Here is a 120,318-nt window from a genome sequence, read left to right on the forward strand (position 1 = left end):
GTATTATTTTACCCAAAAGCAAAAAGTACAATACTTGCCTCTGAAATGTAGTGGAGTAGTAAAGATTAAAGCAGCATAAAATACAAATACTACAGTAATCTTTCAAAATGTACTTCTGTACAGTTCTTGAATAAATGTACATAGATACCTTCCACCGCTGCATTTCATGTTAGTTTCTGTATGTGTGAATGCAGGCACTCACACCGTTGCACAAACATCATATGAAGATGACAAGACACACATACACACAGACACACACACACTCACTGAACCCTCCTCACAAGGTGATTTTAATTTGTAATTACCTTTTCCAGCTCCCTGGAGTATAAACTCTTTATATTAGAATGTGGTCCATTGAGACCTGAACTAATGAGAGCACACACACGCATACACACACACCCTGCACCTTGAGAAAAACACAGACTCCTGTGTGCACTCGTGACCATATAAATGCAGATAAAGCATTGCCTGAATTAACGTATGTAATTGGTATTCATTAAAAGGCACTTGCATGGGCATCAAACAAAGTCTGTCAGAATATCATCATTGGAATTCTGGTTTTACCGAGCAGTGAAATGAGTCCTCTGATGTTTGGTTGCCCACAATACTCAGTAATATATTACAATATATTTCTATATAACACAAATAGATCAATAAATGTGGCTTTGGAGACAATGATTTATGTCCGTAAGAAGCTTCTGTGTTTTTACATTTCAACACAGTCCGAGTTCAGGTGGTCAAAGGAGGGAATGGACAGAGTGAAATATCACCTCCAAACTCATTAGGTCAAACAAGTGCAAAGGTTACCAGCTGCATGCCATCAAGGCTGCAGATCATCTCCACTCTGGCCTCATTCGTTTACAGTCATTGTCATTCATAGACCCCCATCATTCGATACACTTTAAAAACATGTAAATGTGTCACCCAGGACAGTCACACAAGCCCTCAGTGTATATACTGAATACATTAATCCACACACACAGACACGCATGCAGAGCTCCTGTCATGATGCAGTTGCATGACATTATGCGTCTATAAGCAGAGATCGATGGGCTGATGTTTGTGATCCATCGGCTTCCTGTTTGAAGTGTACAGCCAGTCTGTTTGTCCTGGAGGAGCTGACCTTACAATCGCCTGACCCAAAGCCCTGCACCCTGTCAGACCAGCTGAGAGGTACATCTGTCAGGAGACACGAATGGAAGTGTGTGTGTGTGTGTGTGTGTGTGTGTGTGTGTGTGTGTGTGTGTGTGTGTGTGTAAAGTATGTTACATGCTGGTAACAACACTGATACTGCACCAAATTGGACCTATAGCATGTTGCTGATAAATTCATCAAATCTGACTGTTCAATTTTAGGTTGCTAAGGATTAGCTGTATATACAGGATTCTAGAAATATTAAATAGATATTCATATGACAGCCTGCAGGAACACTGATGAAAAGAGAGCAAAATGAGAGAAGAGAGAACATCTAAAGGTACTAATAATTGCTTAATTGTTTTGTGGAGTTGAAGCCAAAATGTCTTCCTTAATAAAGGATCGGTATGCAATATTCAGAGTATTAAAATTCCAGTGTGTAGGATTTAGGGAGATATAATGGTAGAAACTAAATATATTATAATCAGTATATTTTCTTTAGTGTATAATCACCTAAAAAAAAAAAGAATCACGTGTTTTCGTGACATTAGAATGAGCTACAGAGATTGCCATGTTGCACTGCCATGTTTCTACAATAGCCCACAACGAACAAACTAAATAGTTCCATTTTTTTTGTTTTGCTTTGTTTTGTTTTTTGCATTTTTGCATTAGTGTAGTTAGAAGCCCCTCTGCGATGAGCACTATCAGGAAAACATTGATTTTTATACTGTAAAACTGATTTATTTAGTGTTTTAAAGGGTTTAAATCACTGGGTCATTCTGTTTTGGAGAAGAAGAGACATCTGCAGGGATTTTGGCTCCTGGTAAAAACCTCTTAAGCATCTGTATCTTATGTTAACAGAGAAAAAAGGTGAGCACACATTAATAGGTGCTAGGCTAAAGGCATGTCTCCAACATGTCAAACAGTGTCAAAGAAACATTGACTTGTAACGTGAAACTGCTTTATTCAGTGATTTTACCTGTTTAAATCACCTGCTCAGTTTGTTCTGGAGAGCAGGAGACCTCTTGGATAATCTGGCTAACGGTAAAAACCTCCCGAATGTCTGGATCAGGAATAAGGTAAGCACACATTCATGTATGCGACATGCCAAACAGCGTGGGTTACATTAATTTGTAACGTGAAAATGCTTTATTCAGTGTTTTTACTGGTTTTTAAAGGAAGGTGTGTGTAGGATTTAGGGAGATTTAGTAATGTCTAGCAGTGAGGATTGCAGATTGCAACCAGCTTTCCAGTTCCCCCTGGTTAACACAATTAGCTCTGTCAACACTGCTTAGCGCTGTTTATGAAGTTAGCACCACTAGCTGCTAACTGACAACTTAGCCACCGCCATGCTGAGAACTATGTCCAGACAACTCATACACTCTGAATTTCCCCTTTTAAAAACTTAAAAGTAAAAGATTTTTCATGAAAAAACATGACAATTTGAATTCTTGAACTTGCGTGTATGCAATCCTCAAATACAAAACATATATAGTAGCCCACTGCAGAGTTTTCCAAAGTATTTTATTTCACAGTTGTATGTAGAGCCACAGTGCAGCAATTGAACAGTAGATTTGTTCAGAGCAGGACCTTTTTGATTTAAACTGGCTCAAGTAGATCAGTTATGGTGCAGGACGCTGGCTAACGCTCTGCATAACCTTTGATCTTTATGCTGTGTTCATGCACACACAGACTGAGACTCTGCCGTGTTAGTCACCTGTAAATGTCGAGATGCACAATCACTCATGCAGTGAAAAAGAAATGCCAGGAACAACGACTGCCTGAGACGGTCACAGACAGGCACTCACACAGACTGTGCTTTGACCTGTGGCTGAAACAGAACAATAGAGGCACTCTGAGCCTTTGATACATGCAGACAAATACAGCACTGACTGATGTGAGGTTAGATGCAGCTGGGCACTACTCTTTGGAAGTGCCCTACTCTTTTCTAACAGTATTAAAATTATATTAATAAAATGTTCATTTATAATATGAGGATTACCAAGCTAACTGATAGTGTTGACTTTTTTTTAGCTTTATTTTATCTCTAAAACTCTTTGATTATTTGGCAGCTAAAAATCAAGACTACGAGCTGCTTTGTGAGGCTGCAGCACTGTCGCCTCACAGCAAGAGAGTTTTGTGTTCAAACACACTGATTGGCTTTGCCGACTTTGTATGTTCTCTTGTTAGCATGGGTGTTCTCTGGCTTCCTCTCATAGTTCAAAGACATGCAGCTTAGGTTAATTGTTGACTCTAAATTGCCTGTACGTGTGAATGGTTGCTTGTCTCAATGGCCCCTTTTACACTGCCTCTTCAAGGTGGGAATTTTATGCCATTATGCCACGACATTCTGTATAAAAGGTACAATAGCGGAATCAGGAGACAGAGTTGTCTCGCCTTTAAGGTGGCATCAGGGGTAATAACAGTGCCGAAACAAGGTGTGTATAAACGGGACAGCCTTGTTATACGTGCGACCCTGTGGAAGATTAAAAAAGTAGCTGCTAGCAGTTAGCAGCTAACTCAAAGAAGAAGAGCACCACTTGAAAAAGTCAGCAAACTGGTAAAATAATGAGGTCCGGGAGCTCCTTTCCTCCAAGTAGTGGACCAGACAGCTGCCATATAACAGAGACTGTAAATGATTGTTATTGTCATGTTAATGCCATTCTTATTGTTTAAAAAGCACTGCCAACATAAATGTTATATGTCACAGTATAGGCTGACGCTGTTGTTTTACATGTCACACCTCTTTTGCTTTCAAATGCCGGCATGCTGTCTGAAATCACACACTGGAGCGGCACAATGCCACTGTTGTTTGGTTCTGTGTAAAAATGCAGAGGCAGCATACAGAATGGACTTCTTAGTGGCTCTACAGCGTGATCTCTGTGTAAAAACAGCTTACGTGTCAGTCTTGTGATTGACTGGCGAATTGTCATCTTTCGATTATCCAACTTATTTCATATGAAACCATGCCGACCTCTGTATGATGAAAGCTTCAACAGCTGCTTTCCCATGGAACTTCCAGCCAGGCAAAACTCCCTGCAGGATCAGCAAACTTTCTGTTGCTGCTGTTACACAGGTTAGACCCACCAGCCCACTTTGACCCAGAGCACTACAGTTTGCGCTGAATTCAAGTTGCTACTCTGACTAACTGAAAGTCTGTCTCCAGAGATGCTGTCTATTCTCTTTCTGATGAAGTAGTCACTTAACAGCAGGGAGCAAGGCAACAAGACTGTAGGGTGTGGTAGGTAGCTAATTCTTGTCTCATTTGTGTTCTGATAAACAGTAAATTCATCTTATTCAGGGCCCCATATCGCCATTTGTCAAGCTTCTGTAGCTCTCATATTCTGCGATCAAAGCAATTGCAGCTTTCATTGGAACACAGTTACCAAGGCTTTTATGGTACAGAAGTGGACGTGGTTTCATTTAAATTAGGTTGGAAAAAGGACAGACACATCCGGGCTGTACCCCACCTCCTGACCAATGTCAGCTGTGATCAGTTCCAACCTCTCATGACCCTGTATGGTTACAAATGTTTGACCAACCAAACACATGCCGGAGCTATGCCACTGGCATGGCTAATACATTCTGAAATGACAGAACATATTCAAGCTTTTGTTTTTACAATGTTTACACTTGCTAGTTTAAATTAAAAAAAATATCCAAGAGGTAGAACTGCTCCAGAGTCATATCATTTTTAAGGAAGCTTTTCAAATTGCTTTTGCAGCAAAATTTGGCAAACTGGGATTTCCCAAATGTACTGGATGAGGTCATTTTTTTTCTTTTGTAATGTAGCCCTGTAGCGTGAATTTATCTACTGATTGTAAAGTTTAAAGGTCATCCCACCATCCCACCTCCTCCCTTTTATTTCCCAGGATCCCCTGAGAAGAGCAGCATCAAAGCCTTGCCTGGATCAACTCATTAAAGGGCTTCCCTCTGATCACAGCCCTGCATGACTCTTCAGCTTCAAGTGGAGTACTCAAACTCTTAGGCGCACACACTGAAAACACCCTAACACACATACATACTGTGCGACCCAGCATTCAACAGTGCCAATTTAGAACTGGCAAATTTAAGTAAGACACATCCTCTAAAAATGATTTTTTTTTAATAGAAGCATGACATAAGTTCTCTCTGCCTGCTGCACCCCTGTTTTACATCTCTTCAACCCTCATGTCTGAATTCATGAGACATAAAGGTATGAAAATGTAGTTACTGTATCGTCTCCTCTACATGACAACTTGCACTCGCAAGAAAAACCAGAATGATTCAGTGTCTAGGAATATTTTGAAAATGATCTTATAGTATCAATCTGTAAACCTAAAAGTACTCATAAAAGTTACATTTTTGACCTTGGAAACAGTAGTTTGATATATTTTCTAGCTTTTTCTGTAATGATAAACTCCATGACAATGGACCAAACACTGTCTGCTGAGGAAGACCTGCTTTATCCATTTCGACTTCAGTTAGTGATTGACTACAACTCCCAGAATGCCTTTGGTCACTGATATTCTTTAAGGTTGGTACTCAGTGGTGGAATAAGGACTCAGATATTTTATCTAAAAGGGCACTGTGTAGGAATTTCTCCCCTCTAGTGCTGAGATCGTATATTGTATTCAAACGGATAGCGCATTCTAGTGCCTCACTGTTTCAAACGTGTATTGCAACAACGGTAGCTGCTGTGTACCAAAAAGCTATGATAACACTGATGAAACCATGTCATCCAATACTTCATGGAGTATTCATTCAGACTCCTACACAGACACACATGACGCGAGATGACAAACCCCCTCCTCACCATGCTGGCTGTGTTTACAACATAGGACTGTTGGAGCGGGTGTAAATCGAAACAAACCAGTCACATCTTGTCTTTTGACAACTGACAAGTGGCTCAACCTCACACACCTCATCCCTCTCCTCGCTAACAGCACTAACAGCGGTTAACAGCTGTTAGCAGTGCTGGTCGCTAACAGCTGTTAGCCACTGTTAGCTGTGATTCTCCTTCAGCAGCTCTCTCCACCTAGGAAAGGCTACCCCAATGTTGACCCTCGTTTTTTGAAATCGCCGGTCACATTGCCTTTTTGCCTTTTTTCAAATGCACCGGCACTTGTGACTAGCCTGCTTGCTGTTGCTTTTTGTCACTCTACCTGCACGCGGAAACCGGAAACCATCAAGTGAAAACGTGAAAGGCAATTCCTTATTTCTCAAGTATGTCTCCTGTACGTACCTGTATTTTCAAGATGGCGCACGTACATGATGAGACACTGGTCGCAATGTACATGTAAATGAGAATTTCAGAGCTTACGGACATACTTAGATACGCAGATGGAGGTAAATACACGTGCTAGGACACACTTTTGACTGCAAAATTTGTTTGTCTCAAAGAACATCTGAAATTGTTACACATAGTGCCTATAAGTCAAAGTAGCAATATCACACGGTATAAATACACTGTAAAAAGTAAAAGTCCTGCATTAAAAATTATAAGTAAAAATACAAAAGAGTTGGTGTGTCTTGTTCAACTCAACAAACGTGCCAGAGAACAGGTTAGTAAACAGTAAAAGGCAGTATAGAAGCAAGTGAAAACGTGACAGTGGTTTATATCTCTTACTTATTCAGTCTCTCTTTCAAACTCGGCACTGACTAATTCTGAATGATGTTCGAGCACTGCTTGGACAGAGATGGACCGAATCTGTGTCAGAGATGAAAAAAAGCAATAGAAGCCATAAACAGGGCGAAAATTAACATTATCACTGAGGTGTCATGTTTCTATCACTGCCGATCAGAGCTGGAGCCAATAAAGATCTGTGACTATTACAAGAGAGAGTCACTTCCTGAGAAGGAAGGCCGATTGCAAATTTTCCCACTAAAGGCAAAAGCCATATGATAAATAAGTAAGTAAGTAAGTAAATCTTTATTTATATAGCACCTTTCACAGTTCGAAGTCACAAAGTGCTTCACAATAAATATACAAACAATTAAATAAATAGAAAATACAGCAAGTACAAACAGCAAAAGATACAGTGCAACCAAAACAACAATCTATATACAATCTATGTAATTACTTTCAATTGTCCAAATGCCTGCCTAAAAAGGTGAGTCTTCAATTGCATCTTAAAAATGTGGACAGAGGCTAAGGATCTCAGGTCCAAGGGCAAGGAATTCCAAAGCTTTGGGGCCACGGATAGAAAAGCTCGGTCACCTTGAGTTTTCAGCCTTGTCCGAGACACAACCAGGAGCCCCTGGTTAGAAGACCTCAGTGACCGGTTGGAGATATAAGGGTTGAGGAGCTTGCAAATGTAAGCGGGGGCTACTTTGTGGAGGGCTCTGTATGTCAGGACCAGGACCTTGAGTTGGAATCTAAAGTGAACAGGAAGCCAGTGCAGGGATGCCAGGATGGGGGTGATATGGCAAGACTTATGTGACCGAGTGAACAACCTGGCAGCGGCATTTTGGACAAGTTGTAAACGGTCTTGTTTTACTGAGGCAGGTGAACAGTGAATTGCTGTAGTCAAGCCGGGATGAAATAAATGCATGGATGGCCATTTCCAGTTCTGAGTGTGAGACGATGGACCTGAGTTTTGCAAGGTTTCTGAGGTGGAAGAAGCATGAGCGGAACAGAGAATTAACATGTTTGTCAAACATCATGTTTTGGTCAAAAATTAGGTCAGACCTGATGTTGCGTGCCAGTGACCCCATCTGGTTAACCACCTTAGAGACCGTAGAGTCATCCGCAGTAATAAGAACCTCAGTCTTGTCTTAGTAGTGGGTGTTAGTAGGTTTTTTTTGTCCAGCTTGGAAGGGGCTACACTTTCCACTGTGTCAAGCTGGTCACCAACGTTATTAGACCCTGATATCTGGTTAAATTTTGGTTTTGAGAATGGGTGACCAAAATTGTAAGGCCTATGCCAATTTGACATTGAATATTGACATTGATATTTTGTTGGTTTTAAGTTGGGTTGTTTAGTAACCAAAATCCAATACCTTCCAGACGTTTCATGCCAACGTCATCTCAACATAGCATAAGAACATTTAGTTGTAAAGTATGCTGTTCCAACGACATGAAATTCTGCCATCGTCAGAGATTTTAAACATTGTCAACCCAATTTTCATTCTAACCAAAATGTAACATCCAACTTAAGAGTCCAGTGTCTTTCTAATGTCAAATTCAAAGTCCAGTGCCAGCTGGGTACTGGTAAAACAAATAAGTGTGCTCGTGAAAAGCACAACAAGAGCAAGAGAAGATTTTCTAGTAGCAACTATTACGAAGTTATGTGTAATCATTCAAAAGCGCACAGTAACATGCTGAAAGGCTGCATTGCCTCCTCTAGAGTATTTTTCTCTCCATGTGATTTGGGTGAAGTTGGGGCTCTAGAAGGACGCACTTTGATTTTTATAGGTTGACACCAACACCTGGCATTTACTGATGTTTGAGATCACTGAAACTTTCTCTGCCATCAAACTTTGGATCTTCTGGAAATATTGTGATGTCACACCATCTCCGCTTGTCCAGGAATGAAAAAAGTTTCACAAAAAGGACAGTAAAATGCAAAGTACATCACTGATGTGAGCATGTGTTTTAGGATAAATTTTTCCCATTAACACGTATCAGTGGAAGCACACAAAGCCTCAGTATGAATATTCATGAACACTGTGAAGTCATCAAATGAAATATTCAACACATTCGGGATATTCAAAGTGTCTCCTAATGAAGGGGGCAACATTGCTCGAGTAAATCAGGGACCTGCAGGCACTTTGTGAATCTAGTTCAAGATGAACATTAATTCAACAGGATTATTTAGAATTCATGTGGTGACAACAGCCCCTCTGCGTTTAAACCGCACCCCCACACACACACAACCATCATCCTCATTTTCCTGTTTTTATTAAACGCTACACAAAAACCCACCACGCTTCTCATTTAGGCACCCTGACCTCCATTTCCCTGAAGGTGCTAAGCTGGTGAAGACAGAAATGCAACAGCAACATTTTCATTGGAGGCAACTTATCTGTTCTGCATTCACCATTTTAAAAAGTGAGAAAGCAATTTGTGCATGTAAACTATAAACATTGCCAGAGTTATTGTTCACATACACAAATCAAGACGGTGTTGTACACAAAACGTATAGTGAATGAAAAGAAGTCCGCGGTGCGGACAATTTATTTTCTGAGGTTATTCGGTCACACAGACCTGCATCAGGGCAGGAGACATGCCGCACACACAGAACAAATGCCTCTCATAAAGGGAGGTGGGGTCATAAATTATCTATAAGAACACCTGACGTGAAGACAACACACACACTCACACCTGTCTTACACACTCAAAAATGCTGCAGAGCATTGGGTAAAAATATGCACACTTCCAAATGCTTCCTACACAAGTTATCCAAACTCTACAACAAGGACTAAATAATTAACTATCAAAGCTTAAGTTTGGGAAAAAACACATTCTTTATTAAAGGGGCACTCCACTGATTTTACACATGAAGTTCAGTTTGCTCGTCACAAGCACTACTACTCAGAAAATCATCCTGATTTGTTACAGACAGCATTACGAACAGGGGGTGTGGAGTTTAAACGACATGAGCATTGATCAGGCAGGCAAGGTCTAAAGAAAGACACTATCCAGTTGCATTCTGAGAAATGTAGGAACCAGTGTTTCAAGTCTTCCGACCTCAGTTAAAGCTGAGGTCGGAAGTTTTCTGTCAAAAAGGCAAAAAGGGGCCAGAATTTGAAAATACAAACTAAACCAGCAGCTCTTCCCCTCCCCTCGCTGTCCTAAACACTCCCACCAGAGGAGCACGGGCATAAGCACAGGTTTCATACAGTAAACTGTATGAGTATTATCCTTATCCTATATAATTCAGTGGCAATTCGATGAGATTAACCATCCTGTTTTGTTTGCAAATTTGTGGGCCTATAACACCCTTTGAGATGACACACTGTGATTTGAGGCTCTAGCCAACGTTAGCTACATAAACATGAAATTTTTGTGTTTTGTGTAATTTCTTGCCAGACTCTCTTTTTGATAAGTCTGTTTTCTTTTCTTGGGTTGCTTTGCTGTGTAGGCAGTTGCCAATGCTGGAGTAGCAATTTTTATGCATGATTTTCTGCCATTTAATTAGGCTTTCACCATCTGAAGAAATGTGTGTGCACATCTGCATTTGTAGAACTGAAAATAGGACTGCATGACCTGTGATTGGCCAGAGTCTTCTGTGACAGACTAGATTTTCTAAAGCCTGAAAACAGAGCCAAGAAGAGGTGCAGAACTTTATTTTTCTCTCAGATCACTTGTGGTACAATAGGCTGAAAGATTACTATGAATTTTTGCCTTATGACTCCAATAAAAATAACCCTGCCTGTCCACCTTTAATGAAGAGCCTCCAGCCATGTTAGCAGCTCTGTGAGGCTGTACTTAGACACAGTGGTGCTTTGAGCTCAATAGTAATGTCAGCAATTATAGCGTGCTAATATTCAGCAGGTAAAATGTTTGCCATGTTCCCCTTATTATATTAGCATGATAGCATGCTAACATTTGCTAATTAGCACTGAACACAATGTGCGGCTAAGGCTGATGAGACATGTCATTAGTTTTGTAGTTATTTGGTGATAAACCTTAACAATCCATTCAAGGCATTTTACACAACATAATAACGGTCTCAACAAATGTAGAGGCACTACAGGGAAAGTCAGGGGATCATCAAAGGTATTAGGGTACAATGAGTTGGAATCAGATACTACCGTTTTGACGTCTGGAACCTCCTGTCTACAGCGGGCTTAAGACGCGCCCTCATTCAAGGACTTGGCTCAGATTCCGGAGTAACTCCTTAAGGAATCTAATTCTGTTTGATTTAGTGGTGGGAAACTCTTGCAACTGCATGCCTTTGCTGACCCCAGCAGGATTCGAATTCTAGACCTTCCGCATGGAAGACGAGTGCTTGAACCACTACACAATGTACAAAAAGCCACCACTGCAGTGGACCAACCAACACTGCCATCCCTAGACCACTAGAGTGCTCCAGGGATGATGCTTATCTGTAGACCGACGCAGAAGTTAGCATTGCCCTGCTTCCTTTGTCAAAAAAACTATTGGATTTTTCCATTGGATTTTGAATTATTGTAGAAAATAAGCTCTGTGGCAAACAAATCAGTTCAGCAAGATAATCCTCACAACTAAACATCACTTACTTAATGATTTTTTTGAGTGTAAATGCAATTGCCAGAAGTAAAAAGCTAACGCTAGGCTATAAATGAACTACACCACGTTCACATGACTTAACACCCCCACCACAACGACGCTGTAAAGCCGTGTTTGGCTGATGATGTTCTGTAGTCATACTTAGCCACTTGTTGCAGCCACTTTTGTAAAACAATTCACACGTTGGGTATTTACTGATTTACTGATATTTTTCGTCGTAGAACAAACATTAAAGTTTCTTGAGATTGTGTTTACAACAGACCTTATTTCAGGCATTGACCAAAAACCCATTGACATCAACACGAAGGAACCGGGAGTGCAAAGGTTCTAGAGCTCATTTCTGGAGCACTCAACAACGAGGCTTAACACTAACAAAGAAACATATCAAACATGAGGTAGATTAGCATGTCCAGAAAAGACATGTGATGTCCAACCATTATGAATATCATTGTTCATTGTCAACTAGGAAGGTCACAAGAACATCAGGGAGATTTACAGCATATCTCATCATGACAAGACCTTCATATTCCATACTTGCATGTAAATTATGACCTTGACCTCAGGCAGTAAACCCTTAAGCAGTTGTCTGATTGATTCATAAAGTGTCTACCTTATACCTACCCATTCAGATGAGATGTGATCATTGGAACTACAGGAAAGGCATTAATTTATCAGTTTTTCTTATTAGTATAAGGTGACAGAGATTCTGCTTGGCTAACAATACTTTCAGAAAATCACACAGCTTCAACATGTCTTCATAGACCTATTGGAAACACATATCCAAAGCCATGCATAGCTACGGTACATACTGTAGGATTCCTATTTTTACACACGTGAAATGTTTATTCTGTGGATGACGGAAATTTGCAAATGCGCAAAGGACCTAAATAACTTATTGTCACTGCCTTCAGCTGGAAACAGCTTCCTGTTTTAATAACGGTCCAATCAATACTCACTGCTCACTCTTACATAACATACATCTGTGTGGTTACACTGTATGTACACTGACTTTCACATCATAAAGAGTCTTATCAGCATAAAATGTTGCAAATAAATAAATAAATAAAATCTTTCATGTCATGTGCTTTTTTCTTCATCACCCCCTCGTCACATCAACCAATCCCTCCCTTCTTTCTGATCATCTCTCCCTTCATTCCTCCACCCTGTACCTGTCGCCCTACATCCTCATCCCCAAACTCTCTCCCTCCCTCCCACTTCTCCCTCTGAACCCATCTCTCCCTCTCCGTCTCTCCTCTCTCATCTTTGGTCCTCAGCCAATCGTTTCTCCTCCACTGTTCCACCTCTCCCTCCCCCACTTCCTTCCTTCCTTTCTTTCCTCCTTTCTTTCTCTTCTCGTCGGGCCTCCTCCCCACTGCCCTACATTTAGTCTCTTCTTTTCATTCTCTCTATTACACTTTTCCCTCGCCCTGTCTTTCTCACTCTCACTGATATCCAGCACGCAATAGAGCGAGAATCAGAGGAAAGTGGAGGAAGCGTTGAGTTTTCTCCGGAATGACAAGACATAAAGGAGGGGATTTTGGGAGAGGCGATTAGCGGAAAGCAAAACAAAAAGCCCCTTGTCAATCTGGCTTATAATTCCATTAAAAATCGTACATGTGGTAGTTTACTTTGAGAAAAGCTCTTATAATTGGCCTCAGCAGTGGCATCTGTTTGTGTGTATGTGTGTGCATGCGTATGTGTGGGAAAGGGAAATACAGTTTGTGCAAAAATGAGCAGGTGTTTATCTGCACTTTTTTTTCTCATGCATATGTGTGTGTGTGTGTGTGTGTGTGTCCATGGGTTGCAGTCGTCAGCAGTGTGTGCCAGTCTCCTGGTTTTGGCATCTCCTGCGCAGGTTAGGATTTAAACAAAAGAAGAGGCGAAGCTGGAGTTGGACCCTGCTGACTCCTGAATCTTTCTGATGCAAACAGACGCTCGCAACACACACACACACACACACACACACACACACACACACACACACACACACGTAAACGTGCACATACTCGACATAGAAATCTACAAACAAGTGTGTTATCTATGCCCAAGGCGCGAGGGGAGGGCGGGAAAGACACGCTAAGAGACGAGAAAAAAAAGGATGGCAAAGTGGGAGATGAAGGATTGGGAGGTGGGGGGAAGATTGGGGGGAGAAGAAGGGTGTATGTGTGTGTGTGTGTGTGTGTTTGTGTGTGTGTGTGTGTGTGAGATGATGCTCGTACTAAGGGGGATGCAGGAAGCAGACGGGGATGGGGAGAGCAATAAGTAGATGATGAGCAGGAGTGACCGCAGCAGATGTTGACTGTCCTCCGTATGCCACACAAACCCATTCGATGTACAGTAACACACACACACACACACACAGGGACGAACACAGAGAAAGAGACAAAAAAAAAAAGGATAAAAAGTGACACTAATCACTCAGTCACAGTCCACATTTCGGCTTTTCCCCTCCTCTTTTTATTTTTTTCCCTGATCTCCTCCCTCCTCTCTCCTCCCAGGCTTTTTTCCTCTGGGGATGTTGGGAGATGCAGCTGGATATAACCCCCACAGCCCCCCCCCCTACACACACACACACACACACACACACACATGCACACACACTCTCTCCCTCACTCTCCTCTCTCCCTCTCTCTGCCTATCTGGCACTGAGGAGAGGTAAACAGAGGAGGAGATCTCATTTGGTTCCTGAACTGTTGCAGCGCTCAGTGTAGCCACACATACACTCTCTCATTCAGTTTCTCTCTCTCTCACACACACACACACACACACATACACACACACAGACATGCACACACACAACCCAGCACACAGGGGTCTTGGCAGCAGAAGATCCTAACAGTTCTGGACCAGTCTGGACTCGCGCCTGCCAGCACAGACTGAACAGTGCTTAAAAAAGAAGAATAGAAGAAGAAGAGGTGATAAAGGAGTAAAAAGGAGGATAAGAGGAGTGTGCCGTTTTGTGTTTGTTGAACACCCTGGATCGAGCCTCCAGCTGATGATGGAGAACACATGAGGAAGAGAGAGAGATCTGCGGGGACACTCGGGGGAAAAAATGCTGCTGAGTAAAGTTTGTGGATATTTCTAGAGGGAATTTTTAGCCCTTGAACTTTGGGGAAGACTCGCAGAGGACGGTCGGCTGTGTGCAGATTGTAAAGAGAGAAAGGTGAGAGCGCTTTCTGGGATATTCTGCACTAAATTCTATTCAATGAGTTTTGTTGCAATTTGTTTTATGGCACTATTTCAAAAGAAAAAAATGGGATTGTAATCTGTTATTTTGAAGGTAAGAGCATGTTGTGCTTTTTTTATGCATACTTTTCCATGATTGTTTTGTATCTAATCCAGCAACTGTCTTATTAAAAAGCAAATAATATGCTTCACCATTCTTCTTGAGTTCCTGTTTTTAACCTAAAAAGTTGCTTTATTATTATTATTATGTCTCATTGTACGGTAGCTGTCTCCAATAGTTATTCTGACTGACCTGTTTAAAGCGTCCTCTACCCTCTTTTCATTATTGATTCCATAAGCTTGTGAGATCAATAGATACATCATGAGATTAATCACTCCAGCTAAAATCAATTTTCTCTGATTTTTTAAGAAAGGTGCTGCAAATCTGTTTGTTTTTGAGTATTAGTGCGTTCTTATATGAGGCATCAGAACAGCGTCACATCTCCAAAACTCAGCTACTTGAAGAATGTTTGACATATTATCATGAATTAACTTCTGCATGGTGTAAATGAGTTTGACATAGTCAAATAAATGCATGTGAAAGTCTCTTTTCTTTCTTTACACCTGTTTCCAAACTTCTGTTTCCTGCCTAAAGCCTGCAGGTGGGACGTTGGACAGAAGGGCTCTCCCTGCAGTATGGCGGCCACCAACCCTACCTCCTGCCACCTTCTCTTCTTCCTCCTCTCCTTCCTTACAACTCAAACTGCCCTCACCCAGGACCCATCTGTCACCACAGTGACGATAACCGAAGGTGATGCTTTCATCGCCCCCACCACGCTGGCCAACCAGACGACTCCCAGCTACGTGGAGACCACTCAGAACACTCCTATAGAGACAGGGCTGTCCACTCCCACCAGTGGCGGAGACGCCGACGATGAGGATGTCCCTCCCTCCGGTGGGACACGTTGCCAGGGTTACTATGACGTTATGGGCCAATGGGACCCGCCGTTCAACTGCAACGCCGGCGTCTTTCTGTACTGCTGCGGTACCTGCTTTTACCGCTTCTGCTGCCAGTTCCGCCAGCAGCGGCTGGACCAGAGCATCTGCTCCAACTACGACACGCCCATCTGGGCCAACACCGGCAAGCCCGTGGCCACCATCACCGAGGGCCAGGATGACCAGGACCGGGACCGCACACACCTCATCGTCTACATCATCTGTGGTGTGGTGGCCATCATGGTGCTGGTGGGCATCTTCACCAAACTGGGTCTGGAGAAAAGCCGTGGAGGAAGTGGAGGAGGAGGGGGAGGAGCAGGGGCGGGGCATGCTGACCTCAATTCCAGGTGAGGAGGTTGTGTAAGTGTGTGTGTATGTGGACTGTGTCAACGACATTTTACATAGAGAATAGATTTAAGCAAAGAGGTGTGTGTGTGTGTGTGTGTGTGTGTGTGTGTGTGTGTTTTCAGGCTGTTCTCATACACTGTTAGTGTGTATACCTACGAAAAGTAAAGCACCAGAACGCATATATAATAAATATTTACGATCCTGTGACCATTGTGCTGTCAGAAGTAGAGCCAGAAGTAGATAAAGTCAAAAAGTCCATGTAAAGAGGTTGGTTAGGGTCAAACAAACACAGGACCATCACCCAGGAGACTAGTGTTTGTGTCCTGTGTGAAACCTAGTGAACTTTGAGTTATCTGAAGGTATGTCGTCACCATGTTTCGGTTCTTAAACCTAACTATGTAAATTTATGTTAAGTACATAATGTGACGATGCCCAACCATAATTCTTTTCCTAAATATAACCTATGTAACTTTAGATTAAGTAATGAACTTTGCATTATGTACATAATGTGATGACGCCCAACCGTGATTCCTTCCCCGAACCTAACCTATGTTACTTTACTTCCCTAAACCTATCTGACCTGACTTTACTTGCCTAAACCTAACTTACGTAACTTCATATTAAGTACATAACTTTACGTTAAGTATGTAACGTGATGACGCAGCCATGGTTCCTTCCTCAAACCTAACCTACGTAACTTTACATTAAGTGTGTAATATGATGACACCATTCACGGGGCATTAATTCATTAAATATTATATCAACTGTTGTATGTGCATTTTTGTAGGATACCATACGAACCACTGTATGAGGATACGTCGGTGTGTGTGTGTGTGTGTGTGTGTGTACACGTGTTTGTGAATGCATGTGTGTGTATTTGCATGCATGTGTTTTGTGATGCATTGCAGTCTTGTTGGAAAGTTGGAAATTCTGACCATATCCCAGCAGAAAAGAGACCAAAAAAACTGGATTACAGAGTAGAACATTTTCAAGATGCAGCTTCAGGTTTCATCAACGTGTTTACACACAACCTGCCGGCTGGGAATTTACAACTTCCAACTTCTATCTGTAGGCCTACTAACATGTGTGCATGTGTGTGTGTTTGCTTGCACGTGGACAAATCAATCTTTGGGCCTTTTCTAACAACAGCTCTAACCTCACTGTTTAGAGCAGACGCTTTATCCTGGAGGGGTAACTAGCATGTTTGTTGACTTTAATATTGACGTGAAGTTCAAATAGCAGAAAGACGGAACAACACAGAGTAAAAGAGAGATAGAGGACTAAATAATTGAGAAAAAGTTGGCAAAATCATGTTGATCTTAACATGGTATTTTAAATGTGTAAAGCTTTTATGAGCCATGTAACCATCTGAGTCTCATATGTCTATACATCCTTACATTATCACACCCTTATTTTGCTTTTACTCATCATTTTTTAATATGTTTCTAATTTTGCATTTGTCTTTGTTTTTATTTTCTTTGTACCTTTCTTTCTTTCTTTCTTTCTCCTTTTTTTCCATTTTCTTTTTCATATGCTTGTATGTATTTCACCCCCTGTGTACCATTTGCTTTGCTTGTAAGCATAACTTATATTTGAAATAAACAAAAAAACTGAAAAAAGAAAAATCGACTAATTTTTGCTGCAGTAAGTGTTAAGTGTTAAGTAGTAAAAAAAAAAAAAAAAAAGGCACTTTTAAAGAACGTCTTTGTGATTGCGTGCAAGAACTTTGCTTCACATTTGCAAGATTTTCCAATGAGCACAGGTCACTTCTTACACTTTTAGATTGAAAAGTAAATAATTAATGGGCTGAACTGTCATTCAAACAGATTACTTCCCACTGTAATGAACACACAACCTTATGTAATGACGACATTTAGCATTTCCAGTTTGGTATTTCCGTCTAATACCCATGCAAGCATGCACACGCACGTGTAAACACAAATGCCTGCTGCACTCGGGCTAAATACGTGGTCCAGGGTTCAATCTTTTCGCCTCAGGAAATCATTATAGAAAACAGCGCACAGCATGGGCTCAAATTTCCCCCGCTTTCATCCCAAACTATCTAACCCTCGCTAGCTGCCTCTCCTCATTCTCTTCTCTATCTAGAGCTAATTCTTCTTATCTCTCCGGGCTTCTTGTTTCTGATCTTGCTTTCTTCCACGAATCTCAATTTCATCACATTTGTTCCTCTCAGCCTGAGTTTCTTTGTCACAAATTACACTGGTCACATATTTCAAAGACAGTCCACCTAACTGGCCTTCCTTCACATCTCCTCCATCCCTCGTTCTCCAGCTTTTCTTATCTTGCTGTCCTCTTTCTTTTCACCCTCTTCCTCTCTCCTCTGGGGTCCAAAGAGCTGAGGCAGGGTCCACTTTCAACCACTTACAAACACTCACTCCTTTTTTTTTCTTCATCTCTTCCTCCATTTCACCCCCAAGCCCTCCTCTTCTCCTCTCCACTCCTCTTCTGTCAGTGTCACACCTATCTCTCCTCTGCTTTCACTGAATCTTTAGTGGTTTCTTTCTGCATTTTAATTGAGAAAGTGGACACGCAGACAGCCACCGAACCTCCATCGACCAGCAGCCCTGCTTGCGCGTCTCCCATTAACCTTACCCGCAGAACTCATTTGGCGGATAACACACAGCCAGGATTAAAATTTCCTGCAGGGTAGCACCTCACTGAAATAGAAACACTCCGGCTGCATAAACACCCTCCCTCCGTGAGCCCATCTCGACAGATTACCGCTCCTCCTTGCGATTAAACAAATTTCACCAAGATTACAGCTTTACCGTTTCTGGACTGCTCTGCCTGCATGCTCGTTTAGTTATTAGCCCGCTGACATAAATCCCTGGTCCTAAAGTGTACGTGCAACTAAGACCTCATGTAACTGCAGGCACTTCATGAGGTGAAATGCATAAATGTGTACATACACCCACCCACTTCAGAGTTGGGAGCACAAAAGGCAACTTCTGCGCTCTGCCATGCACCTGCTCTTTTTTTTTTTACTTCTTTTTCTTTCCTTCTCGCCGTCTTTCTCTTCGTCTCAACATCCTGCGAGCAGAGGATGATTAACACCCTGAAATCCCACCAGTTCTCTCGAATCAGCTTTGAAAGTTGAAATCCAAAGTGATCCTCTTCTCAGATTACCCTCCTCTCTCACATACACACACACACACACACACACACACACACACTCACCTCCTGATACACGAACCCGACCAAACCAGGTTCAGTGTGTTTTGCATGCTGCACTTATCCTCAGCCAACCTGGCAAACTTAAAAAGGCCTGCCTTAGGTCATTTTTAAGAGTAAAGGCTTACTAATCATTCATTAGCCAATAATAAAGCACACACATGCATATACACACACACACATGCACTCGCAGTGATTTATAGTTCAATTAACAACAAGAATGATAGTGCAGGCATTTAGGTTGCGTGAGCACGGTTCAGATCACCACAGTGAGGGGGTCAGGATAGCCAGGAGGGGAGATGCACTGCAATACAATGTCCACCTTCCACGAGTGTGAAAGGCCGAGGACCAACATGGTGGGAGGGGAGCAGAGGTCACATGGTTCAAACAGAGAGTGTGTGTGTGTGTGTGTGTGTGTGTGTGTGTGTGTGTGTGTGTGTGTGTGTGTGCAAATGTGGGTGAGGGAGTGCATTCATGCGAGAGTGTGTGTTCATGTATGCGTCTGGCCATTTGTGAGCCACAGCACTCCAGATGCTATCAAGAGGGGAAAAAACTTGTATCTCCAATGTAATATAGAACATATATAGATGAATATAATCAAATATTTAATAAAATTCAACAACTTCTCATGGTCATGAAATCTGTTCAAACAGTCTCAATATAATATCCAAAAATATTCTCCTTAAACTGAAAACCGAAAATAATGTTTTTCTAGAGATAGGAGATTTTCATCCAGCATCCACACCATGTACAGTAAATGTTTGTTTGGCTGTGAATGTAGTTTGTCTCCAGTGTTCATGTGTGTGTTTCTGTTTGCATTGCACTGGGCTTTTTAGCCATCATGTTACGTAACGAAGGACAGTGTCACTTAAAGGGTTTGACTGCGCTGCCCTGATTTAAGGCAGACAGATAGGCAATACTCAATACAGCGTGAGCCAACATATGGGCTGCAGCCGCACGCAACAAATGGGATCACTTTTCCATTTCACCCCTCTCTCTTTCTCTGTGACACACGCATTACAACAACAACAACAGGATATGGTGCCATGGATTATATTTTAAGAACATTTGCATTTGCAATTGATGCAATTTTTAGGGACAGCTTTGGCGGATATTGGTGCAATTTTATTGAGCTATAGAATCATATATTGCACTGCACATACCATCAGTTAAAGAGAACATTCACACATACTACACCTTCACACAATATGTTGGTTCTGTTTTGAAATGAGACATGCTTTATAAAGGTTTCTGAAAGTTGTAATTAACGCTTTATCAGTGTTTAATATATGTCTTATAAATGAGTAATAAGCATTAATAAGAAGAGCTTTTGGATGTAGGAGATGATGGCTTGATGGCTTATTAGAGAGCGCGGAACTCGTGACACTTTCTAATGACTTACATTCATAACTGCAGACAACTTGTTAGAAAGCGATTAAGTCGCTGATAAGGGGTCGCAAGTTTTTCTGTTTCAAAAAAGACATCAGATCTGCAGTTATAGAAGTTGGTCCCATTACCGCAATCTGCAGGAGGCTACAATAAAAGGGGCTCATGTTAATAACTTCCTATAAATGGATTTTGTCGGGATGGTCTGAACAATTCCTGCATGATAAATTAAAGAGCTAGACAAAGACGACAACAAAGCCAATTGCGCTAGAAGATGATGGGAGGAATTTTTCACAACCTGGCAAACTTAAAACTCTCATTTTTAATGGCTTACTAATCATTGCAGTATACATGCTGGAACATACACGCATAGACACATGCACTGACAAATTCACAAGTTGACACATCTATGGTGCTATGCTGTTTCTCCACCTCTCTGTTGTTGCTAGTTTCACTGTGACTTCCTCAGGTTTTAGGAGAGAGGGGAAAAAAGACACTCCAGGCAGGAAGCAAATCACACCAGCCCTAAGTACCTGCCATGTGAGAAAATACGGAGTGAAAAAATACAGAAGTTTCCTCAAAGTTTCCTCCTTCTCTGCTCCACTTTTTCAGCTCCCCTCAATCTTGCCTTCTGATCACCTCCAGGGTTGAGCTGTCACTCTCTATCACCTCTCACCTGTCACCACTGTGTGTGTGAGCATGTCTGCATGCATGTATGCTTGCAAGTCAATGTGTTAAAGCACACATATGCGCCTGCGTCACCACTCGCCGCAATTCCTCCCAAAGTGAAAGGACATATAAGTTGACAGCTTCCTGGCTGTATCAGATGTGACAATTCTCACCCTCCAGCTGCTTTACCTTCCTCCCTCCTCCTCTACTTGCTCCTCCTCAGTCCTGCTGGGCTTCGGTGGGCCCACGCACACTTAAATGTGGGTCAGCGCCCACTGACTCAAGGGTTTGGCTATGTGCTGTTTCTGTTTGTATTTGGTCTGTTTGTCAGGGTGAAGCAAAATGGTTGACATCTGAACAGTTGAAAGATTGGCAGCTTTTTATCTGTCATACCTTGAAGATGTCATTTCCATTTTTAAGACTGTATAAAATAGCTGATTCCAAGATGAACATTTTGTCTGTCACAGTCAAACCTGTATCAGTCAAAAGTGAAGTTCATAGGACCAGGAGACACACAGTGAGTTGGCCCCTGTAGCTCCATTTCATCCTTCTTCCAAACTTCTAATGGGCCATCTGTCTACAGCTTCAAATAGGCATGAAAACCAGCTATAAACAACCCGGATAACTATGTAAGCTACTTGGAAACTTTTAATTTAGCACAAAACTGCATTTCTTCCGTTTTCAAGGTGGCTGAATAAAGAAAATCACTTGGCAGCCTCTGTGCCAGAGGGAAAGGCTACAAGTTAGCTCGTTAGCAAAAAAAACCAAACCACTCAGATGGTGTCTGCATCACACGGCTGAATAACACCTCAGAAAACTATATAGGAAACTTGAGAACTAAGGCATCACCAAATTTCGGTTATTTTTAAGGTGGCAGAGGAAAAAAAAGAACACATGCCAACCCTGTGCTAAAGAGAAAACTAAACAGGTTAGCTTGTTAGCATGAAAGTACAACCACTCGAGATGCAGCTTTCATCTTAAAGCTGAATTATAACACGGATAACCATGTACAGAAAACTAGCGTTAGTTAAAGGTGACTTACCCTGGGTGTGCTGGCTGTTAACACTTGGGACGCCGTGTTAACGTCTGCCTGTTACATACATTGTCTTTTTTCAAAATACACTTCCATTTTCACAGGAAATGTACAGTTTGCATATAATCTCTTTCATAACAAACACCCTACATCGGTACAACATCGGAATTGACGTGTATTTCCTTAAACAACAAAAGCCCATGGTTATGTTTAGTCAGCACGCACATGGTTGGGTTTAGGCAACAAAAGCACATGGTTGGGTTTAGGAAAAAAGAACAGGGTTTGTCTACAATCTTACGGCAAGCGAGCAATGGCCTCCCGGGTGAAAATCATTGGTTGTTGGGCCCATCCACCGCTCCTCCTACCCACCCTACTTGGACTTCTGTCACCTTAACGTTCATTGTTGTCCTGTTGCATATCCCCCTGACACCACTGGGTGCCATTACACAATAACATCATGCTGATGTGAAACAACAGCTTTTTTCATCAGTGTCTGATGCCGGAAGTTTCTGACCAAGCACCAGTATTTGACAGCTTCGGAGTGAGACAGAGTTGACAAGTTAGCTTATTAGCATAAAACAAAACCATGCATATGCTAACTGCACCAAACAATTGAAATTATTCAGCTAACCTACAAGACAACATACCTAGGCCTCTGAGTAACTGTCAAATTACCATAGAATCATATTTGATTCATTTTCTAGGTGGCAGAAAAAATATTAAAGGTCCAGTTTTTGTAGGATTTAGTGGCATCTAGTGGTGAGGCTGTAGAACAGAAACTTCTCCCAAGTGTGTAGGAGAACTTTGGCGGCTGACATAAAAACACAAATGGCTCCTTCTAGAGCCAGTGTTTGGTTTATCTGTTCTGGACTACTGTAGAACAACATGGCGGAGTCTGCCATCAGGACGTTTTCCAGAAAAAGAAGTCCCATAAGGTGGATCCAAAGATTTAAAATGAATGAAAAATACTACCTGTTTTGGGGAACTGCAACATTATCCTCTGGTGAGTCTTTACGTATTGCTGAGCTGTCGTGGCCAAAATAAAATCTATAAATAGGAGGTCAAATTTGCTTATGTAATAATGTGATCCATATAGTTCCCACTAATCATGCATACTGTAGTAGCCTACAGGTAAGGAAGGTCACATGCACATGGAAAACTTCATACAGCAACTAATCAACAAAGTAACGCCGGATTTCCACTGGATGTGTGTCCGTTGCGGAACGACAGCGCTGGTTATCCGCTGCGTGCTCCGCCGTCCGTCAATACCCACCGGCTGCGTTTGCTGTGCGGAGCGGTGCAGCTCCGCTGGAAGACATCTCGGTGCACTGCCATGATTAATATCTCCTCATCCATGGTGCTAACGTGGTGAAATGATGTCTGAAAACCTCTGACCTGTTGACTTCAGGCCTGCCTCTGCCCATTATGTAGTTTTTAAGGTGTAGTGCAGGGAAATATGATCCACTGTGAACACTGTGTATTTTATTTTGAAAATTAACCGGATGTTTTATTGTGTTTCTGTGCACGACTTCCTGCCCAGCACGATCTGCTCTGTGCTGAATTGCTGCGCTGTGCTCCGGCGTCCGGCAAAAATAGAAGTCCTGCGTATCTGTTGCGGAGGGCTCCGGAGTGCCGGAGCTGTGATGGAGCCGGAACGCAGCACAGCCGCAGCCGGTGGAAACACACACATTGACTAGAATTGAATCCTATCGGCTCCGCTGCCATGCCAGAGCAGAGACGCAACCACCACGCATCTGGTGGAAATAGGCCATAAAATCTACAAAAGTGTTAAAGGTCTAGTGTGTAGTATTTAGTGGCATCTAGTGGTGAAGTTGCAGATTGCAACCAACTGAAACCTCTCAGCATGTGGGAGAACTATGGAGGTAGATCCAAAACGTGAATGGTCCTATCTAGTGCCAGTGTTTGGTTTATCCTGTGGAAACAACATGGCAGATTCAATGGAAGAGGATCTGCTCCGTATGTAGATATAAATAGCTCACTCTAGGGTAACAAAAATTCAAAATTCTTAGTTTCAGGTGATTATATGCTAAAGAAAAGATAGTTGTGAATATTATATTCCCTGTCAGCCAATAGACGCACCTAAATCCTACACACTGGACCTTAAAATGACATATAGCAACCTTTGTGTTTAAGGGAAAGGCTACATGAGACGAGACGAAATGAGACAAGACGAGACAAGGCGAGATGAACCTTTTTTGATCTCCAGTTAAATCTGGTGTTGCAGCAACACAAACACAACAAGAAGTTAATAGAGAAGTGGGAAAAATAGGTATGCTGTATACAAGTAGCCTAAGAACAGTAGTGAAAATATGAACTATGGGCTCTGAGAGCAATTCAAGACAAAGTTAAAGGGCAAACTGACAAGGCATGAGTTTTACATGTTCGCTCTTTTAGCATTAAAAGCTACCACCACTCACATTCTGTCTGCATAACAGCTGCACAATAACCCACATACTGTATGTGGGCTATTTGGAAACTGAAAAAAAATCACCATATGTGTCACCATTAATCCTGTTTGTCATGCACATTATAATCACAGCTCTCCACATGTCTATGAAATGAGCAGTCAGATGTTAATGTAGGTGTAAATGCCTCATCGCCTCCATATATTTTGGGGTGGTTTAATGACAGAAAGATAAAACTACATATGTGTGGAGGCTTGTGTGTGTGTGTGCTGTGTTTAAGATGCAAGTCGTCATCTTCTCTTTATCAGTAATCGTCAGTGACAGCGAAACTGGCTTTAACTGTACCTTTGATGAAAAGAGGGAGAGATGAGTGACAGTGACAGCAGAGGGGGAATAAAGGGATTGTGACACGGCGATATCTGACACAGTCATTTTACTTTTTGAGAGGATTATCGAAAAGTTTTGTTTTTATAGATAAATTGTGTGAAGGATGATGTCTAGAAACTGAAGCATGGTTTTGGCCAGAAGAGCCCAGTGGAGGGACATCAGTGATCTGTCTCCATGTGTGTGTTTACGAGTGTGTGTCTCTGTGTGACAGATAGTAGTAGTATCTGTCACTAAAAATAGGGACTGTTATCTGTCAGTGTGTCAGTGTGTGTTTATTATTGAAGCTCCACAAGCTTCTTTGTTGCATGATGGCTATTTTCATACCAAAAAAAATAAAAGACTAGGCCTACAAGCATTTTTTTTATTTAACTAGAGCACCAGACATAAAATGGAATATTTGTAGAAGTGCATCCACATGTGCAATAACAGGATCAATATTGTGTGCATTAATGCATGAACAGGACAGGATGTACAGGAAATATGTTCTGTATGTTCTAAATGTACGTATTCAGGATATTTAACATTAGAGTAATCAATGGAGTCGCTCTGCACAGAGAGAGGATTTCCCTGTTTGAAGAGCTACTGTAATATTAGTTGTAACTAATCATTAAGAGGGCGTTCTGATGTGGCTGATCTGGGTGGAGAAATTGATTGTTACAGGACATTAGCAAAGGCTCATCTCAGTGTGGCTGTAATATGAATGGAGAGGACGGACAATACCACAGATCTCAGGCACATCGCTGTTATGTAACATGTTAGAGAGTAAAAAGAGTCCAGGGAGAATTAACCTGAAGGTTACTTATGGAATATATACATATGGTATAGTCGAATAAGTTTTCCAATAAGCAGAGATTTCTCCATCACAGACAAACAGTATTCATTTTGTGTAAATGCCTCTGTTGTAATAGCTGCCTGGACAAGTCAATTTGCATGTCTTTACAGGAGCAGAGAAAAAAAGAACTCAGAGTCTCAGGATGAGCTCTGCCTGAGAATCTTAATTCAGGGCAACAAAGTCCAGTAGTCATTTAAGGCATTTAAAAGGAAGTTGGTTTGTTGAGATGTGATCACACTTGGCTCAGACTCATAGCATGGACTGGGAATGGGACTATAAGTGCAAGCATTTTAATTCCAGTTTTCAGATTGTCCATTAGTCTACCTGTCTGTCCATCCCATTCTCCTGAACTTGATATCTCAAAAATGCCTTGAGGGCATTCCTTTAAATTTGGCAAAAACATCCACGTGGACTCAATGATGAACTGATTACATTTTGATGGTAACTGAGCAAGGGTCAGTGAAGTTATTTTAATAACATAGTGTGCTAGTACGTGTAGCACACTACATGTTACAGTAGTTATGTATGTCACGTGATGTTACATTACGTTAACAACAACCTTACTTATGCCAAGCCTTGATGTTTTTTTCTAAATCTAACCACGTGCTTTTGTTGCCTAAACCAATGGAAAACATGTAAAAACAAGGTGTTTTACATACATTGTACGTTTACTTTGAAAAAGGCTGTATGCACGTAACAAGTGTTATTTGACACGCCATCCCAGAATGTCCAAAACAGACACAGGAGGGTACCTAGCGTGTCATACTTCTATGCACAGTATAGGTCCACCAACACAGTAGCTGTATTTGGCTAGCTGGGTTGAAAATGCCGTTGCCAGACCTATCCACACTAAATTCTATAATTGATTTAAAAAATAATTTAGGTAGTGTGCCATTGCTTAACAATTAATATGGTTAAGGTTGTCCATAACTGGTCTTGCTGTATACAGGGCAAGAATGTTGTAGAGAAGTGGAATCACTGTGACCTCACAAAACACATTTTTGGCCATAACTCAATAATTAATATGCTTATTATGAAAACAATTCATGCAAATGTAATTAAATGAAATGATGAAGTGATGACATTTTATATCCAAAAGCTTAAAGGTCAACTTCACTGTGACACCATCATTCATAACTATAGCTGAAATATGACTTTTGAAGTTTGCAAGTGTTGTACACCGATGACACAGCTAGAGATAATCTTCTGAATTTTGGCAGATTTTAATGATGTGATGTCAGTGAGAAGCAAAGTTTTCTGATGTATCACAAGCAGTAGGTATCTCACCCATCCCCAAAGGTCACTTAAGCCCTGTTTTCACAAAACACTTTCAGTGTACCCACAAACAAACACAGACTTTCAACCAGGAGACCAGTATGATTCTAAAGCCGAACCCTGTTCTTTTTCCTAAACAAATGACACATGGCATGTGCTTTTGTTGCCTAAACCTAACCACGAGCATAAGTTGTTGTGAAAACGGAAGTGTATTTTGAAAGAAGACAATGCATGTAACAGGCATAACTGGACACAACGTCCCAGAACGCCAACAACCAACGCACCCAGAGTACCTTTCACGTCGTATCTGGACGTGAAAGGTCCACGACCAAACTTTGATATGTGACGAGGTCGGAGTGAGAATGTGTTGCAGCCTCAAAACCAGCGACAACTCAGCCCTGATCAAGAGTGACAGTTCCTTACTGACCAATTATCGGACTGCAGTTATCACAGCTCCACCTTGTAGTACCAGATCTGTGTGCTGGTACCCCAACAGAAGGGTGACCAAAAATGGAGACAGTAAGGAATGGTTCCATTGGTACCATCCACAACTTTTCACAGTGAAAACACAGAAAGTGTGTACCGAACTGAACTAAACTGTACCAGACTGCTTGGTGGAAATGGGACTTTATAGGCGGACTGTGGTCAGGGTCTGTATCCAGACACTGTCTTATCCAGAACCAGACCTAAAACCGATTAAGAATCATCACATTTTGATGGAGTGTGTCCATTTAATCCAGCGCAGCATTTCTGGTCTTTATTGTACAGCACTGGTTTACAACCAATTGCATGTCTTGCAAATTACCTCATGTGATGCTACTCAATTCCGTGCATTCCAATAAGCACTGTGGCTCAAGGGGAGAGATGAGATGAGTTGGGGTGCAGGGGCCTCCCTGTTAAAAAATAACTAATCCACTACTGATAAAGGTGACTTTTTTGTGGTAGTTAGAGAGGTGAGCAAAATACTTTTCCATTTTGGTGAAACTAACAATAACTGAATGACGAATTGTAATGATACCATGAAGGTACTGTCAGTATATGAAAAGTGATCCAGGCTGCACTTTATTAACAAACATGCACCTGTTCATTCATAATATCACTGATTTAGACTTCATCGTCTGAAGCCGCCACATGCTATTTCCGTCGACCCATCCCACCCTGCGAGTCTTAATCTTTTAACCAGCTGCACGGCCATCTTCACTCTTTCAAAGGCATCCGCAAAAACTCTGATGAAGCTCAGCCAACGCTCCATAAACACTACATAGCCCCGAGACAGGTGCAGTTTTTGTTGCAGATTAAAAGTCCAAATCAGCAAGTTGTTTGAGCGGCGAGCCAAGAGAAGAGAGTGCGTGGAGGCCTGGGGGGCTCTGCACAGCAATGAGTCAGAGAGGGGATGAGGAGCAGAGAGAGAGACTGGAAGAGAGGAAGACAAACGATATGGTTTAAAGGGGGGGGGTGGGGGGGGGGCAGATTTAGGGCTGAGTTTAGGTGAGGAGGGGGCAGAGAGAAAGAATAAGAAGACTCAAAGGGAAAAGAATTGAAAACTGGAGGAAAAAGGAGAGACAGTGATTCACATATTTACATCTTTGCAGAAGAGGAACAGCAATCAGGAGGCGTTGAAAGTCTTTTTGTTGTGGGGGACAAATTTACGTCACAATCTAATACGCACACGCATGCACAGTGTATATAAAAGGATTCACAATAAGATGATTAAGATCTGAATTGATTTGAATGAATGAACGAATAATATTCTGTTACAAAATAAGGCTCCACAAACACAGTGTAACTCATATATGTGAAATTTTAGGCTCTTATTTCTTGTCATAATTTATCTTTCTGATGTTTACTTTCCTTTGAAATGTCTAATTTTATACTTAAGAGATTTCCTACATTCCCCAGAATTCCTTTAACCAATCCAAAGTGCAAAACAGGCCCAGAAATACTCCATCCATTACTATATTTATAACACAATCATTATGTTTTAGGGTGGATTAGTCCTTTTCTGCTGCTAGTAAGTCTTGGGTGTCACATATGAAAGTTATTCATGCAAACTCACACACAAACTGTACACACATGTACCATTTGCCTGCATGTGATACATGTGGCTAATAAAGAAGGGCATGATTATAATATCTGACACCAAAACAGCTCCATGCTATCACCAAAGTGCCCGCAGGAGATGCTTTCTGTGACACTGCTCCTCTCTGAGATCATCACACACAAATATGATCAGAGAAGTGGCCAAAGGGAGTCATTTCTCTGCAAGTATTTGGCAGGTTAAGTGTGAACAAGCTGCCCCTGGCTGTCGTTGTCAGGTTGGTCATACTTGAGGTTGTGTGTGTTTTGTGCACCTGTGCATGTGTGTGTGTGTGTGTGTGTGTGTGTGTGTGTGTGTGTGTGTGGTAGAAAGGGCTAAACACACGAGCTTCGTTAGCGAAACAGAGGCACCAGTGTGTGAATTATTGATCAAGGGAGTGAATACCATCAACACTGTAAATTTAGCAAATGCACAGGGAGAGGAAATGCGTTTATTCAAAGTGATGAGTATGCGTGTGCGTGTGTGTGTGTGTGTGTGTGTGTGTGTGTATCTGTGTCAGTGTGAGACAAAGAAGGAGGTGTCATCAGCTGTGAGAAGGAGGCTGGGCGGCCGGCGAGTGTGCCACTTTAGCTGATAGTAAATTAATAAAACGAATTGCCAGTCCTGGTACTAGGAAGTATAAGAGTGTGTGTGTGTGTGTTTGTGTGTGTGTATGTGAGATGCCGTCACTCCTTTGCATTTCTTGCATCCAAACACAACAAGCCCAGAGTCCAAACAGGACCATATTGCAGGATATCTTGCCCATATGTTGCTCAGCTTAAAGGCCGCTAGTCAAATACAGCTGAGTGGAATTTATCAGAGGACACATAGAACAAAACACATATAAACACCAACAGCATGGAGATGAGCCGCTTTTAATGAACATTTGTCTCAGCAAGCAAACATTGGCAAAATTAAAATTGGTAATTTAATTTGTCGACCAGTGGAAAAAAATGCAAAGAAAAATTAAAACAGTTGTGTCGCTCAGTTTCTCAAAACCTCTTTCGAAAAGGTCACATGACACACGAAGTTGGCCAGAATAATGGCAGCGGCTTCAGCTGTCTCATACGTTGACCACAATGCCAGATTTTGCGAGTGTGGAGAGGATGTATTATCCTCTGAAATTCAGGTCAAGTTCAAGAACATCAGGCTCAACATCTGCTCAGACTTGGCACAGCATAGCATAGATAGTTCGGGCAAGGCACTAAAGTCACATTTGCATAAGCTGATTGGCTTCAGATGCTTCATTCATGCTTCACAATCACTGGCTCATTTACAACTGACCAGTATCGTCCAATCATATTCAAGTAGGTGTGAATAATAACCAGTATACCTGACGTGTCTTTATTATTCTGATGATACATATATTTATTTTTACTTATTTTACATTCTCCCAGCAGATTCTTAGAAAGCTTCCTAAAGAGAAGCTTTGAAGCTCTGTTCAGTCTAATTTTTTTCCAAGTGTCTGAACTGTCTCGCTACAGTTGTGATTCTTTTTTGGTGCGGTGTCTCTTGGTATACGGCCATAAACGGCCCAAACACAGAAAATAAGGCACTGGTCAGGGAGTACTCGGGGTACATTATTAAAAAAAACAAGAACCACTGCTTTAAATAGCTGTCGTTGTGCCCCACAAGCTAATGATACCAGTGGGTGTTCCTGCCCTATGTAAATCAAGCTGTGTGGTGCTGCCAGAGCGCTCCAAAACAATGCTCTGACAATTTCTTTCTCCAAGTGAGGATATAGTATATTCACAGTTCCAATAATCCTGTTGAAATTCATATCAGCTCCATTTTCTAAGCCCCTGAAGATTCAGTCATCACTGAAACGTCTGTCGTGCAAAAGAGACGATAAAAACAAATGGAACTGTCAAAAGTTGTCTTATTGATATTTAGGTGAGTCGACTGATTCACAATGTCAACGTATGCATTGAGTGACAGACAAGAAAAGATTTCACCCTAAAAGTTCCTGGGGTAACACTTTACTTGAAGGTATCTACACAAGAGTGACATGACAATGTCATGAACCTGACATGTACATTATGTACATGTCATAAACATTTGAACAATGACTGCTGTCATTAAGTGTCATTCGGTTTTTGTAATGACAAGTTGACATTGTTTGGGTTGTCCTGATTATGACAACGTGACATTAATTAAAGTGACATTACCAAAAGTTGTCTTTGTCACAACAAGTTGACATTAAATTTGTTTGGGATGTCCTTATAATGACAACTTGACATTAACCAGGATGACATTGTCTTGTCATAATCAAGACAACCCAAACAATGTCAGCTTGTCATTACAAAAACCGAATGACACTTAATGACAGCAGTCATAAACGTTTATGACTTGTACCTAATGTTCACGACAGGTTTATGACCGTGTCATGTCATAGTTATGACAGTGTCATGTCACTCTTATGTAGAAACCTTCAAGTAAAGTGTTCCCGGTAGCTGCTGGCAATAGACTTTGAATGGCACAGTGATTCCAGTCATTTTTTCTCAGTCTATAGCTGCTAACTCTTAACTAGTAAAGACGAAAAGGCAGCAATGCATGCTTTCATTTTGACTGATGTATATATTAACTTGCCCTCTGTAGGAACAGTGGTTTCATAACATTTGAAATGACCCACAACTTAATGGCATATGGCATATGTAAGTTTGCTGGGTGTATGCACATGTGGTGACTGTCAACCCAAACCCCACAACATACACTACAGATGCTCTACTTACACACCAACAACTTTTTTTCACACTTGACAAATAACCACATGGACAAAGGCTGGCAGGAATCACACACACATTTACACACCACAGCTCACAGTGAAAACACCTTCCCTTGGGATGTACTGTAAATGCAGTGGATGCATGTGTGTTAGTAGGTGTGTGTGAGTGGAAGGGGGGCTATTCCAGCTGTTCAGGAAAGCCTTCTCAGGGGACCAACTGTACACATCTGGATAACAGATGATGTTTGTCTTCTCATTCACAGACAGACAGATGTGATCATCAGGGCTCTTTTTTTCTGCCTTTAAATGTGTAACCCTGATACAACTTTCTTTATTGTTGGTCTCCAGGACACTGACAGACCTGCTGAAGCAGCAGGGAGGTGAAGTGAGCTCGGTGGAAAATGCCGCGGCCAGTTCGCCCAGCGGAGGGAGAGCCAACGGCATTTCAGCCAGGATGCTGCGCAGCAGGAGTGGTGAGTACGGAGAGAGAGCATTCACGCACACACTGTAACACATTACACTACGAAAACCTGTGTATATGTGCTGGTGTAAGTGAGTACAGTGACATTGTGTGTTTGTGTGTGTGTAATGTCAGCGAGAATCACGTTCCCATGCCAAATGACAAAAACATAGAACGCAACATCAGAGGAGCTCGACAAACAGCCTCTAAGGAGCAGTTTGGGTTCAGCCCATTTTGCATGTTTCTCTTTTGTCTATTTGCATAATGAACAGTATCATATGCAGGGTCGCACATGGAATGAATTTCTCTCCATGCAGTTTTCATGACAGAGGAGTTCAACAACGACAGCTTGCGTGGTTGCTTTGGTAAAGTGAAACGTTTTCTCTTAATACAGAAGATGTGTAAAACCTCCAAACAGAAATAAAAGTCTCAGAGCTCCCTTGACTTTATTAAAATAACATCCTAACACAGCGCTGGCTAAATGTAATCACCAAAATCCCCAACAGAATTGAGGCAAGCAACTTTACACCACGTTTTCTTAGACCACAAAAGAAAACCCTATTTTACTTTTCTTTCTCTGTGTCAGTAACAACACATGCACTGTAAAAACACACACACATGCACATTACACACAGACTAGAAGAAGAAAAAGAAGCAGAAGAAAAACCTCCCTTCTTTCCTACAACCAGAGTTCTTCCAGTCTGTCAATGTATTCCCACAGGCCTCCTTCTCTCTTTACCTCTCACCCACACACACTTACACTTTATCTTACAGATGATCTCTGATGTTTGAACTTGGGATTCAAACAGGTGAGCTATCAGTCACAGTCCTGGGTCTACATCTTTCAGATTACTACAGAGCCGATTGTTAAAAGTTGTCTTAGTCTTTTTTTTTTTTTTTTTTTTTTTAAATCTAAACGCTGTAGAGGCAGAGATTGTTGAGACGTATGAGCCAAAAGCTCGTATTACAGTATTTAATTTTCAAAACCACATGATGCCTTAACAGACCCTGTTTACAGTTGGTTTTAAGAGTTATCTGAACACAAGTAGATCTCCAGCTGACCACTTCTGTGCAGATTTTCTTACCAGGGATCCTACACATTTTTTTTCAAAGTTGCATACTTTTTAAGGCTTAAATTTCCAGACTTCTCAGTACATTTTTTGATCATATTTGACATCTGATTACAAACAGCCGGCCATTCAGTCCACACACCTATGCAGAAAGGTGGATTCCACTGTTATACATCTTTGCCCAAAGAGGCAGAAAATCTACTGGCCTTATCTACTTATATTATTTTCCTTTAACATATACAAACAAGAGTCAAAAATGAGATGAAATAAGTTAATTAAGTTAATTCCCTACACAGAAAAGACTACATCACTGCATAACCCACAGATGTTCACCCAGCTTAATAATAAGCATTTCTTTCAAACTAATTTGGTCATGGATGTACAGATTTGGCACAGTTATTACGCACGTGGGGGCAGAGCTGTTTTGCAGGCTGTGACGTACAGGCATTGAGGCAGCTGTGTAGGAGGGTGCATTCAGTCGCCATACTTATTGCCTTGCTTTTGACGTCATCAAGCTCGCTCTGGCCCATGAAAAGCAATCTCCACATATGATCGATTTATTTTTAGAAATATGTGCTTTTATATTTTCAAAATGGGGCAGTAGAATAAAAACAGTCATTTTTCCACACTCTCTTTTCTTTTTTTTCACACTTATCTAGACCTGAATATTAATAAAATTCAAATTCCATACTCTCCCATACTGCAAAGGAACCCTGTGTTGCTGCTTACGTCACCTACACTGGAAAGACAAAAGCCCACACATACAGTACAGTTATTGCAACCACGCTCTCACCAGTCGCATTAGCAGGTGTGTTGTTACATCTGGAGATGTCTCTGTCAGTAGAATCTAACACGTCTCTTTCCATAGGGCAAAATGATGGATGGTCATGCAACACTTCATCTAACTCTTGGTAAAATGGGAAACTTGTAGAGTGTTGTCGTGATGTCACCAAAACAACCACCACTTCCTGCAGAAGTCCTTGTCGGGGACACATTATGGATGTACAGTATAGACATCTGGATACAGCATTCATTCCTATGATGCTTAGTGCCACATGAAGCCAAAAAAATTTGACCTACTACTGGCTACTGGCAAATTTTACAACTTTTACGACAAAATGATTTCAATAATGGCTTTTTAAGTGTTCGTACTTGAAAGCTGATGTACCACAAAATAGGGGTGGGGGAAATTTCCGATTCTTAGATGCATCGCGATTCAGATGTGGACGAATCTGAATCAATTCACAAACGTCCAAATTTCGATTAATTAGAGTAATACAGAAGGTCCTAAATGATGCGGAACTAAGAAGCGCGGTACGCGTCATCTCTGGGACACTTTGGGATGCGCACCTGGAGCAGACACGCCGACACGCGCACAGAGGAAAACAAACATGGCTGACCGCCACCCACCTCGCCGTGAGATCCGAACAGCTCCTTCTAATTTAAAAGCAGATGTGTGGAAATACTTCGGCTTCTGCAACGTTGACGGCGGAAGCGAACTGGACAAGAGCCACGTTATATGTAAGCTGTGTCGTGCTAAAATTAAATACTTTGGCAACACAACAAACATGAGAAGCCATGTAACGATTCCACCTGACAGAGGAGTCAGGGAGACGGCAGGCTGTTGTTGCTGCAGCTACTAGTGGCGCTACCGACCGGAGAACAATCGAGGAAACAATTAGAAAGCTGCCACCCTCATCAGAAAAGGCCAAGCAAATTACGAAGGCCATCGCGGCATTTATTGCCAAGGATTTGCGTCCTTATTCCGTCGTGGAAAATCAGGGATTTTGAGCACTGCTGCATACATTGGAGCCCAGATACACCATCCCATCCCAATGCTATTTCACCGACACAGCCATCCCAACACTCTACCATCAAACCAAAACAGAAGTCATAGCCTCGCTGTTGAAGGCAGGTAGGAACGCAGTTACATGTGATGCGTGGATGTCTGTTGCCACCGAATCATTTGTTACTCTAAGTTAACTGCGCATTTTATCTTGTGATTTAAGATACCTGTTGTTACCTTTGGTTCCGTACAACGAAGTTGTAACTTTCCAGTTTGCACGCATTTCCATTTATATGTTTAATAAAATATAATGGAAATGAATTCAACTGTTTCTTATTACAAATGCACTGTTTTTAAAAATTGCAAGTGTTGAATGCTTATTCAGTGAGACAAAAAGAAATGTGTGTTGTGAAAAAGTGCATCAATATACATAAATTAAAGATGCATCAATAATCGTTTTATAATCGAATCGTAGCCCCTGAATCGTAATCATTATTGAATCGTGAGGTGCCCAAAGATTCCCACCCCTGCCACAAAACCATTGTGTCGATTTAGAGACGTGTCTTTGACAATGTGTAAATCTGTGGGAAAAAGTCTTTTTGGGCCCAGTTGCATCACATGTAAGTTGTAATTACACTGTTTGGCCACTATGTCAGATTGGCTTCAAAGCCTGGTGCTGTTCCTGGGGGCTTAGGATGCATCAGGACACATTAGTGTTTACACTATAAAAGATATAGTGGTGTGTTTGTATTTAGCGCTGTCACTTGTGATCGGATGGCCTAAGAAACATTTTAAAACCAAGTGTAAACAGGGTTGAGAGAGGAAGATACAAATACTGTCATGCTGGCATTTCTTTTGCTATGGAGACAGAGTTGGTTATTCAGTTAATCTAACCTCATAAACCTACACTTCATTTTCTGACTATTTTTCTATTTAATCTTTATTTAACCAGATAAAAACTAACTGAGATAAAATCCATTTTTCAGTGGTGACCTGGTCAAGAGGACAGCAAAGTCATGTCAAGTACACGTCGATACATACGTACCATAAAATACAAAACACACATCACAGATGGTACAAACTACCATCCATGTATCAAAAGAAGGAGATGAATATACGTAGATAATGCACAATACATACGGACAAAAAGGCATAAAGACATGCTAAAATTATTATGCCTTGTAGCCATGGATGGATCACTGAACGGGCCTACCAGGCACAAGCCCAGGGGCACAAAGTCTCAGGGGTGCCCTGGGCTTCATCTGCAAAATGTCACTCAAATTACTGCAACACATACTGACCAGAAAGAGATTCAAAAACGCCACAAGGAGATATAAAGGAACTGCAATCAGACAAAACAACCAAAAAAGGTCCATAAACACTACAGAGAGAGAGATGCAAAACAATGCCCAACTTTACAGAAGAAATAAACATATTTACAGCCTGGTACGAAAACGGTTTGCTCCCTTAAGTTTTGATATAACTCACCCATTTATATTCTATTAAGGCTTAAAGTTACGCATAATGAAGAACGGGCCACTTTGAGTAACAGGCTGTCTGCCAATAGTGTCGTCAGCTTCTCAGTCAGATCTACCCCCCCCACCCAAATATGGTCACTCCTGCCCCGAAAAAACTAAGATGGCAACAGCAGTAATGCCAAACTCAAGGCTTCAAAATGGGGGTTCATAAACCAATGCATGATGTCACGGAAGCTTCGTCCATGATTTTTACAGTCTCATACTTTTTCAGCATTTACCAAGAACAGTCTGCTCTGATCAAGTTGGTTTGGCAGGAGTGACACAGATTCAATGCAGAACAATGCAAAGAGTGTTTTAAATGTTATGTCTGTTACACACTGTTGGCACTGGCTGGTGAGACTTAGTTTGGTAGGACGGAGTGAGAGATTGAACAATAGCGCAGCTTCCTCTGTAAGTAGAACACATGCTTGTTGCACGTGCAACACTGGTGCACTACACACACAGTTTAATTAGTATGTTAATGTAAGCAGGCTGCAACCCTACAGGCAGCATGTGCCATTTTCCATACATCTTCTAAACATGCAGATGCAGCAGCTTGCATGTACATGTAACGTGGATTTTGAGCAGGTGCATACCACTCTCCAGCTACAAGTGAGTGTCATCATATTTTTGAATACCTGGACTGTTGTTTACTAAAGAGCAACGGACTGTGCACGTGGATTAGTATGCATTTTTGTGCGCCTGCATGTGAACATGTGAGTATGCATGGGTGTGTGTTTCAAAGGAAGGGAGAGGGGCGGAGGGTTTGATATAAGAGGCCCCCTGCTGAGTCCATCTCTCATCTCTTGCTCTGTATAATTTCACACACTGCTAATGACATGTGGTGACGTACTGCATGTAGTGGACGCGTTTCATTGATCATATCCACTTGAAAAGGGCATCAGATTCACAAGCTAGAACGAACACTGAAAAAAGAGGAAAACAGATGTTTGTCAGGCAAATGTGCCACACCTGCAGCAGCCCTATTGTCTCATCTCTTGAGTGACTTGTTGCCTGTGTAAGAAGAGACAAAGTGCATGCACAAGAAATCTATCAAGTTACCGACTAGGGGAGTTAAAGCAACCCAGTTCACAGTGTAACCTAAGTGGCTGGTCTGTAACACTCAGATACTGCAGAACATCATGGCCCTGCAGTTATCAAATCATCAATATTAATGGGCACGTATCAGTTGATCTCAGTAGCTAACATGATCTCTGCTGGCTGATTATAAGCATGTTGAAGTTAGCTGCTTGTCATGCACCGTTAAAAAGAAAATCAATCTTGTGTTATGGCTGCATGACCAGCGACCACCTGCTGGTCAAAATAAAACGCACACACAGCATGTGCAGTGCAGAGATTTATAATGATACCAGATGCTAAGTTTGCACCTATCCATTCCAATGGAGATGCTCACCTGGCACGTTCAGGATCTCATAATCTTGTAGGATCACCATTTGCAAAACTTCAACTAGATTCTTTTTGAGATTATTTACCATCCTGTTCCTGGTGCAAGATGTTACGCCAGACTCCCTTTAAGAAATATGACACATTAAGAATTTGTTATGTTTCTGCAAAACCACATAACTCAAGAAACATAAAATAAAAGGTGTCAATTCTGCACCAATATAACCCATAAAGATAAACTGTATTGCAAAGAAACTTTTTTGAAACGTTTTGGATTTTGTCACCTCAAGTCACCACTAGGTTAGCTGCTTTATTTTAGTGGGAGGAGACTGGGAATAAGAGGCAAACCATTTCAAAACTTAAGATGTTGGATGAGATACACGCCAGATTAAATGCGGACTCTTGTTCACTCCACAGTTTCACCAGTTTCTGCCTGAGGCTGGTTCACGTTGTTGTGTGTCCCTGGAGTCCCCTCCATGTTTACTATCTACTCGGTTTGCTGCTTCCTGTTTGGTGCTGAAGAGAGCGCAGCTATTGGTTGTTGACAATGTTCATGTCATTGAACTTCAGAATTTGCATGAGCCAAGACTAAAAACCTAAAAGGCCTATTAAAGGTGTTTTATTTTTTGCAATGTCAAGACAAGAAAATGACTGACTTACGACAGCCCGCACTTTACACCAAATATTAGTTATAATGGGAGTGCACACTAACTGAAATAAAACTCTTATTTTTTTATTCTAACATTGGAAGTTTGTCCGCGACCGTGAGATTCCTTAAAAAGTCGTTTGGTGTAAGGCCAATATATCGAACATGTCTGTCCCCTAAATGCAGAGCTCTGAAGCTCTTAAATAATTACTACATGTAGGCTTTTCAGTAACTCCTACCATGTTTTCCTGATTCCTGTTTTCTCTCTTTTGTCTAAACTCACACCTGTCGTTCCTCCTGTTGCTGCCCTTGAAAAGGTTTAAGTCGTCGGCATACTGGAAAATATTAAATCTCCTCCCGCTGATCACCACCGACTGCTCGGGGATTGACATGATCATCCAGCACCTCCTGGGGGGCCAGACGTCCTAAAGCTACTGCATGTTCTTTAAGGACATGGTGAAGTCTTGTAAAGAAGCCAGGATGTAGCAAAACATGTTGATTTAAGGGGAAAAAAAAAGAACTATAAGTAAGTAAATATGGGCGTGGAACATGAGTGAGCCCACTTCTAAATGTGAAGTGACAGTATAGCGAACAGCAGAGGACTTGGCAGAGAAATCAGTGGTGATGATGATATCTATTGATGCTAATGAGTTCCATATTTATGCACATTACGCCCCCTTCTTCCGAGAGGAGGAAAATGTCCACTGGCTGTTTGCGATCAATAAAAACAGATGGCAAAAAACTTTGTCCAGCAGGCTGCTTTGTGCCAATTAAACAAAACAAAACTCCTCATTGTATCACATCCAATCTCAATATGACAGCTATACATTAGGAGGAGAAAAGTTATATTTGAAGTCATAACTTTGCTTGAAGACTGTTGTGTAACACGTCACCTGAAAGCAGTCCACACACATGTATTGTTTTTGGTCATAGCACAGTTTTAAGAAAACTCAAAGGCTGACATTTGGAGGTCGACACGTCAGCGCTTTGCATCATGAATCATCTCCCTCAGTGACATCAGTTGCAGGAATCTTCATGCTTTATTTTTAAAATGCAGAGACTGTGAATTGAAGCTGGCACAAACAATGACTATACAAACACAAAATGTAATGCAAAATGCTCCCCAATTGAGCCACAGAGCAAAGTGGAACACTACATAGATTGCCTGGGCAGAAAACAGATGAACAGTATTGGTTTTTCCATTGTAGACAAGATGGCAGGCCGAGGCCTTTGGAAAAAGTAATGCTCTTTACACACAATAATTAAACACATTTCAACTGATTGGATGCAAGTGTTGGCCTGTTGTTATTCTCTCTGTGCCTTGACTTTGAAGCCAGATTGTGTAAGTTTTGAAAAGAGATTATGAAATCATCTTTTTACAAATGAAAAGTTTAATGCATAAGCAATAAAAAACACTGTTGCTTCATTCAATACACTCCTTTGGGATTTTACTGCTGCAGCCTTAACTAATCTGGATTAGGGAAGTCACTAAAACCGATACTTCTGTATCAAGTTGATGCCGAAATTCTGACTACATGACAGTACTTGTTGCAACTCTACCAGACCTGTTGGGGCAGCATATTTGCCTACAAGTGTTTGAGTCTGTCATTTAACGTCAAAAGAAGAAGAATGCCTACCAGCACAGAAAAACATCAGTGACACATGGAAGACAGTAACAAGTGCTGTTGCAGGGACAGCTCCACCTCATCTCGTCAAGAAGAAAAGCATTTTTTCCTGGGGCGAGCATATTTATTCAGTTCAATTCAATTCAATTTTATTTATGAAGCCCAATATCATAAATCACAATTTGCCTCACAGAATTTTACAGCATACGACAACCAGTGCTTAATTTGTAAAATTAGAAGTAGGGGAACACTTTGGGCTTCTGAGAGAGCAGTGTTCCCCCACTCCCAAAAGTGGGGGAACACTTTGGGCCTCTGAGAGAGCAGTGTTCCCCCACTCCCAAAAGTGGGGGAACACTTTTTCAAGCGGCACCCAAGCCGCCTCACTGTGCAACTCTGAATGGAATGGTTGTGACATCTAGTGTTGTCACGGTACCAAAATTGGGACCCACGGTACGATACCAGTGAAAGTATCACGGTTCTGAGTAGTATCAGGATACCACAGCAAAAATGAGGCAGATGTGCCTTTTGTCATTTATGAAAAGATAAATCACTTTTCTATAAATCATCACTGATATTTCAATGGAATAAATTACTTATTGACTTATTCATACTTCAAAAACAGCATCAATACGTGATTAACATAGGGGGGATTGAAATAAAATAAATAAATAAAATAAAAATCAACCAGCCACCCACCTCCGAGAACAGTCCCTCCGTAAGTAAAGAACAGTCCCCAAAGTGCAGTGAGGTTTGTGGGCCATTACCTGCCACAAAGAGAGAAATGTGAACGGCTCGTTTCTCCTCTGACATGCCACATACCTGTCTGCCGCCACGGCTCGGTTGTCCAGGTACTACTGGGCAGTCATGACGCCAACGAAAGAGGAAATTAGGCTACTGAACCTGGAGTCAGACTTCTCCGTCACCGGTAAGCCGTTATCTTGCGCCGCAGAGCCACCGTAGGCTGTTTGACCGCCGTATTCCTGTCTGTCCCACAACCAGCAGGATTTGCCTTTCGTTTCTGCTGCTGATTGAAATCTCTACTCACACAGTGTGCTGAATGATTTATTTTGCTCGCACAATACTATTTTTAGTCGCAAATGCGAGTAAAATGCTCGCACGTAGAGCTCTGTGGAAAACAAATCACTGCCGACAAGTAAAAAGAAATAACTAATAACTTTCACTGCTCAAAGATACTCACATGTCTGGAAAACAAACCACTACAGCAGCATATTGAGTGCCAGGTGGCCAGTGTGCGCCGTTATTGACCAACGTCACCGTTATTGGACGGCGCATTGGACACTCACCCTCTTGCGATTGGACTTTGAACTTATCCCACAGTAGTGGCACGTGAGGCACCGCAGTACTACGGTATTCCACCTTGCAACATTAATGACATCAGCCAATACTGTATGTAGTTTTTAGATGTGAAAAGTTCTAGACCCATGCAAATTAGTTCCGGAACGCACTGGGGCCTTTTCTGAAAAGATCCTGGTATGCGTTCCAGCATGTTCCGGCTCAAATTAAGCACTGACGACAACCCTCTGTCATTTGGACCCTCACAGCAGATAAGGAAAAACTCCCTAAAAAAACTTTAACAAGGAAAAAAAATGGTAGAAACAACAGACAGACACATGTGCAATAGATGTCGTGAACAGATCAACAAAATTAAATATTAAATTCTTTGTATTAGGAGCGCCGAATATTGACACTATGCTACAAAGGCCAGCTGCGTGACGAGGCACGTGTCTATTCTGCATTGAGTACTGTATGTGTTAGCCTTTCTGTAGGCCATCACGGAAGTTAGCGCCACTCTGGTTCCCTTGTCAAAAATCCAATAGATTTCCCCATTGCGTAAAATAAGCTCTATGGCAAACAACATTTTATGATACTAAGATGTTTTGTTTAGATAATCTTCACAAATTAACACCACTTTTATGATTTTTGAAGTCTAAATGCAATCACTAGAAGTAAAAAGCTAATGTTAGGCTATGAACGAACAACACCACAGTCACATAACTTCATAAAAGTTTCTTCAGCTTGTTTTAACCACAGACCTTATTTTAGGCGTCTAACCAAAACCTTGTTCAAAAAACCACTGACTTAAAGACAAGGGAACTGAGTGGTAAAATGCTAACTCATTTCCAGGTTTTAGTACTCATTCCTGCATCACTTCATGTCAAAGACGCTCCAACTTTTGTTTTACTGTGCCTTTAACGGATAGTAATGTCAAAAAGTTCGAAATCATTTAAGTCAGAGGGTTGTTGTTGTTTTTTTAGATTTACATGAACCATCAGCAGCTAATGTGAACTGAAGATAGGAGGCAAATATTTGGCCTAAAAGTCTCCAACAAACATGACTCATTGCAGAGAGAAAGCTTGAAGCAAAAAGCGATGACCTATTTATCAAAGACGACTGCAGAAGTAGCATGACCCAGTAACAAGTCACTCTCCGTAACACAAATTTCACCTTTTCTTCTCTCACTTTTTTTTTTTTTTTTTAAACCCAGCTGTCAGACGAGTTACTTTTTGAGCACTCCTCTCTTCTAAAATGTTTCCCTGCACTTTCAACTCTTCCCCCGGGGTCATGAGAGGCAAACTACTTATTGTTGTAAATTAATGATCTCAGTTTGAATCTTTGCTCCCCTGCTCGTGTCATGTTGATTATTCTGACAAAAGGCATTTGTACGATCAACTCAGCAGATCGCACAGAGCGAAGATTAAAAAGTATGTAGGGGTGGGAGAGGTTTGTTTGTCTCCTCTGACTCTGCTGCAGTAAACGATGATGCACACAGACTTTCACATGTGATCTCACTGATGACAGACGTGGAACACGCTCTCGCTCTCTCGCTTTATTCTCTGCACTTAAGTCTGCTTATGCGTACCGTCGCTTTCTCGCACAGTGACACATGGGGACGTTCATATTTCATCTCGGTGATGACAGACGCCACGCAATGCACTCTCTCCTTTTTCACTTTCCCCATGGCGCTTAAGATTCCTTTTATGTATGGTTTCACACACAAACACACACTCAGAGATGCACAAAACACACACGGTACGGAGAAACGAAGGTTGACCTCACTGCTTGTCTTTGTGTTTCACGGTCATGAGCACTCACAATAGCACATCAATGCAAACAGCAGAGAGACGGTATAGGTGTGTGTGCACTTGTGTGTGTCTGTGTGTGTGAGTGTGAGAGAGAGAGAGAGAGAGAGAGAGAGAGAAAGGGAATCCCATCACATCAAAAAGTCCTTTAACTCCTCTTAAAAACTCTCCTTAAGTTGCTGACCTAAAAATGAAGCTAAATCATTAGTGCTTCAGCTAAAACTCCGTTAACTACTTCCAGATGAGCTGGGAAGACAAAATATCCAGAACAGAATACAACCCTGCTAATCAGAGAATATTTCATGTCTGCATAACATTTCTTTATTATGTATTATTAAGTTTTGTCTTTTTTGAAAGGAAAACATAAAGTAGCCAATAGTTCTGCCATTACCACATGAGAAAAATGTTCTATTTTGCTTTTCTCATTTTTTACTTTTTTATTTCTACCTCTTATAAAGAAAATTGGCCACCTTTAGAGAGCATCAACGAGTAGCAGTGTGTAGCTACCTCAAAGTATGTGTCCATCCCTCGATTACCCTGTAACTTATTCATTCATCCTCAGATCAATTCATAACTGATATATTATCTGAAGCCTAATTTTTATACAAGTAATATTGATACTGGTTTAAATAAACAATCTGATTGTACTTCCTGATGTTTGCAGAGCAAGTTTTGTGTGAAAGGAATTCAAGGCCTGTCTCAATAAAGGCCTTAATTAATATACTTTTCAACCAGCTTTGACTCTGACTATGTGGGTAGTATGTGTAAATGAACTATGTTAAACTTCCTGTCATTGTACCAGCACCGAGATCTACCTGCTCCTTTCCAAGTCAAATCCGCCGGATGGCACAAAACTCTTGGGCTGCTACTTGAACAACAAATTGTACTTCCTCATGTTTGTATGCCCGCCACCATCTTGGACACAGAGTATAAAAGTGGATTGAGAGAGAGAGAACAGTCCCTCTTTCTCTCTCTATTATTATCTTGCATGCCTAAGATTTAAAAAGAAGAAATCTTTTGGGACCTTGAAGGCTCCATAATTTAACACTCTGAGTGGAGTCATCTTCCACAGCGAGTAGGCTACTTTACTTTGGATACTGTAAGTACAGTGTACTGGTATTACTTTGACTTGAATGCAGAACTTTTACTTGCAACAGAGTTTTTTACACTGTGGTATTTTTACTTTTATTTAAGTAAAGGATTTGAGTACTTCTTCAACTACTGGTGATATGCCAGAGTAACACACACACACACTTGGGTCCACCTCCACTCTGGACCGAGACGTTCTCTCCATCCCTCAGATCTGTCAGCCTGTTTCCACACTCCTGAATTGTTCAGACAGATGATACAAAGAAAGGCTGATCTTCGCCGCCGTACACCTAAATCGACCGCTGCCTGCAATTCCCACTGAGAGAGAAGATATTACATAACTCATTAAGCAGCGTTCCTGCCCTCTTGTTCTGTGCTTAAAAGATCCCGAAGCCAGACGTTCACTTCGTGGTGCTTAATGGAGAAATTAATATGTGCAACCATGCTGGAGTTTTAACATCCACAACCCCGAACCAGAACCTTTCCTAATTCCTTCAGCTCCTGTTTTATGTATTTGGCTTGCACACACACATACACACACACTTACATTTTTACTCCATTATACAATCACTGAAACCTTGTACATGAAAAGAGGGTTTGGCCAAGCAAATGGACTCATTAATTGGTCTTGTTTGTATTTCTGCGTGGGCGAGTGTATGTTCACGGGGCAAAAATAGTAACATCAGACAATTTTTGCTTCCTTTTAGGTGGTAGGAGCAGAAATTAGTCATCATCAACATCTGTTGTGTTGGTTTCAGAATGATGAAGACAGTTGGAGACTGTATGCATATGACACTATCATGTTTTTGCCAAATGATGTGCTGATTTTTAAGCGTTGAAAAATAGATCATATAGCTGCTGTAAATGGGAAAAAAATCTTCCCGCATGAGGGCAAACTCCTGGACCCGCTTAGGTGTGGGGTGAGCCCTGAATGTTCACAATGTCTGGCTCCAACCCTGCTCAGCAAAGTCTTTAGTTCTTATTTCTCCAAAGCTCTATTTAAATTCTGTTAAAGATGTTCTGCAGGAGCTTAGTACAGCTAATTTACATGTTAGCCTACAGAAATTATTATTACAGACATTATATGGCTAATCTCTTGATAAAGGATGACCATAGTTTGTCAGCAATATCAAAAATTAGACACCAAAAACAGGACGTGATACAAGCCTGGGAAAAACACGTGAAGGAGATGTAAAAATCTGTCAACGCAAGTTAAATAAAATATAAAAATAAGGACAACGAGTCATCTTTCCACCAGTGATTAAGTGAAGTTATTAAATGTGAAAAGCATTTACACCAGTACTATCTGATGCTGAGTGCAGTACGCAGAGATCTGAGCTTCTCATGACAACCAGTTAGCACCAGTGTGCCTTAATCTGTCACTCATTTATTGTTGCTCCGACATCGTGTGGAACAATAGATGATGAGGATGATGATGAGAAGGAAGTAGACGATGATGATGATGGTGATGAAGATAGTGGTAGTGATGATGATGACAGTATAAAAAGGGCTTTTTTCTCATAATCCGCTAATCTGGCACATGCTGAGAGGTCAGCACCACTGAATTACACTGGATGATTTTCCTGTGCCTGAACGCGCGCGCACACACACACACACACACACACACACACAATTATCAATGTCCTGTACGCTGTAGTTTAAGCTGATTAGCTAAGAGGATGTTTCACATCTTGTATTATGCCTTGAGTGTGTGCGTGCGCGTGTGTGTGTGTGCGAGAACAGTGATTAAGGTAGAGGCTCAGCGTTGTAAGTGCAAGTGTTGTTAATGTAAAGACTAACTCCTGACATTTCTCCACCCCTCTGGTTTCAGCATAATTTTCTAATTTATGCCACAGAACATCCTGCCATCCTGCACGTTCCTCTCGTTCACCAGCTCTGTCTCTCTGCATGATCTAAACCACATATGACTCTCTCACTCAACGTGTCTCTTTCTTGTGTGCATTAGTATTCAGAAGTTGTGCCGTGTACACGTCTTTTTTTTAAAGACTGAAAGTCACAGATGTGATGACATCGTATATCTCTGATGCTGTGGTATTCCCAGTGCTACACACACACACACACTAATACACAAATAGACGACTTATGCATGGCAAATCAGATTGGCGAGCATATCAATGTGCTTTACTGAAAATTAAACACACAAAGAAGCACTGACACACACACAAACACAAGTTTTAAACTGTGAAGATGCTAAAACAATAATGCTGTTTACTACTGATTTTGTTACTCTCACCTAAATGTCCTTATAAAGCATGTTGTCTGTGTGTGTGTGTGTGTGTGTGTGTGTGTGTGTATGTGTCAGTGTGGACATTCGTGAGCGTTACATGTGTGCCCATCCATCCCTGAGGCTGACATCAAGTGCGCTGGCTGCATCAGTGGACTTCATTAATGCTAATAGCCTGGGCTTCACTCTCTCAGCCACTTTGTTCCATTGTTCATTAACCTCACTTCATTTAGCATGGGACTGGCTGGCCGTCAGGGTTGGGTTCCACTGCCTTATGCTTTAACGCATTTTAAACCACGCTATTTTTGTTAACCCAGTATTTATGTGACATTCCACAGTTAAAATTCCCACCTGAGAGATTCCTAGTACAACCAGTGATGTGCTTTAGGGCCATGACACAACAAGCTGACTTCTAAGCATGAGAAAGGCCAAGTGATCAAACTCTTTCACCTAATGTCACCATGTCTCCAAAATATGGAGCGTGGACTGGTGGCTGGAGAGGTGCCAGTTCACCTCCTGGGCACTGCTGAGGTGCCCTTGAGCAAGGCACCAAACCCCCCAACCGCTCGGGCACCTCACCAAGGGCAGCGCCCTCACTCTGACATCTCTCCACTTTGTGCATGTATAGGTCCTGTTTGTGCATGTGTGTGTCTTTCGGACCTGTGTGTAATTGACAAACAAGAGTGAAAACATTGAATTTCCCCTAAGGGGGATTAATAAAGTAAATAAACTAAACTAAACTTATAATGTGAGAACAAGTTCTGATCTTGTGGGGAAAAGTTATTATCTTGTGGAAACAAATTATTATCTTGTGGGAACATGTTAATTATCTTGTGGGAGCTAGTTAATTATCTTGTGGGAACAAGTTATTATCTTGTGAGAACAAGTTATGATCTTGTGAGAACAAGTTATGAACTTGTGGGGAAAAGTTATTATCATGGAGGAACAAGTTATTATCTTGTGGGAACAAATTATTATCTTGTGGGAGCAAGTTATTGTCTTGTAGGAACAAATGATTATCTTGTGAGGGAAAGTTTTTTTCTTTTGGGAACAAATATTATCTTGTGGGAACATGTTAATGATCTTGTGGGAGCTAGTTAATTATCTTGTGGGAACAAGTTATTATCTTGTGAGAACAAGTTATGATCTTGTGGGAACAAGTTATCATCTTGCGGGAACAAGTTCTGATCTTGTGGGAACAAATTACTATCTTGTAGGAACAAATTATTATCTTGTGGGAGCAGGTTAATTATCCTGTGGGAAAAGTTATTATCTTGTAGGAACAAATTATTATCTTGTTGAAATAAGTTATTATTTTGTGGGAACAAATTATTATCTTGTGGGAACAAGTTAATCATCCTGTGGGAAAAGTTATTATCTTGTAGGAGCTAGTTATTATCTTGTGGGAACAAGTTATAATCTTGTGGGAACAAGATATAATCTAGCGGGGACCAGTTATTATCTTGTGGGAACAAGTTATCGTCTTGCGGGAGCAAGTTAATTATCCTGTGGGAAAAGTTATTATCTTGTAGGAGCTAGTTATTATCTTGTGGGAACAAGATATAATCTAGCGGGAACCAGTTATCATCTTGTGGGAACAAGTTATCGTCTTGCGGGAACACGTTATAATCTTGTGGGAACAAGTTATTGTCTTGTAGGAACAAATTATAATCTTGTGGGGAAAAGTTTTTTTTCTTTTGGGAACAAATATTATCTTGTGGGAACATGTTAACTATCTTGTGGGAACAAGTTATTATCTTGTGAGAACAAGTTATGATCTTGTGGGAACAAGTTATCATCTTGCAGGAACAAGTTATGATCTTGTGGGAACAGATTATTATCTTGTAGGAACAAATTATTATCTTGTTGAAATAAGTTATTATTTTGTGGGAACAAATTATTATCTTGTGGGAACAAGTTATAATCTTGTGGGAACAAGATATAATCTAGAGGGATCCAGTTATTATCTTGTGGGAACAAGTTAACGTCTTGCGGGAACAAATTATAATCTTGTGGGAACAAGTTCATTTTTGCGGGAACAAATTATAATCTTGTGGGAGCAAGTTATTGTGTTGTAAGAACAAATGATTATCTTGTGAGGAAAAGTTTTTTTCTTTTGGGAACAAATATTATCTTGTGGGAACATGTTAACTATCTTGTGGGAGCTAGTTAATTATCTTGTGTGAACAAGTTATTATCTTGTGAGAACAAGTTATGATCTTGTGGGAACAAGTTATCATCTTGCGGGAACAAGTTATAATCTTGTGGGAACAAGTTATTGTCTTGTAGGAACAAATTATAATCTTGTGGGGAAAAGTTTTTTTCTTTTGGGAACAAATATTATCTATCAACTATCAGCTTGGTGTGTCAGAGGCCTGCTCTAAGTATGCTCAAAACAAGTTTAGGGGCTTGCACACAATAATCTGCACCCACTTCAACAGAAATTGGGTGGGTATGTGAAATTAAGAAAGTATACAGGGATTGAGGTTCTTTTTCAAGCTCGCTTTTTTCATTCTTTATACAATTTCAACGCATTCATTCAATGAAGATCTGATTGTCCAGTGCAATGCTGGATTCCTGACCAGGCAACTGGAAATGGAAATGGTTTTTGCATCAGCCACCATATTTTGCTTACACGCTTGGCACATGTCCAATTTTTCTCCGAGATGCCATGAAATCCTACAATTACAAGTTTAACTACGAATATTTTTGTCGAAATGAAGTGCCACGGTGGTCCACTGACAAGGGAGGGGCTTCACCTCTCTGGTATTTCTGTTTATATTGTGCTCACATGTTTCATATTCCCAAATCAATGTGGATAATCAAATTATTACCAATCAACTGGCACACATCAAGCGTTGGGCAGGCAGTATTATAACATACTATGGAAGTACTGGTTAGATCTGGGGCTTCAGGCAAATTATAATGAAGCTGCCATATGAGGTCTGCTGTGCATGTTTGGTACTTAAAGGTGACATGGTGCTCACAGACTGTACACATTGGAAGAACTGTAAGCAGGGTCCCTCAGCACATTAATGCTCCAGGGCTACCTAAAGGGTTAATCCAGCCATGATTCAGTACCAGCATTTCATAAATTTATTCTGCATCTGGCAACTACAGTGTGATTATGTCATCTTAAAAACACTAAGAAAGGTTGTGGTAGTGGTTGAAAAAAACATAAAGTGTATACGTGACAGGACACACGCTCTTTGTGCCTATTGTGATCATCGCCAGCTGACTCTGCCTTTCTTTGCTTGTGTCTTACCAGAACAGTACCAGCTGAATAACTCTGCTTACGGGCCGTTTGGACAAGGGCTTCCACACCCGCACAGCAACCCCAGCACAGTGGGACTCAACAAATATACCTCCCTCAAAGCTGTGGGTAAGTTGGACACACAAGCACACACAAAATGATGCTGACTCCAACCGACACAGTAACCTTTAGAGTACAGTAGGTTGGCAGTACAGGAGCTGTCAACTGACGAAGGTCTCTTTGCCTCTTGGCAAACCGAGAGCTGATCTTATAGAGAAGCACACGCTGTTTCTGTCTGCCACTGTGCTGTTGGATAATGAAATTGTCTCTAAATGTGATTGAGTGATTGATTGATTACAGCAGACTTACTCTCCAGCTCCTCACAGCCAACAGAGAGGCCTCGAGAGCTGTCTGATCAGTTATGTCACTGAAACCTTTGTTTTAATGACCAACAACACTGTGATCTTATTACAGCTAGGATCATTGTGCAACAATATTTTAGCAGAGGCTAAACAGGCAGCAGAGGTCATTGCGAAGGACCAAGCTCTATAATACATGTATTTCATGTAACACAACCTCTGGGAGCAGCACTGGAGCTTTGAGGCGAGAAGAAACTACTGAGGAAAACATGATGAAAACTATGTGACTGGTGAATTTTCTCACTTTGATTTTAACTACAGTAAAAAAAAAACCTAAACTTAAAGGGATACTTTTCAATTTTCAACCAGCTTTCAATCATGAAAATGTGAGTAGTAGGTGTAAAATACAACACATTCTCACTCCGACCTCGTCACATATTGACGTTTGGTTTCCATGTCCACATATGACATGCAAGGTACCCTAATTGCTTTGATTGTTGACGTTTTGGGACACCGTGTTCTGCCTGTTACATACATTGTCTTCTTTCAAAATATGTTTCCGTTTTCACAGGAACTTTAACATTTGCATACAGTCTCTTTCAAAATAAACCCACTATGTCGGTACATAGGCGGCACGGTGTTATGGTGGTTAGCACTGTTGCCTCACAGCAAGAGGGTTCCTGGTTCGATCCTGGGTGCGGGAGCCCTTCTGTGCGGAGTTTGCATGTTCTCCCTGTGTCAGCATGGGTTTTCTCCAGGTACTCCGGCTTCCTCCCACAGTCCAAAGACATGCAGGTTAATTGGTGACTCTAAATTGTCCGTAGGTGTGAATGTGAGTGTGAATGGTTGTCTGTTTCTATGTGTCAGCCCTGCGATAGTCTGGCGACCTGTCCAGGGTGTACCCTGCCTCTCGCCCACTGTCAGCTGGGATAGGCTCCAGAGACTTACCCCCCACTTTCTATGCAACTGGAATCTGGCTGATTTGGTCGAATATCAACTAATGTATGAAGTAAATGTGAATAAAAAATCCTTAATTGGTGATCTGTTAGGTGAAAACTGACCACATACAGTCAGAGTGACTTAATCTTATTGAAATGGTCATGAGTTTTTAGCTTTAGCTTATTGTTATAAAGCAAATGTTGACTGCACAATGTAACCACCATAGAATAATGACACTATCGACATTTAGACTTGTTCCTTATAAGCCTCACCATCATTATGCAATTCTGTCTGCCACCGGGTAAGATCTTCCATTAAAAAAAGAAGTGCGACCACTAAATAACCAAAACAGGAAGAGAATAGCACCTTTGTCTTCCGTGGTAGCAATGGGTAGCTCAGTTACCAAAGATTATCAAAACTCACAATGCTAAGCTTCACTCAACAGATGAGTCAAATGTTATGCAGCACTACAGCAGTTAAGGCCTCACCATAATGAGGGTTCATGATTGTCTGAAATCCCTATTCACAACTCACTATTGAGTAAACTATTGAGTGTGAACTGGGATACAGAGCAAAGCTAACATGCCTTCAGATGTGGTTTTGTAAGTGAACTGTGATGTAACTGCAAAGCTGCTACAGCCTGGGAAATAGGCTGTAGGGTTTTTTATCAGGTAATTGTACAAAACATTTAATGGCTATAAAGGTCAAACACACATGTTGTTGTCCTTGAATAGCAGTGGGTGTACTAGCATATAGAGCCACATCCAACCCCAGGTATTCCATTAGACCAAAACAACCCTATACAAGTGAGCCAAAGGCAAATCACTGCTTGTCAAGATAGATTGTTTTAACCTTTATTACCCATGAAGGGTTGACTGAGCATGAAAGTCATTTTTAAGCATAATTGAGAGATGCCCAGTAACAGCGTAGGCTTCTAGCCTACAGACTTTTAGTTTGCCAGCTAATTGGTGTTAGCTTGGTTGTACCCGCCCTCTCCAGGTAGCTTTTTATTGCTTCCAGTTAACTCGTTATAAACCAGAGGTCACTTAAAGGGTCTTGAATATATAATATATGGCTACATGCATCCTTTAAAAAACTGAGGTTAAAAAAAACATGTCCCAGTCAGTGGAAAAAACGATTTAAAAAGACATGACCCTCCAAACTGTGAGGTACAGTAGGAAGCATTCAAATGTTATATAACTTCATATGAACGTTTTCTTTTCACAGTTTTGATTAGTATCAATTTTTCATCATTTATCAACTATTTTTAAAATAAAATCAACTGGTAAGAAATCTCAGCATTTTAAACATAGATGAAAACAAACAGCTGCTGTTAGTGGACTTCGACTTTCGGGCAAAAATGATGAAAACACACACACACACACACACACACAGAGCCAAGGTTACTGTTCATGTAGTCAAGAAGCTGGCGGCGATGACCTCAGTTTTTAGTTTATTTAAATAATTCTCTGTGACATTCATGCTAGCCCATAACACACACACGCATGCACACGCACACTCCGGACTCAGGGCGAGGGTATTTATAAACCTTCACTGCTATGTCCCCACTTCCTGACACACATACCTTTACTTCCATCATCTCCATTTCACTCCTCAGTTCCTCCCTCCTCATTGCTCTCCGTGACTTCTGCCCTCTCAAGCCCAACATAAGAGAAATACCGCGAGTGTTCACCCTAAGGGCATGCACCAATTGGAAATACTTAAATCACCAGCTTTCCCCTTTGATCTTCTTCAAACCACCCCCCTCATCCTGACCATCCTTCTTCCTCCCCTGATTCTTTCTATGTTATCTTTCCACTCATTTAGCATTTCATATTTTCTCAACAAGAAAGTCCAATTTATATGTAATGGGAGAAAAAGTAACCTCTTTGGCTGCTGATGGGTCACACTGACCCTTCCAACTAGACACTGCTATTATACTTCCTCATTATTTTGCCATTTAACTTGTTTTCTGTTCTGTCATAACACTGCATCCTTCTTTTAGGCGTCTTCCTTTAAATTTTCACCTCCTTGCTGGCCCTCTAGTTTTCCTCCTAACTCGTCTCTCTTTTCACTTTTGATCAAAAGGTGAACTGTTTTAGTGTTTCTTGTTAGCATTTAAAGTAAGAAACTTTTTTAATAGCAACAAGTGATATTTATGGTATAATGTTACCTGCTAAAACAAAGTGTAACGGTAGCATAAGTGGAGAAGAGTCATAAATTCAGAAAACTGGCTCACCAATGTTAGTAAACCGGCAGTAACTCACAAAAGTTAGCTAACATTAGCTAACATTAGGCACCATAAGCTATTGTTCATACCAGATCGAGTGACGCTGCAACCCAATCACCAGAGTAAATGTTGGCATTGTACATTTCTGCAAACAACGAATACATTCCATTTGTATGTTATTATGTTGAAGTTTTCATATGTTTCAGTAATAACACTGTGGTTAGCGTGTGGTTAGGTTTAGGCAAAAAAAAACCTTATGGTTATGGTTAGGATATGATCATGTTTTAGCTTAAAATACCCGCTTTTGGTGGCACAATCCTAGCTTGAAAATGCAGCAACGTCTTGATTTCATGGCACTATCCTTGCTGGAAACACAGCAACATCTTGGTTATAAACAAAAGTTTTGGGGGAGTATTATTCCCAGTGGAAATACAGTGATGTTTCACTAAAAACCATACCATTTTTGGCTAAAAAGCCGCTGGAAAGACAGCGTCAGGTAAGTAAAGAACACCCAAGTTTTTGCTGAAAAACACTCTGGTTTGGTGGTTAAGAAGCTGCTGGAAACATAGCCACAGGTCACTAAAAAAGTCCCACGTTTTCACAAAAACACTCAGGTTTGATGGCTAAAAAGCCACTGGAAACACAGCAACAGGTCACTAAAGAACACCCACGTTTATACAAAACACAGTGATGGGTCACTAAAACACCCACATTTCCCTAAAAAAAAAAGTCAGCAATGACTCGCTAAATTGTTGTCTGTTTGTTTCAAACAATAGTCTCCAACTTGGCAGGCATCTTGCCTTGGTGACATAGCATCCACCATCCATTCCACCTCCCAAAGATAAAGTAAACTTACATCACTTTAAACATTGATATGCCACATATGAAACCAAAATGTAACACATGCTTGGTTTGCTGAAACATACAATGCCAACATTTTCTTCTGGCGACTAGGACAGAGGCTTAAATGGCAACACCCGTAAGTGTATTAAATTGAGGTTTTACTGCTTATCAATTTAAGTTTTCATCCCCAAGGAGAAAGAATGTCTAATTTCATGTTTCAAAAGTTGCATGGCCTCCCTTTAAAAGTTTCTAAAATACTTTGTGGAGCAAACAAACATGACATTGCTGACAGGTTGGAGCCGGGAGGTCCTCACATTAATGCATCATGGATTAAGTGTGATTCAGTCATCAGTGTTCCTACAATGACAGACTCTGTGTTTGCACATTGACAGCTCATTTTAGGCTACTTCTGCATGTGACTCAGAACTGCATCAGACTGTGACAAATTGAAAATGACTCTAAAGTATAAACAAGTTTAAGTAGGCCAAATATAGCATGTGGATGCTGTACTGGCCTAATTGTTAAAGGTTGAAAACAGAGCACACTACAGTAAATTAAAGTATTATTTCCTTTAATTCCAACTTTTTAATTTTAAGTTAATCATTTCTCTCAGTTACGATAGCATTTGCCGAGTCAGATGATCAGACAGGTGGACAACTGTTTTTGCCAGATCATTTCAATTATATATCTTAAATGTCTGTAGCCCTCATTGCACAGGAAAACTGTGTAGGCACAACTACAGTAAGTACAGAAGGTCAAAGTTCAACCAGGAAGTCAGTCTGTAAAACACCTAAGATGAAAAAAAAATATATGTCCAAAGCTACAAAAATAACCATATTGTAATAAACTTTTCTCACCCACCCCTTTCTTTGTTACAGCGCACAGTGCGTCTCGTAGCTACTACAAGAGCTTCCCACTCATGGACTTCTCCCAGTACCAACCTGTGGCACCTCCAGCCTTCCAGCCTGTGCCTCCACAGCCCAAAGAGAAGTCATACATCCACCAGCCTGTGTCGGCGCACCATGACCTCCACGCCCCTCTCTCCATCTCCATCCCCTCCAGCCACCTGGAGCATGCACGCCTCCCCAAGACCACCACGCACCCGCTGCTCTCCAGCTCTGCCTTCAAAGCCTGGGAGCCAACTAGCCGCCACGTCCACAGGCAGGCATCCGCCCCGGGGCACACCGCCCCTTCAATGCACAGCTCCACCCGCAGACAAGGCTACTCGATCCGGAGGCAGCAGAGCATAGAGAACATGCCGGATCTTTTTAGCCAGCCCTATGTAGGGGTGTACGGAGGAGCTGAAAGGGGGGCCGCGCAGGGGCAGCATGTACAGGGGCAACCCTCCTATTACCACCACAGCAGGCAGAAGAGCTACTCCACCCACAGTACAACTGAGGTGACTGTCTGAGCACCAAGGCCTCAGAGAGTGGTTAAACAAAAAGCTTTGGTGTTAGCTAAATGCCAGACTTTGGGACAGTTGGCCCAACAAGTGAGGGACATTAAACAGAAAGACACATTCAGATTAATGAGATAAAAAGGGGTGATTTGATGAGCAGAAACAGAGAGATTCAGGAGAAAAAGAGCGTAGCAGAACCACCACACTTTACAGATTAGGTAAAGGTTATAATTGGACTCTAGCGATGGTTTTGGATCACATTTAGACTGTACCTAAAAGGAAATCTATCACTCTCAGGTTCCTATAGGTCACACAGCCTTCACAGATCCTCAGTTTTTGTGGTTTCATTGTGGCTGTACAGGCCTTGTAGGAATAGAGATGAGAGAAAAGGACAACACAAATCTTGCCAGCTCTTAGAGCAGGGGGCTTGATTTTGTCTTTGAAACGGTTTTACATGTTGACTTCCTGTCAGATTTAGCAGAAACAAACAGTTTGTGTTGGCCAAGTAGCTCTGGTTAAGTTTAGGTAAAATTGGTCATCAGTACAAGTGGCTGTAAAACAACAGCCTGGTTCATGGTCAGGTTTGGTTATTAAAAACATTCCACAGCTGACAAATACTGCAGCAAGAGGCAAAACTTCCTAATGTTGTCAACAGCTGCTTTAATGTAAATGTTGTTTATAACCTTTAAGATCCATGTATGTGGTTCACCTACAGGAGTTAGACCTCACCTCAGGAACGACTCAATTTAAATTTTGGAAGAACACTGAAAATCTTTTTTCTTTATTCTCAAGAATAGTTTTTTTTTCCTTCCCAAGAGTTGGAAAGATTGATACCACTGTCATATCTGTACGCTAAATATGAAGCTCCTCTCAGCAGCCAGTTGGCTTGGCCTAGTAAAGGTTATGAGTACTCGGGAGCGCAGTAACCTCCTGGAGTCTTGTCGTAACGACAACAAGTCATTATTACACTTTGGTTTTGTACAAAATTTAAAAAAACAAGATATAACATGTTAACGACTAACTTTTTTGTGATCTGAACCCTATTTTCCCATGTTTTTCTGTATGTGACTAATGAAAACAACAAATTTTGAAATTGCCCATTGCCACTGACAGGCTCACATTGTTATTCTAAGTAGGGGTGGGAATCTCTAGGCACCTCACGATTCGATTCAATTCCGATTCCAAGGGCAACGATTTCGATTATAAGACGATTCTCGATTCTAAAACGAGCCAATAAGAAAATTTACACTAGATATTGAAAAACATTTTTGTAATAAAGCTGGGAATACATATTCTGTATCCAGTGCATACAGTTTGTATGCACTGGATAAAAAAAACCCTTTTACTTACTGTGGTTGAGATGACTACACTCCTCATCCACAAATCTCAACAGGGCTCTCCTGCCCCTCGTCGACCTCCTTGATATTTCTCCTCCAGTATTTACAAAACTATAACTGACTATAACTATCTATGAACTATAAAAACACGAACTATTGCAAAAACGATGAACGATGGCAATACTACGAACTATGGTGAAAACACGTCAAAAACACGGCACAAAAAATTCAAAAGCTCTCAAAAAACCACAAATACTATTATTTACAACACTAAATATTATTTACAAAGAAAACGCCACCCAAACTCCACTAAAACTCACCAAAACTCCAAAATTAAAATCGATTATGAGTTTTCCAAATCAGTGCTCGCATCGTTCAAGTCAGAATCTCAATGCATCTAAAAATCGATTTATTTTTTTCCCCCACCCCTAATTCTAAGTGTCTGTAACATTATGATCCTCAGAGGCACTAGTAGGCAGATTTTGTTACATCTGGACAGATCTAGGTTAGCTGCTTTCCCCTAATTCCAGTCTTAATGCTAGCTAAGTTAACTGGCTGCTGGCAGTAGATCATATTTAGTGTACGTTTGCTTTTTAGCACAAACATGAAAAGATGATATTTTGACTAAAATGCTTTGCAGTGGTGGTTAAGAAGTTGGGGTCCTTCATAACTCCTGTAAGTGGGATGTTTTTGCACAAGGTGATAATGTGGAGTTTTTGTTTGTTTGTTTGTTTAATTGTTAAATCATCTTGTTATGGTGAGTTTGTGGAGTTTGTGGTATGGGGCAGTAACATTCCAACTTATTTTAAGCACAAATGGTTGATTTGACATTTGGGTTAGGGTTAGATTTTTTTGTTTGTTTTTTTAATGTTTTTTTTTTTAGATATGCTGGACATTTTTATTGTATCCTATACATCATATACAATTTAGTTCAGGTGTAATTACAAATCATCTCAAGGTAAAAGAGTTCAGGTCATTTTCAGGCCCCGTAGATGTCTTTCTTTGCAGTTCTTTGTCCCTCCTGTTCTTCTTGTAAAAACACCTCTTCTATTTTGCATCTCTCAGTCTACCTCCATGCACAACTGTTTTCTCCTCATTTCTTTCTCACCCCCCTCGGCCTCTCCCACCCTCTATCCACAATGAAGTGCTTTGCATTCTGTACCATCGGGCCAAGCACACAGGGACAGCATCCCCGGGGTCACATTAACTCAACGGTGAGGACAATGCCACCATCATGTCAGCTCCCATCAGCCTCCATCCCATCTAGAGAGAGGGAGAGGAGGAGAGAGAGGGACAGTGGAAGAGCCAGAGGCTGGAACTCTTTAGAAAAGAAGAGAAAGGGAGGAGAGAGAAGAGAAAAATAGAAAAACAAATGTACATGGCCGCTTGTTTTCTTTCCTCGGGGGGTGAAAAGGAAAGAAGTCACTGTGGATCTGGGTCTCTCACTACTAAGCTGTCTGGGTCATAACTCAGAGTGTGTGGACGTGTGTGGATGCCTGTGTGCGATTTCCAAGCCCCGGGCACCATTGCAGGGGGATTCGCTGAGGCACTTCTAGGCCTAGAGTGTTAAACATTTGTCATCTTGTCTCTGAAGCCTGTACAGCAAAGGACAGTGTGCAGAGCTGCTGCTTTGAACATGCAACAGTTAATGCAACACATCCACTGGACTTGTTGGTGAGAGTTTATGGCTCCAACACCCTCAGGAACTGCACAGTCAAGTCAGCTGTTAACAATGATTGCTCATGTTCCCAGAAATACTTCCATAAGGTAATAATACATGTGCTTAAAGAGCACATTTTCTGTGGTTAAAGTGAGAAGTGCTTTTGTAGCAGCTGAATAAAGAGTCAAGCAAAAAGATAGGTACAGGTGAATAGAGACCAAACACAATTAATGGACAAATCACACAACATAACACAGTGCCATTAAATGACCGAACCCCTCTTTGCGGCTAAACTACCTGCATAAAGTAGTGACATCATATAAATTCGCCATATTTAGCCAAATCAAATTTTAGTATCAGCTTTAACACACACATACACACCCACAGATACACAGGAGCTACCTTAGACTTCACAATCACGTACAGCCTCACAAAGTTATGCAGGAAATAATGGGGTCTGAGACATCAAACTAAATTTCAAATGTCCTGTTTTCCTGAGAGACAACAGCGCAAGTCTGAGCCGCAGGCTGAACGTCCCTAAATCCTTTTATATCATGCTGTATATTAAGGAAGTGCAACATCTAAAAGCAACCATCGTTCTCAAGGCAACAAAAGAGAACATTGTTACGCTACATTTCCACCGGATGCAGCAAGGACGCTTGGGGACATGCTTGATGGGCTTTCCACTGATGACATACCATATTATGGATTGCATTTGACTGATAAATGCACTGCTAGTTGGGTGGTCCCTGGATCTCTTCTAGCTAGACCTGTTCATAAACTGTTATTTTGTATAAACAGTCCAACCAAAATGTATTTCTGAGAACATCTGAGGCAAGAAACAGGAAATGCCGCTGCTAAGTCTCGTTGTATTTTAGAAGTACTTTGCCTAGTTTGACAGCTTGGTCCAAGTTTCGTGAGCCAGATGCATCAAAATGGACTGACTCATTTGTCTAAAGTTGAATCTAGTCTACCTAACGCAAATACAGACAAGCCAATGCACCAAAAAAAACCTCCACCAAGCTTGCTACAACACTCCCACTACCCAGTGTGCTACTGCTTCTCCTGCTATCCTTTGGAAGTCAGTAGAAAGCGCCCTTCGTCCCTGGATCTGATGGAAATGCGCCATTAGGTTACTATCTTCCAAGATGCTTTCTAAGCATGCAGTAATTTACTTTTATGGCCACTTGTGGGGGCAGCAGAAACAAGCTGAGAAAAATGATGACATGCCAAACTTCTAGATGTTGCCTTCTCGAGAGGCAACTGTTTACACATTTAGAAGATTCAAAGCTATACTCATTTTGAATCTGGCAGTGTGATTCAAATCCAACATTCAATCTCCTTTTAGCTACAGTTTGGTTTCTGCTAACTTTTGAGGGAAATATCCATCTAGTTTCTAAATGCTTCACTATATTCACTTGCTGGTCACTGACTTTGTCTTTTTGGTTATGGTGGTGGACAGGTAAAGTACAGCGGGTTCTTAGAGCTGCTTTGAGAAAAAAAATCTGACTGCTGAAGCTGAAAACAATGCCCTAGAGAGACAGTGAACTAAAACAGTAAAGTTGCTGGTTCAAAAACCTAAAGAATGAGCTGAAAGATGCTAGAATAGTCCATAGAGTTCAGGGGAAAATGGAGAGTTGGGTGCAGAGATTTCATACAAGACACGAACACAGCCACGGTGATGTGACAGATTGGTTTGTGGAATACTGTTTTGACGTCTTGAGCTTTTTTTGCTGTCACCATCTTGTTTTTTTTGTTTGGAGCCAGAAGTGACCATATTTGGAGCAGGGTGGAGCTTTAGAGGAGCGACAGGTGGATCTGACTTAGAACCGAAAGACACCACGGTAGTAGATAGTGGTCAATCCCAAGGTAGCCGTGCCGTAAAGCCCACTCTGCTTGATTATCTATTTTACTCTAAATGAGACCTTAATTTACTGAATACTCAATCATGCTGTATTGAAGAAAACTTGAAACTACTGACTGCGACCAGAAACTCAACAGGACAATGCTTACTGAGGTAATAAGTCCAGTGAGAAGTAGGGTCATTGTCTCATAGACTTCTATACAATAATACTTCTTTTTGCCACCAGTTGAGTCGCCACCTGCTGGCCATTAGAGAAAATGCGAGTTCACGCCACTTCCACATTGGCTTCAGTTCTCAGACCTGGAGGCTATTTCCACTTCTATCATACAGTCTGTGGTTGTCGATAATTCCCTGTAGGGTTCATCACTTCAAGTGACCCCTCTCACATTACACTAATGATTTGCTACATTGTTATTAGAAAAGTACAGATTATAACCGCTTTAAAAAAAAAACATACAACATGAAAAAGGTTCTAATTCCAAGGAGAAACTCTGAAGTAGCTCTAAGCTTTGGAAACGTGTCCATAATGGTTTAATATATATATATATATATATATATATATATATATATATATATATATATATATGTATATATATATATATGTATTAAACCATTATGACAGACAGACAGAGAGAGAGAGAGAGAGATTAGCACACCTTAATCAGACTTACGTTAAAAAGTAAATTTCAGTGCATAACCATGGTGCACCACATGCAGACATAAAACTAATATTAACTACACACCTTCTGCAGCTTGCCTCCCATTGATAAATCCTATTTTTTTCACATTGGAGGATTGGACCCCCACCTTCACTTCCTGTGTATTTCTGTGAGTAAAGCGGGGTATTAACACTGTCAGCGGTATAAGGATTCAATAACCAGGGATAAACTGCTGCAGGTAAAGCATTTACTGTAGAGTGCTTTCTTTTGGAAAGTTGTCACAGAGTATTTGGAGTTGTATATTTAAACAATGCCATTGGGTGGCACCAGATAACAACACAGTGACATCTGAAAACATGAGTTATGACAATGGAATAACATCAGTTTTCCATCCCACTGCCAAAATCTGCCTCTCAGTGACAAAGTGCACTCCATATTTGCCCTCATGACCCCCAAACCACACAGTCAACCTCACTGTCTCCTCAAAGACAGGGGCCATTTCTCTCATTCACTAACAGATACAAACAAACATACTGTCATAGATTTTAACTCTCTACACTGTGTTTTAACAAGTTCTAGTAAATGTATCCGAGGGTTAGCAAATCAAATTAAGCGCACTGTGACTGATGCTTTGGTCACTCTTTCAACCAAATCTTTCAAACAAATCTCACACGAGTTAACACAAAAGTTATTTTCACATTACCGATGCAGCAAAGGATCATGGGCAGGAATCATTTCCTCTCCTTGCTTGACGTTGTGTGTTAAAAGCGTTGAGATCTGCTGGTTTAGAGACACAACATCTGTTTTTATGAGCAATAGAATTTTAGTTCTTTGCCGTGAACAAGTGCTTCCAATGTTTTCTCTTGGTATGAAATCATGCAACGATGATACCCCTATGTTCTTTTCATCCATTTCTGATAAATGTTTCACATCTGTGTACATTACGATTCAATCTTTTTGATTACGGTATTTTTTAGGTTTTATGTAGTGCAGACATCTTTGGAAAAATCATGTGTTCTGCTTTATTTATGAATATTGTGTAAATAGGGATTTTCCTATATATTTCGTTTGAATAAGGGCTGTATGAACCGAGTCATTGTAAGTATCTATTATAATTGCTGTCAGATTTTAATAGAATATATTATTTCATGTTAAGGATTTTAGCAACATGAAACATGCATAGAAAGTTCTAAATTAGATGAGCTGTGCAATTTTCTACTGTGCAATAGAGGAGGATGAAGTAGGCCTGTTGTAATGTGTGTCACATTATTGCAGTGGGTTTTTACATTAGTGGCAAAACACAGTGACACACATTAACTGCAGTGTAGGACAAAGCAACTGGAAAGCCGACAGGCTGTCTAAAGCATTGATACTTTCTATTGTATGATTACACAATATATGGGACGCTGTGCAAAACAAGGAGTGGTGAGGTTAGATCTGATTTGCAGTGAGCAGCATGCAGCAGTTTGTTTAAAACTGGTTTGCACACGCAGAGAAGACTGTGATATGTAGCGCTGTGTGAGGATACTGGGCTGTGCAATAGAAACTGTTCCTTTGCAAGTTAAAGAAGGGAATTCATCCCACTTTGGCACTATGAATCTTTGCAGGTCATTGTCTTGGAGAACCTTATATTATCTGTTTAACAAAAGAATATATAAAAGAACAGAGTTATGATAAATGTATAATACAAAAATGATAGCCAAGTAAATCCAAGGTGTGTTGGTGTGATTTACAGTATGTAGCAAAAATATGTAAATACTGTATGTACCTGTTCTTATTACAACAAACAGCTAATTTATACCCAAAATGTTCTAGAAATGTTCTTTGCAGAGGATTGTTTAGTAACTGATGCCACTTTTGATGATATGAAATATTAAAGATTGTAAAATCAATATAAGGCTTTGGTTTGACTTGTGTTTGTATCAAAGAAATGAGACCACCTTATGGGTCAGTTAATTCTCAAAACAATGAACAGAAATCACTTTCACCAACTTTTTTTTAATAATAAAAAGTGCTATATTTAACAGTTGTCTATTGGCAGGAGATTGAGAGCACAACATCTGTTTTGCTGTCAGCCTCAGAGCAGCTCCTCTGGAGTAGCTGGAGGTAAATGACAGTAGTTACAGTACATCTGCAGTATTCTCCCAGCTGGGATTTGAGCAAGAAACAATCACAAACATGTCCCAGTAACCACTAATTCACCCGCCAATTCTACAAATGTAAACACATTAAAGATGTATGTGTTGCTTTGATGTATCGCGGAGTAAACTGGTCGGTGCCACCGCTGAAGTGAGCCTGTAGTGACACCCTGTGGCTGCTCTTGGTACTACATGAACCTGAAGCATTCGTAATTGGGTGTCCTCAAGTTTGTAATTCTTAATCCAGTCAATTTTAATCCTTTTTTTTTTTAAATTGTTTTTATCAATACAGAACATAAAACATCAATAAATTCTTATGCAACAGTAATGAGCCATTCTTCAGGTTAAATATTTTAATAAAATTTAAAACCTTACACAGTCCAGTTTTTGAGAATAAGTGATTTTAGAGGCCTTGTGCATGTATGTAGAATTGCATTTGGGACAATTTAATACTTTTTTTAACAACCTGCAGACAATCTTTAAGCATGATCAAATAGGTGTGATACTAACAATACCAATAATAAATATATTCAAAATAACAATTGATAATTTAAAGGAAACTTTTCAGGAAGGACATGAGAATAAACTGAAAATAAAGACACCGCTGGCATCATTCATACTTGTTTCTCTTTAAGGAGTTATTCATGGCCTTACAGTAATGCAGGTAAGTGGCTGTTTGCATTAATACCTGCTGTACATTATCATGCATGTAAATACAAACTACGCAAAAATTCAGTATCCATTGCCATCGGGAACAATACCTGGATATGTAACAATCTGTCCTTATAAATTGAACCGTCTGGCAAGTAAAGCAATTGAAAGATGTACAAGTGATTTGGTCCTGTATTTCAAAAATGCTCTGCGTCATTAGCTGTTCCTGAATGAAGCAACCACCTCTGAAGTTACACACGTACACTAAAGACAACTCAATATATTTAGTCAAACTGTATTTTCTGAATATACAAAATACAAAGACAGGCGAGAACGGTTTACTTCATTTTAACTTTCACTTTCTTACTTGCTCTTGGAGTGCAGCCCTGACATAATGATGACCACAGGAAGGAAATCATAACAGAATATGACATGTTAAGTATTATCCAGAGAACAGGTATTACTGTGTATTTTGATACTGATACAGATTAAGTTTGAAAAAAACAAACAAAAAACAGTTATTTAAGTGACAAATTTCGAGGATTGCATTAACACTCATTAAAATACAGAATGAAGCATAGATTTGCCAAAATATATATTATATACTGGTATATATATTACGCACATACTGTATATTCTGTTAAATTGTAACGAACAGCATCCCTGCTGATGAAGAAAGGCACTTGACTCAGAAGCCCAGATGCGCACAGTAATCAAAAATGTATGATGTGAGAATGACCACAAGGAGGTGAGGTGATGACGGGGGACACTTATGAGATGGATTAATCTCCATTCTCCCTCTCAGCTGATATGGTGGCATACAGGGTGAAAAACAAGTTATGTATTTGAGCATCAAGAGGCAAAGGAGTGATAGAATTAGTCAGGCTTTGCTGATACAGTGCTGGTAAGGAAATATATCAAGTTCCATTAACATTTTAAGGAAGCTAAAAGTTACCATTATTGTCCTCTTCTCATATCTGATTCTGTACGGGTCAATCAATTTTCTATACTGGTTCTTAATTGTAACACACTTCACAATAGACTGTCATAATGAAGCACCTTAGTATAGGAGGGAGATGTATATTTAAAAGCATCTTAATAGCACCGATGCAGGTAATTAGGATTTCAGCTTTTAAAATAACAATTTAAAAAACAAATCTGGAGGATATATATAATGATTTAGTTCAACCAGACGAGGTACTCTCACTTCATGAACACACACAAACTCGTAGCAACACCTGATTTATCGCACCCACAGTAGAAATCTCCTTGTTGGCCCCAGTTGCTGGCAAATCTTAAAAACCTCAGATGTGTAGAATATGCAGAAACTGAACAGAGAGGACAGTCCAAACAATGTCTGGTTAACTGGAAAAGCGGCTTAAAGCAAAGATCAAACCGTCAACCACAGGTGGAAATGTGATCGGGGTCTGGCTGGTGGCTGATGGCAAGTGTCCCACTCTTACCCAAACTCTTAAATAAAATCTATCGCTGTCCAGTTATGTTGGTGCCTCCGGGATTTATGACGATGGAATCCAGTAAGGGACGGAGAGCCTGGCCAAAAGGCCTAAAGACAGTTGAAACAAAGTACAACATGTGAGCTATGACAGGGAGGGGGAAATTTAAAAAAAAAAAAAAAAAAAAAGAAAAGAAAAAAATTAGCATAACACAACCACAGTCTTTCAACTGAGAATAACACACACTGGCAGAGAGCAAGTAAGAGATAAATAACAGACTGAAGTCACAGTGTCACAATAAGTGCAACTGCAGTATTACTTTTGTACTATTGCAAGTGATTGCTGTGTAATATTAATATTTCATAAATGTTGCGCTGTACTGCAACGCAATGTTGTTGGAGTGTCACCTCCTCTGGGAGGTATAAGTGAACTGATCAAAGGAAAAATCCACCATTACACCTTCTCATATAAGACATCAATCTGGGATGTTCAGTACATCTCAGGCTTTATTTGGGGTGAAGTGATGCAAATTACTATTTTCCTACGCCTATTTTTTCCTTCTTGCCTCTACTGCTTTCACGATAGTTGCTGTATGTAACATTTACTTGGCTGTAACCCCTACTTAGAAATAAATACATCTTTAAAAAAGTGTTTTCCATCTCTTCAACAATGGATTTCTCTCTGGTAGATCAGGGAACACTGGTGCACAACAATTACTTAAACATATAAGCTCTTTCTATTTCTGAAAGGGCATCTAAGGGACTCACACCAGTATATATTGCAGATGAATGACTTGTCTTTCAACTAACGACTGCATTTCCCCACTTCCACCTACTGTTATTTATGTTTGGTTGGACTTTCACAAGAAATTGCCAACCAACAAAATGATCAAACAATGTGCAGGCCCATCCACAGATATGGCTGGACCTCTAAAATGGTCCAGTGAATGGGCCCTCCCCAAATCTGTTTTGGACTAATCAGTTCAGCGCAGGTGCATTAGTTCAGTCAGTGAATTTTTAAGGTCATGTGACCAGCTGCCCAAAGTTTTCAACAATTGCATTCAGTTTTAAGGGAAGGAGGGATACATTGTGAAACACACACACATGTTGCTATTATCAATATTGTGGTTCAAATAAATTGTGGTTATCATTTCGTATACTTTGGGTTAATGTGATCATTGCTGGCCTCCATACTCCTACCAAGGAAGTTTTCCTTATGGGCGGCCCTGACAATGTGTGCTCAAGATCTGTTTTCTAGTGTGTTATTATGATTGTGTGGCGGGATGCTTGCATTTGCTGTGCTCTGAGAGTAGAGTGGCAGCATTTGCACAATGTTCTTGACAACCTGAACAGAATCCAAGCCCACCTAAACTATATATTTTACTATAAAACGATATAGTGACAGGAGCCCAATGTCAAATAAATGACCGTACAGGACTTACAAAGACAGACACCAAAACTGCTAAAAAAGTTGCAGCCAAGTTCTCCACCAATTAGTGGATTAGCTTTGGTATCATGATGGTATTAATTATTCAAGGTATTAGATTAAAAAAATACAAAATAAGGATTACTAGTATTGTGACATCAGCATAAGATCAGAGAGATACAGTTTGACTATAAATACAGAGAATAAGACAGAGACAAAAATAAGAACAACAGAACAGCTTTACAGAGCTTATCGACTCACGTGGACAGTACGTCAGATGGAAGGTCTGTAATGTACGATGGGATCTTTTTGCCCGTGAGGAACTGAGCCACCTCGTTGCTGAAAGTGTTGCAGTTGTGCTCAAACAAGTTGTACTTGTCACCTCTGTTCACCAAGAGAATGAAGACGAGACAGAAAGAGAGGAGACAGAGACATATTCAGAGAAAAGACAGAGAGCCCGGAGAGGGGCGGGTGAGCCGTAGGAAAATACAAGATAGAGACATATTGATGGAGAGATAATGCAACTGAGAAGTGTGAGACTTTTAAAGTATTGAATATAAAGTACAGAGGACTCATAATGTCCAAAATATATATTTTATTCAATATAAAGGAAATATGGCCCATAATTCTTGCTAGAAGAAGAGACAATTTCAAGGTGATTGTATTTTGTAGCACTGCAGGATATTATTTTGAAAGGTTAGCACAGCAGCAAGGCATTTGCCTTACAATTACTTGTGTTTTTATTCTTTTATTTTTTTCAACTTGTAAATTCTCAATTTAATAATTTGGAGAATGCCAAGGATGTCTCATAATGTATTCAAAGACTTTCTTTTAAAAAATAAGTTGTAGTCTACATCCAAACTATAGAAAAGTAAGAAATACTTTCCACCTTGACCTACAGGATGGTCCAGCTGGAATGTAAGTCTGATCTGTGTAATGAGCCTGTGCCTTTACCTGTATGTGGACTCTGCCAGTGAAATCAGATACTCCATGAACAGCTCTGCATTCACCTCAGTGGAGCCCAGGTCCACTATGGAGTCAGGATCACCCAAGGGGGTTCCACTCTAGGATGCAACACACATAAACCCCTCAGTATGCCTTGTTCAAAACACCTTGACAAACACTTTTCGATTCATTACTTTGTTAGTATTTGCATTTTCCTGTACAGAAATAAAAGTGTTTAAATCACATGTGCTTTGTATTTGAGGAAAGAATGAAGCTGATTCTTACAGGTGGACAATTGCTGATGCCTTCTCCCATATAGAAGAACTCCTTTCCATGGATGACAATAGCAGTGTGCCTATAAAATATCAAAACACGTTATTCCAAAAAACCTAAGTCAATGAAATCACTTTACCGCAGTTTACAGCATCTTTGGTGAGAAAACTTACAAAATTTACTTGATTAAAAAAAAGCTGCACTCACCATATCCCATCTAGCTGTCTCCCTGTGATGATAAAAACAAGAATGAAATCAGACTGGCCTTATTTCAACCTTATTTATACATCAAGTATTCTGTCAAGCCTCCATCTTAGGCCTGAGCAGCGTCCCCGGTCTCTCCTGAGTTCTCTCCCGGGCCCGGGCGCACTGTCTACGGCTTCCATGAAGCCACTCAACAGGTAGCTCCTCAGAAACTCACCTAGCATGACAGGACTCAGCTGGCGGGCCATGCCTTTGGACATGTCGTAGATATACAGTAACACTGGGTAGGAGTCGGTTTGGTCCATGACGGCAAAAACAGGTTACTTTAAAATGACAACTGCTGCTAACCTGGTTCAAAGTTAGCTGACTCACACCCACTGAGAGTTAGCTTGCTGGCTAATTTACCGGTAGGTAGCAAACAAACTTTAATTTAAAAAAAAAAAGTTTATCGTGGAACTGTTACGGCTATAAAAAAACAAGCTACAGACTACTTTCCAGAAAAAGTAATGAATAAAGTATAAAATATAAATGTCGTAGTAAAGGTCCAAAGTTACCAGGGTCTGACAGCTCGTGCTGTGTCACTGTCCGACTGTAAACAATAACATGACTGTCAAAATGTGATTTCCCACTTTTTCCGGAGTCGAAACCCTCTGCTCACACGTCCCGCCCACTTTGCTAGGATTGGCCAGCATCTTAGATTGGCAGACCAGTGTCCAATAGACGACGAGCCGTTTCATACGCTCTTCAGCGTGCTCGTTCACGTCCCTGAACGCGCCAGCCATTAAAACTAGCCCAGACTTGTGGGGGGAAAGAAGCAGAGCACGGCAAGTGACTGTATGTTCATGCAGTGACTTAATATATCTTCATGTTATTGTTTTAATGTGTTTAGTCCTTATAGTTTGTGTGTATCATAAGAAAAATATGTTTGTTTACTAAGCGAGCTCAAACTGTAGGTGAGGCGACCAGTGGCTAATTACAAGCTAAGCTAGCTAACCTAAACGCTGCCTGGGCAAAGTTGAAACCTCGGTTAAAGTTTATAAAGTCTTAATAATGTCTACATTAAACGTCATACAGGGTTCGAACGGCGTTGTCCTTTGCACAGGTATTGTTCACTGATTAAATGAGCACGACACTATTGTGGCTCGGGTTGGGTTGTGCTTTCTTCCAAAATGCATCAGATGGTTAAGAAGAGATGGGCAATTCGTCCAGAGGTGGAGCGTGTGCATCATTAGAGTTTACAGCAAGATGCTGGCTGCGAAAAAATGACATTGTTTGAATCCAGTCCAAATTCTCTACTACTACTACACAGTTTAAACATCAAACATTTAAGTACTTTATTTTACCTGTTGTTGTGTCTTCTTGTATCCTTTGACAGAAACAAAGCGGCGTAGATGGCGGAGTGGAACGCCTTCTACCGCAATGAGGAGGATGAGGAAGAGCAGGAGGACGGAGAGCAATCTGGAGGTGAGATGAAAGCCTCCTCACCACTTCATCTGTAGTGCAAATAATGCAAGATTGTCTGCTACCACAGCTCTCTCTAATATGGGCATTACTGCTCTACATTTTATATTTCCTCCACATTTTTATATTTCACTTTGCGTTTCACTAATATATGTGTCTGACAACTTTGATTTGATCACACCTGCATGCCATGTAATTTATATTTTACAGTGATCTACAACATATGACAGTATATGTGAAAAAAGAAACATAGAATAATGAATAAGTAGGAAGTAAGTACCCTTCTTCCATAGATTATTGTGGTAGGACTTAATGACACTTGTTGCTGCAGCGTACACTAATGCACAAGTGGACTCAATGGAGATTAGGTGCAAATGGTGATGGCAAACTGTCAGTTAAATAAAATCATGTGGCATGTGTTCTTTTGCAGCAGGAAGAAGTCATCTCAAGATAAAATTATGTTTGGCAATATCTTCCCGATTCCACATTTAGTAATGTTTAATTGATTAGTTAGGAGACCTGTGAGGCTTTTTTTTTTTTTTTTGTAGTCTTGTAATGTTATCCCTACCACTCACAGTCCCAGTCGCCATCATTCTCAGCTCTGCTGCTATTGGAGATTATCCTCTGCTGGCACGTGCTGTGCACTACATCACCTCAGTACAGCCTCTCTGAACCGTTCTACTGAACATGTTATTTAACACTTGTTATCAGGTAGCGTTTGATGCTGAAAATTAAGGCATTTTCTGAAGCCTTAAAGTCAGACAATAACAAATCAGTCTCTCTCTTTGTCAGATGATTACAAGGTGACGGGGAGAGACAGTTTGGTCTTCTTGGTTGATGCGTCCAAGGAAATGTTTGTCAAAGGAGAAGACGGAGAACCCTCCAACTTTGACATGACCATGCAGGTAAAATGGCCAGTTGCCAGTTTTGTCGTAGTTGAATTTGCAGAAAAGTGCTGGCAATTTTACAAGTACATCATCTAGATTGTTTCATGCAGTTATTATTTTATTATTGAAGCCATAAGAAAAGCTGAAAACTTCCAGAGCTTACCTATTGTACATCCAAAATAAGTTGTTTTATTATTAGATACCCCCTTATTCTTATAATAATCATCGTCTGTGTTCTGTCCTCGTAGGTTGTGCGCAGTGTGTACACCAGTAAGATCATTAGTAGTCACAGGGACCTGGTGGCTTTGGTTTTCTACGGCACCGAGCAGAGCAAAAATCCCAGGAACTCATTCAAGCATGTCTACGTGTACCACGACCTCGATGAACCCGGTGAGATGCTGCACTCTGCAAACACATGATCACACTTCACCTGTAAAGCTGCTGTTTTGCTGAAACCACAAATGTGGGTACAGCTGCTGTGCACAGGTTTCATGCTTTGGATGTATTCATATAAAACATATTCAACCTTTTAATTTATTGTTATAACATGTTATTTCTCACAAACATAGGAGCACTTGAAATACCAGTGCACAGTTGCCGTTGATTTTAGTAAATACATTTTTGATGTCAGTGCATGTGCAGCAAAATGTAAGCACATTAATAAAGTCCTCTGAATCTGCCTGCTAAGGTGCAAAGCGAGTGCAGGAGGTGGACGCTCTGCGGGGGGCTAAAGGTGCCCAGCTCGCGGCAGAGACCATGGGCAGCGGGGAGACGTCTTTAGGAGACGCCCTGTGGTGCTGCGCCAACCTCTACAGTGACATCAAGCTGCGCCTGTCACACAAGCGGCTCATGATCTTCACCTGCAGGGATGAGCCACACGGGGGTGACAGCGTGAAGGACCGACAGGCTCGCACCAAGGCTGGTGACCTCAAAGAGACCGGTATGTCTGAAGGAAATACTCTGTCATACTGTTTTGGATTAAAGCTCAGAGCTGCACTTTCTTTCTGTTTATCAACCCAGCTAGTCCTTACAATTTATGACTTCTGTGTGATAGGCGCTAACATCAAAATGTTACTTCATAATTTTTAATTGGTGATTCTTAATTGCAGTTTTAACATGTTAATCTTGTACATCATGGACTCATGTGACTTATCCCCACTCTCTTAGGTGTCATCATTGATTTAATGCATCTGATGAAACCGGGCGGCTTCGATGTCGCACCCTTCTTCCGTGACATTGTAAGTCCACCTGAAGATGAGAGCGAGTTGGGGCTGCAGCTGGAGCCTTGTGACAAACTGGAGGACCTCCAGAAGAGGGTACGCGCCAAGGAGCAGAAGAAGAGAGCCATGGCCAGGTAGAGACAAGTCACACATTTCTGTTTCCAAACAGATAAAAGTAGAGTTTAGTTACTTAATTTTTTTTCTCATTGTTCTATTTACGGCTCTGCGTTTTGCTTTCTTCTTCCTTTGTGGTGCATCGTTGTGTCTATTTAATCATTTAACATTTGTTCTTCCCTTCTCCTTACTCTTCCTTCCCTCTCTGCCATCTTCAGGCTAAATCTCTGTCTTGGTGAGGGCATAAATCTAGCAGTGGGAATTTATGCAACTGCTGTGACAGCTCGGAAACCACCTCCCATCAGACTTTACAGGGAAACCAACGAGCCAGTCCGCAGCAAAACCCGAACCTTCCACACCCAGACTGGCAGCCTGCTGCTGCCCAGTGAGATAAAGAAAGCCCAGGTGAGAGCAGATTTGATGTAGAAGATTGGTTTGGTCTTTTTGTAAAAGATTTAAATTGTCACATATGTACTGTAAACTGCAAGTTTGATTTTATAGTAACTAACTGGTAATAAATCCTAAATTATGGTCTGTTACCCACCAGAAAGACTTGATGACAAACAGCTGAACAAAATTAACCTGAATGTCATTGCTGATCAAAATCATTTCAGTGATTTGATTCAGTTGATTCAGTGATTTTTTTGTCATGTGTGTCTACTCCAGGTGTATGGTAAGAAGCAGATTGTGATGGAGAGAGATGAGGTGGACGCCATCAGGAAGTTTGACGATCCTGGAATGTTTCTGATTGGATTCAAACCCATGGAGAAGCTCAAACGTCAGCACCATATCCGACCGGCTGTCTTCCTCTACCCTGAGGAGAACGAGGTGAAAGGTAGGACTCTTTGTGTCTGATTTACTTCACCCACAAAATGACCATTTGTATATCAATTATCCACCACGTGTTACCTTGATTTCATGAGGAAGCTTTTGGCATGCCTCCACAGTAAATGGAGGATCCAGAAAAGGAGAACATTCTTCATGAATGGAAGTAAAGGGGGACCGCGTTTTACAACAGCAAAACTGTATCAAAACATCAAAACCTTGTACTAAACTCATGCAATTCGTGCACAAGACTTGGATTATTCTACATGAGTTTGTAAACAGATGTTTTAATACAGGTTTCCTGTTGTTAAACGTGGTCCCCGTTTACTTCAATTCATGAAGAATGTTCTCCTTTTTTTGGAATCAAAAGTGTCTGACAGCTTCTTCTCTGTTTGTTAAGCGTGAATATATTCTTGGTTTTCCTCCACCAGGCAGCGCATGCCTGTTCTCTGCCTTGTTAACAAAGTGTAGCGAGAAGAACGTGTTCGCTCTGTGCCGCTGCATCTCCCGCCGAAACTACTCACCTCGATTTGTTGCCCTGGTGCCTCAGAAGGAGGAGATCGACGAGTGGAAAGTACAGATTACACCACCAGGTAACACACTGCTGGCACCACAGTCTGCAATACTAAAAATATGAGTCCCTCAGGTAAAAGGTTGGGAACCACTCGTCTAGATCATTGTAGTGTACTGAAGTTTGATGGCAACATGTGGTCTCTCATGCCCTAAATCAGGTTTCAACGTCATCTATCTGCCGTACGCTGACGACTTTCGGACTCTGGATCCCCCCCAGTGCCCATTGGCTTCACAAGTTCAGGTGGACAAGATGAAGGAGATCGTCTCCAAGCTCCGCTTCAAATACAGGTAGCTGCTCATGTTTTATGGAGATCTTCTTTTAGGGATGCTTTTGTAATCCTAAACAGCAAAGCAATGTGTCTGTGTCATTGGTGTATGTTGTTTAGCTTCTTCAAAATGATACTACTTTAATTGAGGCATGGCACTTTTCATGTGGGATTTATGGACACTGTGGTGCTCGTAACAATGTTACTCACTGGGTTTCTGTCTGTAACATGTTTTCATTGTTTGTAATGTAATGCAGGAGTGATGCTTTTGAGAATCCAGTCATCCAGCAGCATTACAGGAACCTGGAGGCCTTGGCTCTGGATATGATGGCTCCAGAGGACGTAGAGGACCTCATCAGTAAGATATAGTCACACAAACATTCAAACTGTCTCGACCTCTACAAAAACTTCTTGCTCTTATGTCTCACACTTCCTGCGCCTGTCTGTCTTTTTCTCTGTCTCAGTGCCAAAGGTGGACCAGATGGACCGCCGTCTGGGTCCTTTGGTTCAGGAGTTTAAAGATCTGGTCTACCCTGCGGGCTACAACCCCGAGAGCAAACCGGCCCCTAAACGCAAAGCAGGTCAGAGCTGAAGTCATAACAGGAACTGAGTAACATTGCTTTTACTGTATCTTTGTTGTTGGTGCCGAGGTTATTGATCAGTACTGTTGAATGTGGCCCTTTTGTGCTACGATGCAGTTAAAATAACATCATTCTTTTGACTGATTTTTTTTTATATATGATCCAACAGCTGATACCGGAGGCGGAGCAGAGAAGAAGCCCAAAGTGGAGGTGTCAGAAGACGAGCTGAAGGCCCACGTGCAGAACGGCACCCTGGGTAAGCTGACCGTGCCCGTGTTGAAGGACGCCTGTAAGCAGTTCGGGATCCGCACCACCGGGACCAAGAAGCAGGAGCTGATAGATGCTCTGACCGCCCAGCTGGGATCTTGAGGAGTTAAATACACAACTCAACTGTGCCTTCATGAGCAGACAAACTTGTTCAGATCAGTGTATCTGTTGCACCTCAAGTGTAGAATCGTCTTCAGACACTTTGTACAAACCAAGTTCTGGTGAACTGTGTGATCTATTTTGAAAGCAGGTAGCAGGTTTTTAATGTACAGTGTGGTCTGTGAAATTTGGGGACAGATCAGGACACTGTTCGGAGTGTTGAAAGAAAAGATTCCTGTTGTGCTTGATAAGATTAAATCAGTTGAATTACCCTTTTGTTGTTGTCAAGGCATCATGGTTCAATACAGCTCAGTGCTAAAGTCTGCAGTAGGTGTGTCAGTCCTAGATCATATGAATCGTGTTTGAATTTCTGGACTCACATTGTACAGTAAACATACAGTCATAAAAATACTGTAACTAGGGTTGATAATCCTACGTTTGCATTAATAAAACCAAAACCTTTTACAGCCCTGCATCCACTTTGTTTTATTTTTATAACCCCATGAGTCAGTACACTGTACATGTCGAGCAGCATTTCCAGTTTTTCTTGTAGCAAGAAAGAGGTGTGTTCATCCAAAGTAAGACCTCAGCATTATCATCATACCTGGACCTTCTCACTGCGCTCTGTTTGCCACTCAGCACAACAAAGTGAGAGCAGTGTTGGGGGCACGCCTGCACAGGCAAATGCCTCTGCACAAAAGCAGGAAGAAGAGATCACACACAACTTTGACCTCATGAGTTGCAACAGGTTTTGACAGACTGGAAGTAGATGGCATTCCTGAGGAGGATTATCTGACTACACTGCAGGTAATGAGGCTGTAGGAACAGTTTGCCATTGCTATGGGATTAAATAGACTTTAACTACAGTATATTGTATGTGTTGAGTTTTCAAGTTGGTTTTTTAGTTTTGGTTTACCTTGTCTTGAAACTTTGCTACATGTTAACACAGTCTTTACTAGGTCTAAGTTGACTTACTGAATGGGAAAATGATATTTAGGCACTTTACTTTTGCCATAACAACATATTTAATCCTGCTACTGTTCCTAGCTTTGGTTTGAGTTGTGTACATATTTGTTTACTCGGGTGTTATGTTGAACTTTACGTGCTTTTATGTTGACAGTTCTGAGCAGAAACGCTGCCTCATATTGTCGCTACTTTAACACCGACTGAAAGTCTGACAGCTGAAGAGAAATGGAGTGTCAGTGTGACAAGGACACCCCTGAGGATGCAGGTGAGGCGCCATATTAAAAATTCAATAAATATGTACCCTTAAAGACCTTAAAGATGTCTACTTCATAGAGTAAATAGAGTATTATTTGTAATTTAACTTCCTTTGTACGATAATTTAATTTAAAAATACGTTCAATAGTTTTCCATTACTCCCTTCAACTCGCATCAAATCTTGTACTGTAATATTGTGTCTTTATGGCTGCAAAACAAACGCCATTAGGTGTAGACTGTGAAGTCCGTAGTATATTATGTCAAGGTAGCGTCAACATCGTTGTCACTTCCGGGTTAGCTTTTCAAAATTAAAAATAAAATAAAATAAATCAACGCCGCGTTACTTTCCTGTTCGGAAAATTTGAGAAAATTAACCAGAAATTCAACACTATTTAACAATGTGTGACGTAGGTTGATAATGTAATAAATCTGAAGCAATTTCTTACTGTGCTATTTTTTTTAAATACTTTTTAATTTGTCAAAATAATAGTCTCTGACAGTAGTTGGGTTACTTCTCATTGAACAAAAGAAAAAGAAAATGTCAATCTTAACATGAGCTACCATACGTCCCTCCCATCCCATGATCCCAACATCTCAAATAACAAAAACAAGCAAAACAAACAAACAGAATAATATTAAAATAGATATGACAGTGATAAAAATAAGAGTACATACGTACATACACTCTTACACAGATATAGATAGATAGATAGATAGATAGATAGATAGATAGATAGATGGATAGATAGATATTACCGCAATAAATAAGAAAGAGGAGTAAAGTAAATGAAATAACTTAAAATTAAAAACAATAAACATGAGGGGAAAAAAGACATATAGGAAATAAAAACTGGTTTGGTTCAGGAGATATTTTAGAAAAAAATATACTCCTTTCTTCTCTTTTCCCCTTCTTTTCTTTAATCCCTTCTCCTCTTCCTCCTCCCCTCATTTCCCACTACCTTATTACTTTTGTTTAATACCCATTTTCTGCATTCTCTTCCATCTTGCATCAAATAGTTTAGCTAGATTCCTAACACTTAGTTGTGGCCCCTCCGGTTTCAACCAATCTGTTTGTTGTCTGCTTTAGTGGAGCTACTCTTAAAGTTTTACAAAGATACTTATCATTTTGTTGAGAGAGTAGTGGTGGTGTTCGGCCAAGTAATAATTGCTCGGGCCCTAACATTAGTGAGCACTGAAAAATGCTGTGTATCGCTTCCCTTATTTCTGTCTAACTCTGCTAAATTTAAGTTTCCTGCTGTCAAAACAATCCTGGAATGAGAGATTGTGATGTCAGCCTTTACATATAAAGGTGAAAATGAATGTAAATCTTGATATGCCTGCAGCCATAGCCACACACACACACACACACACACACACACACACACACACACACACACACACACACACACACAAAGTCCTGAATTCAACAATATGCTTTTCAGATTTAGAGTATTTCATTCTCCATCTCACATTTGGGTGAAAGGTAAACCCCATGATAAGCTGTGTGCAGTACTAATGTCATGCTTTCCTCATTCCCCTCTCTGTTTAGGCTGGTGGATGAACGCCAACAGCGTCCAGATGGGAGCTTTTACCGTAGTGGGGTATCTTCTCTACAGATTCTCACAGAGTCAGTCACTCTCTGACACACATGCTCATACTCATTTGGCAAATACAGAAAGTTAGCCTGACATATAAGCCATGTTGTTTCTCTGATTGATTGACCTGTCCTCTCAGAGATAGGGATATTAATGTACTACAAAGCACAGGAAATATAAAACAGATTAAAGTTGCTTGAAATGATCAGAAATGGTGGCGATGAGATCAGACATAAATGTTATATCATGGGTTTAGGGGTCCTACTCACAGAGGGTGACCTCCAACCCACAAGTATTGAGTAGACAGATTTACAACAGACCTGTGCACATTCATTTGCTGATCAAAAACACACATTTCTAAAGGATAAAGCAGGTGATACTGTGTGTTTTCCTAATGCTACAACATCAATAAATCCATGATGACCTCTGCTGTAATACTGATAGTACTGTGTTTTTCCTGCAGCACTCCCAGCTCTGATCCGATGGCCCATTCGTCTGTTCTGCTCTGTAACGGGTGAGAGTAGTCAGAGTGGTATATCAGTGGTCACTTTGTCGTCTTCTTCACAGTCTGATTCTAACTGACAGCGCACAAAACCGTCAGTACTGTCATGTTGTTGTAAAATAAAATCACCAGATCATTAATGTGTGTTCTGCCTCAGGTCTGTCAGCTCTTTGGGGCTGGGTGAGCCGCCTGGTGGGAACTCTTCGTGGTATGGAACACTCTTTTCTGACCCATAGGAATCAAGTAAAATATAACATGTGAAGTCATATGCTAACTTTTCTTTTATGTCTCAGTAATCAAGAGCCTGTGCAAATGGCTGTCTCGAGTTTGGAAGTTTTTTGCAGGTGAGTGCTGGTTGCATTTGTGTGTGTTGTTTGCTCTTTATTGCTTCATTTGAACCTTCTATGCGAAGGTAAACACATCAGGAGAAGTTTTCAATATGAGTGTCTGGGTAGTCTGAGGAAGTGACTCAGAAATTCAGCAGACACATGACAGCAATTTAGTATCTGAATGGAGTGGGGCTATTTTAGCGATAGAGCTACATGATAATTATAGGCCTATAATCAAGCAGCTGCAATCTGCTCCTCCACCAGCGTCTTCCTCCAAGTTCAAGTGGCTGGTTGCTGTCATCACAGGTCAGTTCACCTTCATTCTCCTTTAGGTACATGGTTTTGGGTTTTCTCTTTGTGCTGTTGACAGTGGTGCCCCCAGAAAGTTTTCATAGGGGTGACCAGATGGGGCCCCTGAAACTCTTGGGGTGGCACACCAAAACCAAAAGCCATAAATGAATTCAAGGAATTTGATTATGCCTTTGAGGTAATGGGCTTGTTATGTGGCAATAAGGAGAGTTAAGGAAGTATCTCACGTGAATATACAAATACTGGTCCAGCTAACATTTTGAGTTTCACAACAATCTGTTTAATATGTTACATATCTATACATGTCAAGCTGAAAACACACTGGCACAGCCGCGGAATGGGGCATCAGGTGACATGCAGCTCGTCAACAGACGACCATACAACGTTAATACTACTTTTACTGAAAGATCTGTACTTCCTCCACCTCTGCATTAGCCTAAAATCATGTGTGGAAACCCATTAATTTAAGTTGATTTCTCACCTTAAGAGCTAGTCTCCAGAGCTATGACTGGCCAGGAAGTAATATCTTTTTGGCCATGGTCTTTATAATGCCTGGATTGTGGGTCGTTTAGCTCATTTCTTGACCTCAACAACGAGTCTCTCCTCATCCATTCTTCATCACAAGAGACACAGCTACAACAACAAAGTTCTCTTTATGCATCATTGGTGAAGAGAGGAGTCGAGCTGCCATAGGAGCTGAAAAAAAGAGCTGTTGCAGGAACATTTACTGGGATCAAGCCTTCTCAAGTTTAGGGAAGACTCATGGTTATCCATAGAACTCATTTTCTTTCAGAAATCTTGAGGTGAGAGTTTAAGGGACCCTTCAAAAATGGCCATGTCAGTTGTTCCCTCATGAAATTTTAGCCTAACTGTCGACTGTTTTTTAGCCCCTTTCCTGACGAACTATGTTGACATTGTTGGTACCAACAGATGCCTTACTGTACGTTCAAACCAGAAGCTTCCAAAGAGCCAAAGCCAAAGCCAAAAATATTTGTGGCAGCTTTGGTCGCTCTAGTTGCTCATCACATGAATCATTCAACATTCGATCGTGCTTGTCAATTTAAAGGAGCCAAAAGGCAGACTACTGGCTTGAAAGCAGCATTGTTGCTGCTTGCTGTCATCCAGTCAAAAAGCTCATAGTTGGCCTACAGAGAGTTATGTTTGGTCATTTAAAACAGAAAACGTATGTCATCCCATTTGAACCAAACAAGGAAGACTTGCATGCTACGTCACAACATTAGGCTGCAATTCTCTCCTCTATTACTAACATTACACACTTTAAAACTCACCAGACCAACCAACTACCTCCACGACACGTTCCCAAGCCTCATTCTTTTTATTTTGGTCTCTGTAACCAAACAGCGGCACATTATAAAGGACTGAGTGGCCGCGAACGCAAGTAATAAACTTCTCAATATCCACTGTCGGAACAAGTGTGCTGTAGGAACCAAAGTTACATGGCTTGTTCTCTGGGACCCGCTTCATCAGAGCACATCAGCATTCCGATTGGTTGCTACGGAACCGCATCAGGCCTCATTACCATAAAGTTAAACGAGTTTTAACTCCCCTCCAGACCGCTCCAGTCGCTTTGGTCACCCAAGACACGCGGCTGACGACCAGGTTGCCCCGGTCGCCGGGCTCTCATTGAAAATGAATGACTTCCACCGTTTTGGAAGCCCTCGTCGCTGTTGGTTTGAACATACAGTTAGGCTGTCTAGTTAAAAAAAATCCACTACCTTTACACCACAACCTCCTATAGACAGTAAGGTCAGCCTCCAATTATTTTTGCCAGGAGGGGGCCAGTGGGGGACCAGCAACTGTATCAGGGTGGCCAAGCCTGGGGCCCCACTGTCTGTTAAATCTAAGATATTAAAACCACAAGATCCACTCGCTCAGGCCCAGCTGGACTGAGAATCACAGCTCTTCCCAAAAGTGCTTTATTATTTATCTGATAAAAACTTGTCACCTCTGCAGGGTCATCCACAGATGGAGCACTGGAGTCAGGGACCAACAAACCAGGCCTGAGACTGATCCTCCTGGGGCCCACAGGTGGAGGACGGACCTCTCTTGCAGATACTTTGGTGGGCAACAGTGAGACAAGGGCACCCATGGGTCCCTTGATGGAGAGCACCAAGAGAAGGATAGTAGTGGATGGTAGAGAAATTGTAGTGATCGACACTCCAGATCTTTTGGGGCTGTCATTGGGGAACACCAAGAGAGCCAGGGAAGCTCTGAGGAGCCTTCAGCTCTCCAGTCCTGGACCACACGCCTTCCTGCTGGTGATCCGAGCTCCAGGCTCCAGCATGGGGATGGACCAGGATGCAGCTCAGGCGGTCCGAGCCACTCTTGAGCTGTTTGGCGACGGGGTCGTGGGGCACATCATTCCAGTGCTCACCCATGCAGACCGTCTGGGTCGAAAGTGTAGTGTAGATCAGCTGCTGGATGCAGACTCTGGGGGTCTGAAGAGGGCTCTGTCTCTATGTGACCAGAGGCCAGAGTTGGTGGACAACAGACCAGACTGCCCCCCAGGGGCACGGGGCGTGACACGCAGGCAGCTGGTGGAACGTGTGATGGAGATGAAGACACTTAGGGGGCATTTCATCCACGAGCTGCAGAGGAGTGAGGACCGCATGAGGGAGGAGCTGCTGGCAGACATGGGCTCTGCACTGGCTAGAAAACTGGGACACATGTAAATAAGAGAGGGAGAAGGAGAGAGAGAGTGTGTGAGACAGAGTTGTTGGGGCAGTGAAAAAATAAGGGGGCAGGACTCATTCAAGTGTTAAACATGCAATTTTGACTTTAAGTGCAAGGGTGATTCTGCGCCTGAGGTATTTTTGTCAATCCTGGTTTACCACTGTCCAAATGAATTTACTACCGCTGGACAGCTTTTGGTTTTCAACATGCCGCAGATGCTTTTGGTTAGTTATTATGCCCACACACACTTAATTTTCCTGTTTTGATGTGTTGTAATTCTTCAGTGTCTGTATATTCTCTTGTACAGGCCTCACATTTTCTTACTCTGCTGCGGTGCATGGCCCACCTCTGTCTTTCATAATTCATAGGAGATATCAAACTTTAAAGATGATCGTGGAAAATAAACTGAAGCTACACTGGGACTAGACTTCAGCAGGACTGTTCAATGTCGTCTGTGCTTTCTCCAGAGCCCTCTGAAACAGCATTTGGACCAGGAAACAGTTACTTAAGGAACAGTTCACCCCAAAAATCAAAAACACATATTTTTCCTCTTGTCTGCCTTCTCCTCATTATAATGGAACTAGATGACACTTTGCTTGTGGTGCTTAAAGTGCCAAAAAATATATTTGAAAAACTCAACATTGACATTGCACTTTTATATAGCACTATTAATCAGTGTAACAGCTGGTGAACCAGGTAAGAGTGGACTCAAACGTACAACTCTCGAGAAATAATAGTCTTTACTGGTCAAAAGGTAGGTTCAGTACACATGAGGTCTATCGGTGAAGGCAAGCAAATTCAATAGGGATGAGGTAAAGGCAGAGTCAATCAACAGGCTAAATCCAAAAACCAAGTAAAGGACACTGGGAAAGAAAAGGCTGGAACGCTAGACACACAAGGAGCTAGGACAAACAGGCAATGAAAGAAAACAAGACACACTAAATACATTGTTGAGGGGAAGGATAATGAGACATAAGTGAGGCTAATCATGGTTGGAAAGACAATTAGACACAGGTGAAGTCATTAAAGGCAGGGAAAACACACAGGGGCAGGAAGTGAGGTGATCTGTCATGTTGTATTCAACTTATCTCATATTTGAAAAAAATGTCTGTAACTTTCTCTTCCCTAATTGGCTTGTGGGAAGGTATCAAGTATTTACAAGGCAAAAGGCATGAAGTCACAAGTCACTGTTAAATTCCGATGGAGTTGCAAGTCTTTCTTGATTGCGTCAAGTCAAGTCTAAAGTCAGCAAATTTGTGACTCACATCTGACTCAGGTCCAACTCATGTGACAAGAGTCCACACCTCTAACTGCTACCTCACCTAGCACCACTGAGCTAGCCAACGTGACAGCTCAGCCGAGGAGGACGCCAGTAATGTTTGCATACAGTGCATTCACAAGCATGAAATGCACGATTCCTTCTGAGCAGTGATACAATTGGTGGGTGTAGTTCAGTAGGAAGAAAATAGTTCCTTGATTAAACTGCTCACAACAAGGTCTGTGGATTATCTTGAGTAATTGGGTCATGACTTCTGGAAAGAGACATTGCTGTTGAGTTTTTTAAATGTGTGTTTTGGGGTTGTTGTTTTTTTTGGTGCTTTGAGCACCATAAGCTGAGTGCTTCCATCATATCGGAGAGAAGGCAGACATCTTCACGGCTGATATCTCCAAAACTCTGCAACTCATACCAAAACATTTAGCTGAATAAATAGCACTACAGGTAAAAGGAAAAAATGTACATTTGGGCTGAACTGTCCCTTTAATTTTTAACATGCTCAAATGTAATTGCAGGTTTTATACACTGTATTTATGTAGCTGTGGTCAGAAAAAAACTTCATCATACTGTCAACAGATGGCAGTAAAACGATTTATGATTTATATTTCATCATTAAATATATATATAATTTCAGCTTTAATTGCACAATGTTAATATTGTCTCTATTTTGCAAGTATAGGCTATGTGGTTAATGTAGTGCAGCATAAACCAACTTTGATTCACTTTTCATTTTCAGAATTGAGGTTACCCACATTATGCAGACAAATCTTAACGACATGAAGAACAAATTTCACAACTGAAGCAGAGTAGCTCTGTAGTTAGAGAGGATATTCATTAAACAGTGCAGAACTTCAACAGATCAATCAGGTTCCTCGTGGGCATGATGATAGCACAGGAAAGGAAATAACACCCACTTGTCTGCTGCTCTTTTGCCAAGCCTGACCTCTGACCTGAGAAAAAGAGAAAACAGCATTAAAGAGATAGTTCCCCTCCAAATGGAATTGCAGTCATTATCTTCCAGCTCGTCTGGGAGCCAGATGGTGTGTGTCAGTCAAACAAATGTACTGTAAAAGTCCAAAATCCAATATTTACCTAATTAGCTCCAAGATTTTTAAGTGTCTCTCTCTTTTGGGTAACTTGTTACTGTTAGTAAACTAATTTGGAAGAACTGACAGGAAAACAGGATCTAACTTCTGGATCCGTTTAGCTAGAAAACACTTTATCAAAAGCTTTTCCACCTGCACTAAATACAGTACAGCATTTTTGTGTTTATTAAATTTGAACACCGCTTTTGAAAAAGATCTGTTGTCTGTGATTGAACGTGCAGTTCAGGAAGGCCACAACTGAGGAAAAGAGATTCATTTTCACAATGTATCCACATTATCCTTGTTATTGTGGGCATTATAGGGTTAAGCAGGGCTGATGGTGGTGGTCCTAAAAGCTTTGATGGATTCAGTTCAATTGACAGAAAGAGCCAAAGTCTTGTGTATAATGAAATATGTTTTATATAGACATTGAATCAAATAAGCAGACACAACCACACTTTGCAGTTATTTGCAGCTTTTTAGCTACTTCTCTTTGTTTTAGATTTTCTGCACATTCTCAAGAGTTTGCACACCAAAAAGCTAAATACAAGGTCAATAAAGTTTTGAGTGAATGTTGAGCTACTCTCAAATGTCTAAAACTCAGTACAAGAATCAACTCTGTGTAGCCATGTGCAGCGTGACCAAACAAACCATGGGCTGAGGCGATTTTTTTGCATCACACTGTTACAATAATGTAGGCTGAAAAAGAAAATCAACAGTGTTTATTATTTAAAGTATACCCTGGTAGCAGCCTCTGAGTTCCACACCATGTTCAATGTATGAATCTATTGTTTCCTCAGAATCCCTTGTGCATAGCATGCAATTTGATTCTCCTCCAGTCACAATTAAAACTACTCGCCTACATAAAGAAGCAATGAAGGAATGATAATACATTGAAAGGCTATCACAGAAGAAATAAGGCCACAAAGTCTAAAAATCTTAAAGATGTGATCTTAAAAGATGTGATTTATAAATATTGCATAAATATTGACATCAAAATTGAAATCTTACCACTTTATTAAGTTGTTGTTGCAAATACTTCAGCAGACAGTTGCCTGCCCATTCAGCAGACACAGAGTGAATACATTTACTTGGAGGTGTCTGTGGACACCTGATGGTCCAAAATTCCATGGTCTGAGCCAGATGTCACAAACATTCGGGGCTCAGCCCATAGCCAGTGGGGTCAGCTATATGCACTATTTGTAAGGCATCTGAGATAAAACAATGCCCCCAAGTCTGTCGGCCTAGCCTGCATCATCTGGGGAAAACATGATGGTTGCCAAGGGGGGAAAATCCATCCTAAAAATTCAGCCTACATCTGATTTTTAATTGTTCTTCAGATTTCTTCATCAGTCAGAAACTGTAACACCACAGATACTGAGGATAAATAATTTTGACCCATGCCACTTAAAATGAGGTAAAATTGTTGCAGAAATAACATTACTGATCTTGAAACTTTTCTGTTGCACTATGCTGGAGTAGAGTCCACAAAATGAATGTTAAGCTGACAAATGAATCCATAGTGTAATATTCTGTGCAAATCAAGAATCCTCAACAATTTCAAGTTAATGTAGTCCTCAATACACTGGAATCAAGGCAAAAAGAAGAACTTTTACTCAATTATATCACATTTCTTCAGGGAATAGCATCTGAGAGGAAATTCAGGGCTGGAGCCCCAGAAACCACGCCCTGCTCTGCCCCTGCGATATTTACCCACCATCTGAAAGATATCTGGCTTTTATCTGCTAAATATTCACCACGGAGTTGCTAACATTGTCTGCCATGTTAAGCAGATATTGTAGCCTACATTAGGAGTGAATGATTTTCTGTCTTCTTTTCCTTTTCTCTCATCCCCTTCTTTCTCCCTCTCCTTTACATGCAAAAAGGAATAAAAGTTTATGTATGTGCATATATATATATATATATATATATATATATATAATTTGAGTATGTAATATATGTTGTGCAGATATGTATAAATATAATAATAACACACACAGCGGTGTCACGATGGGCCCTGGGTGTTGCTTCGTTACTAGTAATGTGTTATGAAGCACACATACACACATGCACACACACACACACACACACACACAGATTTAGACATGTATTTTACCAACAGTGTGTCTTACTGCTGCTTTTATGTTATATCTGCTTGCAGATGTGCCCAGCTTGTCAGTCATGAGAGATTTTGCATCTAAACTAGCTACTATAAAGTGTAACATCTCATTACATGATTACACAAAGACTTGACACTCGACAATATCAAGATACAAATAACCCAACAATCAACATCACATATCTGTATGTCAAAAACTACAAAAGAAAATAGGAAATTATTCGTTTAACTAAATAGTTTTTGTAGTTTATAAGCATATAAGTCTGTTATAGATTGATACTATTTTACAAAAACAGAAAACCATGATGGGGATGGGCTTGTGTTTTTGAGGGTATATATAGAAAATCGCACAATTTTTAATTTTATGTGAGTTGTTCTTTGCACATGGATTGTATTTCCAGGTGGCAGTCGGGCCCTTCCACCCTAAGGGCCCCAGCGCAACCACACTGTTTGCACTGTCTATAGTTACACCCCTGAACACACAGCATCCCAATCATACACATGATACACATATATTTGCATAGTCAGTCTTTGTGGACTTCCTTTTTTTTGTTTCTTTCTGACTACTTTTGTTTTTTTGTTTTTGTCAACAACATACCCACAAGTTGGAAATTATCTTTTTTTTGTCACCTTTGTTTTTATCGTTCATTTTGGTCTTACGTTATATCAGCAGCTCTTTTGGATGTGTATGTGTTCCTGCACATGTTTTTTTCTTTTTCTTTATTGCAATTTTTTTTTTTTTATAAAAAGGAGTGAATCAAAACAGTGAAGTTGCAACTTAAAACCAAAACAATAAGACAAAAGAGGCTAAAAAGTTCCATAGATCTTAGCAAAATTGTGGAGCTGGTTAATAATTATTTGTGTGTTGTCACTACAACTGACTCTTAGTGATGTGATCCATTGTTAATATAGGAAGTACTACTGGTCACACTCATAAACATTTTATGCTTTCAGCACTCTGAAACTAAAGTTGACCACACATGAACTCCTTCCACCTGGCCTCAGAGTTGAAAAACTGCAGCAAACAGGGCATGGAGTAGTATTGTGTTGTTTGTTTACATACATGCCCACTCACGGTGAGAATAAAGTGGAAAATCCGTGGTTTCGCAGTCTCAGGGGAGGGACTGCTCCACTGTCTACTGACGCAGGCGGTGACAGCAACATGGAGCCAGAGAGACGCTACTGCGCATGTCCGCGTCTGCACGGACGGAGAGGGAGACAGCGAGCGAGAGAGGGAGAGCCAAAGCAGACACACACACACAGATTTAGACATGTATTTTACCAACAGTGTGTCTTACTGCTGCTTTTATGTTATATCTGCTTGCAGATGTGCCCAGCTTGTCAGTCATGAGAGATTTTGCATCTAAACTAGCTACTATAAAGTGTAACATCTCATTACATGATTACACAAAGACTTGACACTCGACAATATCAACATACAAATAACCCAACAATCAACATCACATATCTGTATGTCAAAAACTACAAAAGAAAATAGGAAATTATTCGTTTAACTAAATAGTTTTTGTAGTTTATAAGCATATAAGTCTGTTATAGATTGATACTATTTTACAAAAACAGAAAACCATGATGGGGATGGGCTTGTGTTTTTGAGGGTATATATAGAAAATCGCACAATTTTTAATTTTATGTGAGTTGTTCTTTGCACATGGATTGTATTTCCAGGTGGCAGTCGGGCCCTTCCACCCTAAGGGCCCCAGCGCTCACATTGTTTGCACTGTCTATAGTTACACCCCTGAACACACAGCATCCCAATCATACACACGATACACATATATTTGCATAGTCAGTCTTTGTGGACTTCCTTTTTTGTTTCTTTCTGACTACTTTTGTTTTTTGTTTTTGTCAACAACATACCCACAAGTTGGAAATTATCTTTTTTTTGTCACCTTTGTTTTTATCGTTCATTTTGGTCTTACGTTATATCAGCAGCTCTTTTGGATGTGTATGTGTTCCTGCACATGTTTTTTTCTTTTTCTTTATTGCAATTTTTTTTTTTTATAAAAAGGAGTGAATCAAAACAGTAAAGTTGCAACTTAAAACCAAAACAATAAGACAAAAGAGGCTAAAAAGTTCCATAGATCTTAGCAAAATTGTGGAGCTGGTTAATAATTATTTGTGTGTTGTCACTACAACTGACTCTTAGTGATGTGATCCATTGTTAATATAGGAAGTACTACTGGTCACACTCATAAACATTTTATGCTTTCAGCACTCTGAAACTAAAGTTGACCACACATGAACTCCTTCCACCTGGCCTCAGAGTTGAAAAACTGCAGCAAACAGGGCATGGAGTAGTATTGTGTTGTTTGTTTACATACATGCCCACTCACGGTGAGAATAAAGTGGAAAATCCGTGGTTTCGCAGTCTCAGGGGAGGGACTGCTCCACTGTCTACTGACGCAGGCGGTGACAGCAACATGGAGCCAGAGAGACGCTACTGCGCATGTCCGCGTCTGCACGGACGGAGAGGGAGACAGCGAGCGAGAGAGGGAGAGCCAAAGCAGGGAAAAATTGGCAAAGACAAAGGACTGAGGAACCTTTGGGGACACTGGGGACACCAGATTCAGTTTTTACACCGGTTTATGATACTCCAGCTGGGACAGCAGCGTCAGGAAGCAGCCAGGTAAGTGGTCGGTGAGAGAAAACGAAGATATAAGACGTAAAGGAAGCGTTGTGGTTGTGTTTGCTGTAGACACAGGAGTCACGTAGAGCAGCCACAAGATTATCGCCAGATATCTGTTACTTTCGTGGATTAATTGCATCTGGACATGTGTGGTTTCACATTATAACAGCGGGTATATCTCCTTAATGGACTGTAAGCTCTGTAATGTGTGTGTCTGGTGTTGTTGGGGGCTGTTGTCATATTTTGCTAGCTTACTGAACAGGCTGCTTCCTCTATCCACACCAAGCTCCTGGAAATGTTTACCTTCTTCTCAAATTTGAGGTCTGCTGTCCAAGAGGAGATTGTAGCAGGTTATAATGTCACCTCAGCTATTTATTTCCATTAACAACAAATACAGCTTTGCTTTAAAGTGTTTTTTTAAGTTGTGTGGCTGCTGTTGAGCTGTTTGAAGATGTCTTTTGGGCTCTGCCAACTTGTGGTGGGAACTTGTGACCATATTTAGATGAGTAAACTATAAATTAACTGAAGTAGATAATTAAAATACGGCTTTTCCTTCTATCTTTCAGGCACTCAGTGTATCTGTTCCAGTGGAAGTGAAGCTTCACGGTCAGCAGCCTGGTGATGGAAAGAACTGCAAAGCTATAGGCTTGGTGACTGGATGGAAAGAGCTGTCAACGCACATAGAAGATGGGGGAAGTGGAAACACACAGAAATCAGCAGCTGTTCGACTGATGACACCGCTGCCGTGTTGCTGGGGGAGTAATCTTTCATTCGGGCGCATCTGGAGTATCTTTGTTTGCTGGCGATCCCACCTTGAGTTCCAGTTTCCCCCCTCCCTCCCTCCTGTTGACCTTTCTTCACATCTATCGTGTAGGGAGAGCAGGTGTTAAACAGCCACAGCCACAGGTCATCATTTACCTTGCAACCCCCACCTCCCCCTTGACCATACACAGAGACACACACAAGCTCCTCTCTTCCAAGCGGCTGAGAGGTTGCTATGGCAATGGTTGTCATGATGCTGATGTAGCATCCTGAAAGTAGTAGCTGTGGAGGTAGTGGCGGAGCTGGAGGAGGTGGCGGCGGCAGCGGTGGGAGTGGTGGTGGTGGTGGTGAACGGTCAGGGATGGGAAGCGCTCCGTATCCAGCCGGCGAGTGGAAGGGGAAGGGGCGAGGCGGCCTGCAAGAGCTGGGCTGCATGCGCTGGAAGGTCGGCAAGCAGAAAGGAGGAGGCGGAGGAGGGGACGTGGTGGTGGGAGCAGAAGAGAGGAGGTGCAGGGATCCCACGGACTCTCAGCAGCAGCAGCAGCAACAGGATCTCTCATCCTCCTCTTCCTCCCTAACCCCTCCACTGCCTCCTCAACCATCTCCGACACCTCCGGCCATTTATCATGAGAAGCAGCGGAGGGAGCTGTGTGCCCTGCACGCGCTCAACAACGTCTTCCAGGATGGGACGGCCTTCAGTAGAGACACCCTGCAGGAGATATACCAGAGGTAGAGAAGCTAATTTGCCTATCTACAGTATCACATTACATGAAATGCTGTGAACAGTCATCTAACCTCTCTTGTCAACTTGTTGCAGGCTTTCTCCCAGCACTCTGGTGACACCTCACAAGAAGAGCATGCTGGGAAATGGGAACTATGATGTAAATGTCATTATGGCAGCCCTGCAGACCCGAGGGTTTGAGGCAGTTTGGTGGGATAAAAGAAGGTATGTATGGCTGGTGCTAAAAACTTTCATTTCTGTTGTCTTTTTTCATGCACTACAAAACATAAAGCAGTCGAAGAACAGTAACGCTCACGTCAGTAACTTCTGGAGTAGTTGCAGTATATCTTTTGATTACCGTCCTCGTAGTTTCCCCAAATAGTCAATATCAGGGTCAGACAAATCTTTGATATCTGCACTTTAGGAGCACCCGCTTAAACCCCAGAATGTAACAACATAACGGACATAAATGCTTGTTGTTAAATGTTGTAAAGAGACTCCCTGTGTCCTCCTCTGCACCCCAGCCACCTCATCAGCAGGGCCTTGAATGATCTCCGCGATTAGTCAGCTGTTCCATCAGTTGACAAAGTCTTAAAGACACTTTTATCAGCATTCCGGCCTCCCTCATTAACAGGCTTACATGACTGTCGAGAACAACAGCAGCCACAGACTCGCTTTTATCAGTAAAACAATAATGTTATCAGACAAGCCTTATTCCTGTTCCTCTGTCTCGACTCAAACAGCAACAAAATCAGAGCTTCTTTTAATCTAGCGAGAAAAACAAAAGCTATCTCTGTTGCTGATTGATTCAACCCAGGGCATGTGATTAAAGCTTTTGCATTATTGTCATTGTAAATACTCAGTAGTTATGTTTGTAATGTAGCTGTGACACGGGATTATTTTGTAACTCCCTTTGTGTTGCATTTGAGTGCTTATGGGGAACTTTGATGGCCACAATTTCTGAATCAGCTTCCAAACGACAACCTTGTTAATGTATTTAACTACCAAATTAATGTGATCCTTTTCACAACACTCATGTTTGCTTATTACACCACACAGTTAGAACATAATTTTGACAAAAAGCAAAGAGGTACATGTTGATCAAGGAAGGAAACATAATTGATGTAGCAGCAAATTATGAAACACTGAGTTCCAATGTATTTTTATTATTTGGGGAACATTATTGTGAAAGGTTGTCTTGATAACCCTATCTGAGGCCTAGGTGTTTCAGACCTTAGAGAAGACATTTTAATCTGAATCTTTTTGTGTCAGTTCAACCTTAAACTGTCTGTTTAAGATTTGATTTGTTTAAAAATAAAAGCTCAATGTAGTTTGGTACTGTTGTAGTTTATAGAAATTGGCAAAAATTTAAAGCACTTCAGGGTGCAGTAAGTACATACAGTGACAAGTCCTGCTGTTTGAGAATCAATTTGCTGCTTTAGTTTGTTTTCATATCCAGCTACATCAATGTCAAGATGTATTGTCGATTATTTCTTTTGATATATTGTGTATCGAATTTCTGCCATTGTGCTCCTAACACTATCATGGGCACTGTACCCACACAGACTGACCTTGTGATTCTTTCCCCTTATGATAACTATCTTGCAGATCTTTCCAGATTAAGTGTATCTTCATTTCATACAGAACTGAAAGGCTGGCAGTAGTTCATATAATTAATCCTAAACCTAAAGTCTGCTGGAGAAGATGATCGACAGTGATGCAAGGATTAAACAACTTGTACATGATGGGATAAAAAATTTCAAAAGCACTTGTATGGTCAATTTAAACACACAGCATTACATATATACAGCATTTACTATTATAATAAGTTATCTTTCTTCCTCCAGGGATGTAGGCAGCATCGAGCTGTCCAATGTGACAGGCTTTATTCTGAACGTGCCATCCAACCTGCGCTGGGGGCCTCTCCGTCTGCCGCTCAAACGCCAGCATTGGATCGGCGTCAGAGAGGTAGGGGGAGTGTACTACAACTTGGACTCTAAGCTGCGCAGCCCCCAGCCCATCGGCAACTCGGATGAGCTCAGGTGAGAGTGACAGGATGTGTGTGTTGGTGTGTGTTCTTACTATAGCGGCTATGATTGTTCGGAGATGTAGAATAATTGTGCCATGGTGGATTCACCTCTCACACACAGGAGGTGTTTTCTAGCACCACAGTGGTGGTGATCTGAGGATGATTATGTTGGTCTGTTTCAAACTCCTCGGTCCAGTGTTAGATTTTTTAACAACTGTAGTATTGGCCAGATTGCCATGAAACTTGATAGTGAGTCGGACACTAACCACTGTGACTCAAGTAACACTTTCTGCAGCTGTTTCACAGTAAAAGCCTTGAATTTGTTGGATGGATTTTTACTGTATAGTAGGGCTTCAGTGATTATTTTCATTGTCATTAATTTGTTGATTATTTTATCAGTTAATCAATCAGTTGTTTGGTCTGTAAAATGTCAAAAACAAAGATGAAAATCATCAATCAGTGTTTCCCAAAGTCCAAGATGATGTCCTCAAATATGTTGTTGTGTTCACAGCTCAAAGATATTCATACATGAGTAAAGAAACCAGAAAATATTCACATTATAGAAGCTGGAATCAGTGATTTTGAAATGTTTGGTTGTTGTTGTTTTTTTTTAATTCTCAGATCGATTAATCTATTATCCAATATGCTGGAGGTTAATTTACCAGTTGTCAACTAAGCGATTAAAAGTTGCAGCTCTACTGTGAAGTAGCTGCAGGAAATGTAGAGATTGCATTCACAGTAGGCACTCCAGCACCAATTAGTCATTACAGCGCTGATAATACGGAAAAGGAGAGCAGATCATAAAATTGTTTTGTTTTGTTCTTCTTTTTTTAGCTGCAGGACAGCTTTGGGAAATACACATATGCTTATATGAAAATATGCAATGCTAATTTTACTGGCTGCTGGCAGTAGCTTCATATTTACATTACAGATATAAGAGAGGTGTCAGTTTTCTCATTTTAGTCTTGACAAAGGAAACAAGCATATTTCCCAAAATGTTGAACTGTTCCTTTAAGGCTGCTTCAATCAAAATGATAGTAAACGATGGATCAAATGTGTAATGTGCAAGGGGTCACTCATTGTGACAAACCCACAGAGAATTATCATGAGACAGATCCTCTCAGCTCTACGGAGCATTGTAGCATCATTTAACTAATTTCTTCGGTTTCATGGCGTGCAAACTCCACTCTTGATTAATTTTGTTTCCAGTAGCAGCAAGCAGCTATTGTCAGCAATAAAGCTCTTGTTAACCCACTATATGCTACCTGCCTGACTGACAAAGTTAGCGACCAGCTTATGAGCATGGGAGCATTTAACAGCTAATGAGCAAGACATTTCCCTCAGGTGTTGATGGAGACCAAAACAGCGCTAAAAGGAGTGTAAATATTGGCCTTACATTGATCAGGTAGCCAACATGACTCCAAATGAGTTTCTGATGAAGGTATAAATAGGCAACTATTTGTCAACGTGCTTACAACAACAACTTTGGAAGTGACTGTATGTTAATGTTGTGTTTTTGCTAGAGGTCAGGAGAAAAATCGGTTTGGTATAGTATCACGTATATTTTTGTGTGGCAATATTGTATCAATACAATTTTTATATATATATATATATATATATACACACATATATACATATAAATGATTAATATCACAAATACAAATTAAACTTTTAGTAGCTTACTATAATGTTAAACTTTGTATCTTTTTCTGTCCACTAGTTAGGATTTGCCGCAATAAAATGGATTAAAGTGAGATAAACAGACTGAAAACTTTATCTTAATAGATAAAACAGATGTTGACAAAGTTTTCTGTGATTGCAATCTATCACAACGTATGTTATCGCAATACTCAGCATATCCCTACACATTAAAAATGGCAATAATATTGTTTGATGACTTACATATCATGATAATATTGTATCATGGGGCCTCCTGTGATTCCCACTCCTAATTTTTACTGCCCCCAAGTGGCCAAAAAAAGAACTGGAAGCTTCAAAGCAGGCCTACTCTTTAAAATCTTGACCCTGTGTATTGACAGGTTTTATACCAATTGCTATAAAAGAAATCTTTGCTTTTCATCATTATAACTGTGGCTGTCCTGTTTTCCCACATCCCAGGAAGTTTCTACGCCAGCAGCTGCGAGGGAAGAACTGTGAACTCTTACTGGTCGTCTCAGAGGAAGTGGAGGCACATCAAACATGGCGGTCTGATGGCTAAAGGTTTAACACCTCCTAAGCTAAGGGATCACAACTCCAGCTGGGCCAACGGGCCAATCACAGGACAAACGGGAGAGGAAGTAAAGTCGTGCACAGCCAATCACATGGATGCACACTTGCAGATGTAATTTTCCCCCCTTTATTGGGTTTTGTTTACACAGCCATTGCTGGACTCTTAATCTGAGAGGATGCAGAGCAATGAAGGAAGCAAACACTTTACAGGGAGAATCAAAGAATCACAGTCCTTTACTCACGACACACTTAAGACTTATAAAACGTTATTATTCTGTTTCTGCTATTCTCGTGTTTTTATATATATTGACTATTTTTCAATGTCGGTTTTGATCCGTTGACTTTTTTTTCTTTTTACCGTTGAAGTTTCCAAAGTCATGGGATTTCAGGCTTTATGAAAAATGCTGTGTTGATCTGCTGTCTCCCACAGTGATCCTCCCTGCTTCTGTCATGATGTTCACTGATGTGTCTTTGTGTTCCTCTCTCTCCCTTCACGTTGTGAATGTCCCCCTCCTGTCCGTCCGTATCCTCGGTTCTTCACTTTCACCAAAGCGTGCCCTTTTCTTGCCTCAGTGTGACTCCATCTCACTTCTCCTCTCGGCCCCTTTTCCATATATCACAGGTCAATTATCACGTTGCCAACTTTGTATTTCATCTACTTCCCAAACGCCTCTGGCACAGTCTGAGCCTACACTGTACCGAGGCTGTGCCGACACAACAGTTTTATACGCAACAAAGCAATGCAACACCCAGGCCAAGCACTCCCTCTAGTGGATGTTTGCCTCAGTTTCCTACCAAGGAAGTAACAGCACCATTCATCCAGTTTTTTGTGATTATTCATATTCAAATCGTTGCTTTATAGTGATGAGGAGTGCTTGTCAACGAGGAAAAAATGCAATACTAACAGTTATCATCTTTTAGTAGTATTATACTGTAGAATTATCCAGTTAAGGTGGTAAGAAAACCAGTTGTCCAAATTATTGATAAAATCAGACTCAACAAAAGTACAGGAATTGGCCACACTCTGTGTAACCTGCACATTATCAGCATGACAGTTCATTTTTGGCTTTGAAAAAAACACTCACCACAACAACCCCAACTCAAGGTCTTCGTACAAGTCCGTTCTGGAGCTTTTGACTGCACCACATGGTCCTCATCAGCAGATTGAATTGACTCAGTTGCCCATGAAATGTCGATATTAAAACTTTCTTGTAGTGCTAAAATGGTTATTGATTAACGAAGTAGTTGAACGACGGAAAATTGCTGACAGTTTTGGTTATCTATTAATAGTTTAAAGGTAGAGTAGGTGATTCTGGAGAAAGAAACTTGATTGCTGAGTCTGAGTTTCAGGTTGTCAATTAGCGACGCTTTGGGTTGGTATTCGGATCAAACTACCAACCCAAAGAGTCACCGTTTGACGACTTACGAATGAGACTCAACAATCAACTTTCTTTCTCCAGAATCGCCTACTCTACCTTTAAGCAATTGTCAGTTATTGTTTGTAAATATGCTCAAGTGAAAGTAAAAGCTAACCTCCCATTCACTATTGTTTAGCATTTAGTCTTTCTATATTTTAGGGGTTTATTTTTTGGTGCTGTGTCTGTAGGGTGGCTACTCATTATGGTCTGGCAGCTGGTCAGCATCCACACCCATACACGTCTCAGACACAGACAATAAGAAGGAAGTAATAATATCATTGTACACACTTCAGGTGGGTCATAAGCGATGATTTATGAGCAATTTAAATATGAAAAACCTTGGTTCTGAGGAGTTGTGATGTGCATTTATCACAATTTTCTGACATTTTATCGACCGAATGATTACTTGGAAACTGAATTGGCAGATTAATCGCTTATTAAATAAGCGTTTATTGCAGCCCTGCTTTCTAGTAAATGGTTCTGAGTGCATTTTATCTGCTGATGAGGACTGTATAATAAGGTCAAAAGCTCCAGAACAAGCAAGTAAGAGATCTGCGTTTAGATTGTCCTCAATACACCAAATAATTATTAATATAAGTAATTGTTACAAACCATTACATCAGTATAAAGAAATAACGTTTGTCCATATATCCCACTCTTGCTTAGTTAGAGCCATAATAATCTCTTGCACATGGTAAAATGATAACACACAGGCAGATGACAAACTAAGGATACACCACAAGGGAAGATACTTATTTGTTTTTTAATGTTATTTTCCTGTCATGATCCAAAGGATCACCACCACAGCAGCCCTCTGTAGCACAGGAGCTTAGCTGATGCAGGCCTCCTCCTCCTCCTCCTTCTCTTCTTAAATATCTTTAGTCAAACCTGCCAAACACAGCTCTGAGAGGACATCACAGATTGTCCCATCAGGTCATATATAGCCAGGAGGGGGTCTCTAATGTGCGAGGGTTCAGTCTGAGGAAGGATTTGGTGGATGCTTGCGCAAAAGGAAGTTGTCAGTTTGAGAAAATGGAGGGAGGGGAGATAGAGAACAGCGTGCCTGGGTTAGAGAGTGATGTAGAAGATGTGGAAAGAAAAGTGAAAGTTGACGGGCTGGTTAGTGAGCACATGTCCAGCCAGACGTGTGCTGCCGTTGATTATTGTGAAACAAGCCTTATGAGAGATTCCACTGTTTGTAGCTTTCAAATCTACGAGCTTAAGAGAAACTGTTAATACTATACATATTGTCTCTTAACGACAATATCGGCCTTAACTTGTTTACATGAAAAGAATATTTGTTGCTCTGAAAGATTAAGAGGGGCTGTGCAGTTTGATGCCATTTCAGGAGATTTATTCCAAAGCACCAATTTATCGTAAATATCGAGGAGAGACAGCTGAAGCTCGTTAAATATAATGTTTTCACTTTTTGCAGCCAAGGGCTTTATGTTATTTACAAGTGTTTGAGATAGTATGGTTTTATAAAGACGCGATCACATGTTTTTTCAACGGCATGTCTTATTTTTGGAATGACACTCTTTGATTCCAGCCCAGTCTGTGGACCTTTAATGTCGTAATATATCTAAGTGAAGCTGCATTGAAACATCAGAGAGGTTGTCACTAATTTGCTGATACTTTTGGACCCAATCACATCATTACTAGTGTTTCACAGTTGCATCAACATGTGCTTTTTTTGCCATGACAATCCATTCAGCCCCTCCTACTAAAGGAATCCTGATTGTCACTGTATTTTTATTTTTATTTTGCATAGAAATAAAATGCTTATAATGGCACTTTATGTATAAGTTACAGTGTGGGTGTATTTTGTGGGTTATTTACTCTAAAAGGGTCGATGTTGAGTTACTATGGAGCCCCTAATGTCCTGAAAGATGATGTAATTTACTTTGTGCACACAAGTTAATTATCTTGTGCGCAAAAGTAATCTAATCATCTTGTGTTATTATCTTGTACACACAAGTTGTGACCTTGTTTTGAGATAATAGGGTAATATGATAATTAGTTGTGCACCCAAGACAAAAGTTATCTTCAGCGTGCAAGATAATAATAAGTGCACACAACATTAAAGAAATATCACATTTTGGGACATGAGGGGCTCCATAAATTACAAAGCAGACTTTTTCCTCTATTTTCTTTACCTGGCTGGCAATGTTTTGGTCAGTAGCGGAGGGTAATGAAGCACAGTTACAGTATTTTCATTATATGCTTTTTTGATACTTCTACCCTTACTGCATTTTTGAGGGAAATGTTGTAGTTTTTATTTGACTACATTTATTTTACAACTCAAGAGTTACTTTTCAAATCAAGATTTCACAAAAAAGCATATATAATACAATGCATTGTTAAAAAGGAAGGATGGCAGAAGAAATACCTGCACACCAATTCATAAAATAAATATATGTATTATGTAATAAATAAATAAAACCGCAGAGAACGTTTCAGTCTTAGGCTATCATCAGTGCTCAAGGACTGAAACATTTGCTGCTGTTTTTATCACTTTACAATATTATTCTTTTGAATAAATTGACAGTTTTTGCCATTGATCTCAGCCTGTGAACCTTTTTTGTGGCTATCCAGCTCAGTTGAAGTGGTGTGTGGTTATCTCTTCTGCCATCCTCTCTTGACTGTCCATTGTACCGACGCACCTAAGATCAACTTTTATGTTGCCCTCAGTAGGCGCAATTTCACAGCAGCCTTAAGACTTTGTCAAAAAGTTAACCACTGGTTTCCAACCTTTTTGGTTGGTGAGCCCCTATAAAAAGAATATGCGTGGTTTTGATGTTTATTATCCTCTTAACTTTTCAGATCGTTTCATTCCAAAAAGTTCAAAAAGTCAATACCAATTTGTGAAGCAGATTTTGTTTCATACCCCATGAATCATCTCCCAACCTCTTAGACTGATCTTGTGACTCTCTGTAGGGGGTCCAGGCCTGCCCACAGAGATGGCTGGGCCCCTGAAATGGTCCAATAAATGCACCCTGCCTTAATTTGCAACACTGATATTGGTGCATGACCACGTTCTTTCTTAGTTTAGATCAGTAAATTTCGCCCCTTTTTTGTTTGTGTTTTTGCAACAGTTGTGTACAAAAGAAAAAATAGACCTGGTTAGGCCATTTTCAGGAGATGTGTTATTTTTTCAGCAACTGTTTAAAAAATTGGATTATCATTGCTTATATCACCCCCCCCCCCCCCCCCCCGTGGCTGTACCCTAGAAAGCCCCCCTTATGGGCAGCCCTGTTGGGAGAGATGGGCCTTAACTACAAACTGTATTTAATTAAGAAGTTAAAACTAACTTCACTTTGACCAACTGCTACAGTGAAATGCTACTTTTTCATTTGTACTTTTGTGTCACCGATATAATAATGTAATATTTAGTAATACATCAGTTACAGGTGCCATTCTGCTGTGATACTTTATACTTTACGTCACTGAGATTCTCAGTGCCACACCTGTACTTGCGGCAGAGTGTGTCCACATCGTAGTATTTCTATTTTTGCTGTTGTTTTTTTTAGTAGTATCCATCCTTCCACTGTGTGAATGATGAGGCAGCTAGTGACGCGCGCGGACTCATTGTAAAAGGGAGCGCGCTCTCGGGTGCGCGCGGCGCGGTGTGCAGATGTGTCGCAGATTTTGTAAAGTCACTGGACGCACGGAAAGATCCAGCAGAAGGAAGTCGCTCCGGATAAATGGGCCCGTAAACTGACAGGAAAACAAAGCGGCTGTGGGAGAAACGGGAAGAAGAGGACAGGAGCGAAGGGCCGCTGTCACGAGCGGTCAACGTTAGCTTAGTTTGTGAAGGCGCGAGACGTTACTTTGACAGTTAAAAGCCAGAAGGACGGCGGCGTGCACGGAGATGGAGCTGTCAGCGATTGGAGAGCAAGTGTTCGCTGTGGAATCAATCGTCAAGAAAAGAGTTAGAAAGGTAACCGTTATACATGTTGCCTAAACGTGTCAGCGCGCGGGACGCTGTCAGCATGAAGGAGGAGACACATTTTTGGGAGGCAGGGATGCTACTTTGTGTGCTAATGAAAGCTTGAGAGATTAAATGAACAGAATTGCGCCACTAATCTGGTTATCTAATTGCAGGCTGTGTAAAGGGGGCGGGTTAGGGGAGGATGTCCCTTTAATGTAACGTGGAGAGTGTTGTCATTGCACTACAGCTTAACGTGTCAGGTGTTTGGCTAAATACGCAGGGACATGACATGGGGTGATGTTATTAACCAAACATCTTGATTTCGGACCTGTTTAGTTGGTAATTGGGTTTGACTGTGAGTGAGCATATGGTGTTTACACCTGCAGGTGCGCAGCTAGAAATGATTGTCCCTCCAGAGCGCACCAGGGCCCCCCGAAACTGCTCTGTTTACTAGTTGTTCCCCCCACTCCCTGTATGACAAACATGTCGCTGAATAATTTAACACTGACAAACTGTTTAAAGGTACAGGGGCTGTCAAAATACTTTAAACACTTTATGAGAAATGGAACTCTGATTCAGAAGTGGGCTATGCTACTGTAAGTTATAAGAAGAGATGCAAAGGTAGGTTATATTACCCACTGTCATTGGGAGTGAAATGCTAAAAATGTAAGCTCAAGTAAACTTATTATAACTCCCCCAAAAATGACTCAATTTAATATGAAAATTACATTGTGAGAAACCTATGCAAGTAAAAGTTAAAAAAGTACCTGGTTGACACACAGTGGTGCGCCTGTTAGTGTTGTAGTTAGTCGCCTCACAGCAAGAGGGTTCCTGGGGTAGGGGGTTCAAACCATGGGTTAGGGGAGCCCTTCTGTGCTGAGTTTGCATGTTCTTCCTATGTCAGCATGTGTTTTCTCTGGGTACTCCAGCTTCCTCCCACAGTCCAAAGACATGCAAGTTAACTGGTGATTCTAAATTGTCCGTAGGTGTGAATGTGAGCATGAATGGTTGTCTGTCTCTATGTGTCAGCCCTGTGATAGTCTGGCGACCTGTGCAGGGTGAACCCTCACCCTTGTCAGCCCCCCCAACAGGATAAGCGGTTACAGAAAATTAATGAATGAATGAATGGTTGATAATAAACTCAAAGTACTAAGTTACTTCCCATTTGAATATTTTTTTATGCTCTGCAAAATAATAAAACAACTGTTTTTAATGAATTAATAATTAATAACCCTAACCCCTTTTAATGAGGACAAATGCGACCAGATAAGTTAATGTTACTATCATAACATCCAATATTAACACATGAAAAATTAACATACCAGTATAGCCAAAGATAGCTAGCCAGCTTCCTTTTTGACCTGCAGCATTTACATATTGGTTCAATGTGTCTGCAGAGGATAGGGGAAGTGTTTTGGAAAGCTGATCGTTGCTGAAGCTGCCTCTCTCCGCTTTGTTTTTTTGTTTGTTTTTTGCACCATCACCGTGGCATCGTGATGGAAAGATAGGTCGCTAGCAATTTGGCATCTGCAGTAGAGGTACTTGTCACGTTTTCTTCAGTTAATCTGCATGCATTTAGAGCAGACCTGTTGTAATGAAGGTAAAAATGGCAAATGTAGTGAATTGAAAAGTAGAGTACTGGCTCAAAAATATACTTGAGTAAAGAGTAGAATAGATGAAAAGAACTCTGTCATTAAAAAAAAAAACTACTTTTTTACTTGTGTATTACTCATATCACCCTTGCCATCATGCCAGTTAGCTGCACTTTTTTGTCAATTAGCACTTAAACATCTGAGTTGTCAGAGTAATATGTGACAGCTAAACCTACACCCAAATTAAAAATGGTGAAATAGCAGCTAATTTAATCTGTAAAGGGCAATAGCCTCAAAATGTCAAATCTTGCAATATGCAGTAGGGCCTCAACTAATGATTATTTTGATTATTGATCCCTCTTTCATGTTTTTTGTTTGTTTGTTTTGTTCTGTTTTTCGTCTTACCCATAGCCTGCTTATAAAGATGGACGACACATCTCCACTTAACCCCACTGTACAAAAATAAAGCCAAAATATCCCAGATACGGTTGCTGCCATCTTGCGCTGGTGACGTCATTTGGAGCCAGAGTCAGCGCAGTAACAACCTCTGCTGGTATTGAATTCCCACCCATTTACCCATCCGACCAATTGCTAGCAGCTACATTGCTAGCGAGCATATCAGTTGGCACAAACATGTCAATCATGACATCAATGCCCCATTTTTTTAACATCAAATGACTAATAAAAACCAAACTTATCAGATAAACAAAAAGTCGAACATACAACAGGGTGATAAGAATCACCTAAAGTTACAGAAACCATCTTCAGAAAAGAAATGTACTTTCAGTTTTTAGTTCAGCCAACCACCAGGAGGTGATCCAGATGTTTTGGTTTCACTTTTGAGAAGTTGTCATGTTGTCCATCTTTATATACAGTCTATAGTCTCACCGGTCTTCCAAAACTCAAAAGCGTTCAATTTACAATAATATCAAATTTTTGAAATCTTCACATTCAGCAAATGTGTGTCATGTTGCTTGATACTGTTAGTTACTGTAGTTAGTTACTGTTAATTACTGAGTTAATACACAGTATAAGGAGTACAAGGATACGGCTACTTAGTTTGCAACGTGAACTTCTGTTTTATTAATGTTTGCAGTGGAGACTTACTTCATATTAATTCGTCTTTATAAATGGTTTGATGTTGAGCTTTAAGCGAGGCTTCACAGAGTATAAAGTGAAAGTTTGGTAGAGACAGAATATACGTAGGCCAAAGTTAAACCACTTGTGGTACTCAGTGCACTATATCTGTCCGTCCACAACTCAAACACGTCTACTCATCTTGCTACCAACTGTTATATTATCAGATATAGAATGTAAAATATTGGGTGATACTCTGATATTTGTTATAGGTGGATTACTACACTTTACACTTACACTTTAACAATATTTTTAGATGTAAATCAAACCCAAATCCAGAAAGGTTTTTGGGTTACCAGAGTACACAGAGGCATCTTGAATGGAACCAGTGTTTGGAATGATCCCATAAAATATATTGCTAATTATTAAGACCACTTATTACACTATGAGAGCATGATACATACATGCTTTACAGGTCAAAATAATTATGTGATCTGCATTGCAAGTTATGGAAGATATGGGCACTTCATTTTCAGTCTCACCCAATTTACAGAAAATCCATGGCCTTTTTGCTCCATGGGGGGAACAGGGTGAGTAAAATGAAGTCGGGAAAAGTGATGACTTCACCCACTGAGAATACCTTTGAAAGCTTGGAAGTTATTATCAGATGATGTCACCGAGGATGACTAAGTCTGAGCAGCTTGGCTGGTGTATGGGAAACATACAGTGCATTTTACATTATCCCTTAATTATGGATATTTTCTGATGGCATGGCAGCATCCTCCTTCATATAAACTCAGTCAACAGCAAGGATAGGGGAATATAGACATTATGCAGGTAAATATCACCTACAGCAAGTAAGGTGTTGTCCAGCAACAAAACCACTAAACAACTCTATTTTCATAGACACTTTAATTACTCATATAATACTATAGATGAGAATGAGAGCCAAATTAGTGTTGTAGCAGTTACAGTCTGAGCACCTTAATCAAACTAAAATCTGATCTGTGGTGTCTGAGCTATCACACTTACAGTTGTGTCTGTTGACTGTAGCACCTCCTATAGGTCATTGTGGGGAAATACATTTCTTTATTTGTCATCTAAATCAGACGTGGCATCTCAAACATCTGCATAGGAATTACATTTGATAGATTTTGATGGGACAATGATGCATCAAACTTGTATTAAAGGGACAGTTCATCCCAAAATCAAAAATAAATATTTGTCCCCTTACCTGTAGTGTAATTTATCTAGATTGTTTTGATGTGAGTTGTTGAGTGTTGGAGATATCGGCTGTAGAGATGTCTGCCTTCTCTTCAGTATAATGGAACTACTTGGCACTCAACATTATGTGTTGTGATCTAAATTATGAATTCACCTCTTGACTTCTTTAACTTTATGTCTCTACAGGGGAATGTGGAGTATCTGTTGAAGTGGAAAGGATGGCCTCCAAAGTAAGTATGTAAACTTTTAATCAGAAGGCTGAATAGATTATATATAAGTCACAACTGTGCATCATATTCACGTTGACATGTACAACAGATTATACGGTACATATGCACAGAAAAGTACTGTGACCATATAAAAAAATGAATGACAAATAATTAATCAAATAGCATAAACATTAGTTCATGTGAGAAGTCATTTGACAGATTGAATTGATTCATTAAAAAAGTTCTTAAAAGTATAGACAATGGTTTCAGCAATTTTATGTTAACCAATACTGCATTAATGGACCATATACTTTTTTGTAACTGCTCACAGGTATAGCACATGGGAACCTGAGGAACACATTTTGGATCAGCGCTTGGTGCAGGCCTATGAAGAGAAGTAAGGCTCCTCCACACATGTAATACTTGCCTGAATCCAGGATATCACAGAGGGTTTGACCCATAGTGGAGCAGGTGGTGCTGAATAAAGCAGTTTTCTTCTTACATTATATTTAAAGGGATACTTTGCTGATTTTTAACCAGCTGTGTATCATAATAATGTGGTGAGTGTGTGTAAATGAACCAGTGTCAAAAACTCCCTGCTCATCTCCCACACTTAAATCTCAAACAACAGACTGTATGTCTGCATTTTAATGGAGTATAGAAGTGGATCAAGAGAGGGATAGACTGCCCTCTCTCTCTCTCTCTGTAACCCAGACTCCAGTTAACTCAGAAGTCCAATTAAATGGTAAAACTAGGCCGTGCTGATCAAATATAAACAAAGATTCTGTTACTGCGTTGCCTATTTCTTACCAAAAATGTATTCAAAAACATATTTTATGCTGGGTTCACACTACATGATATCAGCCCAATTATAGCCCGACGTAGCAACGTACGGTGTCGGCATGAATTGTGAACGACAATGAGTGTCGTACGCGATAGTCCATCGTTTCAACTAGTGTAGTGTGTCATTGTAGACCACAACCGACACCACACCTGGGATGCCTCACAACGTTCCGACAGAAAGTCTAGCATGTTTAATTTTCTTTCTGTCGTTTAAGACAGCTCCTGTCACAGCCGTCACTTTGATAGGAACACAGAGCGATCTGCTGCCGTAGAAAACTGTGCGACAACAACAGTCCAGCCTTTTAGATATTTCCTCTAGGGACGTTAAACAGCAGAGGACAGCCTCTTTATCAACACGGTGTGTACTGCCGGTAGCATCAAGCTAGCAAACAATGTTATTCCTTTATAATGACGAGATTAGAGACGAGATAGAGACGGGAAAATTAAAGAATAGAGGCGGGGCTTTTACTTAGCACAACTGCAGAGGGTACCAGCTTCATTTGAAGCAGACTACATTATAAACGGGCCATTATTTATTAATCCCTCTGTATTTTTATATTTTTACTTTTTATCCGCTCCCGTTTGCCTTGATCAATTTAATGCATCACGGCATCATTTCATACTCATCACTTCCTATATCTGTTTCAAATTAAAAGCCCATTTTAATTTCGGTTGTGAGAATCCCTTAATTTTCTTAAAAAGCTTTTATTGTGAAGCATGTGCAGGAACTTGTTGTGGAGGATTCAGTGACTTGCATGTTTGCATATGGTACTTCAAATGTAGCTCCTGCCATCTGGTGGCACTTTTTTACGTTACTACAACATTTCCGCTGGCACATCATGAACAGACACAGTGACTGAAATAATAGTAATAATAATAAAAATAGGATGAGAGTGACCTGATGACATCACACACGTCATGAAAGACAACCAGGGATAATTGGTGTGGACCATCATATAGTCTATCATGTCTGTCGGCCAAGTCACGGCACAACTCCACGATCGCCTAATGTGACATTGTGACTGTCAGAATGGACAGAAATGTCATGTAGTGAGAACCAAGCAGTATTGTATTGTTTAGATGTAATAGTAGGAGTTTGTGGACAGGAAGTGGTCTCCATACTGTTTCCTGAATAGTAGAAACAAAGGCTGAAAATACTGAGATCAAACTAAAACTCAGCCAAACTAAACTAAAACTAAGCAGCGCTGATCAAATATGAACCAAGACTCCTTTTCTGCATTGTCTATTTCTAACCTCAAATGTTTTCAGAAACATTTTTAGCCTCATGTTTAAATATAATATTAGATCAGTGTGGTGCAGTGCATTGTTTTAGTTGTAGAGTTTCTACCTCTTGAGCAAAAGCGAATGTCACCATCGTTTTCTTTTTTTCTCTGGTCATATAGCACCAATTTTAAAGTTTTTCCATTTTTCTACGGCACAGAAAGCCCAGTTTAATAAAAAGATCATCTTTCCAGAGGTGAAATACTTCTTTAATCATAAAGAGATTATGACTCAGCAGACCAAGACCCAGATCCTAGACCTCTCTCCAGCTGGTATTAGCATGTGACTGAAGTTGTTGGATTGTAACTAGATATGCAAAAACAATAAAATTCCACATCTTAAGGCACTAAAGATGTAAGGAGGATGTTGCATCTAGAATGATCTGGTCAGACACACATCTAGCCACATTTAAAATGGTGGTGTAAATGAGTGTCATTACTCTAGTGCGCTGATAATGACTGCCATGTTTACCTCCAGTTTTTAAAGAAGTCATTAATTTGAGAGGAAGTGACAGGGGCCCTGTTGAGTTTTCTGGTAAACAAAGTTTGTGTTTATATTCATTGTTACTCTAAATGCATTGTGTGAATCCTTGGGGCCTAACAGACATGTTGAATGCATTTCCTTCCTTTTTGTCTAAACTGACCTGTGTACATTTTTCAGGATCAGAAGCTATTAAGATTCTTCCGCCATCTCTTTTTTTTAAATGGTGTGTTGTTTGCCTGGCTGTTGTTTTTTTCTGTGCACTAATTGAGTGATTGATAGATTTTTGAATCCCACATTGTTTACACCCAAGTTTACTTGTGTTTTTGTCGTGTTAAGCTACCTGTGAATATTGTAGAACTTACAAAAACAGGGACCCACTGCTGTTGTACTAACATATGTACCATCAGCCTACTTTTAACTGTGTGCTTGGCTTTTCAGAGAGCAGAGAGAGAGAACATTGGGGCACAGGAGAAAGGGATCCAAGGCCAAAAGACTTATTCTGCAGGTAAAGCTTTGAGCTCAATAAAAAGTTAAAGAATTACAGTTTTGTCTTTTTTTATACATTACTTTTTATCTGTTGATACAACTCTGTTTCCCTTTTCCATTCCCTTGCTGGCTATCCTGCCACCTCATCACTCTCCTCTATAACCAATTTGAGTGTTATTAAAATCATTCTGAATTTCAAGTCATAAAAGTTTAAATAGTCAAGCATTCTCTCTTTGATTTACATTCAGGACACTGTCTACACCATGGATCTCCGCAGTGCTCACAAGACTCCAGAGCAACCTCAGCCGCGCTTGCATCTCTCCCTGACACGCTCTCTGCTCCCTGAGGATGAGGATGAGTCGTACAGCACCCTAGACCCACGACCACAGCTGGAACATCGGAAGAGCAAACCCAGGAGGTCACAGTTCACGTGCCTTGACTCAAACCCTCCAAGTCCCACACAAGAGGACTGGGGAGAAGATGAAGATGAGGAAGAGGATAATGTAGAAAGTGAAGAGTATAGAGAGGAGGAGGAGGAGGAGGAGGAGAAAGAGGAGGCTCTGAAGACGACAACAGAGAAGAGCGGTGGCACTTTAAATGGTAAGTGTGTCAGTTGGTCAGCCAGTAGACTCTAATCACCATCACGACCCAGTTTACTTGACTCCTTGTGAACCTTCTAGTAGGCACGGCCATGCAAAGGCTTTTTTTTGACTGGGCATGCAACCAAAAACACATGAGCTGATTAAAGAGAAAATCATGCAGAGATCATGCAGACTCACTGAAGTCTCTGCTGCGTATGTAGCAACAGCCAATAGGGTCTTCAGTCTGTCCCATAATGCAAAATTCCTTTACTTGGAAGTCTGACACCACAGCAGAAGAAAATCTTTAATAAATTAGTGGTGAATTTTTAGTTGGACAGAGTAGTAAAAGCCATTTTCATGATTTAAAGGTGAGTCATCACTAAAATTCCCCAAAATAATGACATGGATTGCATTATGTCGCACTTCTGTCCTCCCTATCACCTCTGAAGCAATTAGAGCTGACTGTTCCTGCAGCCAAATATCTGCCTTTGTCACTTTCTAACATCTATCAGAGCAGAGACAATCTATCAAGGTCTGTCCAAAGACGTTAACTCAATAACAGAACACATGATAGGCTTGATGCAATCAACTCTACCCTCTTCTCCCTCTGTCTTTCTGTCTCCATGTTCCCATCTCACTCAGGACAGGAGAGGACAGTCGAGTGGAGCTCCACCGTCGGACCAGACGAGGTCACTGCATCAGAGAAGCCAGGCGACGTCTGGAGGCCTGTCATCTGTCCAGGGGAGGTGACAGTCACAGATGTCACCCTCAACTCCCTCACAGTGACATTCCGAGAGTCAAGAGTGGCCAAAGGCTTCTTCAGAGACTGGGGCCTGGAGGTGTGATGTGTGATGTCTCAGTAGGTCTGGTGGAGAGGGCACTGCGAGAAGGAGCTGGTTTAATCACAGGGTGTGAATGGTGGTCGAGGGCCAGGGTTGGTGGCGTTATTCCCTCTCGGTAACCTCTCACTCTGTTCTTCCCCTTCCCTGCAACTTCCAGCCTGGTCAGTGGTAGGTTTACATGCACAGAGTCAACCTGGACGTAAGCCTCACTCCATTTAAGGTTATGTTTAGGTTGGCTGTTCACCTTTGATGAGGTGAGACTGAGTTTCCTTGAAAAGGGTATAAGTGGTTGTGACCTCTGTTGGTGAGTGAGGACATGCAGAAACGTAGCCCCAACAATTGAGTCACATTTTTTCACAGAGAAGAGTCAATTAGCTGGCTGAAACAGAGACCAAACCAAAACATGTGGTAAAGATGCAAGATTGTGTAAAATCCATGGAAATAGAATGAGAGCAGAACGGACATCGAACTGTCGTGGTCATTTGACTAGTACCAAAAAAAATGGTGTATGGTGTTAGTTGTTGTAGTAGTGGCTGTAAAGTGTGCGTTTGAGAATGCCATTTTGGCCCAGTCTAACACACACATCCATCCATTTTCTTTTGTTTTTTTAAATTTTATTTTTATTGAATTTTCAATTTAACACACAAATAGTCAACAAACATTAACCAAAAGACATACAGAACAGAAAATTCCCACCTCAAACTAACAACAACAGGTGCTGCAGAGAAACAATCAAACTAAAAGAGAAGAAAACAAAAATGTTTATACCAAATTTACATTCGTATGACAGGGAGCAAGTAAACAAGCAAGGGTACAAATACATGTAGCGGCCAGACATTGCCTTCTAGAGATGAGCCATTTAAAGTCTCTGTAAAAAGGAGTGCATAGGCTTCCAAATTCTCCAGAATTTGTCCGATTTGTGATTGAGGTCATGAGTCAATTTTTCCAGGGGGAGAAGGGATGATATTTGTGATATCCACATGTCAGTCGTGGGGACCTGGGGGGTTGACCATCGTAGCAGAATACACTTCTTGGCCAAAAATAAAAGGATAATTAGCAGAGATTCAGTATCTGTGTCAAAAAGACTGTCCGGAATATGACTTAACAAAATGGAGCAGTCAATGAGAAATGTTTACCAGTAACCTCCTGAATCACTGAATGGATCCCATTCCAGAATGGCTGGATGCGGTCACATGACCAAAATAAATGAATAAGTGTACCTTTATGCTTTTTACATTTAAAACACATGTTTGAAGTGTTCGGGAACATTCTCTGGAGGCGAATAGGTGTAAAAAAAGATAGATGAAAAAGTTTGAAGTTATGTTCATATATAGAGATTGAAGTACATTTTGGAAAATTACAGATCTCAGACCAGTCTGTGGGACTAAATATCACCTCCAGATCGCGCTCCTACAACGGCTTCAAGGGGTCATAGGCTGAAGAGTCAGAATATTGCAAAACATAAATTTCAGAGATCAGTCCTTTGGGTGATTTGGCTGAGACCACCATGTTTTCCAGTTCTGACAATTCCATACGGATCATGTTTTTCTTTAATAAAGACTGTATAAAATGGCGAATTTGGAAGTACTTAAAAAGATCTTTGCGGGGAATGTCAGACTCAGCCCTGATTTGCTCAAACGGTTTCAAAGAATCAGAGATCAACAGGGCTGCAAAATCTGGCAAGCCCTTAGCAACCCAATCCATCAGGCTGATGCTCCTTATCTGAAGTGGTAAGTCAGGATTCAGTGCCAAGGGGGACCAAGTTGAAATAAAAGGTGGAATATTTAGGTATTTCTTCACATCCCTCCAGACTAGTAACGTATTGTATACGATCATATTATTTTTAAGGGAATTTATCTGATCTATATTGTTGATGAAGGGGAGAGAATTTAGTCTTCTAGGGTGGCATGATAGGGTCTCAAGACCGATCCATAGAGAGTCTTTCCTATTCAGGAACCAGTTTGTCATCATTTTAAGTTGGGCTGACCAATAGTAGAATTGTAGATTGGGCAAAAATAAACCTCCCAGTTCCTTTGGCTTAGTGAGTTTAGAAAATCTAACTCTTTGATATTTATTATTCCAGATATAATGGGAAATGCAAGAGTTGAGTGACTTAAAAAATACTGGGGTCAAATAGCATGGAAGATTTTGAAATAAATAGCTTAAGCAGGGAAGAATATTCATTTTTATAGTGTTGATTCTCCCAAGGAAAGAGGTTGGTAAAGAGGACCACTTTTTCAGATCTGCCTTAATTTTTTGAATTAAGGGGGAATAATTGGTCTCAAATAAATTATTTAAATCAGGAGTAATAAAAACACCTAGATATCTGAAACCCCTCTTCAACAGCTGGAAAGGTGATTGTATGGTCATATTCTGGGGGATGTTAAAGGGTGTGGCGACCGATTTCCCTAGATTAATTTCATAACCTGTTAACATGCTAAACGAATGTATAGAGTCAAGGACTGCTGGAATTGATTTATCAGGATTCTTTAAGTACAAAAGAACATCGTCGGCAAATAGGGAAATGACATGGTTCCCTTCGCCCACTGTGATGCCATTTATATCGGGATGAGTTCTGATAGTCTCAGCCAAAGGTTCGATGAACAACGTAAACAATAAAGGCGACAGAGGGCACCCCTGCCTACAACCTCTGCGCACTGGGAAACCCTCGGACAGCAAGCCGTTAGTGCTGACAGTGGCTATTGGGTCAGAATAAAGAATTTTAATTGCATTAATAAATTGGAGCCTAGACCGAATTTTTCTAATACAGGAAATAAAAAAGACCATTCTACTCGGTCAAAGGCCTTTTCGGTTGAGTGACTTAAAAAATACTGGGGTCAAATAGCATGGAAGATTTTGAAATAAATAGCTTAAGCAGGGAAGAATATTCATTTTTATAGTGTTGATTCTCCCAAGGAAAGAGGTTGGTAAAGAGGACCACTTTTTCAGATCTGCCTTAATTTTTTGAATTAAGGGGGAATAATTGGTCTCAAATAAATTATTTAAATCAGGAGTAATAAAAACACCTAGATATCTGAAACCCCTCTTCAACAGCTGGAAAGGTGATTGTATGGTCATATTCTGGGGGATGTTAAAGGGTGTGGCGACCGATTTCCCTAGATTAATTTCATAACCTGTTAACATGCTAAACGAATGTATAGAGTCAAGGACTGCTGGAATTGATTTATCAGGATTCTTTAAGTACAAAAGAACATCGTCGGCAAATAGGGAAATGACATGGTTCCCTTCGCCCACTGTGATGCCATTTATATCGGGATGAGTTCTGATAGTCTCAGCCAAAGGTTCGATGAACAACGTAAACAATAAAGGCGACAGAGGGCACCCCTGCCTACAACCTCTGCGCACTGGGAAACCCTCGGACAGCAAGCCGTTAGTGCTGACAGTGGCTATTGGGTCAGAATAAAGAATTTTAATTGCATTAATAAATTGGAGCCTAGACCGAATTTTTCTAATACAGGAAATAAAAAAGACCATTCTACTCGGTCAAAGGCCTTTTCGGCATCGAGGGAGATTATCATTGCTGGGTCTTTATGAGGATTAAGATAGTGAGTAATATTAAGACGGACATTATCTGTACCATACCTCCATTTCACAAATCCTGCCTGGTCTAGGTTTATGATTTTCGGAAGCACGTCTACAGGCCAGTAATTTTGCAACTATTTTGTAATCCACATTGAGAAGGATGATAGGTCTGTACGATGAACAGTCCAAGGGGTTTTTGTCTTTTTTTAAGAGCAAACTAATAGAGGCATATCTCCAAGAGGGAGGGGTATCACCTTTCAAAATATTATTAATAACGGGCATAAATATTGGGTGGATCTCTGGCCAAAAATTCTTAAAAAATTCTAATGGAAATCTGTCTGGGCCCGGACATTTCCCGTTCAGCATGGATTGAATTGCGGCCCAGACTTCCTCTGTTGTGAATGTAGCATCTAATCTGGATCGATCCTCCTCTGCAATGATGGGTAGAGATAAATTATTTAAATAAGAATCTATGTCAGTCTCAGATTTCTCTGAACTGTAGAGGGATTTGTAGAAGTCTCTGAATGTGTTATTAATGATCAGCGGGTCACATGAGACTTGGCCACTTGGCATTCTTATTGTGTTAATTGAGCGATCGTTGTTCTGATTTTTTAATTGATAAGCAAGTAAGCGGCTAGATTTGTTGCCATATTCATAATACTTCTGCTTGGTGAAGAGTAGTAATTTCTGAATGTGGCGAGTATGGTCCATATTAAGTGCAGTCCTAGCAGACACTAATGCTTTTAAGTTTATGGCCGTAGGTGACTGTTTATGTATTTGTTCCAACCTATTAGCTTCCTTTTCAAGATTTTTCCTGTTGCCCTCTAACACTTTTTTTGGTGAGAAGTGTAGGAGATAAGGTGCCCGCGTAGAGTGGCCTTAGCTGCATCCCAGATCATAGCAGGGGACACTGGGGAGTTTTTATTCATCCATCCATTTTCTAATCGCTTATCCTCTTGAGGGTCACGGGGGGGGCTGGAGCCCGTCCCAGCTGACGTTGGGCAAGAGGCAGGGTACACCCTGGACAGGTCGCCAGACTATCACAGGGAATCTAACACATATTTTACTTAGTAAACAAAAAATACATCCATCCATCCAGGAATGGATGTATGGAATGGATGAGAAAGCTGGAGTACCCGGAGAAACCCCACACTGACATGAGGAGAACATGCAAACTCTGCACAGAAGGGCTGCCTCCTGGGATCTGACCAGGAACCCACTTGCTGTGAGGCGACAGTGCTAACCACCACACCACCATGCCACCCCAGAAATATACAACCTTCCACCAATCCAAGTTTCTCTCTTTCACCCAACATGTTGTAAGAGTAGCATAACTCATTTAGAGAATAGCTCAGTGCGCAGCCAGTACGTGTTTGTGTGTGCAAATGAGGTGTGTGTGGTTGAACAAGCAAGAGAGAGAAGGATCCAAGCGAAGCAGAGTTAAAGTTTAACAGTGAAGATATAAAGAGTGAATGCAAAATAGAGTTTACAGTTTGTGCAATAATAAATGCTGCAAGCCCAGTAGAAGTTTCCCTTCTTTTGTTTACCAACTGTTGAGTGGAGCAACAAGGGTTTGGTCCGGAGTGAGTACGGACTCCAGCCCAGGAGACAACACAGTCTCTTCTGACCATGGTCTGGAAGCAGAAGCAGGAAAAGCTAACACTAACATTAGCTTAAATGCCTCGTTGACTCATCTTAAACAGACTTGATTCAAACTTGAACAAAAACAAACTCACCAAAACCATCCTAGTAAGTCTTCTTAGTCATCTAGTTCCAGCCATCACCTACTCTCTTTCGGGTTAAATAAATCCTTAAATTTAATGAATCAGATGTGAAAATATGTTGGATCTACATGCTCTGTTTATCGCAGCGGTCTCCTGATGCCTCTCAGCTGTCCACTGAGCAGCGGCTCTCACTCCTTCTGAGGCAGCTAAAGTAGGCCCATATCATGTTCCATTGAATGTGCAATAAATGACAATGAAAGAAATGAGGAAACAGCAGTTACAATAATATTTTTAAAGTAAAAGATTGCTTATTCAAAAACATAATGTTGGTTTGTTTACATGGAAGTTTATACAGAAGTTAGCCCACGATAACAGTTGCAGTGGCCACCACTCTGACCTTCCTGCTACACTGATTCAAGTGGGAATGTCCGTTCTACTGTCCATCTGTTTCTATGGCATAATCTAATTAAATATTAGCATAATTATGTTTCTTTTTTTTTCAGCTGTACAACAGAAAGTGTGACTCAAGCCGCCAGCCTGATTGAGATGCAAAGAATTTTAAGGAGCCCCAGGAGGGTGCTTTGTGGCTTTGTCTCCACTGGAAGGACACCCTAGATGGCACTTTGTCACGTTTTCTCCATCCAAGAGGGCATTTAATCTATGTGGGGTTTTTAATGGAGGCACTAATGCCCCCCAATTCCCTCTGAGTCCAAAAGTGCTGTGGCTGATATATGATTGCCAGGTTTAAGGTAGATTTTGGACGTTGTACACTTTGGCTGAGAATCAGTTTTAGTTAGCAGTTTTGGGCAAATTTAAGGGCCAATATTGGCCTCTGCAATCTTCCACTGTTGAACAGTTGAAAATGTGACTAAGTGGGTGAGGAAAGTGACTCGTTAGTACTGGTTAAAATGTGCCATAACAGGTGTATGATCTTCTGTCAGGGGTCTTAACTCTTCCACCTTAAAGGTACCCTGTAGGGTTTTCTTCTAACCAAAAGCAGTTATGCTTCCATTCAGTGTTACTCACCAGAAGCACTGTGTGTGTCCTCGAGCTCTGACAAATGTGCCTAATGCATTTTCTTCCTCATAAAACATCTACAAAGCCGATTAAAGAACTTTTCAGTGCCTTCCTGCCTCCTGTAGATCAGTGGAATAGCATGAAACCGGCATCAGCATAGCTTAATAACTAAGGCTATGTTTAGACTGCAGGCAAATCTGATTTGTTTCTCAAATCCAACCAAGCGACATGTCCATACTATTACTTGCAAGTAATAAGAACAGATTTGTGTCTAGACATCACCAGCCTACCTTGAGGGGGTTGCTGTGACTTGGATATCAGTAACTACAGAGCTACGCTGGTGACATGGCTCTCCAACAATGGAAGCATGATGAATTTAGCCCTCCAAACAATTAATTTCGGCGTCTGTTCAAAGACTCCTCCAGAATGCTCTGCTAGTAGCAGCATGGATTCTGCTCAGCTTCTTCATCACTCTGGATTTGTTGTTGTTGTTTTTGTTGCATTGCGAGTGACACAAAAGACACTTTGAAATCCAATTTAAGCAGCCAGACTGAGACACATCTTTGAACTGGAATCACATCGCAAAAATTGAATCTCACAGGTGTTTTTTGTTGTCCAGACTTAGTAAAATCAGTCTGGATGTGCAGTAAACTGATTTGGGCCGGCATCCTGAGCAAGAACTAACGAAACTGGGACCCAATTATTAAAACATCGCTCCATTGTGCTCCTAGTGGTGAAAAACTCTACAGGGTACCTTTAAAGCAAGCATGAAAATGGTCATGTTCTTATCTCCTTTCATGCTTTTATTTTGTGAGATGGGCTTTTACGAGCTTAATAGTCTAATTGAGCAAACATGATGAGCTTGCAATTGTACATTTCACCAAAAAAGTAAAGAGTAATGACAGTCAGTAGATAAATGTTGTGGTATGTATAAAGTAGCACAAAATTAGACATAAAAAATACAGGTCAAGTAACGTGAGTAATTGTGAAGAAGAGTTCTCTGTGCATGTAAACACGGTCGCTGGTTCTGTCTCTCTTCCACACTAGACTTACCGTTCAGTACTGGACCCATACGTATTGTACATACTCTACTACAGTGAGGTGAGCATAGCTGTCAGTCCCATACTAACATGCAGTGCTGTATCCTGTAAACACATAGACTGTTACTACTGTACAACACACAGCTTAGTCTTGTATGCGTTTCAGAATCCTCTGAGAGATGATTTGATCCGCCTGCATGCCTTCGTCCTCCAGTACAGTTATAATATCAATGCAAAGACAGACTGTAGTTTTCTCTGTTTACCTAATACTTAGCCTCTTCATCTCGAAACATACAACACAACGTACAAGTGATGACTGAGTATTGTACCAAAATTAAGGAACTAGATGAGACTTGATTAACAGAATGTACTTTGGAATTGCACTGTATTTACTATACATCATAAGGGTTTGTGTGTCCATCAGGAGCCGACAGGGTGAATCATACAGTTTACCTGACTGTAAAAAAATACGAAGAGGTTTCATTGATTCCCTACCTTTCAGTTATCTTGCATTCTTAAAGGGATTGTTCGACTTTACTGAAGTGAGGTCGTATGAGGTACTTACCCACAGTCAGTGTGTTTCCTACAGTCGATGGCGGTCAGCAGGCCACCAGTTTGAAGAGGCAGGCAGGACTATCGCAAAGGACAGTAACCAATATACTGCTGCGGATGGGGGCAGCAGCAAAACATATTTTAGCCACCTAAAAAAAGTATTAGTTGAAATGTACGCTATATTTAGAATATTTAAACTTCTTGGCTAAGATGTCAGACAACCCTTTCCAACAGGGAACTGAATTCGTTACGCTCTCTTCAAAGCCAGACTCCATTAACAGAAACAGTAATTGTACCTCGCAAAACACAGGAGTTGCTGGTCCAAAGCTTCCTCCACCAATTGGTTTGTTTGTTTCATTGTGTGACTTTGGTGAATCCAAACTAACCCTTTAAAACACCAAAGTCACACATTAACACAGTGTAGACTTAAACTAATATTGATTTCTTTTAGGTGGCTGAAATACATTCTCCTGTCGCCCCCGTCCACAGCAGTACATTGCTTAGCTTCCATGTCGGTACTCCAGATTGCTTTTCCGAACTGGTAATGCCAACCGCCATCTCCTCAACGTATTCTCATAGATCAGTTCGTATGATATCGTACAAATTAGCGCCCCACGAATGATGTTACATCCTTAATGTACAACTACATAATTAATGTAAAGTTACAGAGGCTGGGTGTGGGGAAAGAAACATGGCAATGACCACCTTAGAATGACTCAAAGCTCACTCCAAGCTCATACTGTTCCAAACACACAACTCCACGGGAAAGTCTAGGTTTTTTGTGACTCACCCACCTCCCCAACCTGCCTCCTTACTAGACAGCTCATGACTGCTTCCTTGTATACTCCCGTCAGCGCATTGGTCACGTGGTAGCAGCCTTTCAAAATGCGTGGGATTTATATGAATTTGGGATGATACTTTTCACAGGAAAACACATCAACAGTTTGTGAGAGCAGTTTGATCTCCTGTAGGTAGCACACTGACTATTGATTCGTACCTCTTAACACCCCACTTAAAAAATCCAAACTGTCCCTTTAAAAAATGTTTGAGACACTGTAGGTTACCTATCACAGCTAACAACATGTGAAGTTAATTTATTTATTAAGCTGTGTTACACTAATGTAATAATGCAGCTGCATCATTAGTAAGAGAGTCTTACTCTTAAGTCAGACCCCACAAGGAGTCGCAAGATTTTAGTAGTGTGTGGCAGGATGATTGTTCAGGCAGGAACGAAGAAAAATCAAAATTCTGTTTTTCAGACTTTTCTCTAATATTTGCTTTTACAGTGTGAAATACTGTAGTTTTCGCCATTCAGGCCCTTAAAAGGTTTTAACTCACAACTTTAAAGACATGCAACCTATGACAAGGGTTTGCAAGGAGATTTTCCATATATCAAAGGACAGGTTCACAAGTTTTTTAAGTCTGCCTTAAAACAAGTCATGTGCCCATGGAAAACATTTTTGTTGTGTTCATTCTTCCTGTTCATAACGACCATTAATAGTCCAATGTGAACCTATACAGTAACAGGAAACAAACAAAGACAGTCAGGAAACACTGCTTTAAGTCTATGAAATTCCCAAAGACACTTCAATGCAGCAACAATGGCACTGAATGATCATTTAAATTCGTGAGGTAGGTTACAAAAGAGATGTGACTGTTTGCTAGGATGGATTGCACATCTTAAAGTATATCAAGTAATTGTGGCATAAAAATCAAATATAAGCACAGGTTCAGTTTTGACCATGGAAAAAGCAGCTGACTAAACAACTCAAGTCAACTCAGGGTCCATTTAGTAGCTGACCCAGAGCTCTCAATCATACCACATGATCTGAGTTTGCTCAGCTCTCGTGGAATTTTAGATGTTGACTTAGAAGTTAAGTTTTAAACATAGACTGTCTAAAATAATAGACGTAGCCACCGTGACGTCAGACGTTGCTTTGTGGACAACCATTATGAGTTTGGCTTTTTGGCTGTCACCACCTTGTTTTTTTGGAGCTAGAAGTGACCATGTTTGGACAAGAGGATGGATCTGATATGCATTGCTCCACCTCTGTCCTGATTGACAGGTCATCGTTGTAGCAACTTGTCCATCACAAGGTAGTCACACCCTAATGCATAATTTACAAAATGAACATCATGCTGTACTGACAAAGACTTGAAATTAGTGACTGAGAACATAAACTTGTTAGGAAAATGTTTACTGATGTAATAAATTAAGTGAGAAGTATGATCATTTTCTTAGAGACTTCTACACAATCAGACTTTTGAAAGCAGTGGAGTCGCCCTCTGGTGGCCATTAGAAACATGCAGGTTTAAGGCATTCCTGCGTTGGCTTTATTTTTCAGACCTGGAGGCTATGTCTACTTTTTTATGGTTTGTGGTTTTAAAGTTCATTATTGACCTTGGAAACAGCAGTTAACAAAATAATAGCACCTCAAGGTCTATTATTTATGGAATATAAAGGAAATTTCAAAAGCTACAATTCCATGACAACTGAGAAAACGTCATCTAAAATAAAGTGCTGTTGCTGCCTGGAAGGAAGGAAATCAATGTAAAAACCTGCAGTATTTTTAAGAAGAACGCCCCCCTCCCCATTAATCAAATAATCATTAAAAAAATTGTAATAATTATGAAAGAACACATAAGTTGAAAGTGAAAAGTTTCCCCATAGCTTCACAGACGTATCTCATGTAACTGCAGCCATTGATGAACTCTGAAATTCGGTCTAACCCTGTTGGCTTCCTGCCCAGTGGACACAGGAGCTGATGTGATGTGTCATGTCTGTGGAATCTCCCACAGCGGTGCCCCATTGGTCCGCAAGTTGTTTATCCTGCACTGAGGATGATGGGTCAGCGTCTCGTGATCTCAAAACCGTCCCTGTGTGACAATGAAGCTGCAGGGAATGGAAGTGCCTGATGTTGCATAATTTTGTTGTTTGTTTGGTCTGTGGAGCTTTTAGGGCTAATGTCTCCCTCTATCCTTTACACACACACACACACACACACACACACACACACACACACACACACACTGTTACCGTCCCAGCTTATTTGGTTTGTGTATGTCTGACAGCAAGATCCTCCACTGATGCTATTAAGACTTGAAACATGAGGAGACTTTAAAGGAGAGGAAGACGGAGGGGAGAAACGTTTATTTTTTAGTCGTTATTTTTCTACATTGACCTGAATGTATATTTATTCTTTAGAGACACCTGTGTATTTGTCCTGCAGACGAATGAACAGAATAGTTTTTATACTGTTTGTGATAACCACTGAGCTGATGATGCCATATCTAAAAGTACTGACGCGACAAAACAAGCACTTGGAATTGACGTCGCCCAATGTGGCCGCTTGTGCTGCTTCCGTCCACCACCGAGCGAAGGACCTTGCACTTTATTGTGATGTAAACCTGCACATTACCTGCTCCAGTCTATCAAGTGTCATTGTGTATAGAATATTTCTATGGTGATACTAAAATAAATGTTGCTCATGTTTAATATCATTTTAATCACTTTGTTTGGTTGCTTATTGATGCACCAGATACTTTTTCTCTAGTTACTAATGGATGCAGTTGGATGCATTAAAATCTTGTTTAAGATAAGAGGCAGAAGTGCAAAAGGGATCCAAAGAAAATATTGATGATGCCAGAGAAGATCTATAAGATTTACCCCTCCTCACCCTAACAATTTTCACAACAATTTTCATACGTGTGTGTTTTCGTGTTTTTTGTGGGCGTGTTACACCAAAACCTGTTTCCCCCCGGCAATATTTTTGCAAGCGCACCGTTGCTGTGGCACCGCCCAGAACAACTGTGATTGGCTGAAAGAAATACAAGTGGCCGGGTGTTTTTTTCTCCAATGTTAAAGTGAGAGTCAGCCCAGCCAGACTTTTCTTTTCTTGAGAAAGGTCTGGTGAGCGAGACAATCCTCCATGGAGTCCAACATGTTTCTACAGTAGCCCAGAACAGACAAAACAAACACTGGCAAACACTGGCCGTCCAGGAGGCATCCTGATCAGATGCCTGAACCACCTCAACTGACACCTTTCGACTTGAAGGAGCAGTGGCTCTACTCCGAGCTCCCTCTGGATGTCAAAGCTCCATACCCTATCTCAAAGGCTGAGCCCAGCCACTCCACGGTGGAAACTTATCTGCGATCTCATTCTTTCGGTCACTACCCAGAGCTCATGACCATAGATGAGGGTTGGGATGTAGATGGACCAGTAATTGAAAGCTTTGCCTACCGCTCAG

General features: G+C 40.8%; 6 protein-coding genes across 8 annotated transcripts; 5 read left to right on the forward strand and 1 right to left on the reverse strand.

The window, feature by feature from the left end:
* Positions 1–14,109: 14,109 nt before the first annotated feature.
* On the forward strand, positions 14,110–56,557 carry shisa8b (shisa family member 8b). Its single transcript, XM_049563445.1, has 5 exons — positions 14,110–14,492; positions 15,150–15,837; positions 32,189–32,313; positions 50,052–50,165; positions 55,286–56,557. The coding sequence occupies exons 2-5, from the start codon at positions 15,191–15,193 to the stop codon at positions 55,816–55,818; spliced, it is 1,419 nt and encodes a 472-aa protein (XP_049419402.1). The 5' UTR covers positions 14,110–14,492; positions 15,150–15,190; the 3' UTR covers positions 55,819–56,557.
* Positions 56,558–63,304: 6,747 nt separating this feature from the next.
* Positions 63,305–69,038, reverse strand: desi1b (desumoylating isopeptidase 1b). Its single transcript, XM_049563064.1, has 6 exons — positions 68,634–69,038; positions 68,420–68,441; positions 68,225–68,294; positions 67,949–68,058; positions 67,256–67,378; positions 63,305–65,679 (listed from the first exon to the last, which is right to left on the reverse strand). The coding sequence occupies exons 1-6, from the start codon at positions 68,719–68,721 to the stop codon at positions 65,598–65,600; spliced, it is 495 nt and encodes a 164-aa protein (XP_049419021.1). The 5' UTR covers positions 68,722–69,038; the 3' UTR covers positions 63,305–65,597.
* Positions 69,039–69,140: 102 nt separating this feature from the next.
* Positions 69,141–75,176, forward strand: xrcc6 (X-ray repair complementing defective repair in Chinese hamster cells 6). Of its 2 annotated transcripts, none has more exons than XM_049563059.1 (13): positions 69,141–69,250; positions 69,792–69,880; positions 70,670–70,782; positions 71,013–71,154; positions 71,453–71,704; positions 71,932–72,118; positions 72,317–72,503; positions 72,765–72,933; positions 73,355–73,516; positions 73,655–73,784; positions 74,020–74,120; positions 74,227–74,343; positions 74,513–75,176. In XM_049563059.1, exons 2-13 carry the CDS (start codon positions 69,808–69,810, stop codon positions 74,710–74,712), a joined length of 1,833 nt encoding a protein of 610 aa, XP_049419016.1. In that variant the 5' UTR covers positions 69,141–69,250; positions 69,792–69,807; the 3' UTR covers positions 74,713–75,176. The 2 variants fall into 2 exon arrangements, with proteins under 2 accessions (XP_049419016.1, XP_049419018.1); XM_049563061.1 differs by having other exon boundaries at positions 69,185–69,240.
* Positions 75,177–75,320: 144 nt separating this feature from the next.
* Positions 75,321–83,249, forward strand: LOC125880514 (GTPase IMAP family member 1-like). 2 transcript variants are annotated; one of them, XM_049563062.1, is made up of 8 exons: positions 75,321–75,516; positions 75,830–75,940; positions 77,480–77,557; positions 77,989–78,039; positions 78,185–78,235; positions 78,321–78,371; positions 78,621–78,662; positions 80,640–83,249. In XM_049563062.1, the coding sequence occupies exons 2-8, from the start codon at positions 75,901–75,903 to the stop codon at positions 81,356–81,358; spliced, it is 1,032 nt and encodes a 343-aa protein (XP_049419019.1). In that variant the 5' UTR covers positions 75,321–75,516; positions 75,830–75,900; the 3' UTR covers positions 81,359–83,249. The 2 variants fall into 2 exon arrangements, with proteins under 2 accessions (XP_049419019.1, XP_049419020.1); XM_049563063.1 differs by lacking the exon at positions 78,621–78,662 and having other exon boundaries at positions 75,323–75,516.
* A 5,065-nt stretch (positions 83,250–88,314) lies between these two features.
* josd1 (Josephin domain containing 1) lies at positions 88,315–96,963 on the forward strand. The gene is made up of 5 exons (XM_049563545.1): positions 88,315–88,486; positions 89,053–89,977; positions 90,066–90,194; positions 91,817–92,011; positions 94,117–96,963. The coding sequence occupies exons 2-5, from the start codon at positions 89,610–89,612 to the stop codon at positions 94,214–94,216; spliced, it is 792 nt and encodes a 263-aa protein (XP_049419502.1). The 5' UTR covers positions 88,315–88,486; positions 89,053–89,609; the 3' UTR covers positions 94,217–96,963.
* Positions 96,964–98,995: 2,032 nt separating this feature from the next.
* Positions 98,996–108,200, forward strand: cbx7b (chromobox homolog 7b). Its single transcript, XM_049563557.1, has 6 exons — positions 98,996–99,585; positions 103,656–103,699; positions 104,010–104,075; positions 106,724–106,790; positions 107,020–107,371; positions 107,995–108,200. Exons 1-6 carry the CDS (start codon positions 99,517–99,519, stop codon positions 108,195–108,197), a joined length of 801 nt encoding a protein of 266 aa, XP_049419514.1. The 5' UTR covers positions 98,996–99,516; the 3' UTR covers positions 108,198–108,200.
* Positions 108,201–120,318: the final 12,118 nt, after the last annotated feature.

This window comes from Epinephelus fuscoguttatus, linkage group LG20 (genome assembly GCF_011397635.1).
Source record: "Epinephelus fuscoguttatus linkage group LG20, E.fuscoguttatus.final_Chr_v1".
NCBI lineage: Eukaryota > Metazoa > Chordata > Actinopteri > Perciformes > Serranidae > Epinephelus > Epinephelus fuscoguttatus.

Excerpts from the sequence above, each read along its gene's own strand:
- shisa8b (XM_049563445.1), top strand. The coding sequence starts at position 15,191 with ATGGCGGCCACCAACCCTACCTCCTGCCACCTTCTCTTCTTCCTCCTC. Across the intron at positions 15,838-32,188 it reads CATGCTGACCTCAATTCCAG|GACACTGACAGACCTGCTGA; the intron begins GTGAGGAGGTTG and ends GTTGGTCTCCAG. Across the intron at positions 50,166-55,285 it reads TACCTCCCTCAAAGCTGTGG|CGCACAGTGCGTCTCGTAGC; the intron begins GTAAGTTGGACA and ends TCTTTGTTACAG.
- desi1b (XM_049563064.1), bottom strand. The coding sequence starts at position 68,721 with ATGGACCAAACCGACTCCTACCCAGTGTTACTGTATATCTACGACATG. Across the intron at positions 68,295-68,419 it reads AGACAGCTAGATGGGATATG|GCACACTGCTATTGTCATCC; the intron begins GTGAGTGCAGCT and ends GATATTTTATAG. Across the intron at positions 65,680-67,255 it reads CCATCTGACGTACTGTCCAC|GCCTTTTGGCCAGGCTCTCC; the intron begins GTGAGTCGATAA and ends AACTGTCTTTAG.
- LOC125880514 (XM_049563062.1), top strand. The coding sequence starts at position 75,901 with ATGGAGTGTCAGTGTGACAAGGACACCCCTGAGGATGCAG. Across the intron at positions 78,040-78,184 it reads TCTGTTCTGCTCTGTAACGG|GTCTGTCAGCTCTTTGGGGC; the intron begins GTGAGAGTAGTC and ends GTTCTGCCTCAG. Across the intron at positions 78,236-78,320 it reads CCTGGTGGGAACTCTTCGTG|TAATCAAGAGCCTGTGCAAA; the intron begins GTATGGAACACT and ends TTTATGTCTCAG.
- josd1 (XM_049563545.1), top strand. The coding sequence starts at position 89,610 with ATGGGAAGCGCTCCGTATCCAGCCGGCGAGTGGAAGGGGAAGGGGCGA. Across the intron at positions 89,978-90,065 it reads CTGCAGGAGATATACCAGAG|GCTTTCTCCCAGCACTCTGG; the intron begins GTAGAGAAGCTA and ends AACTTGTTGCAG. Across the intron at positions 92,012-94,116 it reads GGCAACTCGGATGAGCTCAG|GAAGTTTCTACGCCAGCAGC; the intron begins GTGAGAGTGACA and ends CCCACATCCCAG.
- cbx7b (XM_049563557.1), top strand. The coding sequence starts at position 99,517 with ATGGAGCTGTCAGCGATTGGAGAGCAAGTGTTCGCTGTGGAATCAATC. Across the intron at positions 104,076-106,723 it reads GTGCAGGCCTATGAAGAGAA|AGAGCAGAGAGAGAGAACAT; the intron begins GTAAGGCTCCTC and ends TTGGCTTTTCAG. Across the intron at positions 107,372-107,994 it reads GAGCGGTGGCACTTTAAATG|GACAGGAGAGGACAGTCGAG; the intron begins GTAAGTGTGTCA and ends CATCTCACTCAG.
- xrcc6 (XM_049563059.1), top strand. The coding sequence starts at position 69,808 with ATGGCGGAGTGGAACGCCTTCTACCGCAATGAGGAGGATGAGGAAGAG. Across the intron at positions 72,504-72,764 it reads GTGAGATAAAGAAAGCCCAG|GTGTATGGTAAGAAGCAGAT; the intron begins GTGAGAGCAGAT and ends TGTCTACTCCAG. Across the intron at positions 74,344-74,512 it reads GGCCCCTAAACGCAAAGCAG|CTGATACCGGAGGCGGAGCA; the intron begins GTCAGAGCTGAA and ends ATGATCCAACAG.